Below are 141,588 nucleotides of genomic sequence, written 5' to 3' on the forward strand. Positions count from 1 at the left end.
TTTTCACAATTTGCTGTTACCTGTTCCCACCCCACCCCACCCCCCCTCAGTGATGCCCTCTTCAAAAGGCATTTCCACGTCCTAATCCTTCTGAGTACAAATCAAATACTGATCTATTTAGTAAACTAAACTGGAGTAGTGAGGATTGTAAAAGAGTGTTTACTCAGAAGACAGATCCCATGACGACGACGGCTGAACGGTGGGATTCTGGTGCCACATTAGTAAGTACCATACAAAAAGTAGACACGGGTGAAAATAAAACATGAAAGGGAACTTTGATGCCTGTTACTATGCAACAAAAGACATGTGACTTGGCATGTGAGAAGCATGTACATTTTCTTGTAAGCTTCACAGATGCGTTGCCTTTACAGGTAATATCAGTTTCATTATTTTCTTTCTCTTTTTTCAGCTGTCCCTGCAAAATGGAAGTGATTGTTTTGAGTGAAAACAAGGAAAACACTGAATTAGTCAGTCCTCTGTATATGATGAAGATAAACTTTCTTCTGTGTGTATTCATTGCATTGTTCAAGATGATCTGTAGTTTGTTTTCATCAAGACACGAATTTCACGGCCAGTCATGAATTTGACAGGGATTTGACACTTACCTTTTCTAAACTGCAACTGACAAAAGAAAATGTGCCTTCCTGGAATAGGGATTTTGCCCTTTCCAGTTTCCAGAGAAGGACAGGAGAGTTAGGAAGCTTCCTGCTTGTAAGTGAATACAGTTCTGTGTTTGAGTTCTCTGCTTTGGATTTGTGGGGCAAGTTCTGGGCCTGAGTAAAGCTATGTATTTCTTGCATGCACAAGAAAGGAAAAGTTGTCTAGAATTAGGCCAGCAAAGAGATCATGATGGCAATCTCTTCCACTAGAATTATTATAGATGACACCAAGAGAGATTTCTGGTTTTCATTTCACACTAGATTTTTCATGTAGATATATGTGTATGAGTTAGTTACTCAGAAGAGTACAAGGCTAAGCAGAACTGTGTATTTACCTGATAATGGGCATTTCTTTTCCTGAAGAATTTCTTCAGGGTGGACTGACACCTGAAGAAATTTAATACCTGTACCATTCAGTGAGAAAGAGAACACATTTTTCCACCAGTGAAGAAGATGATAATCTTCCACTGATGAGCAGAACATCCAGGGGTGTTTTTCCTTTTGTTCTGCACTAGAGAGACTGCAAAATATTATTTTCCATTTAAATAAAAGTGCCAAAAGACATTATTCTCTTGCACTAAATTTTTGGAAAATCTGATGTTCTTGAAGTGCAGAGGCATATATGCGGTATTTCTTCCTTCATCAAGAAAGCTAAAGAAGGAATAAAGTTGTTTTTTTGCTTCTGCAATTGCTTTTTTTTCCTTCAAAATGTGTGTCTGATAGATAGATAGATAGATAGATAGATAGATAGATAGATAGATAGATAGATGATAGATAGAAAGATAGATAGATAGATAGATAGATAGATAGATAGATAGATAGATAGATAGATAGATAGATAGACAGATAGATAGATAGAGCAGTTAAATCTATCCCCTTTTAGGAGAGGGACAAAGAAAGCAATGCCTTTTTAAGAAAACTAAGAGAAGTAAAATGTTTCCATAACAATTATTATTCACCAGCTCATTTAATGGAGTACAATATGACAAAGGAAGGAGAAAATAAATTAAAAAAATAAAAATAAAATATGTTTAGTGTTCCACTTCAACAAGGTTTGTGAACTTTTTTTGCTAGCCCACTTTAGTAACAATGAAAATGTGAAGAAACTACAAATGAAAAATGTTTGGTTGTCTGTTAACAAGGAGTAACTAGGAATTAAAAAACAAACACCTTTCACAACATCAGTTTATTCTGTCTGAAAGAAGAACAGCATGTACAAACCAAGAGGAAGAGTTGGCTTACAGATCAGCAAAGCACTAGTATGTCACAAGAAAGGACTGTATGTAACTGCTGTGAAAGTTGTGATGTGTAAGTGTGGCTACCTGAGCTGCACATGAGAATTCTTGGCAGAAATTACACAGTGGGAATAGAGTGGCAACTTCTACCTTTGTTGCGTGATACTCGTCAGTATCTTCCAAGGTAACAGTGACTGCAGAAAATCAAAGAAAAAAAACAATTCCAATAACTCAAGAGAAACTCCTGACAGAAAATATTTGGTAGGGTCAATGTGATGATGACCTTTGAGAAAATCATCATGCAGCCATTGCTTGCTAATAGCTCTGAGGGAACGAAGAACACCTGTCCCTCGGCTTTGCAGATTCACTGTTCCCACCTCTCTAAGCTGTCCTTCATTTCGCAGCCTTGATACACTACAGTAGGGGAAAAGAAATCTGCCTGGCATTTCTTTTAACATGTGCTACCAGTTGTCACATTGCTGTTCTTCTGAAGCCCCCAGACTATCAGGAATTCTTAGTAATACATTACATCTAACAACAGTATGTACCATTTTCTTTTCACACAAATAAGCCTATATACCTTTAGTAGCACCACTGAAGATTTAACACAAAAGTGGAAAACCACCTGAACCACCCAATTTCATCTTAAATCCAATCCTCAACTCCTAAAAGCACAGAGGTAATTCTCAGGTATTTGAGAAGATAACTAACAGAATTTGATTTTATTATATTGTAATTATAATTTGATGGAAAATAAATCACAAAAGCAGGTATCTGTAAATAAACATCCACAATATGAGCTGAATAACATTTCACAATACCTCCAGCTCAGAAAGACAGCAAGCTGTGCTGGCTAGAGCACAGTGAACTCTCTTCAAGGAAGCCTTCTCTTTTCTTTCAAACAATTAAAAGTAAACATGAAACAGATGTGCTTGCATTTGGCTCTTATACTTCCCACAAAGGCTGGATTTAGGTTAGACTACGCGGGCACCCAAGTTAGGGAAACATATTGTCCCTAAGCTGTGCCTGCTATGGAATTAGTTGTTTTGTCCTGTGAATGGCAGACGTCCCCTAAGATGGCTGTTTTACATTGAATATTGAAAATTTTGTGAGATTTTCTTACTTCCAAACTTTTAAGGTATCTGTCTTCTACACCTCAGTGTTGAGAAGCCATTCATTAGTCACTATTGCTCGAAAACTTGATCTTCATTCCTTCCACCTGAGATGACTTGGATCAAGCCAAAGAAAGATCCTTTATGTCACAAATATGCCATTTGGCTCCTAGGATTTTTAAACAGGCAAGCTATAAAAGCAATTAGAAATAAACACAATGTCCAATGAGGGGTTAGAATATCCTCCTTGCTTTCTGTGAAACATTTGTCAAAAGCAAATCTTTGCAAATACAGCAAAAATTGGACTTTGACAGCAAAAGCTTTCACTATGAATGACACTGGTCTCTTGAATAACATCGCTGCAGCATGCAGAAGCCCCCGTCACACACTGGGCTCCATCATGCTAGAACACAACACACTACCTGCTAGTACAGCAAGTACCCAAAAAGAGAGTTCCTCTCCAAAACTTGTTAAATCTTCACCTTAAATGTTTACATTCCTAGGGGATTAGAAAGCACCCATGAAAACGAGGCCTTTTTAAATTAGTGACTTCTATTGACATAGAATGGATACTGAAAATATAGCTACAAAGTAGAGAAAATCAATGTAAAAAAGTTTTTTCTAAGTTTAGAAATATGGGGCCATATTTTACAATTGTTAAGTTAGATACACTCATGTCACTGTCATTAAATAAGGCATGAATCCTTTGTAGTTTATTATTATTTGGTATGAAAAGTGGATATTCACTAGATTTTGATGTACCACAAGGTATTCAGGTTAATGTTCACACCAGAAGAACACTTCCCTCTGAATGCAGTAGTGCAAGCAAACTTTTTATTTGTTGTTCTTCGTGGTCTCAATAATGAAATTAACAATTTCAGTCTATTAGTTTTAAATTCAGAGCTATCTTTGTATACATATATAAATATACACATATAAACATATTTACAGTTGTATATTTATGGACATGCTTGGAATAAAACTAATAGCTTAGACTTGATATAAAATGCAAATTTTATAGTCTTTTTTATTTTTTTTCTTTTCATTCTACTGTTACCAGAGATGGAGACAAGAATTCAGTATAAAGAAACTATCTGTCACATTCCTGACAGATATATGCATTTGAGATCCATCGGTCAGTACAGCATATCCACTTACATTAAAACTACAATATCACCAAATACAAAAGCCCATATATTGTTTGGATATGTGGACAGTGGAGGGTCCTCCGTGTTACAGGAATGCTGGTTTGGCCCAAAGTTATGCCTCTTGCTCTTCTTACTGAGAAGGTGCTGATGGAAACTTCAGACATCTTTTAAGATGCTTCATAAATTTTCCGACAATATATTTATGATATTTATTGAGGACCAAATGACCAATGACTTTTCATTAGCTTAATTAATATCAACACCTAGTAATGTAGGTAGGGATTTCCATTATGCAAATAATGCAGTTGTGTTTCTAAAATACATAGCCATCCATAATGAAAGCTCTGTGCTCTTACCATTAAAGGTAATAAAACACTTCTTATCACTTCCAGTGGAGGAACCAGAGAAAAAATAAAACAAGGCAGAAGCAAGATTTTGTAGTGTGCACAGATACCCATCACTATCTCCATGGACTCCTATTCATTACGATTTCAGGTGGCACAGTTTGGAGAAACTCCACCAAATTCAGCAGCAGTAATTCAGTTTGTATCTCTGGAGGATCTAGCCCCATTTAAGTGCGCTTCTTTTTGTTTGTCAATGAAATTCTGTCAACAAAAATACTGAGTAAATTTACTTGAGGGTGGAAGGTAATGTCCTTTCGTTAGTAACATACAGCAGTTTTGGTTTTTTTTGTCATGACAGGTCTCTGCATTCGGAGTGCCTACTGTCTGACTCCTCTGTAGTACAAGCCCAGGAGGATCTGGAGCTATCCTGATACGGGTCATGATGAGACATGACTCTCCCTTGTAACAGATCCTGGCTTCTTCTAGTGCTCAAGGTAAATGGAAGGAATTGTCATAAACACTTTTCTGAGAGACAGAGAAAAGCTAGAGGTAGTTTCTTTTGCAGAAGTTACTAATACAATGCAGAAAGGCAGGGCTGCAAATAAAACAGATGGAACGTTTTTAGTTTTAATTTCTGTTGTTCAACTGGTGGCAGTTTGCCCATGTCAGACAGAGACAGCAGCCTAATCCATCCCAGGTTCTTCCTGTAGGCAGTTCAGCTGAACCCAGCATGCTGAAGAAAAAGACACACTCTCTCAACTTGACCCCACATTTGTGAAGGGATTGTCTTATGAATTCAGATGCCCAAATGCTATGTAAGTATTGCCCAGAATCAAAGAGATTGTGAGAAAATTATCCTTTCTTTTTGCTTCTGAAACTGATGGATTCCTACCTGTTGTCTGCAGTCCCTAAGGTAAAAGGGTTGCAGCAGAAGACAAACAGATAAATTCAGGAGAGAGGAGCTTGTGAGTGCTTGCATACATGAGATTTTGTTTGTGTTTAGGTCTGATCTCTTCATCATCTTGTATGGCAGAATGTGTTCCCAGTAGCTTAATGTAAAACAAAGGCAGCAGTGTGTGGTCCCATTCTCCTTTGTGTGCTTCCCCAGTCATCACATGGCAGATGCACATGAAACTCTGTAGATATGCCCTGGCAGATATTGCCAGTGAATAATGTTATGGACCTTCCTGCAGCAGGAGTGTGAAGTAATAGCTGGGCATAGCTGCTTACAGTTCATTTGAAATTTAAGTCAATAATACATAACAGGACAAAGTCCTCTGATTTAGACAACACAACCAACCAAACATGGCTGTGCGAGCTGCCTTATCATTTCTCTACCAGTTCTGAAAATTGCCATACTGAAAATGCTCCCATAGTGGGCATGTCTTTTCAGAAGTCAGGCCTCAGAAGACAGTGTAGCATAGAAAAGATGGTATCTACCATCTTTATATTTTCCCTTCTCAGATGGAAAATATGATTCTTAGAGCTGGAGAAAAAAAAAAAAAAAAAAAGAAAGAAAGAAAACAAACAAACAAACAAACAAAAAGCAAAAACCAAAAACCTAGGCTGACCTTTCCAGTGCTTTAAGACAGGTGGCAAGTTCTCTCTCCCTTACATCTTCTCCGTTTTGCTCTACTCCACTATCTCCCAGCACCTATAAACTGCTCTGGCTGAATTTATCAGGATCTAGAAAAGCTCGTGTGAGTGATGATCATTCTTCTCATCACAATGGCATTAGCTAAATCCTCTTTACCAAGGGACAGACTCAGTGTTGTTTTAACATTAAGCTATTTTCAGAGCTAACTTACGTGCCAGGGAAAATAGCTGCCTCAAAAGACTTGAGTCCAGGACTTCAGATTGTGGGGTTAGCTCGGTATCTGTCTGCTGGGTTGTGCAATATCTGTTAAAAGAGAAGCACTTTGTGTGCCAGAGTAAGCTATAGGGAGTGGCACAGGCAGAGGCAAGTTGCAGACAGAATATGGCTGGTGCTCTTTCAGAATCTTCAGATTCTCTCATTACTGAAGGACAGTAAGCAGTCTGGAGATCTTTGAAGCAGATGCATGACCAAGCCAGAGGTGGCTCTTGTGAGGCATCTTTGTGCACCGAACAGAGCTAACTCTCATTCTGCCCAGAGTTCTTACAAAGCTATCTGAATAAATGGCCATTTCCAAATGGGCAGTTTGTTCTGAAATTCCGTCTGGCCTTCTTTCTAGCCATCAACTATATGTTTCAGTTACAGCTACAGAGCCTCTTGTAATTCTACCAAATTTTGATGCAACAAGGATTTGCACATGTGTGATGAGCAGGCTCAGAGAAGCAGGTCAGTTACATAATTATGTACAGCTAAATGTGGTCACTGTTGTATGTACACTAAAAAAATGCCTTTTTTTCCTGTAAGATCTCTAGTTGTTCACCAGGAGATAACCAAACCAACATCAATGTCATGGTGGCAAGGAGAACATGTAGTTGAAAGTGCAGTCCCACGTAAATCTCAGTCTGCACCTTCCTGAAATTCAGACTATGAATTTGCATACCAGTATAAATGTCTCCAGAGTCTAATAATCACAGAAGCTTGTGGCATCTGGTAAAGTCTGCTGGCTGTGCAAGTTGAGTGATTTTCTGAAAGTACTTCAGAACATGTAACAGCTACAGAAATAGACAGTGTACTTATTTTGGGAACCTGCTGTTCTCTCACTGCAGCTGTGAATTCTTCAGTGATGCTTTGTTGACTGCTGTAAGGATGATGCTTATGATTTTTATTGAAGACACTTAAGTATGCAAGCAAGCAAGTCAATTCTGTTATTGCAGCAACTGAAACAGGTTTTTGTTAGATTTGATGAGGTTTTTTTTAACTATCTACTTACAAAGTATGTATAAAAAAGAAAAAAAAAAAAAAAAAAGATGTACAATATTGCCATACATAGACTTCTCTCTCTTTATTTTTATTTCTGTTTTTCCCTACTCAGTATTAATTATTGTTTCAAAATCTTTGACCCTTAAGAATGGTATTTTAAAAGTTTGTTGGCCATTTTGGGACAACTTGAGCCAAAACTAAGCTACAGCCATGGATGTTGTTTTACTGCTGGTATTTGAAGTGCTTGATAGCTATTCCTTGCAGCTCTCCGCTGTTCTCCCTCAGTGCATGTCCACTATTGACACTGGGGCAGAAACAGACTTGTGTCATTGAAGTCACAAAGGATCTCTCCTGCCATACCCCTGAACCTTACTGGGAAGAGTATGTCATCCATTTTAACTAACTCCTTTCTCTCTAGAAATGTCTCATATTGCTTTCTTCTTTTCATCAGTAAATACCAGAGATTTCTTTTTTGACAAGGACCAGAAAGCCTGTTGAATAAGACACAAAGAAAGACTAAATCTACGGAAACATTAGGTTGCTTTTCTACAGTAACGCATTAAAATTGATAAAGGTTCTTACTGATTACTCTATTCCTTCATCTGAATTATTTCAGTTCTATAAAATAGGGACTACATAAACAAGTCTCACCCAGTGTAACTCACACAACATATTCACAGTTCTTTTGACTGGTATAAATATATTCATTGGAGCTGGTACAATCAACAGTATCTTAAAAACAAAACAAAACAAAAACGTTTAGATTTAAGCTTCATTACTATTCTAGACTAATTGTCTCAAAAAAAAAAAATAAAATACATGAAGATGAGAACAACAGTACACTCTGGAAATGTCTAAATATATAAGCCTTGAGTACATTTATCTTCACTTTGTTTGGCTGAGTAATTACAGAGTCATGCTTCTATTCTTTCTTTAGTCCAGAGTGAGAAATTAAGATCCACAAGAGAGACAGGCAGTCCATTTATGTTGATGTAAAAATGATCCCGAATTCTTCAGTTTCCTAAACTAGTAGTAGTGATACTTTCATACACAGCGTTATTATCTCTGCTTTAGAAAAGAAATAAATAATACACACACACGCACACACTTCTTTTTTATGCTTGCTAAATAAGATTTATTTTTTGCTCAATTCTGCCATATCATTCATTCAAATATCTCCCTCTCTGACAGGAGAATTCAGTTTTCTCACAGCTATTTTCTTCCCAGTGAAATCAATAATGGAATTTCTAGTGGCAGTAGAAATAATCTGCAAACATGAGCCAAGTAAAAATGGTGCAATTCAATTTTTCTTATTGTTATCTCCTTCACCAAACAAAAACAAAAACAAACAAACAAACAAAAAACAACAATGCAGCAAGTTCCCCTGGTCTAGATAAGGCTGTCAAATCTTCTCAGTGTAACTTTGCAGCAGGGGACTTTGTTCACATGATCAAGACTTACAGGTGTCATTTTTTTCTCCCAACTTTCGTTGAGGAAGGTTAATTTTTAGTGATAAAGCTACTAAAAAAACAACATAGTGCAATAAACTTTTCAGTAATTTGAATGAAAAATAGCTCCTTTGTTTTTTCTCTTCATTTCACAGAACATCATTTGCAGATATTACAGGTCTATATCAGCCAATAGTAAGAAAAACACCTTGGATGAAAATAATTGCAAGTAACAGTTGATCTTCTCAGGCATTGTGCTGATCTCTTCACTGTCATGCTTAAGAGATCGTTCATTGTATTTCATAGAGATGAACTATTTTGTATCTATGCATTTCAAATACAATCCAAGCAATAACTGGGAAAAATAATTTACACTCTACTTAAAAAAAAAAAAAAAAAAGCAGTATAAATAAAAGTGCACAAACATGTGCGCATACACACACATACACACACAAAAAGGATGAAATCTGTAATAATTCAAAGATCTTTTCTCTGGCATGGATATAACTTGGGTCCAACCAGTAGGAGTAGTACCCAACCGGTTTGGCTGCCTGATGGTTTAACTTCTTTGTGAAGAAGGATGATGCTGATGCAGCTGATTTTGTAATAGGTGGTGTAAGTACGTGCCTCTTTTCCAAAAGGCATGTCAGTGTTACAAATTTGAAAATATAATGCAGTGATGTGGTAAAATCAACAAGCCATCTGAAATTCAGTGTAGGAAGTGATGTTCTGAGATCCCTAGTCATATAGTTCAGTATGATTTTGCATGAGAGGCTGAGTGAGATAAAGGAAGATCATTCCCACACTCCTCTGTGTTTTAAAGCTGGAAAAGAGTACTGATTTCTTATAAGGAAGAGTACTTAAAGGAAACTTGGGATGTTCACAAAAACTGTAAGGATTTTGAATGTGTTTCATACCACATGTGGCCCATACATAACAATATTGGTAACAGAGCCTTTGTTCTTATTTTTAAAATGCTCACTATGAACTAGATGGAAATTTCAGTGCTTTTACAGTCAGAATAAATCTTAGATGACAGATGAAATATCTCCAACCTCAGTCCTCAGCATGAACAATGTTTTCTGCAGCACAGGCAGACTGACTGATATTGACCTGGATTTGGGAACACCTGACATAAGGAAAGGTAAACAGAGAACTAAGCTTCTTGCTGTGACGTTCAGATCTGCCAAGGTACCTACACCAGTATCTAGGCTTACATGACCAGCAGGTCTTTTCCTGTTGTGAAGTTGCTGGGCTCCTAATGGAGAGCCAGTAAAAGTCAGACTGCGGGAGACAAGTAAGGCACTTGTGCCATAAGGCACTGGAAAGCTTTTGCCTCTTGACCACAACAAAGACTCTCCCTGTGATTTTGCTGGGAAAGAGGTCGAAGTGGAGTTTTGACAATCTGAAACTTCTCAGATCTTCTTGGAGAGGAAAATGAATGGAACCTGATGCTGAGTAGGAATAGCTCAGAATACCATGGAGGAAGACTGTTCTCTTACTAGAAGATCTGCAGCCACAGATGCACTTAAATGGAAAATAGAAACATTAGTCAGAGGTCAAGCAAAAAGCTGTTCTTGAAGGAAAGTGAGCTGATTATTTTATTGAGGTTTTTGCCACTGAGCAGGTATGAGCCTCTCTTGTTCTTGGAACTTCATCTTTGTGGCACTGTTAAGCCTGCAGAGTGTTCTTTCAACTGGTAAAGGACAATTGTCAACAAAATCACAGAATGAATAACATTGGAAGAGACCTCTGGAGGTTATCTGGTCAACTACACCTGTTTGACTGAAGTCACCTAGAACAGGTTGCAGAGAACACTGTCCAGATGGCTTTTGACTATATCTAAAGAGGATATTCCACCATCTCTCTGGGCAACCTGTGCTCCATAACCTGCACAGTCAAGAAATGCTTCCTGATATCCAGAGGATTCCAGTTCCTCCTGTGTTCCAGTTTGTGTCCATTGCCTCTTGTCCTCACCCCAGGTACCACTGGAAGAAGTCTCACTCCATCCTCCTTGAACTTTTCCTTCAGGTACTTTCAAAGGCTGCTCCAAAAGTACTGCCTCTTATTATGTTATGTTGACCCATAGTGTCAGAGGCAGATGTTCATGGTACAGCAGTAGAGCTTGAACTTTCCTGCCAGTATTACCTTACATGTTGTTGCTATGAGACAGATGCCAGCAGAGGCACAATCTGACATAATGGTGTCTGACGTGGAAGTGTGGATAAAGCAAAAGTGAGTCACTGAATTCTTCCATCCAGAAAACATGGCACCCACTGACTTTCATTGGCACTTGGCGAACATCTATAGAGATCACACAGTGGGTGTGGGCACAGTGACATGCTGGGTGGTGTGTTTCAGCATTGGCAACAGCAACAGTGGGTGACCTCTGCTGGTGCAGATTAAACATGCCATAAATATGGCATGCAAGCTCGTGTTCATCACTAGCTAAAATGCATGGCTAATGATGGTGATAATGCTGAAAAAGCATCTTCCTTAGCTGAGAATTTGCTCTATCAAATAGTGCTATTGTGCTCTTCGTATCTGTTGTGGTTTTCATAGAAACAAGTAGGAGGCATTACCATGAAAGCAACTTGTGTATATATAATTAAGCTTTCTTCTCTTCAGTCTGAACAGTTCCCAGCTCTCTCAGCTTCTCACAGAAGAGGTGTTCCAGTCTCTCCATTGCTTGCCATTGGACTCCAGATCTTTCTTGTACTGAGGGGCCTGGAACTGGATGCAGTAACCAGGCGAGGCCTTAACAGTGCTGAGTGGAGTGAAACAGTCACCTCTCTTAACAGCTGGTAATTATCCTGAATGAAAGCCACTCATGCCCTGTAAGTAGATGAGAATCGCTGTTTTGCTTGCTTTTGTTTCTCTCTCTTTTTGCAGTATCCAAGAGGGATTAAGCGAGTTCATTTAATAAGATTATTTGTGAAAGATACAGCTACTACAGACTCCTGAGGACGGATTATTTAATGCATTTGGAAAAAAAGAAGACTACCCATGTTTAAGTGCGTAATTAAATGTAATCCTTTTTTAGCTTTAGGATTGCATTTACATTGCATTTATTTATTTATTACTTTTCCAGCCATGAGAAACATAGACAAGGAAGCTTCTACAGCAGTGCGGCATTTGTACCACCTTCAGTTGGACAGACATGATGTGGGTTTTTTTTTTGTTTTTGGTTTTTTTTTCAGCATATTACAAGTGAAGCATATTTATTTCAATGACACTAACAACTGAGTTACTGGGACAATTTCAATATTTGTAGGTCTTAAAGAAAAGAAAATCTGCTGCTGCTAAACTTGACTGATTTTCTCTGATTTCATGCTTCTGAGATGGAATTGTCTTACTTAGACCTCTCACAGGTGGAAAAGGCATCACGGGGTGTAAGGTGACAGATAAGGACTCCTTAGGTCATTTCTGCAGTAATCAGAGGTCATATTTCAGGAACACTCTGTTCCCACCCACCACAGCCAAATTAAGGACCTTGTGTTCAAGAGAGCTCAGCATGCTAGGGCATGTGAATCTTAAAGAAATTCTTGTTTCCGTAGCAAGAATGAAGACACTAAATGTTCCGGGAGAGAGGGAAGACTGGGACGGAGAGCAAACCCTAGTAGATTTATCCAGATGAAGACTTTTCTGTAAAAGCATTTTTAGTGGCAAAATACTAAAATTTTGTCAGAAATCACATCTTCAGAATCTTCAGAGCTGAAAAAGTTTAATGTTAAAGCAACAAAACCAAAACAAGCAAATCTAGATTTACAGCTGAAAAATACTGAGATTATTTTTTCAGCCCAAATTTAAAATTGGAGAGATGCTGCCTTATATATATATATGTGTGTGTGTGTGTATGTTTAGTTAAATTTTAGTTTTCCTCTAAAGACAGTATTCTGATGGAAAGCTTTTAATTCACTTGACTGCCAATCAGTGGCACCAATCATTCACAGACTTTCAGATGGGAAAGCTGGGGCTGTGGCTCACTGACCAGCACTTTGAGGACAGGCAGACATTTCTGCAGTAATGCAGTAGATTCAGTGTTTTGCAGGCTTCTTAAACAGTGTGATCTTACTCCATTCCTCTGGAAGAAAAAAAAAGAGCCGTAGAATAAGTTGTAACTGCTCTTAAAGAAAAGCTGAACAACTTTTCAAAGTATTTTGGCATGAATATCCTCTTTAGAAGAACAATATTCTGAAATTTGTTGAATTTTGTAGGCATAGTCTTCTTTTTAAATCAGTACATTGCTCAAGAGCAAATTGTTGCCAGCAAGATAACTGAGAGCCTAGAGTGAAGTTACTTTTTAAAAAAGCAAACAGCAGAATGGAAGATCTTCTTAAATGTGGTATTTTGAATAAATGAAGAACATTTATTTTCTATATTCTTAAGCATGAACTCAGGAAAATATGTACTGTAATGTTAAGGCAACTAAAAAGAGAAGTAACATATGGCTCATTAGTTATTTAGAAACATATTGGGTATTACTTCTTCTATTAAAAAAGAGCAAAAAACAACAAAACAATAACAACAACAAAGCACAAATACCAAACAGTTTGCTTGAAAGTATATGATAAGTGGTAAAATTTGAGACTGGAGGAGATCAGACATATAACATCAACAAGACATAAATGAGGAGAACTGCTGATGTCTCTTGCTAGGGAAAATAAATAAATAAATAAAATAACAAGAGTACATGCAATTCTTGTGGTGTGTGTTTTTAAACAGAATAATAATAAGAAAATCCTGACTTTCAGGAAGGATGGACAGGGAGTATCTAATTAATGGAGAGGGAAAGACTGCTTTCTTTGTGATCTGATTGCCTGTCATAACTCTGAACACTCTTTCGCTTGTGGTGGAGGAGTTGTACCACCCACTGTGTGAGACGTACTGGAACAGCCTGTTTGTGTGATTCGGTACTGTATAGCATGAGGATTCCTTGGGTGTCTGAATTTGCCTTCATCAATTCCCATATGAAAAATGATCTGTTAGCCATTTCACTTACCTACCTTTTGCAGAAGGCTAGAAGAAAGAAGGAGGGAGAGTTCAGGAAGATTCATCAGACTGCTCTAAAGCTCAAGTACCGATTCGAAAAAGCAAGGATGTGAAGCCAGACAACTAAAACAGCCATGATCAGAAAAGAAAGCAAAGGAAAACATTTTGAAACAAAATTCTGAAAAGCAGCCTTAGGCAGATAGCCAACTATAAGCAACTCAGCTCTTTCGGAGGAGTGTCCTTCTGCTATTAAAGTGGAGCTGAAAAGAGATTGCAACATTTTCTTTGTTAAAGATGCAGCTGTGTCAGGTACATTAATTTGAAGATTGTGCAACAGTAAAAACAAAACTCAGGTTTAGATAGTGGCAGATAATGTAAATAGAATCTCTCCTGATGGTACACTGTGATCCTGGGTACTACAGTGTTCAAATTAGAGAACAGTAAAAAACAAAAGGAAGGTAATAAAAGTCATGAGCTAATATTGGAAGATTACCAGATTCTGTTTGTGTTCACAAGGTAACAGGTGAGGCTGTTAAGAGTGTTCTGATGCTGCTGTGCCCACAAAAACTACCTGTGGAGACTTGTCATGAAATAACTACATTAATGTCCATTCAATGCACACGAGGAAAATAAAAGTTTAAATTCAGCATTCTTGGCCATACAAAAACATGTACAGTACCTTTCCAGAGTCTTATGCACTTAACAGAATGGCACAGTCTTGAACTATGACTAAGTTAGTCACATCATTAGAATTTAAGATTCAAAACAAATAGACTAACATTCTCACTATAGGGAGAGCCTCCCACTGCCTGCACAGCATTGAAACTTTTCCATAGTCCCAGCATAATTTTGGAGCAGGAATCAAACCCTTTGCCAGTATACTACTTTTTTATTATTATTATTTTTCCTGATGATCAGATATTATGATAGCTTGAGGGGAAAATAAACCATTTCTTCAGAGATTCTTGCTGTTTCACACAGAGGTGGGGGAGCCTTGACACCCTGAAATGCAGGCTATCAGTATTACTTACTGGTGAGGAATTACAGGTTAAACAGCTTCAGCACATAAAAACTGTATTTTGTATTGTATCAGCTTTTCTTATGTGTGACATAACAAACATTTACTTGCTTTGACCTTGAGTTATATAGACAATGAAGATGGCTGTTCTAAACCTATTTTACCATTCATTAAGAGACTCGGGGGGGGGGGGGGGGAGTGAAAAAATGTTTTTCTTTCTTAGTTTCTTTTGGCCAATAAACAGCGTTTTTTCTCAATGTCTGCTTAATAGTTAAAGGTCACTGAAGTGAATAAAGAAAGCACGTGCTCTTGGAGAAGCTAGCTTGTGCTTGGTTGAGGCTGTAGCAAGTGCTGCACCTCTTATACATTGCTATAATTCCATCTCATATCTTATGGGACAAATATACCTACAAATTACTTATTGAAATACCTGACAAATCACAGGGCACTTTGATGGAAACAATAGAAAGTGGTGGCAACTTTCGTGGAACTAAGGCCAAAATTAAGATACTTTATTTTGGTTGGTAATAAACTGAACAAAAGTAAAAGCAGGAAAAAGCAGATTCTTACTATGGACAGCAGATACCATCTTGGGATCTCTGCTAAAGGTCACAGCTTCCTGTGGTTGGCTTATGCTTGTCTTCCTAGTTTGTGATTTTGGCCCAGAAAGGACAGTAGGCCATCTTCTACTGTGCTTACTGGCTGAATGTGCTTCACTACCACTGTCACTCCAGCAATCACTAATCTTCTGATTGACTACTCTAGTCAAACTTGCTCCTACAATGTAGGGCACCTTTAAGGAAACGGACATCAGATTTATTTTCCTGTGTTTTGAATTTCAGTGGAAGTACAACCATTCAATTTCTGCACTGTTTCTATGTTGTGGCTTCTGTTCACCTGTATTCAGCTTTTTATCTTGCTCTTAAAACACATTTTTACTGTAACTCTTTTCTATTCCATCTTATTGCAAGCTTTGTTTTGATTATTTAACCAACGTATTTTCTAGAGGAAGAAGACAGATTTTAATTCAAGATCTTTTTCTCTATTTCAGTGTGCTTGCTGAACAGCTTTTTCCAGCTTTTCCAGAGTTCTCAACAGGGAGGAATATTATTTATTCAGACACCTACAGCAACAGTGTACCTGCCAGAGAGAATATCTTCACAAAACTCTTAAAAGAGTTGAAATGTTGCCTGAAGCAGGAGGCCTCTGCATAATTTGCTTTTTATCTTTGCCTAACAGGGTCATAAGTCTTCATTCTAATACCTCCCCTGAGCAAACCCTGTCCTAAAGAACATACCAACCCTTAGAAGCAATTTATGAAGAACACAAAGGCCAAAAATGTATTCTGTGTAATACCTTAAACTGGAAATACACAATTTGGCATATACTTCTTTTCATATGTTGGATTGCCTGCTACTGTGTTCTCAAGAATGACAAGTAGAACCCCCCAAAAATGAGAGACCTCAAAAAAGATAAATACTAAAAGGAGATACCTCTCTCATTTGCCCTTCCCTGTTTGAAGAGGATTTCCTTAATGTAAAAGTTGCTTTGCCTGTGTGTTGGAGTAGTCAACAGTATGAATAGTAGATACAGTTTTGACTTTTCTTAAAATTCGATTTGAGCAACTTGTTCCTATTTTTTTACTTTTACTTAAACATCAGATATGTGACTAATTATCATGAAGTTGAGCTGCTCAGTGCAGTTCTGCGTCAGATAAAAAGATGGTTTGGCAACTCTGGGACGTGCATATGCTGTCAGATCTGGTTCCTGCGCACAAATACCTGAGCTGGCTGCCAAACTTATTACTTTAGGTACTGCTGTCAGCACTGTGTGGCAATAGAAAACTCTGAGTGGAAGAACACCTCCTTCACTTATTTGGTGCTGATCCTGTGCCACTGCTTGGTAGGGTATTGAGAGAAGAGAGCTGTGAACTGACTTGTATGCCTCCCTCTGTGCATCCGCAGCATAAAAGCATGTCATATGTAAAACAGGCAGTGGAGAACATACTCTAGAGTTTACCTGCTGTATTTTTCCATAGAAAGTTAGGTTAGAAGAGCTTTCCCTCTGCTGAAACTCTGTTCCTCTGAAAGTTAAAGAAGACCAGATAAGCCAAGACATAAAAGTGAAATGGTGAAATGGAAAACCTACCCAACAATTATCCATTCTGAAATGTTAAGTAGCGTCATAATTTTAGTGCTCTTTCTAATTGCTTAGATCTTGCTGAAAAAAAAAAAAAAAAAAAAAAAGAAATCTGATTTTTACTTGGGGAAAAAAAAAAAAAAGAGAGAGAGAAAAAGAAAGTTACAACTCTTTGCACAATTGTTCTTTCACAGAGTAAAGCTTTTCCTCGACTCCAGAAGTCCTCTCAGTTCTCAATCCAGGATACTCTGTGCTCTATTCAGTTTTCTCTGGGTCTGTGAGATTTTCTGGAAGAAAAAAAAAAAAAAAAAAAAGGATTGAATGCTGGTAACTGGCCAAAAGGAAAAGAAAAATGAACAAAAACAAAGCAAAACAAAACAAGAAAACTAACAAACAAACTAAAAAACACTGATCTTCAACCAAAAGAAGCAGGGGTGGTTGTTAAAGCAATGGGAAAATTCACATGTGGTTGAATTAAGGAGAATGGAGATGAGGCTTGTGTCACTGTTAGAGTGGTACATCTCAAATAAATTGTTAACAACTCAAAGTTCATTTCTTTTTCTTATTGCTTGCACATCTTTTCATTTTTTCCAGGGAATGTGTATTTCTGAAGCCCATATCCAACCCATATCCTTGGTGAAAAAGCTTTTATTTTCTGCTTGCAGTGATGACAGCCACTTGTGGCAGGAATGTGATCCATGCAAAGTTAATTAGAATAGTGCAATAGTGCAAAAAGTGCAAAGCCATTGAATAACAACACAGGATGGAGATCTGTTCTACTCATCAGTAATAAACCTGTTTTTAACTGCTTAAGTCATGAAGCTGGAGACAAAACTAACATGACTTAAGCTACCATTCATGGAGTGAAATAATAGTACAAAAGTGGCTCCTAAATATCTTTTATAGTATCATGGTTTTGTAATGTTGCTATCAGTATTCCATATCATAACATCATGTAAAGCATGGAAAACTTCACCGAATGTGCAACTCACAGAAGAAGACTACATATCCCATTTTATAGAATGCACAGGGCCTGGGTCTTGATGAGCCCTGGTCTTGCATCTTTTGAAAAAGCCTATGAGCTCACACTATCACAAGCACTAGGTGATGTTACTCCATTGTATAAGTTCAGTATCTATCTGTGTTGGAGAACAGTGTATTATAAAGTGTGCCTTTGTGTACTCTGCTAACTAAGGGCAATACAGGAACTTTTTACAAATACATTCAAGTTGGCTACACATCAAGAGAGGGGAAAAATTATCTTAAAATAATACTGGCACCAGATTAAATAGTTGTAAATTGGTCATGAATAAGTTTAGACTGGAATTTAAGAAAAATCTTCTAACCTCCCAAATAGTGAAGATCTGGAAAGATCTTCAAAACAGGGCAAGGACTCCTAGTGGTTGTAAGATGGAGCTTGATAAGAAGAATTCTTGGAAGGAGGAATAATGCTGGTAGCATGAACACTTGAGTTTCTAAGGTGGTATAAAAGGAAACTGGGTCACTCTTTATTTATAGAACATTTGGAGCTGAGCACTCTAGGAAGGCCAAATTTATAACCAAAATTTAGCTCCACCCTTGTACCTATAATTTTTCCTTTCATTTTCTCCTGCCTCCCACTGAGGCACTGGAAGATACAGGCAGATGGATTTGTATTCCCAGCAGCAGCAGGTCTCTGGGAGGTGTACTCTGCACATACCCTGCTCACACAGTATAATAGCGACTTGATCAGATGTCAGTTCCCTCAAGTTAGCAGTACTGTCGATCAGTAGCACAGACACAGACACATGCATGCAACTGGCTGTTGTCCCAGCAATAATGACAAGGGCTGTTTGGTTGAACTGCAGTTGTGCACTCATAGCAGAAACTGCTTTCAAGAATCACTACTGATTACATTTCTTTAAGCTGTATTTTTAGCTGTTTTTGTTGTTGTTGTTCATTTGTTTGGCTTTTCTTATGTGGAGCGTGGCAATTGCAATGTATTTGCTCTGGAACTTTAAATCTAAGCTTTAAAGCTATGAAAATTCAGCAAAGTAGCATGCAACAATTCATATGGCAGCAGACTCTAGACTGAAATCAACACTGTTTTGATATCTGGGAATTAATGAAGTTTCACACCCCCACAGTTTTACAGAATAGAAACAGAATTGTTATTTCAGAGATATTTTGCTTAGGAAAATATCATTAGAGCCACCTTTGTTGTCATTTTATTGTTTAGAAAAAGAAAGGTTTTAAAAGCAAATAAAAAATGGATCTAGTGATAAATACCACCTACTGAGCTTGAATGCCTGCCGTATTTGTACAAGTGAGGGCCATGCAAAGGTAAAACTTCACTCAGTTTTTTCCCCCACAATTTTGTTTTTTTAGTATGATGCCATACTCACTTCAAACTTTCTCCTGGTTTCTTAGGCCTAAGTTGTTTTAGTTTTTCCATGCCTGTCAGCCTGAGCTGTAAAGTACATACTACTGACCCAAGTCACTATAGTCCCAAGGGGTTTAGTATTAGTTGGAGCTTGACCACGGCTCTGTCATGTAATGCATTACCAAGAAAGCAGACCTTATTCATGCAAAAACTGGTACTTGTTAAAGTTGTTAGCACCTGAGTTGAATGGGAAAACTTAGGCAAGGTACAAGCTTTTTAGCTTAAAATACACATGTACTGTCTTAAATAAATTAAATGTTAAATATACATCCACTTAGCTTAACCATCATACTGCAATAGCGAAGAACTGCTATAAAAATACATTACTACTTTCTTTATGTAGTCATGGTATTTCTTTACAAGACTTAGAGCTTTTCAACTCCTCTTATTGCCTCTGGGCTCTGAAGCATGCAGTGATTAAGTAACCTACTGAAAGCCCTTACTTTTTCTGTGTCAAATAGGTTCCAAATCTAAAACCAGAGCCTGTGATGTGACTGTGGGATTCCTATCAGACCTAGGGGTCCTGACAGATGAGAAACTTAACATGAGCCAGCAGTGCGCTCTGGCAGCCCAGAAAGTAAATGGGATCCTGGGCTCCATCAGGAGAGGGGTGGTCAGCAGGGATAGGGAGGTGATCGTCCCTCTCTACTCTGCTCTTGTGAGGCCCCATCTGGAGTACTGTGTCCAGGTGTGGAGCCCTCAGTACAAAAAAGATATGGAGATTTTGGAAAGGGTCCAGAGGAGGGCCACGAAGATGATCAGGGGGCTGGAGCACCTCCCCTATGAGGACAGGCTGAGGGAGTTGGGTTTGTTCAGCCTCGAGAAGAGAAGGTTCGGGGTGACCTCATTGCAGCCTTTCAATACCTGGAGGGAACTTACTCCCAGGAGGGGAGTAAACTCTTCGAAAGGGCTGATAATAGCAGGACTAGGGGAAATGGTTTTAAGTTGAAGGAGGGAATATTTAGGTTGGATGTTAGGGGAAAGTTCTTTACTAGAAGAGTGGTTAGGTCCTGGAACAGGCTGCCCAGTGAGGCTGTGGATGCCCTGTCCTTGGAGGTGTTCAAGACCAGGTTGGACGGGGCCCTGGGCAACCTGATCTAGTAAAGGCGCATGTTTGGTGGCCCTGCCAGGCAGGGAGGTTGGAACTACATGATCCTTGAGGTCCCTTCCAACCCGGGTAATTCTGTGATTCTGTGTGATTCTGTGATTCTTCATTTCCCTCCATCCACCAGGCACCGGAGGTGCATTAACTTCAAGACTCTCCTTCTTGCTCAGTGATAAATGTGAAAGAAAACCCACTCCTGTCTCTTTTCCCCTTATAAAAGCTGAGGAACAACAGAGAGCACCTCTTGTATTTTAGAGCATCTTTTTATTTCTGCTGGGCACAGCTGTGTTAGCACTGTTTACAGCAGGGCATGTGTTACTGGCATAAATCATGACTACACCCTTGCATTTGCATCTGTGGCTAGAGTCCCAGGGTAGTAAGGCTTCAGGACAGAGACATGAGACAGAAAATATATCAATGTTTTAGGCAGCCAATAGGTGTAAAAGTGACTAGTCCTGGAATTAGGCCAGAGCTCCAGGCTGCAAAAGATACATGGTTCCTAATTGACCGCAAATGGTTTAATATCCTCTCCTGTGGTAGGTCCGGCTGAGATGCCTGACAGCTCCAGCACTGATTCACAGGGAAGCAAGCCTCCCACTGCTACTGAGTCACTGCCACCACTTCCTACAGCATCTGGTTTTACTTGGAATTGTCCCAGGAAAGTGACTATGGCCCATTAGGGCTGCTGAACCAATGGGCGATGGTGCCTGGGAGCAGTCTATGTGGTAACACACTTATCTTGGAATCCCTGTGTTTTCCAACTCAGTTCTTCCAGGCCTGCACAAACCTTTACTATGCTCTTTCTTTCCCAGCCTCCTGCAAAAGTTTCCTGCCCAAATCTTTCTTCCTTCCTAAGATTTACTTGTTAACTGACAACACTATGCTCTGGATGCTTCCCAGGTCCTGTAGCCTGCCACCTGGCAGAGGAATGTGGCATTCATGGCAGAGCCATGAAGGAGGAAGCAAGCTTTCTTACTGCCTATGGCCATTAACAGGATTAGTGTTGTCCCACAAAGCATCTTACTCCTGGGCAATACACAAGTCAAATAAATGCAGCTCTTCTGCTGCAAGAGCAGAGAGAGGTCCCCTGTCCAGCAGTGAAAACCCTGTCCCTGATCCAAAAGCTGGATGTTCACAAGTCCTTGAGGCTTGATGGACTGCACCCTAGGGTACTGAGGGAGTTGGTGGATGTGATTGCCAAGCCACTCCCCATCATTCTTTGACAGTCCTGGCAAACCAGAAATGTCCCAACAGACTGGGGACTGGCAAATGTGATGCCCATCCTCAGAATGGCTGGAAAGATGATCCTGGTAGCTACAGACCTATCAGTCTCACCTCAGTGCCAGGGAAGGTTATGGAATGGAAAATCTCAGGATCCATCATGGACCAGTTAAAGGTCAGCAAGGGGATCAAGCCCAGTCAGCATGGGTTCATGAATGGTAGATCCTGTTTGACAGACCTGATTTCATTCTATGAGGAGGCTGTGGTTGGATTCAATGATCTTTAAGGTCTTTTCAAGCCTGAGCAATTCTTCTATGATTCTATGGTTCTATGATTCTATGATTCTATGATTCTATGAAGCGTAGTATTATCTTGCATGGAAAATAAAGTGGAGATGCCAACTATCTGTCAGCTCTTTGGTGAGCAGCACTACAAGTTAGAGCTCCTTGTCCCCAGGTTTTATTTTCACTTATTCAGATGTTCTTTGTGTAGAGTCATAGAAACACAGAAAGGCTTGGGTTGGAAGGGACCTTAAAGCCCTCTTACTTCCAGCCCCCTGCTATGGGTAGGGCTGCCCCACCCCCCTACTCCCCCCCCTTGAGCCCATCCAACCCGGCCTTGAGCACCTCCAGGGACGGGGCACCACAGCTTCAGCTTCTCTGGGCAGTGCCTTACCACCATCTGAGTATAGAATTTTCTCCTGGCCTCAAACCCAAATCTTTCTCCTTTTACTTCAAAGTCATTCCCTCTTGTCTTGTCACTGTCTGCCCTTGTAAAAACTTGGCCTCCCTTCTGCTTATAAGTTCCTTTTAAGTACTGGAAGGGCACAGTGAGGTCTCTCTGGAACCTTTTCCAGGCTGAACAAGCCCATTTCCATCAGTCTTTCATCAGAGGAAAGGTCCTCCAGCCTCCTAATCATTTTCATGGCCTTCTCTCAGCCAGCTCCAACAGCTCCACACCTTCCTTATTCTGGGGGCCCCAGTCTTGGATGCAGTCCTGCAGGTGGGGCCTCATGAGGCAGAGCAGATAGGGGGACTATTGTCTCCCTTGCCCAGCTGGCCATCCCTCTTTTGATTCAGATTATTTAGAAAGCAAATTTAAAAAGTCAGGGAAACTGCAAAACAGCCTTGGACTAAGATTTTGCCATTGTTCACCATTGCAAGTATATAGTAATCTTCGTGCATCTGAGGGGTTTTCTCATATCTGTTGATTTTGTCTTATGCTCTGGGGTTCAAGAATTGAATCCTTATTTTCATCTTTCAAACTTATTTGCTGTATCACTTTTTCCTTCTTAGCAATTAATATCTTCCAGATATTTTTTTCAGTCCTTAAATTAGGAAACTGTTTTCCCTTGGCCATGTTATTTGTATAACTCAGTTATCTAAGGCAAAGCTATTAAGTCTAATTCAAGTGATTTCTAAAATATTATTTTGTTCTTTGGATTAGTCTACATACTATATTTTTTTTCCTTTGGAACAACCATAGAAATGGTCTCATGTAGTTCAAATTATACTCTGTTATTACTATCTGACTATTTTCCTTTTAAATTAATAGATTTTATTAAGTATTTTATACCTAGACATATATAAAGAAACATAACAAATTGTTAGCTACAACGGGAAGATCATCTCCACGTAGATCTTTTTAAAGTATTTCAGTACTATAGGAGCAATCTTTTTAAATGAGATCCCACAAAAATGACTCCATATGATAGCAATATCAGGTGAACCATATTCTCATGGTTCTTACAGAGTTCAGTGCAGATATTTGCTTGTCCTTTGTTCTTTTTTATTGCTGTTTCTTTTTTTGTTTGTTTGTTTTTTGTTTTGTTTTGTATTAAAACAATTCTTCATTTTAAATGTATCTAAGAATAAACTACTCCAATAATAAAATGGCAGAAACATTTAATCCACATAACAGGAAGATATTTTATGATGTTTTAATCCAGCCACCTGCCAAGGGAGAATAATTCACTGAGTAAGGTTACTTTAGGAAACTGTCCTCACACTAAGTATACTTGCCACTCATGTTGAGGTCTGATATCAGATTTCCCATGAGACAAATATGCACCCATGTAGCACTTCCTCTTCGGGGATCTCAAAGGAAGATAGCTGATGGTGGTGACTCAGAGAGATGGCTCTCCTCCTTCTGAGTCAGGGCTGAATCAGTACCCTGGCATGGTGGATAGGGCACACAGCGCTGCTGAAGATTCTGTGCTGTGGGTGAGTCACTAAAACCGTGATTTTCTGTGTGTGCGGTCACTGCACATTCCAGCACACTCTGTGCATCCACCCAGTTGCTCTCCTTGCACTTGCCAAACCTAGAACTGGATAATTCTCAGCAAATAATCTCTCCAATTGCATTAGCTATAATGATTTCTTTGGTTCTTATCATCAGCTAGTCCTACACTCTTTCCTTCTTCTGAGTGGCTTCAATGTTGCTTTTCAGTACTACTAAAATTTTACCAGGACTGACTGCAGTGGCTCATGCAGGTCTGTTTCTGTAGTCTTGCTGAGTCAGAGCTCCTGGTTTGATTCACTTTTATTTTTTGTATTTTCCAACAAGATATCCGGACTGATCGTATATAGGAATTTCTTCTTGTCTTTGTGTGTTTTCTCCTGAGAGTGTGAGATGCCACCTTCTCTGGTGGTGTTAGCTATTGGTGACAATAAGTCTCTGTGATAGAAGGCCAACTTCTGCTACCTTGCAACTAGAACATCTCTCAGGGCTAGGTGGTAGTATGGACTCACTTCAAAGAACTCATAGTTCAAACAGATGAGAAGGAGTGGTGATGTGATAGTGAAGAGATGTAGCATAAGGAGGCTGGTTGTCCTGATCATGATCCTAGTATACTGGCAGATGTAGAAATGGAGTCTAGAGCTCTAGAGTCCATTGATTTTACAAAAGCAAGTATGTTCCAAAGACACTTATATTATTCTCATTTAAAATCATGTTTTTTTAACAACATCTTAAGGGAGTGAGATAATCTGAGAAAATCCAGAAATACATGGATGTACTTGTAACAAAGCCTGTGGACTGTCAGCAGTAGAAATACACCATGTGAGCAACTGCAATCTTATCATAAGCTAGAGGCTCCCATGTGTGCATGCATGTGGTTGTGGTTGCAACTCTTTTCCCCTAACAGATGTCATCATCAGCAACACCAGCAATAGAATGAGTTTGTTACTTTTTTTTTCTTTTTTCTTTTAATTATTTTTTTTTTTTTAAATTCATTTACAACACTGTCTTAGAGCAAAGGCACCTGTTGATCCAGATTGCCTAGAGCTGCCTGCTCAGCTGGCTTATCCACAGACAGTGATGATCCCAGAGTCCAGGGATCATATTGAAGTTTGCTGGTGTGGTGCCATCTGGTGCATGCTGCAGTTTGGAGGTGCTCAAATCTGCCAGGTTGCCTCCTGCAACTTTGACTGAAAGCCAGAAGGAAACAGACTTTGCATAAAGCAGCCAAAGCATCCAAAAATGTGCACCTGTATCAAATGCAACTTGGCTTCATCGCTAGACTTCAAGGTTAGCTGCTTTGGCCATAAGCCAGCTGTGTCTTTGCCGCAAAGGCTAATGGTGAGCTGGGAAGTATGAGGCAATATATTGCCAGCAGGCCAAGGGAAGTGATCTTTTTACTCTCCTCTGTACCTTTGAGATCATACTTGGAGACTCAGAATTTCTACTTAGCTTTATTCATGTTTAAATGTGCATTCATATTTTTTTTTTCCTTAAAAATTATATAAGCCTCTGAGTTTTTAGCTTTCTTCTTGTCATGTACATAAAATAAGTTGTCTAGAGTGGCTACAAAATGATGACAGTATTAATTGTTATGATTGGAAAGTCTGAGGAAAGCCTTGCTCATTAAAACTGGAGATTATGATTATACATGAAAACATATATGATACTAAAACCAGATTAATGTAAGTAATATCTTCCCTGGTGTAATCAGATTTTCCTATTGTTGTTTTGCATGTGGGTGCTAAGGTTGCTGTTTGAATGACTGTATGTTTTCCTCTGATTCACACAAGGAAAACACAAAGACACCATGGTGGTACGAAGTACATTTTGCATTTAATCCATATTAACATTTACTTCAGAAGCAGACTGAATTTGACCTGTAGAGTTTACTTTTGTTCCGTGACAGCTGATGGATATCTTGCCTTTAACTTCAGGAGGAGGAAGTTCAGGTCTGAAGTTAGTGTAATTATTCATTCTGAGATAGATTTATAACTAACACAGCTCTTTATCTTGTGAGCAACTTCCTTGCAATGCTAATTTCATAGAATCATAGAATTACCCAGGTTGGAAAAGACCTCAGAGATCATCAAGTCCAACCGCAGCTTAACCATAGTACCCTAACATCCCTCTGCTAAACCATATTCCTGAGCACCACATCCAAATGGCTCTTAAACACATCCAGGGACCATGATTCAACTACCTCCCTGGGAAGCCTATTCCAGTACTTAACTACCCTTTCTGTTAAGAAGTGTTTCCTAACATCTAACCTAAACTTACCTTGGTGCAACTTGAGGCTATTTCCCTGTCCTGTCACTTGTCACCAGTGAGAAGAGACTTGCCCTGCTCTCACTGTAAGTACCTTTCAGATACTGGAAGAGGGCGATAAGGTCTCCCTTCAGCCTTCTTTTCCCCAGACTAAACTTCCCTAGCTTCCTTAGCCTCTCCTCATAGGCCTGATTCTCCAAGCCCTTCACAAGCTTCATTGCCCTTCTCTGGACCTGCTCCAGTACCTCCATGTCTTTCCTGTGCTGAGGTGCCCAAAACTGAACGCAGTACCTGAGGTGAGGCCTCACCGATGCTGAGTACAGGGGCAGGATGACTTCCCTAGTCTTGCTCACCACACCATTCTTGATACAAGCCAGGATGCCAATGGCCTTCTTGGCCACCTGGGCACACTGCTGGCTCATATTCAGCCAATTGTCCATCAGCACACCAAGGTCCCTTTCCATCAGGCAGCTTTCCAGCCATTCCTCCACAAGCCTGTAGGGTTGCCTGGTGTTGTTGTGACCAAAATGCAGGACCCCACACTTGGTCCTATTGAAACTCATGCCATTAACCTTGACTCACCGATCCAGTCTATCCAGGTCCCCTTCTCCCCTCAGGCAGATCAGCACTCCCTCCCAACCTAGTGTTGTCTGCAAACTTACTGAGGATGCACTCAATCCCCTCTTCCAGATCATTAGTGAAGATGCTAAATAGAAGTGGCCCCAGCACTGAGCCCTGGGGGATACTGCTCCTGACCAGCTGCCAATTGGATTCCTCTCCATTGACCACAACTCTTTGGACCATCTTTCTGACCCTTTTTGAAGACGGGAGTCACATTCGTCAGCCTCCATTCTTGTTTTCAGTTGGGTTGAGAAAAATTTTTTATCATCCACTTAATGTGATGTAAAGTGTGAAATGTGATTAAAAAGACAAGTTTTCAAAATTTGACTCAGAAGAGGCGAATTTCTAACTAGATGTGTGGCTTAGAATGATGAATTTCTTTTCTTCTTTTCCTCCTCTTTCTGCCTTGCTAACCTGTCTTCTGAAGTTTGTGGCTGTGACTATCTGTCATAGTCCACATGTTCAACAGCCTCTGCCATAGTCCTGGCCCTCTGGATACTATGTCTTCCAGTGGTACACACACACACCCTTTCAGTGACCTGTTCATCTTACTGCTTTGACTACCAAAGCAGAGAATAAAAGAATAGGATTTAGGTGCCCTAATGTTGTAGGCGTCTGTAACCTTGTTCTTTAATCTTTATTTGGCAAATATGTGTGAGGCAGAAAGATAGAGTGATAGATGCACAAGTCAGGTTAAAATGAAAGGGGCCTGCTGATAACCAAGATGATGTCCAAGCTCTGGATCCAGTCTCAAAGAACTTCAATGTGTTTACATGATAAAAGAAGACATTTGCTTTATGTCTGTGGATACACAGGAGTTCGTGGTATGATTATTCTCTGCACTGTGCTTTTAATTATTTTTTTAAAATTATTATTTATATCTCAAGTACAATTGCTAGATGCAGTAAACAAAGCAAAGCAAAGCAATGTTTATGTTACAGGAATCTGTTTTAATAAAATCAGAATCTCTTAGGGGGCTTTTTTTGCTGGCCTTCAGCATGCTTGCATCTTCCACTGTTGTTATGCCAAGCAATGAATATATGTACATGCTGCATGACCATATGAGATGGAACAGCAGAAATAGGCAAGGTATCATGAGCTCAGGCCTACTTTGTATGCAGTGCAAACTGAGGATAACATTTGAGGAAGAATCCTCTCAACCTTGATATTGTAAATTTCATCTTTTTTTTTTTTTTTTCCCTGACATACACAATTTTTGTTCATGCTCTATGCCTCTTGCATTACAAGGTCATTGATTGTCAAGTTTACTTCTGGACTGATGTTTCATTTATGAAGAAGGAACATCTTTCAGGCTAAGCTGTTCTTATCGACAGCTCTCATTTGCTGAATTTGTCTATAAAATGTCTGCAAGGTCTAGAGATTAATCTCATTCTCTTTGTTTGTTGTTGGGGCTTTTTTGGTCATGCTTCTTCACTGACACAAAATGCACAAAAAAGTTCATGTGATTTATCCAAAGTAACATTTATTTTCATGACACGCCTAGAGGAACTAGGGCTTATACAAATCTGTTCCAGGCTTCCAGTTTAGGGATTGTGTAAAGTAGACGTCTTTTCCCACACAGCTGCATGTTTTCTCTTGGACAAGAATATGACTTTTTTGAAACCAATGTTCTCCGTCTGGATTCTGAAGCTGCATTTTAAGTCTTAATGATCCATATTTTTAAAACTGTTGGAAAAAGGGAAAGTCGTCAGAGTTTTTAGTCAGTGAGGAGAGTACAGAAAACAACTTTCAAAGTTCTTCTCCCATAGTAGGTAGGAATAGCTTTATTCTTCAATATTTTAAATTTTTGTTTCTGCATCATCATCTTTTCTCTTGAATTTTGGGAATTTAACCTGTTATGGAGCCCTGAAAAGAGTAGGCAGAATCTTTCCTCTGCCTTCTCCCCCGAAAAAAGAGATGCAAAATATTAATAAGATGCAGTACTCAAAGCTAGAGATGTTAAATTTTATAATTACACACACTTGTCAAACAAGATGTATCTAATATTTGGCCTGTCCCTGATCCAACTACATTGTGAGTGCCAACCAGAGTACACAGCTTCAGTTGCAGCAAAGATTGTCAGCCATTCTCGCTCACATGCTGGTGCATGTTGGTCCTTGCAAGGGTTTACATCCAGATCTTGAAAGCAAAAATGGGCCAATACTGAAACATCTTAGATGCTAAGTATTTATCATCTATCTTACCTGGGATCCTAGAGTTTCTGCTTTTCTCATTCATTAAGTGTCAGGCTGGATGGGTCTCTGATTAACAGTAAGTGTCCCTGTTCATGGAAGGGGGATTGAACTAAATGGACTCCTTCCAACTCGAATATTTCTATGATTTTTTAATACTAAATGAAGACCAGGTGCTTTTGAAAACTGTTCTGTACGGCAGTCCCTGTATCTCAACAAACTAACATGCTAACAATCAAAGCAAAATGCAAACAAGGTTCAGTTGAGTATTTGGTGACCTGAAGCATCCAGCACTGACAGAATATGGGAATTCTGCTCAGGAAAAGGGTGCTATTTTCAGATTTGGTTTTCGTTTAGTTTGTAATGAAAACTAATGGCATTTTGAGTCCACAAATATGACTATATATTAAAAAAAAAAAAAAAAAAAAAAAGTAGTTATCAGATTCTTGCGGGAGTGTGGTGGTTTCACTGAGCAGGAACGGCAATGTGCTGAGGCAATTCAGACTGAAAAATGCCCCAAAGTAACAACCTGGGTCTTGTTCTGGATGTGTGGCTTTGAGCAGCCCAGGGTGCCTACTCTTTCTGTTTCCAACTCTATCATAGTATTTCTTTCTCACAAGGCACATGTACCTGAAGAGACATTAAAGCCTATGGGGTCTTTGCATACAAATTGAGTGTACTGTAAATATTTGCCAAAGGGGAAATAGTTAGGTATTTTGAAAAGAAGTGTGAAATGTAATCACTTTATACTATCTTGTTCTTTATCTAAATCTACATGCAGAACTTCTTTGTTGGTATTTTGAGGGTATTTTGGAGGCATTGTAAAAATGTTAATTCATTTCATGTAAAGTCATTGCACTTAATGATTATCAGCGCAGTGCAAAAAAAAAAAAAAAAAGAATCATAGCAAGTCAGTGATTTCAGAGCTTTCAGAGTTGTGCATGCAACACATCTATGTAACAGAAATATGAAACTTACATATGTATTACTTAGAAATGCCTATTTTCTCCATACCTGGAGTAAGATCCATGTGTCAATATCATGGTTTTATGATTTTTGGTTACAGCTATTCTACATCATAACTTTTATTTGTGCAAGAGTGAGCTAGAGTCCCCGCCTCCTGCCCAGACTAAAGTGAAGAGGGGAAGAGAGGAAAGAAATGGAGGCCACTAAAGAAACAGAGATTGAAAGGTGGGAGTACAGGAGGTGGTTTGTAAATTAGTCATGTGTTGTACTGATAGACTGAAGTACATTCTTTAAAACTTGTTGCCTGTTAGGAATTGTTTAGGCATTTGGCTACAGAAAACAGTCTTTATGACTTTACCTCTTTATTTTCTTTTTTTTCTTTTCATTCTCCTTCCATTCCTTTTCCATTTGTCTTTTCTTTTTCCTTTTTTTTTTTTTTGTTCCTATTTCTTTTCCCTTTTCATTTTCCATTTCTTTTTGCTATTCCTTTTTTATTTTTCCTATACTCTTTTTGAAAAATAACTCAATGCCATGCTTATTCCTGTTGCATCACTAGTCATAAATTATCTATCTATACACACTGCTTTTACTTGAATTCTCACTTCGTCTTGCAAATGATCAGCACAGTCCTTGATTATGAAGAATTTCTGAATATCAAATAAAGGAATAATAATAATAATAATAAAAACTAGTGGGAGACAACATGGAGTGAACTTATCATTAGTTAAAGTGCGAGCCAGTCCTCTTAACCCTTAAAAGTATTCATTTTCTTCAGAATTTTAAGCCTTTGTCTGTAGTTGAAAAAGCTATTAATTTAAACAAACTTTAACATTGTGAGAAATTAAAAGTTTGATAGGTATATCAATCAAAAAGTTTAAATTACATCCTCCTCCATCTTCTTCTAGAAGAAACTACTCTGGGATCTCTGTCAAAATTGCAGTAGGAACAGAAGAGATTTCCTAAATAAATGGGCTAACTAAGAAAGACTCAAGCAATAACCATTTTTTAATTTGCTAAATACCACCACTGAAGTGGATTCTAAAATACAGCCCTGCTATCCCTTCCTTTCCGTGCTCTTGGACTTCTTGTCAAATTAAATGTCTCAAAAGAGGATGTTTTAAGAGCTTTTCAAAATGCTTAATCTGTTTCAGATTAAACTGATGAAGTTTCTAGCACATCTCAAGCCCAACTGTATTGTTTTGTTCAATATTTACGTAGGTAGGAACTACCTTGATAGGTCTCTTGAAGTGAGGTTCCCAGGAGGGAGTGGTAGGAAGCCTGGATTACGCAGTGCTAAGGGAGCTCTCTGTAACAGTCACATTTTTCAGTATCCTGCAGACAGAATGTGAAGTCTGCAAGCGTGTGCAGAGGAGATGTGGTCTGATATGGACTGTTAGGAGCTTGCGCAAATCTGCTGTTCAGAATCACAGAATGGCCTGGGTTGAAAAGGACCATAATGATCACCCAGTTTCAACCCCCCTACTATGTGCAGGGTTGCCAGCCACCAGAGCAGGCTGCCCAGAGCCACATCCAGCCTGGACTTAAATGCCTCCAGCGATGGGGCATCCACAGCCTCCTCGGGCAACCTGTTCCTGCATGTCACCACCCTCTGTGTGAAAAACTCCCTCCTAATATCCAACTTAAACTTCTCCTGTCTGAGTTTAAAGCCATTCCTCCTTGTCCTATCACTATCTACCCTTGTAAATAACCATTCCCCCTTCTGTTTAAACTCTCCCTTCAAATATTGGAAGACCACAATGAAGCCTCCCTGGAGCCTTCTCTTCTCCAAGCTAAACAAGCCCAGTTCCTTCAGCCTTTCCTCATAACAGAGATGCTCCAGCCCTCTGGCCATCCAAGTTGCCCTCCTCTGGACCCACTCCAAGAGCTCCATGTCCTTCCTTTACTGGGGGCCCCAGGCCTGGATGCAGTACTGCAGATGGGGACTCACAAGAATCAAAGAATCATAGAATCATAGAATTACCCAGGTTGGAAAAGACCTCAAAGATCATCAAGTCCAACCGCAGCCCAACCATACTATCTAACAACCCTCTGCTAAATCATATCTCTGAGCACCACATCCAAGTGGCTCCTAAACACATCCAGGGATGGTGACTCAACCACCTCCCTGGGGAGCCTATTCCAGTGTTTAACTACCCTTTCTGTAAAGAAGTGTTTCCTAACATCCAACCTAAACTTACCTTGTCACAACTTGAGGCCATTTCCCCTCATCCTGTCACCACTGAGATTTGCCCCGCTCTCACTGTAAGCACCCTTCAGATTCTGGAAGAGAGCAATAAGGCCGCCAACTGGATTCCACTCCATTGACCACAACTCTCTGGGCCAGGCCATCCAGCCAGTGCTTCACCCAGCAGATATGCCCATCCAGACCATGGGCAGCCATCTTCTCCACCAGAATGTTATAGGGGACAGTGTCAAAGTCCTTACTGAAGCCCACGTAGACCACACTGACAGCCTTACCCTCATCCACCAAGCAGGTCACCTTGTCATAGAATGAAATCAAGTTTGTCAGACAGGATCTACCATTTTTAAACCCATGCTGATTAAGCCAGATCCCCTGGCTAACCTCTAATTGGTCCATGATGCTCCCCAAGATTATTCATTCCATTACCTTCCTGGACACTGAGGTGAGACTGTTAGGCCTGTAGCTACCAGGGTCATCTTTCCAACCCTTTTTGAAGATGAGTGTCACATTCACCAGCCTCCAATCCACTGGGACGTCCCCAGTCAGCCAAGACTGCCAAAAAATGATGGGGCGTGGTTTGGCAACCACATCCATCAACTCCTTCAGGACTCTAGGGTGTAATCCATCTGGCCCCATGGACTTGTAAACATCCAGCTTTTGAAGCAAGTCCAAAACTATCTTGTCACGGATCATGGAGGGCTTATTCTGTCCCCCTCCCCATCTACCAGCACAGGAGGCTGTGTTCCAGAGCTGAGTATCAAGGAAGATTTCTTTATTGCTGTATATAACTATATACTTTTTCCTTTCCCAAGAAAGACTTTTATATTCTAACACACTTATTCAGTACATTTCCACTAACAATCCATTGGCTAGAAAGCAATCAAGTTCCATAGCAAGTCTTCATAACAGCAGAGACCTTATTTTATGCCCAGCAACTTCTCCAGCCTGTCCAGGTCCCTCTGCATGACTTCCATTCCTTCCAGTGTACTGACTGCACTGCTCAGCTTGGCATCATCTGCAGACTTGCTGAGGGTGCACTCAATGCCATCATCTGTGTCACTGATGAAGATGTTGAAGAGCATTGGTCCCAAGACCGACCCCTGAGGGACACCGCTTGTGACTGGCCTTCACCCTGACACAGTGCTGGGGAAAAAAAAAAAAAGAACAGACTGGCACTTTATGAAAGTAACAGAGACAGTTTATTGGGGAAAAAAAAAAAAAAAACCACCCAAAAAAACCACCACCACCACCAACAACAACAACAAAAAACCTCTTAAATAATATAAAACGTGCTTCTGATTGATCACTGGCTTGAATCACACATAACACCTCCATAATCAATTGTTGAGTATGTGGATGGCACACACCTAAGTTTCTACTCTGATTTGTTGGCAGTAAGCAACTTCTTACCTCACCCTGAAGTGTAACTTTTTGCTCTTTTGCTAATGCAACTCTTGTTATGCTTATGCATCTTGCTGACTTTGTCAAGGACTGTGACTGACCATTATCAGTCTAACACACCACAGCGCGTAGGCCTTAACCTAGGATCATGTAGTCATGTCCTCCATTAATCAAGTATGTCTCTATAACACAGAACTATTAATCACAACCCTTTGTCTGCATCCAGCCGGCCAATTCCTAATCCATCAAACAGTTCATCCTTCAAATCCATACTTCTCCAATTTAGAGAAAATGATGTGGTGAGAAACCATGTCAGAGGCTTTACAGAAGAGCAGGTAGGTGACATCATCATCCTTTCCCCGCCCACCAAAGCTGTCACTCCATCATAGAAAACCACCAGACTGGTCAGGCAAGATCTACCCTTGAAGTCATGCTGGCTGTCTCAGGTCACCTCTTTGTCTCATATGTGCCTTAGCATAGTTTCTAGGAGGATCTGCTCCATCATTTTCCCAGGCACAGAGGTAAGGTTCACAGGCCTGTAGTTTCCAGGTCTTCCTTTCTCTCTTTCTTAAAAATAGAAGGAATGTTTCCCTTTTTCTAGTCATCAGAGACTTCAGCCATTTTTCAAATATGGTGGGGAGCAGTTTGGCAACCACATCAGCCATCAGTCTCAGAACCAGAGGATGGATATCATCTGGCCCCACGGACTTATACACATTCAGTTTCATGAGGAGGACTCAGACTTGTTCCACTTGTTTCAATGGGACAGAAATCACTCCCCACACCCTCACCTACATGCTCAGTATCCTGGCAGGCATGGGAAGAGCCTAACCACCTGCAAAGGCTGATACAAAGCACTCATTGAGTAACTCAGCTTTTTCTATGTCTCAGAAAGCCTGCACCCCATTACCTTTCATCAGAGGGGGAGCACTGTCCTTGGCCTGTCTCCTCCTGCCTATGTAGCTGTAGAATTCCTTCTTGCTATCTTTCACATCCCTCACCAAGTTCAGCTCCATTTGCGCCTTGGTTTTCCTAATCCTATCTCTACATACACAGACAACAGCCTTGTATTCCTCCCAGGCTACACAACCCTGCTTCCACTTCCTGCGCATTTCCCTTTTCTCTCTCAGTTTAAGCTGCATGTTTTTGAACAGTTGTCTGCCTTCCCTGCTCAGCAACTTCTGCTGGGGGATGGAGAGCTGTTGCACTCTCAACAGGGTGTCCTTAAAGAGCTGCCAGTTCTGTTCCATACCCATGCCCTTAAGGACAGTTTCCCAAGGGATCCCACTCAGCAGCTCCTTGAGCAGTCGGAAGTTCTCTCTCCTAAAGCACAGGGTTGTAGCACTGTTTTTTGCCAGGCCCACATTCTTCAAGATCACAAACTCCACCAAGGGGCTACTATCCCCCTGTCACAGACATACACTGATCTAGATAACTCTGTGACAGGCATGGTCAGTACAGCCCAGGCTGCCTCCAATCTTAACCTCTCAAATGCACTCCTATGCATTGGTAAGCACTGGGTCCATTAAGGCTTCACCTAGGCTTTGTCCCTCTATTACCTGGACCAGGAAGTTATCCTTGACAGACTCCAAGCCTTGTGCTGGCAGCAAAGGGAGCAGTGAAGGCTCTGAAAGTTAATGCTGGCAGCAGAAGCTCTGTTGAACAGAGGCTGAACAGGTCCCCAAACCCTGTCCTCACAAAACCAGGAAGAACCAAACCCCTGACCAGCCACAGCCTCTTGCTATCACGCCTGTGAAAAGCGTAATCTACAGGAGCTGGCACAAAATAGGCACCACAGGTGGGTGGCCACAGGCACTTCCCCACTCTGACCATGTTGCCTGCTCAGACTGTACAATGGCTCTCCCTTGTCACCCATCCATGACCTCAAATCAACCCCTACATTTTCCTAGCTTCCTGTACTGGGGGGCAAGACAGGAGAAGGCAGGGAACTGGAGACAAAGAGCCTTGAAAAAGAGTACAGTGCACTGTCTGGTAAATCACAGTCAGGGAAAGGAGGTACTGCGCACACTAGTGCTTCTAAGACCCTCTCTGATGACCGCATAGAAGAAAGCACACCCTTCCACATATCCAGAGTAGTGCTGCAAACAAAGAGCAACACTGTGTCAACAGGGCTGCCCCTCAGGCTCAGTGCAGTCACTAAGGCAGGCTTGGCAGCATACAGTCTTTCCTGCAGCCCTGGCCCTGCTGCCCCGAATGCTTTTGGAGGCCTGGGGGCCCGGCCTGGGCAAACAGGAGGGGCTGAGATGGCCTTCCCGAGGAGCCTGATGGGGGCCCTGGGCTGCCTTGGTCAGCACTGGTGGCTGCAGCCCTGATCATCCCAACAATGCTGGAAAGCACAGTGGAATGGAGGGCCTGCTCCTCAGTGATTTCCTGCAGCTTTGCTTCGCTCTGGCAGACAGAGTGCCTCCAAGCCTGCTCTTTACGTGAACGAGATCCCAGGGCTGTCAGGGCTGGTACCTGTCAGTCTGTGGAAGATGGATCAACACAGCTGTCAGCACATGCCTAGGGAACTGGTAGGCCAGCACATCAAGTACTGAGAGGAGTGTCAGCTGAACTGATGTTTTGTTGCTTTTTAAGTGTCTGTGGATGAGCCCCATAATCACTGGCACTTGCTGGGAGGACACAAGGAGATTGCTGCTGCCACAGTACTGCAGCTATTTGCCCGGCTTCCAATGATGTTACTGCCCCTCCCACTGTTCTTTGCTGGCTTAAAGTGGCTTCAGGTGCCTGATCTGGGCAGGCAGGGCACAGTAATCCAGCCTCAGACTGCTTACATGCATCAGCCAGATGCCAGGCTGTCTCAGAACTTCTTTCAGTATAATTTCGGCCCATGCATCGTCCTCATCAATGCAGTCTGCAGTGGTCCTTTCAAGGGCCATGAGGACGATGTCTGTTCTCTGAGGAGGTTGGAGGAGTTTTCCAAATGGCTACGGTAAGAATGGAAAAGTGAGAGAAGACATGTCATGTTGAGTGAAAGAATGTGGCCTGGAGGGGAGAACCAGAGTAAATGGAAGGGTGAAGACTCTGGCTTCAGGGCAGATACATGCTGTGGGCTCCCAGCTCTGCCCAAGCTTGTCTTGCAGGGAACCCTGAGCTGCAGGCTGCTCTGGGATGCAGAGAAGGGAAGATAGCCTGGCTGGAAAGGTCCTGGCTCCTTACCTCCTCACAGAAACTGGTGGCCATGAAACCACAAAGCTTCCAGATCTGCTCCATGGCCCTCTCACGCACAGTTTTTCTCTGGGATTTGATGAAGGGCAGCAGCACCCGTGAGGAGAGGAATTGCCGGGAGCTGCTGATGCCCCCTCCAGCAGAAGCAGCTCTGCTGAGCTCCCGGCTGGAATCACAGCATCTGTCTAGGCTTCTGCTGAGCTGGTGCCCAGCCCTTCACAGACCTAGTGCCAGAGGTCCCTTGCAGGTGTCTGCTGCTGCCAGTGTCACTCCTATAAAGAGCGTTCCAGTTCTACCAAAGTGAACTCTGGGGATAGAGCTCCGCAATAGACAAACCTGCAAGATGTTCTGCAGCTCCTTTCTGCTGGAGGTGTGATGGCTGACCAGCAGCATCTGCAGCATTTTCTCCATAGCATGCAGAGTCTGAGAAGAGACCAACAGGTTGTGGAAGTCACTCAGAGAGCCCTCTCACCCCAAGGGAAGTGCTGTGAACCACTCTGACCGCCAAGGAAGGACATCCGCAGATCTATGCACAGCCTGGGGGAGGTGGCACGGCAGCAAAGCTGCTGAGTGCAACACCGGACGTGTAGCCTGGCCCATGGCAAGAATGAGAGGGAAGGGGTGGGAGGAGAAGTGAGGCCAAGACCTGGCCTGCAAGGATCTTTAGTAATCTCTGCACGTGAATAATCCAGAGCCATGGTGACATGCAGAATTGGACTCTATAACCAAAACAAGGTTGGAAAGCAGGTATGTGTTTTTTCAGTACTGGGTACATACAGGGGATCGCTACTCCTATCATGTGCATCAATAGGCAGAAGCATTGGAAAGTTCTAGGGCAAGCATATACGTATTCATCAGATTTCCAAGAAAGTATTAGCATATACATTGTTTTTCTGGGAACTCATTTACACGCTGTCCCTCCTACTGACGCGTGTGAAGTTCCGAGTGGCAGTCTCACTCTGGTGGCCGTTGGCATGATGTCAGAAGTCTTCCTAAGGTTGATGTTCCTTCCTTGACCCAACTCCTTCACTTAAACCATTCAAAACCAGTTTCTTTGACTACCTTTCCCTTATGTTTGCCCAGCTGCATTGTCTTGACTACAGAAATGTCAACATGTCCCGCTGGTCTTTTGATTTTCCCCAAAGCCTAGGAATCTTTCTGTGAAAGGCCCTTATTCACCTGATCCCTGATTTCAATGGGAACTACAGTAGATCACCCAGTACATACATGATTGTAAAGGCAGATGTTCAGGTCCAATTTTGGAGGAAGATAGGAGATGGCTTTGAAGCACATACATGCGAGAGGTATTATTTCATCCTCCGAAATGGCCTTCATTTCACTGCAAATAGAGAGACCCTGATTTTGGTTGCAGTGCTTCGATGCTGAGGCAGGGGTGGAACAAGTTCTCTCCTGGGCAAGGCTCCCTGGAAGAGATGTAGAGCCTGGCTGGGAGGTGCCTTGTCCACAGGACTGGCCTGGAGGATAGTCCTGATGCCTCCCGCTCTTGGGCAAAAGCCGAGACACTGCAGGGAGATTCAGGGCTTCCTGTGACTTCTGGAGAAGCCCAGGGCAGAGGAGAGCTGAGGGCTTCCCTGCCCACATGGGGGATGTCACCAAGCTGAGGTCAGAGCCATCAAAATTCTGCCCCGGCGAAGAGCAGGGAAAGCCAGGGTTGGGCTGGTACCTCAAGGCGGCATCCAAAGCTATAGTACCCAAAGCCCTGAGCTCAAATCCATTTGCAAAGCCAGTCATTCAGCGTGGCCACCCTCCTCCTTTTGTCCAGATTCCAGTCACCAACTGAGAGGACAGAGGAGAACACTACTTGAGCTCCTGATCCTTACAGCTGACTTCCCAGAGCCCTGAAGTCCCTCTTGATCACCCAAGATCTTATTTTGCCTACCTCTTCATTTTCAATGTGGAAAACTAGTATGGGTCACAATCAGAGAACTTAACCAGGCAACTGATGTTCCTAGCAACATCTCTCACCCGCACTCCAGGCAGGCAACACACCTCACTGTGGGATGGGTCCGAGTGGCATACTGGATGCTCTGTTCCCCTCAGAACAGAGTCCCCTGGGATGACAGCCCTTCTTTTTTTCCTGACTGATGCTGTTGCAAAATGGGGAGCAGACTGACAAGCCTTGGGCAGCCTTTCACCAAAATCCACATCCCCCAGTTCCTCCAGCTCCAGAGCCCCATGCCTGTTTATGTAAGGGTACCTGGGAAGGTGGGATAGCTGGCAGGGCAGTCTGCTTGTTGCCCCATACAGGGACATGTTTCCATCCCTCGCTGTCTCTGAGGTCACCCTTTTCCCACCTGACTGTGAGAGAGCAAACGATCCCCCGCACTGCCTGGGGAGCATCTCCCTCACTTCCTATATGGATGGCAGAGTGCAACTCCACCAATTGATCCCCTTCCCACAATCCCAGATGCTTATCAGCCTTTTGGCTGAGCAGATCATCCACCTGCTCACATCACACACACGTGGTATCCCTGCTGCCCTTCTGTAGCAGCGACCAGGCCAGGCATTCTCTGCAGCCTGAGCCCTGAACTGTGGCGTGGACATTCATGCTTTCAGTCTGAGTCCCCATGTCCCGGACCACAGCTGCACTTCAGTGTGTCAAGAGAGCAATGACCTAAGTGACGTGTTAAGTGCTAAGTGTTAAGCCCTTCCTACATGGCAAGGTACCCTGCCCTGCCTGCTTGCCCTTCCTGATCTGTGCTGGCTGATCCACTCGGAGTTTGCCCCAAAAATCACTTGCTTCACAGCCAGATAACAACCCTTCTTGCTGGGAAGTCCCACGAATGGCCGGCTTAAGGATTTCTCCGCGGTAGAACGGCCCACGTGATTCGCACGCCGTGACTCCTCCTTTCCATCTCTTGTGGGCAATGATGCTTCACTGCCCTCCGAGGTTTTTCTAAGCAAGGCGCGTGGACTCTGCGCTGTTGCCCTGGCATCGCCCATGCCTCTTCAGCCGCTTTCACAAGCACTGCTAGGCTGCTCTGTTCTCTTGGGGTTCCCTGGATGAAAGAGCCGACCAAAACTGAAGCTCGCGATCGGTCGCTGCGGTTCTAGGTGTCCCAGCAGCAAACCTTGGTGATCAAGCTGTTGATTCAGTAGGGGTGGGATGGAGGAAGCCTGATCTGTTGTGAAACAAGTTGGCAGCACTGTGAGGCAGTGCTAATGAATGCACCGTTTCAGAGCACAGGTAGCTAATTTTCCAGTAGACTCATATGATAGCAATAAAGCATTAGCTTTGGAATTGTGTGCAAAACTACCTTGGGACTTGGGCAAGGGGGGAAAAAATGACAAAAGAGGCACAGTGTTGTTGTTCTTCATTTATTATCATTATTTTCAGCATAAACTACAATACAAAATCATACTCTTCATACCAATCAGAAGCCTTTTTGATCGCCGAAGTCGCCTGATTCGGAGCCGTCCCGGACCGATCAGCAGCGACTGACCGCGTGGTTCAAGGGGGCTCTCGGGCGGTTCCTTCAAGCAGGGAACCCCCGGCCTGAGGAGAAGCCCGGCAGCTCTGCGGGAGCGGCTACGTGACTGACGTGCCTGACGTGCCGTGGGCGTTGCCTGGCAACGGCGAGAGATTTAAACGTGCACAGGACCCACCAGAGACGGACAGGAGGGGTTAGGGTCCGTGCACCTTGTGTCTTCCTGTTTCAGTGCTGATAAGTCTTCTGCACGACATGGTTGCTCCCCGGCGAATGGCTGCTGCCAGAAATACTGAGGAGGCCCAGACAAGGGTCCCGATCTCTCAGAAACGGGAGGCAGCAACCAAGAAGACTGTGGAGACCCAGACTGAGGTCCTGTACATGCCTGATAGGAAGGCTGCTGCCAGAAAGTCTGAGGAGACTCAGACTGAGCCCCCAACCCGAGATGCTGGTGTGCAGGTCTCTGGCTGTACTGAGTGCCAGAGCCTGGCCCTTTCAGTGCTCAGTGAGGGAGGCAGTGATTGTGTTCGCTGCAACCAGGTTAACTACTTGCTCAGCCTCGTATAAAACTATAAAAGACAATAGTCTTTTATACTATAAAAGAGTGTGAGAAGGAGATAGACTGGTGGTGTCAATCACTCTCAGCCTCATGTTCACAGCACACAGCCAAGGCCCCGCATGGAGCACGTCAGCTTGAGCAAGGGGGAAAAAAAATGACGAAAGAGGCACATTAAAATGAACAACAACAAGACTGTGCCTCTTTCGTCATTTATTATCATTATTTTCAGCATAAACTTCAAAACAAAAACAATCATACCATTGTACCAAGAAAAATCATATTTGTTTATCTTTTCAGAAGCACTTGCAGTTTTTAGCAAAAATCCCCAAACAAAAACATAGTTGTCTATCAAGCCCTTTTCATCAGACTTGGGAGGTTGCCTTGCACAAATCTTTGCATTGCATGCTTTCTGTTTTTACCTATTTTTCAATACAAGTAAAGGAATAAAGAGGACAAAAACTAGGAAGACATCAGATATTTTTTCTTCTTTCTGTCTAATACTAAGTTGATTTGACATCCAGTTTCTTTTCAGGGAATGTTTTTAACCAGCTCCAATTAAACTAGTCTAATCTGTTTTCGTTTAAATTGCTCTGAAATTCTGTTTGAGAACTTTGATGCCTCTAGCTTCTATACAGGCATGTCTAACCTGTGGCACATGACCAGGCACAGCCCACAATGCAGCCACCTTCTCTGCCCCATGCCATCACAGAGGAGGCTCGACCCCTCCAAGTATGCACTTACTGCTCAGCAACAAACACACACCAGTGCCCTATCAATGCAGTCTTGCCTGAAACAGGGCATGGGGAGGGTGCAGTGCAGTGCTAACATAAGCTATGGCAAATAATTTTAGACATTTTGAAACACTGGCTGAACTCGGTCCTTGGAACACAGAGAAACATGCAACTGTGCTTTCTGTTTTGATACAGGAACTTGAAAATAGGTTTCAAAGTCATCGATTTATGTTTGCAACTCCATTTGCAGGCAAAACAAGTGCAGATTTTCAAATGGAACGTAGAGTTGCAATCAGACATTCAACTCAAACTCTGATCCTGTCTCTCTGCTGGACTTTCAGAAGCCCAGTCTTAGCAGAGAAAGGTATGCCTTGCTTCGCAACCAGGTGTTGTTCATGTCATCACCTTTTTTGGCACTGTCTACATTTGGGAACAGTTATTGTCAAAAATCTCTGACAAAGACCCTCACTAAGAGTTGCAACGACTGATGAATTAATTTCACAACGTATTCCAATTGTTTTATGACTTTGTTGCTCTCTTCTTTAACATTTTAAATATTTTAAAAGATAACTTTTGTTACTTACATACATTAATTCTATTATGTTATGGGGGCTGCTTTGAAAGTAATGCCGCTTAATTTATGATCTTGGCAATATGGTAGCTGTGGTCACCTTCACTGCTGCACATGGTTACGATCACAGTATTAAGGCTGTTGTTCATGTGGTAGTGAAAATGCAGAGCTGAAGGTAGGGACCTCATTGGAAAAAAAAAATAAATTAAAAAAAAAATTACTTTGCAGCTGAAAATCCTCTCTACCAAAAAGTTACTGCACTCATTGCATCTGTTGTAGATTCCATGAAAATAAAGAGGAGACATTGCTTTAGGAGCTATCTCAGCCTCCTCTTCCCCAGCCTTAAAAAGCTTTAGTTGCTCCTTATAGGGCATATTTTCCTAGCCATTGACAAGCCTTGCTGCCCTTCTTCAGACCTGCTCCAGCACCTCAACGTCCCTTCTGTACTGAGGTTACGTACTGAACTGAACACAGTACTTCAGGTGGGACCTCATCAGTGCCAAGAACAGGGGCATCATTACTTCCTGAGTCTTGCTCACCAACCATTCTAATAGGCACCTCGGCACACCACTGGCTCATATTCAGCCAACAGTATACCAAGATCCCTTTTCATCAGACAGCTTTCCTGCCACTCCTTCGCAAGCCTGGAATGATGTATGCCAGTTTAAGACTTTATCTTCTTCAGTGGGAATGCATGCTGCTGCTGACTGTTCAGCTCTCCAATGCACCTGTATCCTCATGAAAGGCCTTTAGCCCTTCTGGGGAATCGGTAGCACCTCCCCATTTTGTACTGGGAGCAAGAATTCTGAGGATACGCTCTTGCATCTAGACCAATGCTCTGATTTCCGTCCATTCTCGATGCTTCAATCCACCAGGAGACAGCCAAAGGAACAGCTTCATAACGGAAGCATTAATCAGTCATCCTCGTGAGGAAAGAGGGAATGGCCACAGCCGGCAACACAGTTCTACAAGCCTGTCCCATCCTGATTTTGCCTGCCGCTGTGATTGTATCAGCTCCAGGACTGTCAGAGTTGCCAAAGAATGGACCACTGGATGGGTGTCATGTTCCAAAGGAAGGAGGACTGCAACAGAAGGAAACAAAACAGGGTTGAAACCCACCAACCCCTTCAGACCATGCCAGCCCCACCCATCACTTTTCCAGGCCAGGAGGAACGCCTGAAACTAAGGGATTACCTGGAAGGCACTGCTCAGGATACTTCCATCTGCCCCAAGGATGTTCCTCTGTCTCTGCAGCATTTCCTTTGAGCAGGGAAAAACACAGCTGCACACTGCTCAGGCTCTGTCCCCTGCCCTCAGCCCCATCACACATGGCACTGTTCTCACTCACCACTGTAGGTTTTCTTCCAGTTTCCCTGACATCGGTCACAGTGGAGCCTCACCAGCCCTAGATACAGAGCTCACGTCAGATCCCCACTACCCAGCACGCTCCCAGGAGCACAGTCCAGCCAGCCCAGCTGCTTGCAGTCCTGCATCCCAGGCAGGGATGGTGCCTGACTGAGGACCTGAGCAAGGCACCGATGAGGGCTACTGCCATGGGCAGAGAGTACCTGCAGGCTGCAGGGCTATGCCTTGCTGCCAAGGACGGGGCTCAAAGAGGGACCCAGGGGATGAGCTCACCAATGAATGAGAGCGCCTCTTGTCGCAGAGAAGCCTGAGAATCCTTCAGGTGCAGCACACTCTGCCACAGGTATTTTTGCACCCTCCTCCTGTCCTGTTGTAGCTGGAGAACACAAAGGCATGGAGCTTGCCTTGCTTCCCAGATACAGGTGCGGCCCCACTGCCAGAGTCCCTTTCCTCATCAAAGGGGTGGGGGTCGTGGGGTTTTCCTCACCAAGCACTCCATGATCCCCAGTGTATTCCTCTTCATGGCCTGGTGCTCGATCTCCTGCCAGTTCAGGAACTTTGCACAAGCAACAAGGGCTTCCCTAGCAGCCTACAGAGCAAAAGATGTTGGGAGGTGGCACCATAGACACACATCCCAGGACCTGGAATACCTGCTGCCCTCACCCTCCATTCTCAGACCACCCCCTGAAGTGTCAGGCACACTCCTGCCTGCATACTGGCCTGGTCTGAAATTCATACCTGTGCAACGCTCGAGCTCTCATCGCTGTTTCGAAAGAGCAGAGGGATCAGGCCCCAGTGTACTTTCTTCTTCATTTTTCCCTTTTGCCACCACACCACAGCCTCTATCACATCTTTGAAGAGGAGGATGGAAGACTCCCGTACTTCATCTGACACCTGAAGGAGGAATAAAGGGGGACCTCAGCAACACTCTCTTGTTGCCCAAGGTGAGCGCAAGAGAAGATGTGGCTGAAGCAAAGTGAGATGCTTCAGTCACATTCTGCATAAATGTGCTGTGAATTCATGCTACTCAACACAACAGGTTTCCAGCACTCAGTGCCTGTGCCTCAGACTGCTCCCGCCAGCCACACTACCACGTCAAAGAAGAGCTCCACAAGCACCTGGAAAGGAGACAGGGCTGCCCTTCGGCAGTGCCTCCAGGGCACAGGCTACCTGCTTAGCCTCCACCTCTCTGCTGCCACACCTGGGGAGAATGCCTGGTGCTGACAGTAAAGGGGCCACTGGAGAACCTGAAAGTAACCCTTGGCAGCAGGTGCTTTCACTGTGATCAGGCTGGGCCCCAGCACAGGGGCCTCACATCACCAAGAACAACCAAGCTGCCAGGGACAAGGCCTGATGGGCTACAGAGCCCAGAAGACATCCCATGACAGCCCAGAGGAGCAAAGAGAGAAGAGCGCATTCCAGCCGAGCACCCGTCCGGAGATCTCAGTCTCCCACTGCAGACTTACGTGATTAAAAAGATGCAGGAGCTCGTCAGCCAGCTCCAGAGCGATGTGACGCAATGCCATCTTCCCCAGATGATTCATCACGTTCCTGAAGATACTCAGTGCATTAAGAGTGATGTGAACGTTGCCAAACTGCAGGACATCTATGACATCTGGCAACAGGGCCCGCATTTCTCTTGCCTGTACAAAACACAGATTCCTTTTCATCAAGAGGGCAATGACCTCCCTGGCCTAAAAGCTCTGATTTCACAGTGCCAGCCACACGCCTTGCTCCCTGGCAGCAGGAGCTCCATAGGAATGGAAGCATCTGAGCGGGTGGTGCCCATGGGTGCACTGATACAGACATGAGGAGATGGGTGAAGGAGAGCAGAAGAGCAAGGACTCCACGTCCCAGGTTAGCCACCCCCTGTCCCAACAGGCCCCCAAGTAATCCATCTGGCAAGTTGCCAGGGAGCCATCAGGACCCACCATGGCCATCATTCAGATTCTTGAGTCTCAGGCAAGGTCAAGGCACAACACTGCCCACTGCTCTAGCACAAGGATGCCAACAGGGTTTTTGTTTGACTAGGTCCTGCTCACCATCTCAGCTCTCTCTGACAGAAGGACAAGGCCTCTGAGCCCCAGCCAGAGCAGTGGCAAGCTTTTAATCTTCAGAAACGTCTGGAAGAGGTCTGCGTTACACAACTCTTGCAGGATCCCTTCAGTGGGCTGCATCACCTGAAACGAACACAGCAGTGAGAGCCAGACAGAGGCAGCAGGACTCCCTGGGGCACCCTGCAGCTTCTTGCTTCTTTCACAGCTCTGGCCAGGGCACTGGGGCCACACAGCCTGGCCTGTGGCAACAGTGCCTTTGGAGGGCTTCACAGTCTCTCTCTGCAGCAGGCCCAGCACTACACCAGATGACTTTTTGGCCTGCTACTCCTGCCCTCTGGCCAGCCACAGCCTCTTGTCCTTATGCGTCTGAGGAGCAAATGACCAGCGGGAGCTGGCACAAAAATGGTACCTGGCATGGGCGGCCACAGGCAATTCAGCCATGGCCCTGACACTTCCCCTGCCCTTCCCCAGCTTTATTGTCTGGGGAGCAAGGCATGGCAAGGTAGGGAACTGAGGAAAGATAGCCCTCTCCTCCATAGCAGGAGAGCGAGGTGCCCTGTGTAGTAACTCACAGTCAGGCCAAGGAGACCAAGATCCACTGTGGTGATGCTGAAGGTCACACACAGCTGCTGGTCCTGAAGAACACTGCGCAGCTCTTTGAAGACCCTCTCTGAAGTTCCTGCTGGGGCAAGGATGCTCTTCCACATGTTCAGAGTAGTGCTGCAAATGAAGAGCCATGCTCTGTCAGTAGGGCTACCCGAGCCACAGCACCACGGCTTGGGAAGGCCTGGCAGGCCACAGGCCATTATCCAGCCCTGGCTCTGCCACCCTGCATCCTCCTGATGGGATCTCTGGGCTGCCTTAAACGGCACTGGCTGCTGCGGCCCTGACCGGCCTACTGGCAATGGAAAGCACAGTGGAATGGAGGGCCTGCTCCTCAGGGCGGCAGCTTTGCTTGGGTCTGGCAGCAAGAACATCTCCGAGACCCACTCCTCACATGAAAAAGACTGCAGGGATTTCAAGGATGGTACCTGTCACACTGTGGAAGGTGGGTCAACACACTCATCAGCGTATCTCTGGGAAACTGGCTGGCCAGCATTTTCAGCAATGAGAAGAGAGTCTGCTGAGATGATGCACACCTTCCTCTCAGGTTTCTATGGATGGAACTAAGAATCTCTGGCACCTGTTGGGAAGACACAGGGAGAACATTGCTGCAACTGTACTACAGCCAGTTGCCACACTGACAGTGACATCACTGCTCCTCCATTTGTTCTATGCTGGCTTAAAATGGATTCAGATACCCAAGAGCTGTGGAGAGCAGGCCACATCATCAGCAGTGCTAATGAGGTGGTTCAGAGGCATACTCTGCACAAAGGTGTGTTGTGTTCATGCAAAGCAATGCAACAGGTTTCAATCATGGGGTGCCTGTGTCTCAGAGTGCTCCCCAGACACCCAACCTGGTCAAAGCTGAGCTCCCATTCAGACAAGGAGGAAACAGGTCTGGCCTTCAGCGGTGCCTCTGGGGAACAAGCTGCCTGCATAGTCTCCAAATCCCTGCTGAGGCACCTGGGGAGAATGCCTGGTGCTGGCAGCAAAGAGAGCAGTGGAGGCTCTGAAAGTTAATGTTTGGCAGCAGATGCTTTGTTGTACAGAGGCTGAACAGGTCCCCAAACCCTGGCCTCACATCACCAGGAATAACCAAACTGTGACAAACAAAGCCTGCTCCACCTGCCCCCTGACCAGCCACAGCCTCTTGCTCTCACGCCTGTGAAAAGCAATTAACCTGCAGAAGCAGGATCTGGCACAAAAGTGGCACCACACGTGGGTGGCCACAGGTAATTCCCTCTCCAGCCCTGCAGACTTCTCAACCTGGACAGAGGCAACAGTTCTCCCTGGTCACACATCCGTGACCTCAAATCAACCCCTACATTTTCCTAGCTTCCTGTTCTGGGGGGCAAGACAGGAAAAAGCAGGGAACTGGAGAAAAAGAGCCCTGAAAAAGAGTACGGTGCATTGTCTGGAAACTCACAGTCAGGCGAAGGAGGTCCAACTCTGCTGTGTGGATCCCACAGAAAAAGCCCCTCTTGAGTGCCAAGAATAGCGCTTCTAAGACCCTCTCTGATGACTGTGTAGAAGAAAGCACGCCCTTCCACATATCCATAGTAGTGCTGCAAACAAAGAGCAACACTGCGTCAGCAGGGATACCCCTCAGGCACAGTGCAATCACTAAGGCAGGCCCGGCAGCATACAGGCTTTGCTGCGGCCCTGGCCCTGCTGCCCCGAATGCTTTTGGAGGCCTGAGGGCCCGGCCTGGGCAAACAGGAGGGGCTGAGATGGCCTTCCCGAGGAGCTTGATGGGGGCCCTGTGTTGTCTTGGTCAGCAGTGGCTGCTGCGGCCCTGATCATCCCACCAGTGCTGGAAAGCACAGTGGAATGGAGGGCCTGCTCCTCAGGGATTTCCTGCAGCTTTGCTTTGCTCTGGCAGACAGAGTGCCTCCAAGCCTGCTCTTAATGTGAACGAGATCCCGGGGCTGTCAGGGCTGGTACCTGTCACTCTGTGGAAGGTCGGTCATCACACACATCATCACATCTCTAGGAAAGTGGCTGGCCAGCATATCCAGCAGTGAGAAGAGAGTCTGCTGAAGTGATGCACACCTTTCTTCCAGGTTTCTATGGATGGACCTAAGAATCTCTGGCACCTGTTGGGAAGACACGGGAAGAATACTACTGCAACTGTACTACAGTCAGTTGCCACACTGACAATCAAAGGTAATTCCCTCTCCAGCCCTGCGGACTGCTCAGCCTACACGGAGGCAATGGCTCTCCCTGGTCACCCATCCATGTCCCCAAATCAACCCCTGCCTTTTTCAAGCCTAACATTCTGGGAACAAGGCAGCGGTAAGCATGGAACTGGTGAAAAAGACCCCTGACAGAAAGCAGAGTGCAATTCCTGGTAACTCACAGTCAGGCGAAGGAGGTCCAACTCCACTGTGGGGATCCCACAGAATTCTTCCTCCATGATCACAGTGCACAGCACTTCTAAGACCCTCTCCGATGAACGTGTGAAGGAGAGCACGCTCTTCCACATATCCATAGTAGTGCTGCAAACAAAGAGCAACACTGCGTCAGCAGGGCTGCCCCTCAGGCACAGTGCTATCACTCAGGCAGGCCCGGCAGCATACAGGCTTTGCTGCGGCCCTGGCCCTGCTGCCCCGAATGCTTTTGGAGGCCTGGGGGCCCGGCCTGGGCAAACAGGAGGGGCTGAGATGGCCTTCCCGAGGAGCTGTCAGGGCTGGTACCTGTCAGTCTGTGGAAGGTGGATCAACACAGCTGTCAGCACATGCCTAGGGAACTGGTAGGCCAGCACATCAAGTACTGAGAGGAGTGTCTGCTGAACTGATGTTTTGTTGCTTTTTAAGCGTCTGTGGATGAACCCCATAATCACTGGCACCTGTTGGGAGGACACAAGGAGATTGCTGCTGCCACAGTACTGCAGCCATTTGCCCAGCTGCCAATAATGTTACTGCCCCTCCCACTGTTCTTTGCTGGCTTAAAAGTGGCTTCAGGTGCCTGATCTGGGCAGGCAGGGCACAGTAATCCAGCCTCAGACTGCTTACATGCATCAGCCAGATGCCAGGCTCTCTCAGAACTTCTTTCAGTATAATTTCGGCCCATGCATCATCCTCATCAACGCAGTCTGCAGTGGTCCTTTCAAGGGCCATGAGGACGATGTCTGTTCTCTGAGGAGGTTGGAGGAGTTTTCCAAATGGCTACGGTAAGAATGGAAAAGTGAGAGAAGACATGTCATGTTGAGTGAAAGAACATGGCCTGGAGGGGAGAACCAGAGTAAATGGAAGGGTGAAGACTCTGGCTTCAGGGCAGATACATGCTGTGGGCTCCCAGCTCTGCCCAAGCTTGTCTTGCAGGGAACCCTGAGCTGCAGGCTGCTCTGGGATGCAGAGAAGGGAAGATAGCCTGGCTGGAAAGGTCCTGGCTCCTTACCTCCTCACAGAAACCGGTGGCCATGAAACCACAAAGCTTCCAGATCTGCTCCATGGCCCTCTCACGCACAGTTTTTCTCTGGGATTTGGTGAAGGGCAGAAGCACCTGTGAGGAGAGGAACTGCTGGTTTGCCTGGGAGCTGCTGATGCCCCCTCCAGCAGAAGCAGCTCTGCTGAGCTCCCAGCTGGAATCACAGCATCTGTCTAGGCTTCTGCTGAGCTGGTGCCCAGCCCTTCACAGGCCTAGTGCCAGAGGTCCCTTGCAGGTTCCTGCTCCTGCCAGTGTCACTCCTATAAAGAGCGTTCCAGTTCTACCAAAGTGAACTCTGGGGATAGAGCTCCGCAATAGACAAACCTGCAAGATGTTCTGCAGCTCCTTTCTGCTGGAGGTGCGACGGCTGACCAGCAGCTTCTGCAGCATTATCTCCATAGCATGCAGAGTCTGAGAAGAGAGAGCAACAGGTTGTGGAAGTCTCTCAGAGAGCCCTCTCACCCCAAGGAAAGTGCTGTGAACCACTCTGACCGCCAAGGAAGGACATCCGCAGATCTATGCACAGCCTGGGGGAGGTGGCACGGCAGCAAAGCTGCTGAGTGCAACACCGGACGTGTAGCCTGGCCCATGGCAAGAATGAGAGGGAAGGGGTGGGAGGAGAAGTGAGGCCAAGACCTGGCCTGCAAGGATCTTTAGTAATCTCTGCACGTGAATAATCCAGAGCCATGGTGACATGCAGAATTGAACTCTATAACCAAAACCAAGTTGGAAAGCAGGTATGAGTTTGTTCATGGCTGGGCACATACACTGGATCGCTTCTCCTATCATGCGCATCAATAGGCAGAAGCATTGGAAAGTTCTAGGGCAAGCATATACGTATTTATCAGATTTCCAAGAAAGTATTAGCATATTCATTGTTTTTCTGGGAACTCATTTACACACTGTCCCTCCTACTGACGCGTGTGAAGTTCCGAGTGGCAGTCTCACTCTGGTGGCCGTTGGCATGATGTCAGAAGTCTTCCTAAGGTTGATGTTCCTTCCTTGACCCAACTCCTTCACTTAAACCATTCAAAACCAGTTTCTTTGACTACCTTTCCCTTATATTTGCCCAGCTGCATTGTCTTGACTACAGAAATGTCAACATGTCCCACTGGTCTTTTGATTTTCCCCAAAGCCTAGGAATCTTTCTGTGAAAGGCCCTTATTCACCTGATCCCTGATTTCAGTGGGAACTACAGTAGATCGCCCAGTACGTACTTGATTGTAAAGGCAGATGTTCAGGTCGTCTTCTGGAGGAAGATAGGAGATGGCTTTGAAGCACATACATGCGAGAGGCATTATTTCATCCTCTGAAATGGCCTTCATTTCACTGCAAATAGAGAGACCCTGATGTTGGGTGCAGTGCCTCGATGCTGAGGCAGGGGTGGAACAAGTTCTCTCCTGGGCAAGGCTCCCTGGAAGGGATGTAGAGCCTGGCTGGGAGGTGCCTTCTCCACAGGACTGGCCTGGAGGATAGTCCTGATGCCTCCCGCTCTTGGGCAAGAGCCGAGACACTGCAGGGAGCTTCAGGGCTTCCTGTGACTTCTGGAGAAGCCCAGGGCAGAGGAGAGCTGAGGGCTTCCCTGCCCACATGGGGGATGTCACCAAGCTGAGGTCAGAGCCTCCAGGATTGTACCCTGGGGAAGAGCAGGGAAAGCCAAGGTTGGGCTGGTACCTCAAGGCAGCGACTGCAAGCATGGCTTGGTACCGCACTGCTGTGCACAGCTGGTCCATGGGCTCATTTTCCAGCAGCTCCTGTAGAGAACAACCAAGATAGGATCTAGCAGTCACCAGCACCAGCAGACGTGGTGGCTGATCAGTAATGCCAGGGGAGCCCCAGTGCCCCCAGCCCAGCACCAGAATGCAAAGGCACCCTGCAAATCCCACTGCTGACATCTCAGCAGCACTCACAGTCCCGCCGTCCACCCCTGCCAGTGCACAGGGTGCCACTACGATGGCAGCTCTGCCCCCTACCACAACCTCTTACATTGTCCTCTCACCTTGACTTTCTCTGCCAATTTCTTCTTACGGCAGAAAATAGCCAGGCTGTCACAAAAGCCCTTGTTTTTGCTGATTCTAGCAATGCTGCAGATGCTCTCCAGGAACATCACCTTGAGCTTATCCTCCTGGCCACCACACAGAGACAAGGAGAGAGTGTGAGCTGGGAGAACAGGGTCCAGTAGGCCCAGAGCATTGCAGGCTGCGGAGCAGTGTGGGATGCCTGGAGGGCAGCAGCTCTGTCCAGCTGGTGGCTCTCCTGCAGCCTGAAGGCAGAGCCAGAGGGACCAACAGTGGATGTCGGCACAGCTGTTACCTTTTCTGTTCTCCTGAGGTAGTTTTCTATGATACTTAAGGCCTCCTTCTCCTCCATCTCCTCATTCTCCTCCTTTGCACCAGGAGGCAGGCAGTCAGCATCTAACAAAGAAGCAGAGTGAGCTGTGCTGTTGAAGGGCCAAAGGCAGGCACAAGCAGAGGAAGGAGCTCTGCCTTCTCTAGCCCTGTGCTTGCTCCCCTGGCAGGGGCTGCCCCTGGCTACCAGGACAAGGAGCCCTGGTGTTGAGCAGCAGGCACTCGCTGCCTCAGCCCTGCCCACCCTGCTGGCGACGCTCACTCACCAGCATGCATCGACTGCATCTTGGTCACTTCATCAGACTCCACTGGAGGTCTTCTCTCCTGGGGAGCCACACTCTCTGCCCAGGCCACCCTGGGGTACCTGGGGGGTCGCTTCTCCATCCTGTGAGATGAAGGCTAAGGATGGGAAGGTAGCAGCCACGGGGCTGCCAGGGGTAAAGGGAAACGATGTGGGCTGCGCTTGGGAGCTCCTCGCCAAACCCAACACTCCTGCCCTGTCACCTCGCTGTCCAAACGGACACTGAAGTGCCTCCAGGGTGGTGCCAGCTGTTTCTGTGTGTCACAGGGATAGGTCACAAAGGGCCCTACTGTGACCTATTGCCCCACCCAGGTGGGGCTGGCTCAGAACCCTGGGGCTGAAATAGCATACACCAAACTCCCCCCCAGCAGGGACACATGCTTACTCAGTAAGCTTTGGAAGTAGGTCTGAGAACAGCCATGCTGCCTAGGCTTTCCTGCTTTTGCTGTGAGGCAAGTGACAGCCACAGCAGGACAGAGGAGGAAGACAAACATTCACCATCAGTTCAGCAGCTGTTTTGCTCACAGGCTTGTGAGCTCCTGAACATTAACTACTAAGTATCAAAGATGTAAATGATGAGTTTCACACAAGGGATACAATCCTCTACGTTGTTTCTGGTTAGCTGACAATACACTGTCAGATAACTGGTAACAGTGCGTCCCGATAAGGGATTTCCCTGCTCTTCACCACAAGCAGCTGAAATTAAAGAAGACAGAAGCTGCTATGTTTTCAAGTTTCCTAACATCAACCAGTTGAAAGTTTTAACGCAACAATTAACACATCATGTAAATTATTAATTTTACTTTTTTTCTTTGTTTGTTTTCTTTTTTGGACAATAGTGTTTAAAACAACAACAACAACATACCCAAAACAAAACAAAACAAAATAAAAAAAAACAGACAAAGCAAGTGAAGGTCTGAACATTATCTGTAAATATTCTGGTAAAGACATTACTTGGCTTCCATCTGCCATCAGCATTCCCCCTTTCTCAAGGCTGCATCCCAAGCCACAGTACCCAAAGCCCTCAGCTCAAATCCATTCGCAAAGCCAGTCATTCAGCGTGGCCACCCTCCTTCTTTTGTCCAGATCCCGTATTTCATCTGACACCTGCGGGAGGAATAAAGGGGAACCTCAGCAACACTCTCTTGTTGCCCATGGTGATCTCAGCCTCCCAGCTAAGGTCAGAGCCACCACATAGAGACAAGGAGAGAGTGTGAGCTGGGAGAACTCGGTCCAGTAGGCCCAGAGCATTGCAGGCTGCGGAGCAGTGTGGGATGCCTGGAGGGCAGCAGCTCTGTCCAGCTGGTGGCTCTCCTGCAGCCTGAAGGCAGAGCCAGGGGGACCAACAGTGGATGTTGGCACAACTGTAACCTTTTCTGTTCTCCTGAGGAAGTTTTCTATGATACTTAAGGCCTCCTTCTCCTCCATCTCCTCATTCTCCTCCTTCGCACCAGGAGGCAGGCAGTCAGCATCTAACAAAGAAGCAGAGTGAGCTGTGCTGTTGAAGGGCCAAAGGCAGGCACAAGCAGAGGAAGGAGCTCTGCCTTCTCTAGCCCTGTGCTTGCTCCCCTGGCAGGGGCTGCCCCTGGCTACCAGGACAAGGAGCCCTGGTGTTGAGCAGCAGGCACTCGCTGCCTCAGCCCTGCCCACCCTGCTGGCGACGCTCACTCACCAGCATGCAATGACTGCATCTCAGTCACTTCATCGGACTCCACTGGAGGTCTTCTCTCCTGGGGAGCCACACTCTCTGCCCAGGCCACCCTGGGGCACCTGGGGGGTCTCTCCTCCATCCTGTGAGATGAAGGCTAAGGATGGGAAGGTAGCAGCCACGGGGCTGCCAGGGGTAAAGGGAAACGATGTGGGCAGTGCTTGGGAGCTCCTCGCCAAACCCAACACTCCTGCCCTGTCACCTTGCTGTCCTAACGGATATTACTGCACCAATCCTTAATTTTATCCCACAAACTCTTGACCTGATCATGGCTGTTCCTCAGACACAGCTTTTTGCAATCCACCCAATTCCTAACATAAAAGGCAACTCCCCAACCCCTCCTAACCATCCCTTCTGTAAAGCCTGTAGTCCTTCATCAGGGCATTCCAAGCTTGAAATTCATCTCACTATGTTTTTGTGATTGCAAATAGGTCATGCTTTCCCAATTATGCCATGGTTACCAGCTTCTCCTGTTTATTTCCCATACTGGGCACATTGGTAGAGAGACGCTTCAGATCAGCTATAGGCCTTGTTGCCTTCTCAGAAGAGCCCTCCCTAATACCTCCAGGACAAGTCTGGGGTATTCCCTACCACCTCCCAAGGTGACAGCCTTCCCACATGCTTCTCTATCACACAGAACACCCCTTCCCCCATCATATATAAATTAAAGGCCTGCCAACCAGCCCAGCCAACTTGCTCCCAAGAATGTTTGTGGCCCTTCTAGTCAGTTGGCTTCCATCTGCCATCAGCATTCCCCCTTTCTCAAGGCTGCATCCCAAGCCACAGTACCCAAAGCCCTGAGCTCAAATCCATTCGCAAAGCCAGTCATTCAGCGTGGCCACCCTCCTCCTTTTGTCCAGATTCCAGTCACCAACTGAGAGGACAGAGAAGAACACTACTTGAGCTCCTGATCCTTACAGCAGACTTCCCAGAGCCCTGAAGTCCCTCTTGATCACCCAAGAACTTATTTTGCCTACCTCTTCATTTTCAATGTGGAAAACTAGTATGGGTCACAATCAGAGAACTTAACCAGGCAACTGATGTTCCTAGCAACATCTCTCACCCACACTCCAGGCAGGCAACACACCTCACTGTGGGATGGGTCCGAGTGGCATACTGGATGCTCTGTTCCCCTCAGAGTCCCCTGTCAGTCCCCTGGGATGACAGCCCTTCTTTTTTTCCTGACTGATGCTGTTGCAAAATGGGGAGCAGACTGACAAGCCTTGGGCAGCCTTTCACCAAAATCCACATCCCCCAGTTCCTCCAGCTCCAGAGCCCCATTTATGTCTGTTTATGTAAGGGTACCTGGGAAGGTGGGACAGCTGGCAGGGCAGTCTGCTTGTTGCCCCATACAGGGACATGTTTCCATCCCTTGCTGTCTCTGAGGTCACCTTTTCCCACCTGACTGTGAGAGAGCAAACGATCCCCCGCACTGCCTGGGGAGCATCTTCTTCACTTCCTATATGGATGGCAGAGTACAACTCCACCAATTGATCCCCTTCCCACAATCCCAGATGCTTATCAGCCTTTTGGCTGAGCAGATCATCCACCTGCTCACATCACACACACGTGGTATCCCTGCTGCCCTTCTGTAGCAGCGACCAGGCCAGGCATTCTCTGCAGCCTGAGCCCTGAACTGTGGCGTGGACATTCATGCTTTCAGTCTGAGTCCCCATGTCCCGGACCACAGCTGCACTTCAGTGTGTCAAGAGAGCAATGACCTAAGTGACGTGTTAAGTGCTAAGTGTTAAGCCCTTCCTACATGGCAAGGTACCCTGCCCTGCCTGCTTGCCCTTCCTGATCTGTGCTGGCTGATCCACTCGGAGTTTGCCCCAAAAATCACTTGCTTCACAGCCAGATAACAACCCTTCTTGCTGGGAAGACCCACGAATGGCCGGCTTAAGGATTTCTCCGCGGTAGAACGGCCCACGTGATTCGCACGCCGTGACTCCTCCTTTCCATCTCTTGTGGGCAATGATGCTTCACTGCCCTCCGAGGTTTTTCTAAGCAAGGCGCGTGGACTCTGCGCTGTTGCCCTGGCATCGCCCATGCCTCTTCAGCCGCTTTCACAAGCACTGCTAGGCTGCTCTGTTCTCTTGGGGTTCCCTGGATGAAAGAGCCGACCAAAACTGAAGCTCGCGATCGGTCGCTGCGGTTCTAGGTGTCCCAGCAGCAAACCTTGGTGATCAAGCTGTTGATTCAGTAGGGGTGGGATGGAGGAAGCCTGATCTGTTGTGAAACAAGTTGGCAGCACTGTGAGGCAGTGCTAATGAATGCACCGTTTCAGAGCACAGGTAGCTAATTTTCCAGTAGACTCATATGATAGCAATAAAGCATTAGCTTTGGAATTGTGTGCAAAACTACCTTGGGACTTGGGCAAGGGGGGAAAAAATAACGAAAGAGGCACAGTCTTGTTGTTGTTCATTTTTTATCATTATTTTCAGCATAAACTTCAATACAAAAACAATCATAAAAATAAAAACAAGCACTTGCAGTTTTTAGCAAAAATCCCCAAACAAAAACATAGTTTTCTATCAAGCCCTTTTCATCAGACTTGGGAGGTTGCCTTGCACAAATCTTTGCATTGCATGCTTTCTGTTTTTACCTATTTTTCAATACAAGTAAAGGAATAAAGAGGACAAAAACTAGGAAGACATCAGATATTTTTTCTTCTTTCTGTCTAATACTAAGTTGATTTGACATCCAGTTTCTTTTCAGGGAATGTTTTTAACCAGCTCCAATTAAACTAGTCTAATCTGTTTTCGTTTAAATTGCTCTGAAATTCTGTTTGAGAACTTTGATGCCTCTAGCTTCTATACAGGCATGTCTAACCTGTGGCACATGACCAGGCACAGCCCACAATGCAGCCACCTTCTCTGCCCCATGCCATCACAGAGGAGGCTCGACCCCTCCAAGTATGCACTTACTGCTCAGCAACAAACACACACCAGTGTCCTATCAATGCAGTCTTGCCTGAAACAGGGCATGGGGAGGGTGTAGTGCAGTGCTAACATAAGCTATGGCAAATAATTTTAGACATTTTGAAACACTGGCTGAACTCGGTCCTTGGAACACAGAGAAACATGCAACTGTGCTTTCTGTTTTGATACAGGAACTTGAAAATAGGTTTCAAGATTGCTGATGAAGTCATCAATTTATGTTTGCAACTCCATTTGCAGGCAAAACAAGTGCAGATTTTCAAATGGAACGTAGAGTTGCAATCAGACATTCAACTCAAAACTCTGATCCTGTCTCTCTGCTGGACTTTCAGAAGCCCAGTCTTAGCAGAGAAAGGTATGCCTCGCTTTACAATCAGGTGTTGTTCATGTCATCACCTTTTTTGGCACTGTCTACATTTGGGAACAGTTACTGTCAAAAATCTCTGACAAAGACCCTCACTAAGAGTTGCAACGACTGATGAATTAATTTCACAACGTATTCCAATTGTTTTATGACTTTGTTGCTCTCTTCTTTGTTTTAACATTTTAAATATTTTAAAAGATAACTTTTGTTACTTACATACATTATTTCTATTATGTTATGGGGGCTGCTTTGAAAGTAATGCTGCTTATTTTATGATCTTGGCAATATGGTAGCTGTGGTCACCTTCACTGCTGCACATGGTTACGATCACAGTATTAAGGCTGTTGTTCATGTGGTAGTGAAAATGCAGAGCTGAAGGTAGGGACCTCATTGGAAAAAATAAATAAATAAATAAATAAATTACTTTGCAGCTGAAAATCCTCTCTACCAAAAAGTTACTGCACTCATTGCATCTGTTGTAGATTCCATGAAAATAAAGAGGAGACATTACTTTAGGAGCTATCTCAGCCTCCTCTTCCCCAGCCTAAAAAAGCTTTAGTTGCTCCTCATAGGGCATATTTTCCTAGCCATTGACAAGCCTTGCTGCCCTTCTTCAGACCTGCTCCAGCACCTCAACGTCCCTTCTGTACTGAGGTTACGTACTGAACTGAACGCAGTACTTCAGGTGGGACCTCATCAGTGCCAAGAACAGGGGCATCATTACTTCCTGAGTCTTGCTCACCAACCATTCTAATAGGCACCTCGGCACACCACTGGCTCATATTCAGCCAACAGTATACCAAGATCCCTTTTCATCAGACAGCTTTCCTGCCACTCCTTCGCAAGCCTGGAATGATGTATGCCAGTTTAAGACTTTATCTTCTTCAGTGGGAATGCATGCTGCTGCTGACTGTTCAGCTCTCCAATGCACCTGTATCCTCATGAAAGGCCTTTAGCCCTTCTGGGGAATCGGTAGCACCTCCCCATTTTGTACTGGGAGCAAGAATTCTGAGGATACGCTCTTGCATCTAGACCAATGCTCTGATTTCCGTCCATTCTTGATGCTTCAGTCCACCAGGAGACAGCCAAAGGAACAGCTTCATAACGGAAGCATTAATCAGTCATCCTCGTGAGGAAAGAGGGAATGGCCACAGCCGGCAACACAGTTCTACAAGCCTGTCCCATCCTGATTTTGCCTGCCGCTGTGATTGTATCAGCTCCAGGACTGTCAGAGTTGCCAAAGAATGGACCACTGGATGGGTGTCATGTTCCAAAGGAAGGAGGACTGCAGCAGAAGGAAACAAAACAGGGTTGAAACCCACCAACCCCTTCAGACCATGCCAGCCCCACCCATCACTTTTCCAGGCCAGGAGGAGCGCCTGAAACTAAGGGATTACCTGGAAGGCACTGCTCAGGATACTTCCATCTGCCCCAAGGATGTTCCTCTGTCTCTGCAGCATTTCCTTTGAGCAGGGAAAAACACAGCTGCACACTGCTCAGGCTCTGTCCCCTGCCCTCAGCCCCATCACACATGGCACTGTTCTCACTCACCACTGTAGGTTTTCTTCCAGTTTCCCTGACATCGGTCACAGTGGAGCCTCACCAGCCCTAGATACAGAGCTCACGTCAGATCCCCACTACCCAGCACGCTCCCAGGAGCACAGTCCAGCCAGCCCAGCTGCTTGCAGTCCTGCATCCCAGGCAGGGATGGTGCCTGACTGAGGACCTGAGCAAGGCACCGATGAGGGCTACTGCCATGGGCAGAGAGTACCTGCAGGCTGCAGGGCTATGCCTTGCTGCCAAGGACGGGGCTCAAAGAGGGACCCAGGGGATGAGCTCACCAATGAATGAGAGCGCCTCTTGTCGCAGAGAAGCCTGAGAATCCTTCAGGTGCAGCACGCTCTGCCACAGGTATTTTTGCACCCTCCTCCTGTCCTGTTGTAGCTGGAGAACACAAAGGCATGGGGCTTGCCTTGCTTCCCAGATACAGGTGCGGCCCCACTGCCAGAGTCCCTTTCCTCATCAAAGGGGTTGCGATTGCGGAGTTGTCCTCACCAAGCACTCCATGATCCCCAGTGTATTCCTCTTCATGGCCTGGTGCTCGATCTCCTGCCAGTTCAGGAACTTTGCACAAGCAACAAGGGCTTCCCTAGCAGCCTACAGAGCAAAAGATGTTGGGAGGTGGCACCATAGACACACATCCCAGGACCTGGAATACCTGCTGCCCTCACCCTCCATTCTCAGACCACCCCCTGAAGTGTAAGGCACACTCCTGCCTGCATACTGGCCTGGTCTGAAATTCATACCTGTGCAACGCTCGAGCTCTCATCGCTGTTTCGAAAGAGCAGAGGGATCAGGCCCCAGTGTACTTTCTTCTTCATTTTTCCCTTTTGCCACCACACCACAGCCTCTATCACATCTTTGAAGAGGAGGATGGAAGACTCCCGTACTTCATCTGACACCTGAAGGAGGAATAAAGGGGGACCTCAGCAACACTCTCTTGTTGCCCAAGGTGAGCGCAAGAGAAGATGTGGCTGAAGCAAAGTGAGATGCTTCAGTCACATTCTGCATAAATGTGCTGTGAATTCATGCTAATCAACACCACAGGTTTCCAGCACTCAGTGCCTGTGCCTCAGACTGCTCCCGCCAGCCACACTACCACGTCAAAGAAGAGCTCCACAAGCACCTGGAAAGGAGACAGGGCTGCCCTTCGGCAGTGCCTCCAGGGCACAGGCTGCCTGCTTAGCCTCCACCTCTCTGCTGCCACACCTGGGGAGAATGCCTGGTGCTGACAGTAAAGGGGCCACTGGAGAACCTGAAAGTAACCCTTGGCAGCAGGTGCTTTCGCTGTGATCAGGCTGGGCCCCAGCACAGGGGCCTCACATCACCAAGAACAACCAAGCTGCCAGGGACAAGGCCTGATGAGCTACAGAGCCCAGAAGAAATCCCACGATAGCCCAGAGGAGCAAAGAGAGAAGAGCGCATTCCAGCCGAGCACCCATCCGGAGATCTCAGTCTCCCACTGCAGACTTACGTGATTAAAAAGATGCAGGAGCTTGTCAGCCAGCTCCAGAGCGATGGGACGCAATGCCATCTTCCCCAGATGATTCATCACGTTCCTGAAGATACTCAGTGCATTACGAGTGATGTGAACGTTGCCAAACTGCAGGGCATCTATGACATCTGTCAACAGGGCCCGCATTTCTCTTGCCTGTACAAAACACAGATTCCTTTTCATCAAGAGGGCAATGACCTCCCTGGCCTAAAAGCTCTGATTTCACAGTGCCAGCCACACGCCTTGCTCCCTGGCAGCAGGAGCTCCATAGGAATGGAAGCATCTGAGCGGGTGGTGCCCATGGGTGCACTGATACAGACATGAGGAGATGGGTGAAGGAGAGCAGAAGAGCAAGGACTCCACGTCCCAGGTTAGCCACCCCCTGTCCCAACAGGCCCCCAAGTAATCCATCTGGCAAGTTGCCAGGGAGCCATCAGGACCCACCATGGCCATCATTCAGATTCTTGAGTCTCAGGCAAGGTCAAGGCACAACACTGCCCACTGCTCTAGCACAAGGATGCCAACAGGGTTTTTGTTTGACTAGGTCCTGCTCACCATCTCAGCTCTCTCTGACAGAAGGACAAGGCCTCTGAGCCCCAGCCAGAGCAGTGGCAAGCTTTTAATCTTCAGAAACGTCTGGAAGAGGTCTGCGTTACACAACTCTTGCAGGATCCCTTCAGTGGGCTGCATCACCTGAAACGAACACAGCAGTGAGAGCCAGACAGAGGCAGCAGGACTCCCCGGGGCACCCTGCAGCTTCTTGCTTCTTTCACAGCTCTGGCCAGGGCACTGGGGCCACACAGCCTGGCCTGTGGCAACAGTGCCTTTGGAGGGCTTCACAGTCTCTCTCTGCGGCAGGCCCAGCACTACACCAGATGACTTTTTGGCCTGCTACTCCTGCCCTCTGGCCAGCCACAGCCTCTTGCCCTTCTGCGTCTGAGGAGCGAATGACCAGCGGGAGCTGGCACAAAAATGGTACCTGGCATGGGCGGCCACAGGCACTTCAGCCATGGCCCTGACACTTCCCCTGCCCTTCCCCAGCTTTATTGTCTGGGGGGCAAGGCATGGCAAGGTAGGGAACTGAGGAAAGATAGCCCTCTCCTCCATAGCAGGAGAGCGAGGTGCCCTGTGTAGTAACTCACAGTCAGGCCAAGGAGACCAAGATCCACTGTGGTGATGCTGAAGGTCACACACAGCTGCTGGTCCTGAAGAACACTGCGCAGCTCTTTGAAGACCCTCTCTGAAGTTCCTGCTGGGGCAAGGATGCTCTTCCACATGTTCAGAGTAGTGCTGCAAATGAAGAGCCATGCTCTGTCAGTAGGGCTACCCGAGCCACAGCACCACGGCTTGGGAAGGCCTGGCAGGCCACAGGCCATTATCCAGCCCTGGCTCTGCCACCCTGCATCCTCCTGATGGGATCTCTGGGCTGCCTTAAACGGCACTGGCTGCTGCGGCCCTGACCGGCCTACTGGCAATGGAAAGCACAGTGGAATGGAGGGCCTGCTCCTCAGGGCGGCAGCTTTGCTTGGGTCTGGCAGCAAGAACATCTCCGAGACCCACTCCTCACATGAAAAAGACTGCAGGGATTTCAAGGATGGTACCTGTCACACTGTGGAAGGTGGGTCAACACACTCATCAGCGTATCTCTGGGAAACTGGCTGGCCAGCATTTTCAGCAATGAGAAGAGAGTCTGCTGAGATGATGCACACCTTCCTCTCAGGTTTCTATGGATGGAACTAAGAATCTCTGGCACCTGTTGGGAAGACACAGGGAGAACATTGCTGCAACTGTACTACAGCCAGTTGCCACACTAACAGTGACATCACTGCTCCTCCATTTGTTCTATGCTGGCTTAAAATGGATTCAGATACCCAAGAGCTGTGGAGAGCAGGCCACATCATCAGCAGTGCTAATGAGGTGGTTCAGAGGCATACTCTGCACAAAGGTGTGTTGTGTTCATGCAAAGCAATGCAACAGGTTTCAATCATGGGGTGCCTGTGTCTCAGAGTGCTCCCCAGACACCCAACCTGGTCAAAGCTGAGCTCCCATTCAGACAAGGAGGAAACAGGTCTGGCCTTCAGCGGTGCCTCTGGGGAACAAGCTGCCTGCATAGTCTCCAAATCCCTGCTGAGGCACCTGGGGAGAATGCCTGGTGCTGGCAGCAAAGAGAGCAGTGGAGGCTCTGAAAGTTAATGTTTGGCAGCAGATGCTTTGTTGTACAGAGGCTGAACAGGTCCCCAAACCCTGGCCTCACATCACCAGGAATAACCAAACTGTGACAAACAAAGCCTGCTCCTCCTGCCCCCTGACCAGCCACAGCCTCTTGCTCTCACGCCTGTGAAAAGCAATTAACCTGCAGAAGCAGGATCTGGCACAAAAGTGGCACCACACGTGGGTGGCCACAGGTAATTCCCTCTCCAGCCCTGCAGACTTCTCAACCTGGACAGAGGCAACGGTTCTCCCTGGTCACACATCCGTGACCTCAAATCAACCCCTACATTTTCCTAGCTTCCTGTTCTGGGGGGCAAGACAGGAGAAAGCAGGGAACTGGAGAAAAAGAGCCCTGAAAAAGAGTACGGTGCATTGTCTGGAAACTCACAGTCAGGCGAAGGAGGTCCAATTCTGCTGTGTGGATCCCACAGAAAAAGCCCCTCTTGAGTGCCAAGAATAGTGCTTCTAAGAACCTCTCTGATGACTGTGTAGAAGAAAGCACGCCCTTCCACATATCCATAGTAGTGCTGCAAACAAAGAGCAACACTGCGTCAGCAGGGCTACCTCTCAGGCACAGTGCAATCACTAAGGCAGGCTCGGTAGCATACAGGCTTTGCTGCGGCCCTGGCCCTGCTGCCCCGAATGCTTTTGGAGGCCTGAGGGCCCGGCCTGGGCAAACAGGAGGGGCTGAGATGGCCTTCCCGAGGAGCTTGATGGGGGCCCTGTGTTGTCTTGGTCAGCAGTGGCTGCTGCGGCCCTGATCATCCCACCAGTGCTGGAAAGCACAGTGGAATGGAGGGCCTGCTCCTCAGGGATTTCCTGCAGCTTTGCTTAGCTCTGGCAGACAGAGTGCCTCCAAGCCTGCTCTTAACGTGAACGAGATCCCGGGGCTGTCAGGGCTGGTACCTGTCACTCTGTGGAAGGTGGGTCATCACACACATCATCACATCTCTAGGAAAGTGGCTGGCCAGCATATCCAGCAGTGAGAAGAGAGTCTGCTGAAGTGATGCACAACTTCCTTCCAGGTTTCTATGGATGGACCTAAGAATCTCTGGCACCTGTTGGGAAGACACGGGAAGAATACTACTGCAACTGTACTACAGTCAGTTGCCACACTGACAATCAAAGGTAATTCCCTCTCCAGCCCTGCGGACTGCTCAGCCTACACGGAGGCAATGGCTCTCCCTGGTCACCCATCCATGTCCCCAAATCAACCCCTGCCTTTTTCAAGCCTAACATTCTGGGAACAAGGCAGCGGTAAGCATGGAACTGGTGAAAAAGACCCCTGACAGAAAGCAGAGTGCAATTCCTGGTAACTCACAGTCAGGCGAAGGAGGTCCAACTCCACTGTGGGGATCCCACAGAATTTTTCCTCCATGATCACAGTGCACAGCACTTCTAAGACCCTCTCCGATGAACGTGTGAAGGAGAGCACGCTCTTCCACATATCCATAGTAGTGCTGCAAACAAAGAGCAACACTGCGTCAGCAGGGCTGCCCCTCAGGCACAGTGCTATCACTCAGGCAGGCCCGGCAGCATACAGGCTTTGCTGCGGCCCTGGCCCTGCTGCCCCGAATGCTTTTGGAGGCCTGGGCAAACAGGAGGGGCTGAGATGGCCTTCCCGAGGAGCTGTCAGGGCTGGTACCTATCAGTCTGTGGAAGGTGGATCAACACAGCTGTCAGCACATGCCTAGGGAACTGGTAGGCCAGCACATCAAGTACTGAGAGGAGTGTCTGCTGAACTGATGTTTTGTTGCTTTTTAAGCGTCTGTAGATGAACCCCATAATCACTGGCACCTGTTGGGAGGACACAAGGAGATTGCTGCTGCCACAGTACTGCAGCCATTTGCCCAGCTGCCAATAATGTTACTGCCCCTCCCACTGTTCTTTGCTGGCTTAAAGTGGCTTCAGGTGCCTGATCTGGGCAGGTAGGGTACAGTAATCCAGCCTCAGACTGCTTACGTGCATCAGCCAGATGCCAGGCTGTCTCAGAACTTCTTTCAGTATAATTTCGGCCCATGCATCGTCCTCATCAACGCAGTCTGCAGTGGTCCTTTCAAGGGCCATGAGGACGATGTCTGTTCTCTGAGGAGGTTGGAGGAGTTTTCCAAATGGCTACGGTAAGAATGGAAAAGTGAGAGAAGACATGTCATGTTGAGTGAAAGAACATGGCCTGGAGGGGAGAACCAGAGTAAATGGAAGGGTGAAGACTCTGGCTTCAGGGCAGATACATGCTGTGGGCTCCCAGCTCTGCCCAAGCTTGTCTTGCAGGGAACCCTGAGCTGCAGGCTGCTCTGGGATGCAGAGAAGGGAAGATGGCTGGAAAGGTCCTGGCTCCTTACCTCCTCACAGAAACCGGTGGCCATGAAACCACAAAGCTTCCAGATCTGCTCCATGGCCCTCTCACGCACAGTTTTTCTCTGGGATTTGGTGAAGGGCAGAAGCACCTGTGAGGAGAGGAATTGCTGGTTTGCCTGGGAGCTGCTGATGCCCCCTCCAGTAGAAGCAGCTCTGCTGAGCTCCCGGCTGGAATCACAGCATCTGTCTAGGCTTCTGCTGAGCTGGTGCCCAGCCCTTCACAGACCTAGTGCCAGAGGTCCCTTGCAGGTGTCTGCTGCTGCCAGTGTCACTCCTATAAAGAGCGTTCCAGTTCTACCAAAGTGAGCTCTGGGGATAGAGCTCCGCAATAGACAAACCTGCAAGATGTTCTGCAGCTCCTTTCTGCTGGAGGTGCGATGGCTGACCAGCAGCTTCTGCAGCATTTTCTCCATAGCATGCAGAGTCTGAGAAGAGAGAGCAACAGGTTGTGGAAGTCTCTCAGAGAGCCCTCTCACCCCAAGGGAAGTGCTGTGAACTACTCTGACTGCCAAGGAAGGACATCCGCAGATCTATGCACAGCCTGGGGGAGGTGGCACGGCAGCAAAGCTGCTGTGTGCAACACCGGACGTGTAGCCTGGCCCATGGCAAGAATGCGAAGGCACCCTGCATATCCCACTGCTGACATCTCAGCAGCACTCACAGTCCCCCCGTCAACCCCTGCCAGTGCACAGGGTGCCAGTACGATGGCAGCTCTGCCCCCTCCCACAACCTCTTACATTGTCCTCTCACCTTGACTTTCTCTGCCAATTTCCTCTTACGGCAGAAAATAGCCAGGCTGTCACAAAAGCCCTTGTTTTTGCTGATTCTAGCAATGCTGCAGATGCTCTCCAGGAACATCACCTTGAGCTTATCCTCCTGGCCACCACACAGAGACAAGGAGAGAGTGTGAGCTGGGAGAACTGGGTCCAGTAGGCCCAGAGCATTGCAGGCTGCGGAGCAGTGTGGGATGCCCGGAGGGCAGCAGCTCTGTCCAGCTGGTGGCTCTCCTGCAGCCTGAAGGCAGAGCCAGAGGGACCAACAGTGGATGTTGGCACAGCTGTAACCTTTTCTGTTCTCCTGAGGAAGTTTTCTATGATACTTAAGGCCTCCTTCTCCTCCATCTCCTCATTCTCCTCCTTTGCACCAGGAGGCAGGCAGTCAGCATCTAACAAAGAAGCAGAGTGAGCTGTGCTGTTGAAGGGCCAAAGGCAGGCACAAGCAGAGGAAGGAGCTCTGCCTTCTCTAGCCCTGTGCTTGCTCCCCTGGCAGGGGCTGCCCCTGGCTACCAGGACAAGGAGCCCTGGTGTTGAGCAGCAGGCACTCGCTGACTCAGCCCTGCCCACCCTGCTGGCGACGCTCACTCACCAGCATGCATCGACTGCATCTCGGTCACTTCATCAGACTCCACTGGAGGTCTTCTCTCCTGGGGAGCCACACTCTCTGCCCAGGCCACCCTGGGGTACCTGTGGGGTCTCTCCTCCATCCTGTGAGATGAAGGCTAAGGATGGGAAGGTAGCAGCCATGGGGCTGCCAGGGGTAAAGGGAAACGATGTGGGCTGCGCTTGGGAGCTCCTCGCCAAACCCAACACTCCTGCCCTGTCACCTTGCTGTCCTAACGGATATTACTGCACCAATCCTTAATTTTATCCCACAAACTCTTGACCTGATCATGGCTGTTCCTCAGACACAGCTTTTTGCAATCCACCCAATTCCTAACATAAAAGGCAACTCCCCAACCCCTCCTAACCATCCCTTCTGTAAAGCCTGTAGTCCTTCATCAGGGCATTCCAAGCTTGAAATTCATCTCACTATGCTTTTGTGATTGCAAATAGGTCATGCTTTCCCAATTATGCCATGGTTACCAGCTTCTCCTGTTTATTTCCCATACTGGGCACATTGGTAGAGAGACGCTTCAGATCAGCTATAGGCCTTGTTGCCTTCTCAGAAGAGCCCTCCCTAATACCTCCAGGACAAGTCTGGGGTATTCCCTACCACCTCCCAAGGTGACAGCCTTCCCACATGCTTCTCTATCACACAGAACACCCCTTCCCCCATCATATATAAATTAAAGGCCTGCCAACCAGCCCAGCCAACTTGCTCCCAAGAATGATAGTGGCCCTTCTAGTCAGTTGGCTTCCATCTGCCATCAGCATTCCCCCTTTCTCAAGGCTGCATCCCAAGCCACAGTACCCAAAGCCCTGAGCTCAAATCCATTCGCAAAGCCAGTCATTCAGCGTGGCCACCCTCCTCCTTTTGTCCAGATTCCAGTCACCAACTGAGAAGACAGAGGAGAACACTACTTGAGCTCCTGATCCTTACAGCTGACTTCCCAGAGCCCTGAAGTCCCTCTTGATCACCCAAGAACTTATTTTGCCTACCTCTTCATTTTCAATGTGGAAAACTAGTATGGGTCACAATCAGAGAACTTAACCAGGCAACTGATGTTCCTAGCAACATCTCTCACCCACACTCCAGGCAGGCAACACACCTCACTGTGGGATGGGTCCGAGTGGCATACTGGATGCTCTGTTCCCCTCAGAACAGAGTCCCCTGGGATGACAGCCCTTCTTTTTTTCCTGACTGATGCTGTTGCAAAATGGGGAGCAGACTGACAAGCCTTGGGCAGCCTTTCACCAACATCCACATCCCCCAGTTCCTCCAGCTCCAGAGCCCCATGCCTGTTTATGTAAGGGTACCTGGGAAGGTGGGACAGCTGGCAGGGCAGTCTGCTTGTTGCCCCATACAGGGACATGTTTCCATCCCTTGCTGTCTCTGAGGTCACCTTTTCCCACCTGACTGTGAGAGAGCAAACGATCCCCCGCACTGCCTGGGGAGCATCTCCCTCACTTCCTATATAGATGGCAGAGTGCAACTCCACCAATTGATCCCCTTCCCACAATCCCAGATGCTTATCAGCCTTTTGGCTGAGCAGATCATCCACCTGCTCACATCACACACACGTGGTATCCCTGCTGCCCTTCTGTAGCAGCGACCAGGCCAGGCATTCTCTGCAGCCTGAGCCCTGAACTGTGGCGTGGACATTCATGCTTTCAGTCTGAGTCCCCATGTCTCGGACCACAGCTGCACTTCAGTGTGTCAAGAGAGCAATGACCTAAGTGACGTGTTAAGTGCTAAGTGTTAAGCCCTTCCTACATGGCAAGGTACCCTGCCCTGCCTGCTTGCCCTTCCTGATCTGTGCTGGCTGATCCACTCGGAGTTTGCCCCAAAAATCACTTGCTTCACAGCCAGATAACAACCCTTCTTGCTGGGAAGACCCACGAATGGCCGGCTTAAGGATTTCTCCGCGGTAGAACGGCCCACGTGATTCGCACGCCGTGACTCCTCCTTTCCATCTCTTGTGGGCAATGATGCTTCACTGCCCTCTGAGGTTTTTCTAAGCAAGGCGCGTGGACTCTGCGCTGTTGCCCTGGCATCGCCCATGCCTCTTCAGCCGCTTTCACAAGCACTGCTAGGCTGCTCTGTTCTCTCGGGGTTCCCTGGATGAAAGAGCCACCCCAAAACTGAAGCTCGCGATCGGTCGCTGCGGTTCTAGGTGTCCCAGCAGCAAACCTTGGTGATCAAGCTGTTGATTCAGTAGGGGTGGGATGGAGGAAACCTGACCTGTTGTGAAACAAGTTGGCAGCACTGTGAGGCAGTGCTAGTGAATGCACCGTCTCAGTGCACAGGTAGCTAATTTTCCAGTAGACTCATATGATAGCAATAAAGCATTAGCTTTGGAATTGTGTGCAAAACTACCTTGGGACTTGGGCAAGGGGGGAAAAAATAACGAAAGAGGCACAGTCTTGTTGTTGTTCATTTTTTATCATTATTTTCAGCATAAACTTCAATACAAAAACAATCATATTTGTATATGTTTTCACAAGCACTTGCAGTTTTTAGCAAAAATCCCCAAACAAAAACATAGTTTTCTATCAAGCCCTTTTCATCAGACTTGGGAGGTTGCCTTGCACAAATCTTTGCATTGCATGCTTTCTGTTTTTACCTATTTTTCAATACAAGTAAAGGAATAAAGAGGACAAAAACTAGGAAGACATCAGATATTTTTTCTTCTTTCTGTCTAATACTAAGTTGATTTGACATCCAGTTTCTTTTCAGGGAATGTTTTTAACCAGCTCCAATTAAACTAGTCTAATCTGTTTTCGTTTAAATTGCTCTGAAATTCTGTTTGAGAACTTTGATGCCTCTAGCTTCTATACAGGCATGTCTAACCTGTGGCACATGACCAGGCACAGCCCACAATGCAGCCACCTTCTCTGCCCCATGCCATCACAGAGGAGGCTCGACCCCTCCAAGTATGCACTTACTGCTCAGCAACAAACACACACCAGTGTCCTATCAATGCAGTCTTGCCTGAAACAGGGCATGGGGAGGGTGTAGTGCAGTGCTAACATAAGCTATGGCAAATAATTTTAGACATTTTGAAACACTGGCTGAACTCGGTCCTTGGAACACAGAGAAACATGCAACTGTGCTTTCTGTTTTGATACAGGAACTTGAAAATAGGTTTCAAGATTGCTGATGAAGTCATCAATTTATGTTTGCAACTCCATTTGCAGGCAAAACAAGTGCAGATTTTCAAATGGAACGTAGAGTTGCAATCAGACATTCAACTCAAAACTCTGATCCTGTCTCTCTGCTGGACTTTCAGAAGCCCAGTCTTAGCAGAGAAAGGTATGCATCGCTTTACAATCAGGTGTTGTTCATGTCATCACCTTTTTTGGCACTGTCTACATTTGGGAACAGTTACTGTCAAAAATCTCTGACAAAGACCCTCACTAAGAGTTGCAACGACTGATGAATTAATTTCACAACGTATTCCAATTGTTTTATGACTTTGTTGCTCTCTTCTTTGTTTTAACATTTTAAATATTTTAAAAGATAACTTTTGTTACTTACATACATTATTTCTATTATGTTATGGGGGCTGCTTTGAAAGTAATGCTGCTTATTTTATGATCTTGGCAATATGGTAGCTGTGGTCACCTTCACTGCTGCACATGGTTACGATCACAGTATTAAGGCTGTTGTTCATGTGGTAGTGAAAATGCAGAGCTGAAGGTAGGGACCTCATTGGAAAAAATAAATAAATAAATAAATAAAATTACTTTGCAGCTGAAAATCCTCTCTACCAAAAAGTTACTGCACTCATTGCATCTGTTGTAGATTCCATGAAAATAAAGAGGAGACATTGCTTTAGGAGCTATCTCAGCCTCCTCTTCCCCAGCCTAAAAAAGCTTTAGTTGCTCCTTATAGGGCATATTTTCCTAGCCATTGACAAGCCTTGCTGCCCTTCTTCAGACCTGCTCCAGCACCTCAACGTCCCTTCTGTACTGAGGTTACGTACTGAACTGAACACAGTACTTCAGGTGGGACCTCATCAGTGCCTAGAACAGGGGCATCATTACTTCCTGAGTCTTGCTCACCAACCATTCTAATAGGCACCTCGGCACACCACTGGCTCATATTCAGCCAACAGTATACCAAGATCCCTTTTCATCAGACAGCTTTCCTGCCACTCCTTCGCAAGCCTGGAATGATGTATGCCAGTTTAAGACTTTATCTTCTTCAGTGGGAATGCATGCTGCTGCTGACTGTTCAGCTCTCCAATGCACCTGTATCCTCATGAAAGGCCTTTAGCCCTTCTGGGGAATCGGTAGCACCTCCCCATTTTGTACTGGGAGCAAGAATTCTGAGGATACGCTCTTGCATCTAGACCAATCCTCTGATTTCCGTCCATTCTCGATGCTTCAATCCACCAGGAGACAGCCAAAGGAACAGCTTCATAACGGAAGCATTAATCAGTCATCCTCGTGAGGAAAGAGGGAATGGCCACAGCCGGCAACACAGTTCTACAAGCCTGTCCCATCCTGATTTTGCCTGCCGCTGTGATTGTATCAGCTCCAGGACTGTCAGAGTTGCCAAAGAATGGACCACTGGATGGGTGTCATATTCCAAAGGAAGGAGGACTGCAACAGAAGGAAACAAAACAGGGTTGAAACCCACCAACCCCTTCAGACCATGCCAGCCCCACCCATCACTTTTCCAGGCCAGGAGGAGCGCCTGAAACTAAGGGATTACCTGGAAGGCACTGCTCAGGATACTTCCATCTGCCCCAAGGATGTTCCTCTGTCTCTGCAGCATTTCCTTTGAGCAGGGAAAAACACAGCTGCACACTGCTCAGGCTCTGTCCCCTGCCCTCAGCCCCATCACACATGGCACTGTTCTCACTCACCACTGTAGGTTTTCTTCCAGTTTCCCTGACATCGGTCACAGTGGAGCCTCACCAGCCCTAGATACAGAGCTCACGTCAGATCCCCACTACCCAGCACGCTCCCAGGAGCACAGTCCAGCCAGCCCAGCTGCTTGCAGTCCTGCATCCCAGGCAGGGATGGTGCCTGACTGAGGACCTGAGCAAGGCACCGATGAGGGCTACTGCCATGGGCAGAGAGTACCTGCAGGCTGCAGGGCTATGCCTTGCTGCCAAGGACGGGGCTCAAAGAGGGACCCAGGGGATGAGCTCACCAATGAATGAGAGCGCCTCTTGTCGCAGAGAAGCCTGAGAATCCTTCAGGTGCTGCACGCTCTGCCACAGGTATTTTTGCACCCTCCTCCTGTCCTGTTGTAGCTGGAGAACACAAAGGCATGGAGCTTGCCTTGCTTCCCAGATACAGGTGCGGCCCCACTGCCAGAGTCCCTTTCCTCATCAAAGGGGTGGGGATTGCGGAGTTGTCCTCACCAAGCACTCCATGATCCCCAGTGTATTCCTCTTCATGGCCTGGTGCTCGATCTCCTGCCAGTTCAGGAACTTTGCACAAGCAACAAGGGCTTCCCTAGCAGCCTACAGAGCAAAAGATGTTGGGAGGTGGCACCATAGACACACATCCCAGGACCTGGAATACCTGCTGCCCTCACCCTCCATTCTCAGACCACCCCCTGAAGTGTAAGGCACACTCCTGCCTGCATACTGGCCTGGTCTGAAATTCATACCTGTGCAACGCTCGAGCTCTCATCGCTGTTTCGAAAGAGCAGAGGGATCAGGCCCCAGTGTACTTTCTTCTTCATTTTTCCCTTTTGCCACCACACCACAGCCTCTATCACATCTTTGAAGAGGAGGATGGAAGACTCCCGTACTTCATCTGACACCTGAAGGAGGAATAAAGGGGGACCTCAGCAACACTCTCTTGTTGCCCAAGGTGAGCGCAAGAGAAGATGTGGCTGAAGCAAAGTGAGATGCTTCAGTCACATTCTGCATAAATGTGCTGTGAATTCATGCTAATCAACACCACAGGTTTCCAGCACTCAGTGCCTGTGCCTCAGACTGCTCCCGCCAGCCACACTACCACGTCAAAGAAGAGCTCCACAAGCACCTGGAAAGGAGACAGGGCTGCCCTTCGGCAGTGCCTCCAGGGCACAGGCTGCCTGCTTAGCCTCCACCTCTCTGCTGCCACACCTGGGGAGAATGCCTGGTGCTGACAGTAAAGGGGCCACTGGAGAACCTGAAAGTAACCCTTGGCAGCAGGTGCTTTTGCTGTGATCAGGCTGGGCCCCAGCACAGGGGCCTCACATCACCAAGAACAACCAAGCTGCCAGGGACAAGGCCTGATGGGCTACAGAGCCCAGAAGAAATCCCACGATAGCCCAGAGGAGCAAAGAGAGAAGAGCGCATTCCAGCCGAGCACCCATCCGGAGATCTCAGTCTCCCACTGCAGACTTACGTGATTAAAAAGATGCAGGAGCTTGTCAGCCAGCTCCAGAGCGATGGGACGCAATGCCATCTTCCCCAGATGATTCATCACGTTCCTGAAGATACTCAGTGCATTACGAGTGATGTGAACGTTGCCAAACTGCAGGGCATCTATGACATCTGGCAACAGGGCCCGCATTTCTCTTGCCTGTACAAAACACAGATTCCTTTTCATCAAGAGGGCAATGACCTCCCTGGCCTAAAAGCTCTGATTTCACAGTGCCAGCCACACGCCTTGCTCCCTGGCAGCAAGAGCTCCATAGGAATGGAAGCATCTGAGCGGGTGGTGCCCATGGGTGCACTGATACAGACATGAGGAGATGGGTGAAGGAGAGCAGAAGAGCAAGGACTCCACGTCCCAGGTTAGCCACCCCCTGTCCCAACAGGCCCCCAAGTAATCCATCTGGCAAGTTGCCAGGGAGCCATCAGGACCCACCATGGCCATCATTCAGATTCTTGAGTCTCAGGCAAGGTCAAGGCACAACACTGCCCACTGCTCTAGCACAAGGATGCCAACAGGGTTTTTGTTTGACTAGGTCCTGCTCACCATCTCAGCTCTCTCTGACAGAAGGACAAGGCCTCTGAGCCCCAGCCAGAGCAGTGGCAAGCTTTTAATCTTCAGAAACGTCTGGAAGAGGTCTGCGTTACACAACTCTTGCAGGATCCCTTCAGTGGGCTGCATCACCTGAAACGAACACAGCAGTGAGAGCCAGACAGAGGCAGCAGGACTCCCCGGGGCACCCTGCAGCTTCTTGCTTCTTTCACAGCTCTGGCCAGGGCACTGGGGCCACACAGCCTGGCCTGTGGCAACAGTGCCTTTGGAGGGCTTCACAGTCTCTCTCTGCGGCAGGCCCAGCACTACACCAGATGACTTTTTGGCCTGCTACTCCTGCCCTCTGGCCAGCCACAGCCTCTTGCCCTTATGCGTCTGAGGAGCGAATGACCAGCGGGAGCTGGCACAAAAATGGTACCTGGCATGGGCGGCCACAGGCACTTCAGCCATGGCCCTGACACTTCCCCTGCCCTTCCCCAGCTTTATTGTCTGGGGGGCAAGGCATGGCAAGGTAGGGAACTGAGGAAAGATAGCCCTCTCCTCCATAGCAGGAGAGCGAGGTGCCCTGTGTAGTAACTCACAGTCAGGCCAAGGAGACCAAGATCCACTGTGGTGATGCTGAAGGTCACACACAGCTGCTGGTCCTGAAGAACACTGCGCAGCTCTTTGAAGACCCTCTCTGAAGTTCCTGCTGGGGCAAGGATGCTCTTCCACATGTTCAGAGTAGTGCTGCAAATGAAGAGCCATGCTCTGTCAGTAGGGCTACCCGAGCCACAGCACCACGGCTTGGGAAGGCCTGGCAGGCCACAGGCCATTATCCAGCCCTGGCTCTGCCACCCTGCATCCTCCTGATGGGATCTCTGGGCTGCCTTAAACGGCACTGGCTGCTGCGGCCCTGACCGGCCTACTGGCAATGGAAAGCACAGTGGAATGGAGGGCCTGCTCCTCAGGGCGGCAGCTTTGCTTGGGTCTGGCAGCAAGAACATCTCCGAGACCCACTCCTCACATGAAAAAGACTGCAGGGATTTCAAGGATGGTACCTGTCACACTGTGGAAGTTGGGTCAACACACTCATCAGCGTATCTCTGGGAAACTGGCTGGCCAGCATTTTCAGCAATGAGAAGAGAGTCTGCTGAGATGATGCACACCTTCCTCTCAGGTTTCTATGGATGGAACTAAGAATCTCTGGTACCTGTTGGGAAGACACAGGGAGAACATTGCTGCAACTGTACTACAGCCAGTTGCCACACTAACAGTGACATCACTGCTCCTCCATTTGTTCTATGCTGGCTTAAAATGGATTCAGATACCCAAGAGCTGTGGAGAGCAGGCCACATCATCAGCAGTGCTAATGAGGTGGTTCAGAGGCATACTCTGCACAAAGGTGTGTTGTGTTCATGCAAAGCAATGCAACAGGTTTCAATCATGGGGTGCCTGTGTCTCAGAGTGCTCCCCAGACACCCAACCTGGTCAAAGCTGAGCTCCCATTCAGACAAGGAGGAAACAGGTCTGGCCTTCAGCGGTGCCTCTGGGGAACAAGCTGCCTGCATAGTCTCCAAATCCCTGCTGAGGCACCTGGGGAGAATGCCTGGTGCTGGCAGCAAAGAGAGCAGTGGAGGCTCTGAAAGTTAATGTTTGGCAGCAGATGCTTTGTTGTACAGAGGCTGAACAGGTCCCCAAACCCTGGCCTCACATCACCAGGAATAACCAAACTGTGACAAACAAAGCCTGCTCCTCCTGCCCCCTGACCAGCCACAGCCTCTTGCTCTCACGCCTGTGAAAAGCAATTAACCTGCAGAAGCAGGATCTGGCACAAAAGTGGCACCACACGTGGGTGGCCACAGGTAATTCCCTCTCCAGCCCTGCAGACTTCTCAACCTGGACAGAGGCAACGGTTCTCCCTGGTCACACATCCGTGACCTCAAATCAACCCCTACATTTTCCTAGCTTCCTGTTCTGGGGGGCAAGACAGGAAAAAGCAGGGAACTGGAGAAAAAGAGCCCTGAAAAAGAGTACGGTGCATTGTCTGGAAACTCACAGTCAGGCGAAGGAGGTCCAACTCTGCTGTGTGGATGCCACAGAAAAAGCCCCTCTTGAGTGCCAAGAATAGTGCTTCTAAGAACCTCTCTGATGACTGTGTAGAAGAAAGCACGCCCTTCCACATATCCATAGTAGTGCTGCAAACAAAGAGCAACACTGCGTCAGCAGGGCTACCTCTCAGGCACAGTGCAATCACTAAGGCAGGCTCGGTAGCATACAGGCTTTGCTGCGGCCCTGGCCCTGCTGCCCCGAATGCTTTTGGAGGCCTGAGGGCCTGGCCTGGGCAAACAGGAGGGGCTGAGATGGCCTTCCCGAGGAGCTTGATGGGGGCCCTGTGTTGTCTTGGTCAGCAGTGGCTGCTGCGGCCCTGATCATCCCACCAGTGCTGGAAAGCACAGTGGAATGGAGGGCCTGCTCCTCAGGGATTTCCTGCAGCTTTGCTTAGCTCTGGCAGACAGAGTGCCTCCAAGCCTGCTCTTAACGTGAACGAGATCCCGGGGCTGTCAGGGCTGGTACCTGTCACTCTGTGGAAGGTGGGTCATCACACACATCATCACATCTCTAGGAAAGTGGCTGGCCAGCATATCCAGCAGTGAGAAGAGAGTCTGCTGAAATGATGCACAACTTCCTTCCAGGTTTCTATGGATGGACCTAAGAATCTCTGGCACCTGTTGGGAAGACACGGGAAGAATACTACTGCAACTGTACTACAGTCAGTTGCCACACTGACAATCAAAGGTAATTCCCTCTCCAGCCCTGCGGACTGCTCAGCCTACACGGAGGCAATGGCTCTCCCTGGTCACCCATCCATGTCCCCAAATCAACCCCTGCCTTTTTCAAGCCTAACATTCTGGGAACAAGGCATCGGTAAGGATGGAACTGGTGAAAAAGACCCCTGACAGAAAGCAGAGTGCAATTCCTGGTAACTCACAGTCAGGCGAAGGAGGTCCAACTCCACTGTGGGGATCCCACAGAATTCTTCCTCCATGATCACAGTGCACAGCACTTCTAAGACCCTCTCCGATGAACGTGTGAAGGAGAGCACGCTCTTCCACATATCCATAGTAGTGCTGCAAACAAAGAGCAACACTGCGTCAGCAGGGCTGCCCCTCAGGCACAGTGCTATCACTCAGGCAGGCCCGGCAGCATACAGGCTTTGCTGCGGCCCTGGCCCTGCTGCCCTGAATGCTTTTGGAGGCCTGGGGGCCCGGCCTGGGCAAACAGGAGGGGCTGAGATGGCCTTCCCGAGGAGCTGTCAGGGCTGGTACCTGTCAGTCTGTGGAAGGTGGATCAACACAGCTGTCAGCACATGCCTAGGAAACTGGTAGGCCAGCACATCAAGTACTGAGAGGAGTGTCTGCTGAACTGATGTTTTGTTGCTTTTTAAGCGTCTGTAGATGAACCCCATAATCACTGGCACCTGCTGGGAGGACACAAGGAGATTGCTGCTGCCACAGTACTGCAGCCATTTGCCCAGCTGCCAATAATGTTACTGCCCCTCCCACTGTTCTTTGCTGGCTTAAAGTGGCTTCAGGTGCCTGATCTGGGCAGGTAGGGTACAGTAATCCAGCCTCAGACTGCTTACGTGCATCAGCCAGATGCCAGGCTGTCTCAGAACTTCTTTGAGTATAATTTCGGCCCATGCATCGTCCTCATCAACGCAGTCTGCAGTGGTCCTTTCAAGGGCCATGAGGACGATGTCTGTTCTCTGAGGAGGTTGGAGGAGTTTTCCAAATGGCTACGGTAAGAATGGAAAAGTGAGAGAAGACATGTCATGTTGAGTGAAAGAACATGGCCTGGAGGGGAGAACCAGAGTAAATGGAAGGGTGAAGACTCTGGCTCCAGGGCAGATACATGCTGTGGGCTCCCAGCTCTGCCCAAGCTTGTCTTGCAGGGAACCCTGAGCTGCAGGCTGCTCTGGGATGCAGAGAAGGGAAGATAGGCTGGCTGGAAAGGTCCTGGCTCCTTACCTCCTCACAGAAACCGGTGGCCATGAAACCACAAAGCTTCCAGATCTGCTCCATGGCCCTCTCACGCACAGTTTTTCTCTGGGATTTGGTGAAGGGCAGAAGCACCTGTGAGGAGAGGAATTGCTGGTTTGCCTGGGAGCTGCTGATGCCCCCTCCAGTAGAAGCAGCTCTGCTGAGCTCCCGGCTGGAATCACAGCATCTGTCTAGGCTTCTGCTGAGCTGGTGCCCAGCCCTTCACAGGCCTAGTGCCAGAGGTCCCTTGCAGGTGTCTGCTGCTGCCAGTGTCACTCCTATAAAGAGCGTTCCAGTTCTACCAAAGTGAGCTCTGGGGATAGAGCTCCGCAATAGACAAACCTGCAAGATGTTCTGCAGCTCCTTTCTGCTGGAGGTGCGATGGCTGACCAGCAGCTTCTGCAGCATTTTCTCCATAGCATGCAGAGTCTGAGAAGAGAGAGCAACAGGTTGTGGAAGTCTCTCAGATGTCATCAATTTACAAGCAATGAGCCGATAATGTTCCAATTAGAAACTTTTATTAATTGTAGCGGGTAAAACAAAAAGGCAATTCAGCGCTGGGCGACAGGGGAATCCTCGTTCCTCCAACTGCCGCGCCTTCCCGCCCCTTGCAACTTCTTTTGTATTGTCCATCCCGAGTGTATTGTCCTTTAATTGGTCGGTCGTGATCGTTCCACTTGGTGTGTCGTTCCTTGGTTGGTCCTTCCGTGAAACTTTGTATCCATCGGGGCGCGCTTTGCCTGTAACTATGCAGAGTACACAATCTACCCATAAAATTAGAGTGTTCTGCAACCCTTGTGGCCTCCATATTCCACCATCACATCCCGGTCCTAATGAACAAGCACTCCACCACAATGCTACCACATCCCGGTCTTAATGAGCAAACATTTTATCACAGTCCCCCCTTTTCTTTTATTGTACTATTTTGTTTTGCTCATTAAACCGTTTTAGTTCTTGTCGACTCCATTCTAGAGCATCCTCTTCTCGTTCCCCATCAAGGGGTTCATATCTTTCTCTAATTACCATTAGGTGGGCTGCCTCTAGCCTGTTCTTAACGATAACGATTAGTCTATTTAAAATACAGGGTCCAAAGGTCAAACCTAATATTATCATAATAACTGGTCCCATTATTGTGGATAATAATGTAGTGAACCAGGAGGAACCATTAAACCAACTCTCATACCAACTTCTTTGAGACTCCTGGGCTCTTTTTCTTTGTTCTAACTGTTTTCTTAGTTCAGCCATTGTATCTATTGCTACCCCCGTTTGATCAACGTAGGTGCAACATTGTTCTTTAAGAGCCACACATAGTCCCCCTTGCTGCAATAGGAGAAGATCCAACCCCCTTCGATTTTGTAACACTACTTCTGATAAAGACCGTACCGATTTTGTAAGCGCATTGATGGCTTCATCTATTTTCTGTAGATCTTCATCCACAGATTGTCTAAGGGTTTTCAGTCCCTGTGGCTGGTTTATTAAAGATGCTACTCCAGTCCCCAGCCCGGCCCCTCCTATAGTTAATAGCATTGCAACGGTTAGGGCTGTGAATGGCTCCCTTTTAATCAGGTGATGTTCAGAGGTTTCTTGTTGACTGATCACATAATCTTTAGGGTGATATATGATTCGTGGAACTATAATTACTTGTACACAGTAATTGGTGGTTTGATTAAATATCTTAGTCGATAAGCATGTAGTGACCCCTAATTTGGCACATATCCATTTAGCATTGTCTGCGGGTAGGAGCCAGTCTGAGGGTTTCTCCTGACTTTGTACTTCTATAGTTTTATTACATAGATGTCGTTTTTCTAGAGGTACAGTTCCCACACACACACCATTTCCAGTAACATGTGCTAGAGTTATCCCTGGAACATTAGGCCTTCCCTTTTTCCATAGGCACTCTGCTGGGTTAGTCCCATTTCTTCTCCTAATCTTCGCTACGGACCCTATTGCTTCATAAAAAGGGGGTCTTATATCATAGCATAGCCAACACTCCTTAGTTAATTCTGGGTAGGTGTTGTTTAACACCTTGAAACTAGACTGAATTATTTTCCAAAGGGTGCCATATTCGGTAATATAAGGGCTTGCTTCGGTCGGGCCTACAGTAACAGCTTCTGTCTTATTCTGATTGTTATTTATTACTACGTTAGGTCCTATACCTATTGGGGGGTCTGGCGGAACTCTTTCTTTTTTAATAAGGAAATGGCCCCCTCGGTCTCTTCCAGGCTCCCACATTCGTACCCCCCAAGTCTTTCCTATCCACCACACTGTGTTTTCTGTTTTAAGGATTTTTATCTCTAAATGTTGGCATGTTACTTCACCAGAGTGAGTCCCATGAGTCGGAGGTGTACAACCTGAGGGACCCCAACTAATTGTTATATATTCATCTTGTCCCCCCCCTGGCAGAAATCCCAGTGAAACCGTTTCACAACCCCAGTATGCACAATAATATTCCCCTGGGTAATTACAATAACTTTTCCCTGGATTTGATGCTGGGCAAGCATAGATTGCCTTGCGATTCAGGCATGGTTGTGTTGGTACTAAGTCACATACTTGACTTTTAAGGATGGGAGCGCCTGGGGTCACGTCTGTGCTTATCACCTTCTGATCTTCCCCTCTGATTAGGGACCACTTAAATGGCTCATGTGTCTGTACCTCTGTACCCCAACCCTCATTAATGAGACTTAATATTATTATCAATTGAGCTAGTTTTAGATAGGCAGTTTTCCCACTGCAGTAGTGAGTCTTTAATTGCTCGGGGGAGTTATTTCCAGTCTTGGGGTATCTTCTGGATCCTAAATCTTTGGATTCATTCATAATGGAGCAGACTCCTCCACATGTTTTATCTCCTCTGCCTCGCCCATCGACTCGGTTGCCTCGAGCCATGGGGTGTATAATCTTCTCGGCAGCAAGAGTATTCTTCAGGAGGGGCTGGTTTTGCTTCCCTTTCAAGTGGGTCTTTGGGGTACTGCACCCTATTCTTTTTCCCACTGGTTATACACTTAAGTGATGCTGGTAAGGATCCAAATTCACCCCCAGGTTTACCCCCTTCTATTAAAATTTCCACGGCCACTCTGAAGGCTAATAACCAATTTGTGTATTCCTGTTTTCGCAGTGGGTCCACTACCTTTCTAAAACATATCCCAACAGTTGCATTCACAATAGTCAAAATATTCCCTTCTACATTAAATTCTATACTGATACGTTTATACAATCATTGTTAATTCATGTTCTCATTTTCCTTGACGGAGGGTTTCGTGACAGTTTTACTTTCAAATCACCCGCTGGACTAGTGACTCTCCATTCGTGATTTTGTACTGGACCCTTAACACGACTAGCATGTGTCCATCCTTTTTCAGCAGTTCTGATGGCAGTATTGGTAGTCAATAATACCAGACAGGGACCTTCTCAGCGAGGCTGCAGTGTGGTTTCTCTCCAGGTCTTTATCAGAACCCAATCTCCAGGCTTTATCTGATGGAGGGTAATGTCAAGAGGGGGTCTTTGAGTCAATTGTCCCTTTTTCCACAATTCCTGTTTATACTTCATTAATTCCGTGATATAAGCTTGAATGTTCTTATCTAACACCCCCGGGTGATCTTTAGGGGTTCCCGCATCATATGGCATATTCCTATGTCAGCCCGGGGCTGGGCCCTAAGGTTTAAGAGGGCAAGGGGAATGCATTTTATCCATGAGAGCTTAGTTTCTAGTGTTAATTTGGCCAATTGCTTTTTTTAGTTCCCCATTCATTCTCTCTACTCACCCTGAACTCTGTGGGTGCCAGGGAGTATGTTCTTCCCATTTTATTCCCAAGGCTTCAGCTATATTTCTAGTGATTCTTGATGTAAAGTGTGGTCCTTGATCTGAATCTATTACTTCTGTTACCTCATACCTAGGGATGATTTGTTCGAGTAATATTTTTGTTACTACCTGAGCTGTTGCTTTAGTTGTGGGGAATGCCTCTACATAATGTGTGAGGTGGTCTATTATGACTAATACATATTTATATCTTCCTACTTTAGGAAATTCGGTATAGATAGTGCCCTCTTTTCCCTGTAATCTTTTTAGTGCCTGTAAAACAGCATACAGCTCGCAAGCTTGAGCTGACCAAGTGTTACTCAAGGGTCCTGATTCCAATACCCGGAGGGTCTTTCCATCTACTATTGCATAACCTGATCTTCTCTTTCCCTCCACTACTCTAGAGGATCCATCCACAAATAATTTTTCCCCTTCTCTTAATTCTTCTTCCCTGCCCAATCCTGTGTTAAAACCCCATACGCTGTACCACTGTCTATGTTAACGAATAAATAAAAGGGTCTTTTTAAGTCAGGCAGGCTCAAGACAGGGGCATTGATGAGATCCTCCTTCAGCTTTTGTAGATTCTCTTCATCTTGTCTATCCCACTTTATTAATCCATCGGTACTGAGCTTTTGATATAGGAACTTTACTTTACTGCTATAATTTTCGATCCATTGTCTACAATATCCCACTAATCCCAGCAATTGTCTTATTTGTCTCTTATTGCTTGGCGACGTCAGGGACAATATTCCTTGTATCCTTTCAGGATCTATCTTCTTTTCTCCTTTACTCAGGTAATGCCCTAGATATCTAACCTCCTCTTCCACAAATTGCAATTTCCTTTTTGATACTTTAAGTCCTTTCAGTCCCAAAAAGTTCAGCAATTTAATACTTTCTTTCCAAACCTTTCCCTCATCCTCTCCAGCAATTGATAGATCATCTACATACTGTATTAATTTGGTATCAGGATCTAGCTGATACTCTTGCAGGATCTGTTCTAGGGCTTGCCCAAACAAATTAGGGGATTCTGTGAAGCCTTGGGGGAGTACAGTCCATCTTATATTCTCTCCTCCTCCCTGTTTTCAGGCTTCCTAAATTTTTGCTGTCCTGGAATTCGATTTTGCGTCCATCCCCCCATTTTCCTTTCCAATTCCCTACTTTCTCTGACCGCTGTTACCATCATCCTAACCTGCCTATTATGTCTTTCTTCCTCCCTTCTTACATATACCTTCTGAGCTTCCCTCAAAAGTTCATCAAGCCCCCGATCCTGCCAATTTTCTATCTTTTCTAGTTTCTTGCGGATATCTTCCCAAGCCTTAGCTACGAACTGTGTTTTGAGCAGAGCCTGGCCTATCGGTGTATCGGGATCCAATCCTGAATATAGTTGTAAATTCTTGCGTAACCTTTCTAGCCATTCAGTGGGTGTTTCCTCCTTCTTTTGTCTTTCATTAAAAGCTTTATTTATATTCTGACCTCTTGGGACTGCCTCCCTAATGCCCTGGATAATGATAGTTCGCAGGTCCTGCATGTGAGTCCTATGATGTTGATTTTGATGGTCCCATTGCGGATTCTGTAAGGGCCATTTAATATCCGCAGCAGGCCCGTGGGCATGTTGAGCATCCCAAATGCGCATCCCTGCACGCCTAATCATACCTCTCTCTTCTGCTGTGAACAGTATACTTAGAATAGATTGTAGTTCCTCCCAGGTATAAACATTTGGCCCTAAGAACTGATCTACTCTGTCTGCCACCCCCAGGGGATCTTCTAGTATATTACCCATTTCCTTCTTAAAATCTCTAACATCCCCTGAATTTAAGGGCACTGATATAAACCCCATCTGAGGTTGTGGACCTCCCATGGGCATTTCTCTTAAAGGGTAGAGGTTATTTTGTCGTGCCTTTGCCCGTGTCACAGGCCCTCCCCCTTCTATCTTTTGTACTTCTCCCTCTCTCGAATCCATCTGCCCATGATCCAACTGAGGAGGAGAAGGTAGGGGAATTGCTGGTGGTACAGCATATGGTGGGGGTCCCACTAAGGCCTCCTCTTCCCTTCGAGGTTTACGTTTTTCGACATCTTTTTCTTTTCGTGTCAAATTAAAAATGGGGACTCCTAAACCCTCTGGGCGAGTGACCCATACTGCTGCATAGTCACTTTCTTCTTGATTGAAAGGGGTTTTGGAGTTTACCCAAAAATTTAATTGCTGTTGTACCCAATCTTCATTAGAACCATACTTAGGCCACCATACTGCCGGGCCAATTTGTTGTCCGCTCCAAATTTCTATACAATAATAAATCATCTTTGCTTTATCTTTATTTCTTGTTCCTGGATAGTGCGTCCAGGCAATTAGCATGAACCCTAAAGGTGAGTCCTTAGGAATGGATGGTCGTTTAGAAGGGGTGGGTGGTTTAGTTTTACACTGCCCCATCTCGTTCTTTACTTCTTGCTCTCTTGTTTTATTCAACGTAACACCTAAATAATAATCATCCCTAGTGTCCGTAGCTCTAGGGGAACACCTGAATAATAATCATCCCTAGTGCTCGTAGCTCTAGGGGAACACCTGAATAATAATCATCCCTAGTGCTCGTAGCTCTAGGGGAACACCTGAATAATAATCATCCCTAGTGCTCGTAGCTCTAGGGGAACACCTGAATAATAATCATCCCTAGTGCTCGTAGCTCTAGGGGAACACCTGAATAATAATCATCCCTAGTGCTCGTAGCTCTAGGGGAACACCAAAGAATAACCCTCCATAGAGCCCGTAGCCCTAGGGGTTGTGGTGGTGAAAGGGTCCCGCTTATACCCTGTACCCACCCTTCGGCGTGCCCTCACTCAGTGTTGCATTCACTCGCTTCCCCCAGGTCGTGGCCCACGCCCTCGCGGGCAATGGGAACCGCACTACTGTGGGGTCCACACTCGCTCGGGTTAGTGCCGGCTGCCGGCCCCCCTTCACAAGCACACAACACTCGCCACACGCCGGATTCCCAACCCAGACCGGACTATACTCACCTGTCCTGCGTCTTCGTCCGGACTTTCGTGCACGAAATTTAAAGGGTTAACCGGTTTTTCCTTGCCTTTGTGTTTTAAATTTCGGATCGTCGGCAGGAGTAGGGCGGGAGGATAGGAGCCGAGGCCGCCTATTTAGGCGGGGCGCCCCCTCAGGCTCGTACCCACGCCAGTATTCCCATCCGAGTCACGGCACCAAATTGTCATCAATTTACAAGCAATGAGCCGATAATGTTCCAATTAGAAACTTTTATTAATTGTAGCGGGTAAAACAAAAAGGCAATTCAGCGCTGGGCGACAGGGGAATCCTCGTTCCTCCAACTGCCGCGCCTTCCCGCCCCTTGCAACTTCTTTTGTATTGTCCATCCCGAGTGTATTGTCCTTTAATTGGTCGGTCGTGATCGTTCCACTTGGTGTGTCGTTCCTTGGTTGGTCCTTCCGTGAAACTTTGTATCCATCGGGGCGCGCTTTGCCTGTAACTATGCAGAGTACACAATCTACCCATAAAATTAGAGTGTTCTGCAACCCTTGTGGCCTCCATATTCCACCATCACATCCCGGTCCTAATGAACAAGCACTCCACCACAATGCTACCACATCCCGGTCTTAATGAGCAAACATTTTATCACATCAGAGAGCCCTCTCACCCCAAGGGAAGTGCTGTGAACTACTCTGACTGCCAAGGAAGGACATCCGCAGATCTATGCACAGCCTGGGGGAGGTGGCACGGCAGCAAAGCTGCTGTGTGCAACACCGGACGTGTAGCCTGGCCCATGGCAAGAATGCGAAGGCACCCTGCATATCCCACTGCTGACATCTCAGCAGCACTCACAGTCCCCCCGTCAACCCCTGCCAGTGCACAGGGTGCCAGTACGATGGCAGCTCTGCCCCCTCCCACAACCTCTTACATTGTCCTCTCACCTTGACTTTCTCTGCCAATTTCCTCTTACGGCAGAAAATAGCCAGGCTGTCACAAAAGCCCTTGTTTTTGCTGATTCTAGCAATGCTGCAGATGCTCTCCAGGAACATCACCTTGAGCTTATCCTCCTGGCCACCACACAGAGACAAGGAGAGAGTGTGAGCTGGGAGAACTGGGTCCAGTAGGCCCAGAGCATTGCAGGCTGCGGAGCAGTGTGGGATGCCCGGAGGGCAGCAGCTCTGTCCAGCTGGTGGCTCTCCTGCAGCCTGAAGGCAGAGCCAGAGGGACCAACAGTGGATGTTGGCACAGCTGTAACCTTTTCTGTTCTCCTGAGGAAGTTTTCTATGATACTTAAGGCCTCCTTCTCCTCCATCTCCTCATTCTCCTCCTTTGCACCAGGAGGCAGGCAGTCAGCATCTAACAAAGAAGCAGAGTGAGCTGTGCTGTTGAAGGGCCAAAGGCAGGCACAAGCAGACGAAGGAGCTCTGACTTCTCTAGCCCTGTGCTTGCTCCCCTGGCAGGGGCTGCCCCTGGCTACCAGGACAAGGAGCCCTGGTGTTGAGCAGCAGGCACTCGCTGACTCAGCCCTGCCCACCCTGCTGGCGACGCTCACTCACCAGCATGCATCGACTGCATCTCGGTCACTTCATCAGACTCCACTGGAGGTCTTCTCTCCTGGGGAGCCACACTCTCTGCCCAGGCCACCCTGGGGTACCTGTGGGGTCTCTCCTCCATCCTGTGAGATGAAGGCTAAGGATGGGAAGGTAGCAGCCATGGGGCTGCCAGGGGTAAAGGGAAACGATGTGGGCTGCGCTTGGGAGCTCCTCGCCAAACCCAACACTCCTGCCCTGTCACCTTGCTGTCCTAACGGATATTACTGCACCAATCCTTAATTTTATCCCACAAACTCTTGACCTGATCATGGCTGTTCCTCAGACACAGCTTTTTGCAATCCACCCAATTCCTAACATAAAAGGCAACTCCCCAACCCCTCCTAACCATCCCTTCTATAAAGCCTGTAGTCCTTCATCAGGGCATTCCAAGCTTGAAATTCATCTCACTATGTTTTTGTGATTGCAAATAGGTCATGCTTTCCCAATTATGCCATGGTTACCAGCTTCTCCTGTTTATTTCCCATACTGGGCACATTGGTAGAGAGACGCTTCAGATCAGCTATAGGCCTTGTTGCCTTCTCAGAAGAGCCCTCCCTAATACCTCCAGGACAAGTCTGGGGTATTCCCTACCACCTCCCAAGGTGACAGCCTTCCCACATGCTTCTCTATCACACAGAACACCCCTTCCCCCATCATATATAAATTAAAGGCCTGCCAACCAGCCCAGCCAACTTGCTCCCAAGAATGATAGTGGCCCTTCTAGTCAGTTGGCTTCCATCTGCCATCAGCATTCCCCCTTTCTCAAGGCTGCATCCCAAGCCACAGTACCCAAAGCCCTGAGCTCAAATCCATTCGCAAAGCCAGTCATTCAGCGTGGCCACCCTCCTCCTTTTGTCCAGATTCCAGTCACCAACTGAGAGGACAGAGGAGAACACTACTTGAGCTCCTCATCCTTACAGCTGACTTCCCAGAGCCCTGAAGTCCCTCTTGATCACCCAAGAACTTATTTTGCCTACCTCTTCATTTTCAATGTGGAAAACTAGTATGGGTCACAATCAGAGAACTTAACCAGGCAACTGATGTTCCTAGCAACATCTCTCACCCACACTCCAGGCAGGCAACACACCTCACTGTGGGATGGGTCCGAGTGGCATACTGGATGCTCTGTTCCCCTCAGAACAGAGTCCCCTGGGATGACAGCCCTTCTTTTTTTCCTGACTGATGCTGTTGCAAAATGGGGAGCAGACTGACAAGCCTTGGGCAGCCTTTCACCAACATCCACATCCCCCAGTTCCTCCAGCTCCAGAGCCCCATGCCTGTTTATGTAAGGGTACCTGGGAAGGTGGGACAGCTGGCAGGGCAGTCTGCTTGTTGCCCCATACAGGGACATGTTTCCATCCCTTGCTGTCTCTGAGGTCACCTTTTCCCACCTGACTGTGAGAGAGCAAACGATCCCCCGCACTGCCTGGGGAGCATCTCCCTCACTTCCTATATAGATGGCAGAGTGCATCTCCACCAATTGATCCCCTTCCCACAATCCCAGATGCTTATCAGCCTTTTGGCTGAGCAGATCATCCACCTGCTCACATCACACACACGTGGTATCCCTGCTGCCCTTCTGTAGCAGCGACCAGGCCAGGCATTCTCTGCAGCCTGAGCCCTGAACTGTGGCGTGGACATTCATGCTTTCATTCTGAGTCCCCATGTCCCGGACCACAGCTGCACTTCAGTGTGTCAAGAGAGCAATGACCTAAGTGACGTGTTAAGTGCTAAGTGTTAAGCCCTTCCTACATGGCAAGGTACCCTGCCCTGCCTGCTTGCCCTTCCTGATCTGTGCTGGCTGATCCACTCGGAGTTTGCCCCAAAAATCACTTGCTTCACAGCCAGATAACAACCCTTCTTGCTGGGAAGACCCACGAATGGCCGGCTTAAGGATTTCTCCGCGGTAGAACGGCCCACGTGATTCGCACGCCGTGACTCCTCCTTTCCATCTCTTGTGGGCAATGATGCTTCACTGCCCTCCGAGGTTTTTCTAAGCAAGGCGCGTGGACTCTGCGCTGTTGCCCTGGCATCGCCCATGCCTCTTCAGCCGCTTTCACAAGCACTGCTAGGCTGCTCTGTTCTCTCGGGGTTCCCTGGATGAAAGAGCCACCCCAAAACTGAAGCTCGCGATCGGTCGCTGCGGTTCTAGGTGTCCCAGCAGCAAACCTTGGTGATCAAGCTGTTGATTCAGTAGGGGTGGGATGGAGGAAACCTGATCTGTTGTGAAACAAGTTGGCAGCACTGTGAGGCAGTGCTAGTGAATGCACCGTCTCAGTGCACAGGTAGCTAATTTTCCAGTAGACTCATATGATAGCAATAAAGCATTAGCTTTGGAATTGTGTGCAAAACTACCTTGGGACTTGGGCAAGGGGGGAAAAAATAACGAAAGAGGCACAGTCTTGTTGTTGTTCATTTTTTATCATTATTTTCAGCATAAACTTCAATACAAAAACAATCATATTTGTATATGTTTTCACAAGCACTTGCAGTTTTTAGCAAAAATCCCCAAACAAAAACATAGTTTTCTATCAAGCCCTTTTCATCAGACTTGGGAGGTTGCCTTGCACAAATCTTTGCATTGCATGCTTTCTGTTTTTACCTATTTTTCAATACAAGTAAAGGAATAAAGAGGACAAAAACTAGGAAGACATCAGATATTTTTTCTTCTTTCTGTCTAATACTAAGTTGATTTGACATCCAGTTTCTTTTCAGGGAATGTTTTTAACCAGCTCCAATTAAACTAGTCTAATCTGTTTTCGTTTAAATTGCTCTGAAATTCTGTTTGAGAACTTTGATGCCTCTAGCTTCTATACAGGCATGTCTAACCTGTGGCACATGACCAGGCACAGCCCACAATGCAGCCACCTTCTCTGCCCCATGCCATCACAGAGGAGGCTCGACCCCTCCAAGTATGCACTTACTGCTCAGCAACAAACACACACCAGTGTCCTATCAATGCAGTCTTGCCTGAAACAGGGCATGGGGAGGGTGTAGTGCAGTGCTAACATAAGCTATGGCAAATAATTTTAGACATTTTGAAACACTGGCTGAACTCGGTCCTTGGAACACAGAGAAACATGCAACTGTGCTTTCTGTTTTGATACAGGAACTTGAAAATAGGTTTCAAGATTGCTGATGAAGTCATCAATTTATGTTTGCAACTCCATTTGCAGGCAAAACAAGTGCAGATTTTCAAATGGAACGTAGAGTTGCAATCAGACATTCAACTCAAAACTCTGATCCTGTCTCTCTGCTGGACTTTCAGAAGCCCAGTCTTAGCAGAGAAAGGTATGCATCGCTTTACAATCAGGTGTTGTTCATGTCATCACCTTTTTTGGCACTGTCTACATTTGGGAACAGTTACTGTCAAAAATCTCTGACAAAGACCCTCACTAAGAGTTGCAACGACTGATGAATTAATTTCACAACGTATTCCAATTGTTTTATGACTTTGTTGCTCTCTTCTTTGTTTTAACATTTTAAATATTTTAAAAGATAACTTTTGTTACTTACATACATTATTTCTATTATGTTATGGGGGCTGCTTTGAAAGTAATGCTGCTTATTTTATGATCTTGGCAATATGGTAGCTGTGGTCACCTTCACTGCTGCACATGGTTACGATCACAGTATTAAGGCTGTTGTTCATGTGGTAGTGAAAATGCAGAGCTGAAGGTAGGGACCTCATTGGAAAAAATAAATAAATAAATAAATAAATTACTTTGCAGCTGAAAATCCTCTCTACCAAAAAGTTACTGCACTCATTGCATCTGTTGTAGATTCCATGAAAATAAAGAGGAGACATTACTTTAGGAGCTATCTCAGCCTCCTCTTCCCCAGCCTAAAAAAGCTTTAGTTGCTCCTCATAGGGCATATTTTCCTAGCCATTGACAAGCCTTGCTGCCCTTCTTCAGACCTGCTCCAGCACCTCAACGTCCCTTCTGTACTGAGGTTACGTACTGAACTGAACGCAGTACTTCAGGTGGGACCTCATCAGTGCCAAGAACAGGGGCATCATTACTTCCTGAGTCTTGCTCACCAACCATTCTAATAGGCACCTCGGCACACCACTGGCTCATATTCAGCCAACAGTATACCAAGATCCCTTTTCATCAGACAGCTTTCCTGCCACTCCTTCGCAAGCCTGGAATGATGTATGCCAGTTTAAGACTTTATCTTCTTCAGTGGGAATGCATGCTGCTGCTGACTGTTCAGCTCTCCAATGCACCTGTATCCTCATGAAAGGCCTTTAGCCCTTCTGGGGAATCGGTAGCACCTCCCCATTTTGTACTGGGAGCAAGAATTCTGAGGATACGCTCTTGCATCTAGACCAATCCTCTGATTTCCGTCCATTCTTGATGCTTCAGTCCACCAGGAGACAGCCAAAGGAACAGCTTCATAACGGAAGCATTAATCAGTCATCCTCGTGAGGAAAGAGGGAATGGCCACAGCCGGCAACACAGTTCTACAAGCCTGTCCCATCCTGATTTTGCCTGCCGCTGTGATTGTATCAGCTCCAGGACTGTCAGAGTTGCCAAAGAATGGACCACTGGATGGGTGTCATGTTCCAAAGGAAGGAGGACTGCAACAGAAGGAAACAAAACAGGGTTGAAACCCACCAACCCCTTCAGACCATGCCAGCCCCACCCATCACTTTTCCAGGCCAGGAGGAGCGCCTGAAACTAAGGGATTACCTGGAAGGCACTGCTCAGGATACTTCCATCTGCCCCAAGGATGTTCCTCTGTCTCTGCAGCATTTCCTTTGAGCAGGGAAAAACACAGCTGCACACTGCTCAGGCTCTGTCCCCTGCCCTCAGCCCCATCACACATGGCACTGTTCTCACTCACCACTGTAGGTTTTCTTCCAGTTTCCCTGACATCGGTCACAGTGGAGCCTCACCAGCCCTAGATACAGAGCTCACGTCAGATCCCCACTACCCAGCACGCTCCCAGGAGCACAGTCCAGCCAGCCCAGCTGCTTGCAGTCCTGCATCCCAGGCAGGGATGGTGCCTGACTGAGGACCTGAGCAAGGCACCGATGAGGGCTACTGCCATGGGCAGAGAGTACCTGCAGGCTGCAGGGCTATGCCTTGCTGCCAAGGACGGGGCTCAAAGAGGGACCCAGGGGATGAGCTCACCAATGAATGAGAGCGCCTCTTGTCGCAGAGAAGCCTGAGAATCCTTCAGGTGCAGCACGCTCTGCCACAGGTATTTTTGCACCCTCCTCCTGTCCTGTTGTAGCTGGAGAACACAAAGGCATGGGGCTTGCCTTGCTTCCCAGATACAGGTGCGGCCCCACTGCCAGAGTCCCTTTCCTCATCAAAGGGGTGGGGATTGCGGAGTTGTCCTCACCAAGCACTCCATGATCCCCAGTGTATTCCTCTTCATGGCCTGGTGCTCGATCTCCTGCCAGTTCAGGAACTTTGCACAAGCAACAAGGGCTTCCCTAGCAGCCTACAGAGCAAAAGATGTTGGGAGGTGGCACCATAGACACACATCCCAGGACCTGGAATACCTGCTGCCCTCACCCTCCATTCTCAGACCACCCCCTGAAGTGTAAGGCACACTCCTGCCTGCATACTGGCCTGGTCTGAAATTCATACCTGTGCAACGCTCGAGCTCTCATCGCTGTTTCGAAAGAGCAGAGGGATCAGGCCCCAGTGTACTTTCTTCTTCATTTTTCCCTTTTGCCACCACACCACAGCCTCTATCACATCTTTGAAGAGGAGGATGGAAGACTCCCGTACTTCATCTGACACCTGAAGGAGGAATAAAGGGGGAACTCAGCAACACTCTCTTGTTGCCCAAGGTGAGCGCAAGAGAAGATGTGGCTGAAGCAAAGTGAGATGCTTCAGTCACATTCTGCATAAATGTGCTGTGAATTCATGCTAATCAACACCACAGGTTTCCAGCACTCAGTGCCTGTGCCTCAGACTGCTCCCGCCAGCCACACTACCACGTCAAAGAAGAGCTCCACAAGCACCTGGAAAGGAGACAGGGCTGCCCTTCGGCAGTGCCTCCAGGGCACAGGCTGCCTGCTTAGCCTCCACCTCTCTGCTGCCACACCTGGGGAGAATGCCTGGTGCTGACAGTAAAGGGGCCACTGGAGAACCTGAAAGTAACCCTTGGCAGCAGGTGCTTTCGCTGTGATCAGGCTGGGCCCCAGCACAGGGGCCTCACATCACCAAGAACAACCAAGCTGCCAGGGACAAGGCCTGATGGGCTACAGAGCCCAGAAGAAATCCCACGATAGCCCAGAGGAGCAAAGAGAGAAGAGCGCATTCCAGCCGAGCACCCATCCGGAGATCTCAGTCTCCCACTGCAGACTTACGTGATTAAAAAGATGCAGGAGCTTGTCAGCCAGCTCCAGAGCGATGGGACGCAATGCCATCTTCCCCAGATGATTCATCACGTTCCTGAAGATACTCAGTGCATTACGAGTGATGTGAACGTTGCCAAACTGCAGGACATCTATGACATCTGGCAACAGGGCCCGCATTTCTCTTGCCTGTACAAAACACAGATTCCTTTTCATCAAGAGGGCAATGACCTCCCTGGCCTAAAAGCTCTGATTTCACAGTGCCAGCCACACGCCTTGCTCCCTGGCAGCAGGAGCTCCATAGGAATGGAAGCATCTGAGCGGGTGGTGCCCATGGGTGCACTGATACAGACATGAGGAGATGGGTGAAGGAGAGCAGAAGAGCAAGGACTCCACGTCCCAGGTTAGCCACCCCCTGTCCCAACAGGCCCCCAAGTAATCCATCTGGCAAGTTGCCAGGGAGCCATCAGGACCCACCATGGCCATCATTCAGATTCTTGAGTCTCAGGCAAGGTCAAGGCACAACACTGCCCACTGCTCTAGCACAAGGATGCCAACAGGGTTTTTGTTTGACTAGGTCCTGCTCACCATCTCAGCTCTCTCTGACAGAAGGACAAGGCCTCTGAGCCCCAGCCAGAGCAGTGGCAAGCTTTTAATCTTCAGAAACGTCTGGAAGAGGTCTGCGTTACACAACTCTTGCAGGATCCCTTCAGTGGGCTGCATCACCTGAAACGAACACAGCAGTGAGAGCCAGACAGAGGCAGCAGGACTCCCCGGGGCACCCTGCAGCTTCTTGCTTCTTTCACAGCTCTGGCCAGGGCACTGGGGCCACACAGCCTGGCCTGTGGCAACAGTGCCTTTGGAGGGCTTCACAGTCTCTCTCTGCGGCAGGCCCAGCACTACACCAGATGACTTTTTGGCCTGCTACTCCTGCCCTCTGGCCAGCCACAGCCTCTTGCCCTTATGCGTCTGAGGAGCGAATGACCAGCGGGAGCTGGCACAAAAATGGTACCTGGCATGGGCGGCCACAGGCACTTCAGCCATGGCCCTGACACTTCCCCTGCCCTTCCCCAGCTTTATTGTCTGGGGGGCAAGGCATGGCAAGGTAGGGAACTGAGGAAAGATAGCCCTCTCCTCCATAGCAGGAGAGCGAGGTGCCCTGTGTAGTAACTCACAGTCAGGCCAAGGAGACCAAGATCCACTGTGGTGATGCTGAAGGTCACACACAGCTGCTGGTCCTGAAGAACACTGCGCAGCTCTTTGAAGACCCTCTCTGAAGTTCCTGCTGGGGCAAGGATGCTCTTCCACATGTTCAGAGTAGTGCTGCAAATGAAGAGCCATGCTCTGTCAGTAGGGCTACCCGAGCCACAGCACCACGGCTTGGGAAGGCCTGGCAGGCCACAGGCCATTATCCAGCCCTGGCTCTGCCACCCTGCATCCTCCTGATGGGATCTCTGGGCTGCCTTAAACGGCACTGGCTGCTGCGGCCCTGACCGGCCTACTGGCAATGGAAAGCACAGTGGAATGGAGGGCCTGCTCCTCAGGGCGGCAGCTTTGCTTGGGTCTGGCAGCAAGAACATCTCCGAGACCCACTCCTCACATGAAAAAGACTGCAGGGATTTCAAGGATGGTACCTGTCACACTGTGGAAGGTGGGTCAACACACTCATCAGCGTATCTCTGGGAAACTGGCTGGCCAGCATTTTCAGCAATGAGAAGAGAGTCTGCTGAGATGATGCACACCTTCCTCTCAGGTTTCTATGGATGGAACTAAGAATCTCTGGTACCTGTTGGGAAGACACAGGGAGAACATTGCTGCAACTGTACTACAGCCAGTTGCCACACTAACAGTGACATCACTGCTCCTCCATTTGTTCTATGCTGGCTTAAAATGGATTCAGATACCCAAGAGCTGTGGAGAGCAGGCCACATCATCAGCAGTGCTAATGAGGTGGTTCAGAGGCATACTCTGCACAAAGGTGTGTTGTGTTCATGCAAAGCAATGCAACAGGTTTCAATCATGGGGTGCCTGTGTCTCAGAGTGCTCCCCAGACACCCAACCTGGTCAAAGCTGAGCTCCCATTCAGACAAGGAGGAAACAGGTCTGGCCTTCAGCGGTGCCTCTGGGGAACAAGCTGCCTGCATAGTCTCCAAATCCCTGCTGAGGCACCTGGGGAGAATGCCTGGTGCTGGCAGCAAAGAGAGCAGTGGAGGCTCTGAAAGTTAATGTTTGGCAGCAGATGCTTTGTTGTACAGAGGCTGAACAGGTCCCCAAACCCTGGCCTCACATCACCAGGAATAACCAAACTGTGACAAACAAAGCCTGCTCCACCTGCCCCCTGACCAGCCACAGCCTCTTGCTCTCACGCCTGTGAAAAGCAATTAACCTGCAGAAGCAGGATCTGGCACAAAAGTGGCACCACACATGGGTGGCCACAGGTAATTCCCTCTCCAGCCCTGCAGACTTCTCAACCTGGACAGAGGCAACGGTTCTCCCTGGTCACACATCCGTGACCTCAAATCAACCCCTACATTTTCCTAGCTTCCTGTTCTGGGGGGCAAGACAGGAAAAAGCAGGGAACTGGAGAAAAAGAGCCCTGAAAAAGAGTACGGTGCATTGTCTGGAAACTCACAGTCAGGCGAAGGAGGTCCAACTCTGCTGTGTGGATGCCACAGAAAAAGCCCCTCTTGAGTGCCAAGAATAGTGCTTCTAAGAACCTCTCTGATGACTGTGTAGAAGAAAGCACGCCCTTCCACATATCCATAGTAGTGCTGCAAACAAAGAGCAACACTGCGTCAGCAGGGCTACCTCTCAGGCACAGTGCAATCACTAAGGCAGGCCCGGCAGCATACAGGCTTTGCTGCGGCCCTGGCCCTGCTGCCCCGAATGCTTTTGGAGGCCTGAGGGCCCGGCCTGGGCAAACAGGAGGGGCTGAGATGGCCTTCCCGAGGAGCTTGATGGGGGCCCTGTGTTGTCTTGGTCAGCAGTGGCTGCTGCGGCCCTGATCATCCCACCAGTGCTGGAAAGCACAGTGGAATGGAGGGCCTGCTCCTCAGGGATTTCCTGCAGCTTTGCTTAGCTCTGGCAGACAGAGTGCCTCCAAGCCTGCTCTTAACGTGAACGAGATCCCGGGGCTGTCAGGGCTGGTACCTGTCACTCTGTGGAAGGTGGGTCATCACACACATCATCACATCTCTAGGAAAGTGGCTGGCCAGCATATCCAGCAGTGAGAAGAGAGTCTGCTGAAGTGATGCACAACTTCCTTCCAGGTTTCTATGGATGGACCTAAGAATCTCTGGCACCTGTTGGGAAGACACGGGAAGAATACTACTGCAACTGTACTACAGTCAGTTGCCACACTGACAATCAAAGGTAATTCCCTCTCCAGCCCTGCGGACTGCTCAGCCTACACGGAGGCAATGGCTCTCCCTGGTCACCCATCCATGTCCCCAAATCAACCCCTGCCTTTTTCAAGCCTAACATTCTGGGAACAAGGCAGCGGTAAGCATGGAACTGGTGAAAAAGACCCCTGACAGAAAGCAGAGTGCAATTCCTGGTAACTCACAGTCAGGCGAAGGAGGTCCAACTCCACTGTGGGGATCCCACAGAATTTTTCCTCCATGATCACAGTGCACAGCACTTCTAAGACCCTCTCCGATGAACGTGTGAAGGAGAGCACGCTCTTCCACATATCCATAGTAGTGCTGCAAACAAAGAGCAACACTGCGTCAGCAGGGCTGCCCCTCAGGCACAGTGCTATCACTCAGGCAGGCCCGGCAGCATACAGGCTTTGCTGCGGCCCTGGCCCTGCTGCCCCGAATGCTTTTGGAGGCCTGGGGGCCCGGCCTGGGCAAACAGGAGGGGCTGAGATGGCCTTCCCGAGGAGCTGTCAGGGCTGGTACCTGTCAGTCTGTGGAAGGTGGATCAACACAGCTGTCAGCACATGCCTAGGGAACTGGTAGGCCAGCACATCAAGTACTGAGAGGAGTGTCTGCTGAACTGATGTTTTGTTGCTTTTTAAGCGTCTGTAGATGAACCCCATAATCACTGGCACCTGTTGGGAGGACACAAGGAGATTGCTGCTGCCACAGTACTGCAGCCATTTGCCCAGCTGCCAATAATGTTACTGCCCCTCCCACTGTTCTTTGCTGGCTTAAAGTGGCTTCAGGTGCCTGATCTGGGCAGGTAGGGTACAGTAATCCAGCCTCAGACTGCTTACGTGCATCAGCCAGATGCCAGGCTGTCTCAGAACTTCTTTCAGTATAATTTCGGCCCATGCATCGTCCTCATCAACGCAGTCTGCAGTGGTCCTTTCAAGGGCCATGAGGACGATGTCTGTTCTCTGAGGAGGTTGGAGTTTTCCAAATGGCTACGGTAAGAATGGAAAAGTGAGAGAAGACATGTCATGTTGAGTGAAAGAACATGGCCTGGAGGGGAGAACCAGAGTAAATGGAAGGGTGAAGACTCTGGCTTCAGGGCAGATACATGCTGTGGGCTCCCAGCTCTGCCCAAGCTTGTCTTGCAGGGAACCCTGAGCTGCAGGCTGCTCTGGGATGCAGAGAAGGGAAGATGGCTGGAAAGGTCCTGGCTCCTTACCTCCTCACAGAAACCGGTGGCCATGAAACCACAAAGCTTCCAGATCTGCTCCATGGCCCTCTCACGCACAGTTTTTCTCTGGGATTTGGTGAAGGGCAGAAGCACCTGTGAGGAGAGGAACTGCTGGTTTGCCTGGGAGCTGCTGATGCCCCCTCCAGCAGAAGCAGCTCTGCTGAGCTCCCGGCTGGAATCACAGCATCTGTCTAGGCTTCTGCTGAGCTGGTGCCCAGCCCTTCACAGGCCTAGTGCCAGAGGTCCCTTGCAGGTGTCTGCTGCTGCCAGTGTCACTCCTATAAAGAGCGTTCCAGTTCTACCAAAGTGAGCTCTGGGGATAGAGCTCCGCAATAGACAAACCTGCAAGATGTTCTGCAGCTCCTTTCTGCTGGAGGTGCGATGGCTGACCAGCAGCTTCTGCAGCATTTTCTCCATAGCATGCAGAGTCTGAGAAGAGAGAGCAACAGGATGTGGAAGTCTCTCAGAGAGCCCTCTCACCCCAAGGGAAGTGCTGTGAACTACTCTGACTGCCAAGGAAGGACATCCGCAGATCTATGCACAGCCTGGGGGAGGTGGCACGGCAGCAAAGCTGCTGTGTGCAACACCGGACGTGTAGCCTGGCCCATGGCAAGAATGCGAAGGCACCCTGCATATCCCACTGCTGACATCTCAGCAGCACTCACAGTCCCCCCGTCAACCCCTGCCAGTGCACAGGGTGCCAGTACGATGGCAGCTCTGCCCCCTCCCACAACCTCTTACATTGTCCTCTCACCTTGACTTTCTCTGCCAATTTCCTCTTACGGCAGAAAATAGCCAGGCTGTCACAAAAGCCCTTGTTTTTGCTGATTCTAGCAATGCTGCAGATGCTCTCCAGGAACATCACCTTGAGCTTATCCTCCTGGCCACCACACAGAGACAAGGAGAGAGTGTGAGCTGGGAGAACTGGGTCCAGTAGGCCCAGAGCATTGCAGGCTGCGGAGCAGTGTGGGATGCCCAGAGGGCAGCAGCTCTGTCCAGCTGGTGGCTCTCCTGCAGCCTGAAGGCAGAGCCAGAGGGACCAACAGTGGATGTTGGCACAGCTGTAACCTTTTCTGTTCTCCTGAGGAAGTTTTCTATGATACTTAAGGCCTCCTTCTCCTCCATCTCCTCATTCTCCTCCTTTGCACCAGGAGGCAGGCAGTCAGCATCTAACAAAGAAGCAGAGTGAGCTGTGCTGTTGAAGGGCCAAAGGCAGGCACAAGCAGACGAAGGAGCTCTGCCTTCTCTAGCCCTGTGCTTGCTCCCCTGGCAGGGGCTGCCCCTGGCTACCAGGACAAGGAGCCCTGGTGTTGAGCAGCAGGCACTCGCTGACTCAGCCCTGCCCACCCTGCTGGCGACGCTCACTCACCAGCATGCATCGACTGCATCTCGGTCACTTCATCAGACTCCACTGGAGGTCTTCTCTCCTGGGGAGCCACACTCTCTGCCCAGGCCACCCTGGGGTACCTGTGGGGTCTCTCCTCCATCCTGTGAGATGAAGGCTAAGGATGGGAAGGTAGCAGCCATGGGGCTGCCAGGGGTAAAGGGAAACGATGTGGGCTGCGCTTGGGAGCTCCTCGCCAAACCCAACACTCCTGCCCTGTCACCTTGCTGTCCTAACGGATATTACTGCACCAATCCTTAATTTTATCCCACAAACTCTTGACCTGATCATGGCTGTTCCTCAGACACAGCTTTTTGCAATCCACCCAATTCCTAACATAAAAGGCAACTCCCCAACCCCTCCTAACCATCCCTTCTATAAAGCCTGTAGTCCTTCATCAGGGCATTCCAAGCTTGAAATTCATCTCACTATGTTTTTGTGATTGCAAATAGGTCATGCTTTCCCAATTATGCCATGGTTACCAGCTTCTCCTGTTTATTTCCCATACTGGGCACATTGGTAGAGAGACGCTTCAGATCAGCTATAGGCCTTGTTGCCTTCTCAGAAGAGCCCTCCCTAATACCTCCAGGACAAGTCTGGGGTATTCCCTACCACCTCCCAAGGTGACAGCCTTCCCACATGCTTCTCTATCACACAGAACACCCCTTCCCCCATCATATATAAATTAAAGGCCTGCCAACCAGCCCAGCCAACTTGCTCCCAAGAATGATAGTGGCCCTTCTAGTCAGTTGGCTTCCATCTGCCATCAGCATTCCCCCTTTCTCAAGGCTGCATCCCAAGCCACAGTACCCAAAGCCCTGAGCTCAAATCCATTCGCAAAGCCAGTCATTCAGCGTGGCCACCCTCCTCCTTTTGTCCAGATTCCAGTCACCAACTGAGAGGACAGAGGAGAACACTACTTGAGCTCCTCATCCTTACAGCTGACTTCCCAGAGCCCTGAAGTCCCTCTTGATCACCCAAGAACTTATTTTGCCTACCTCTTCATTTTCAATGTGGAAAACTAGTATGGGTCACAATCAGAGAACTTAACCAGGCAACTGATGTTCCTAGCAACATCTCTCACCCACACTCCAGGCAGGCAACACACCTCACTGTGGGATGGGTCCGAGTGGCATACTGGATGCTCTGTTCCCCTCAGAACAGAGTCCCCTGGGATGACAGCCCTTCTTTTTTTCCTGACTGATGCTGTTGCAAAATGGGGAGCAGACTGACAAGCCTTGGGCAGCCTTTCACCAACATCCACATCCCCCAGTTCCTCCAGCTCCAGAGCCCCATGCCTGTTTATGTAAGGGTACCTGGGAAGGTGGGACAGCTGGCAGGGCAGTCTGCTTGTTGCCCCATACAGGGACATGTTTCCATCCCTTGCTGTCTCTGAGGTCACCTTTTCCCACCTGACTGTGAGAGAGCAAACGATCCCCCGCACTGCCTGGGGAGCATCTCCCTCACTTCCTATATAGATGGCAGAGTGCATCTCCACCAATTGATCCCCTTCCCACAATCCCAGATGCTTATCAGCCTTTTGGCTGAGCAGATCATCCACCTGCTCACATCACACACACGTGGTATCCCTGCTGCCCTTCTGTAGCAGCGACCAGGCCAGGCATTCTCTGCAGCCTGAGCCCTGAACTGTGGCGTGGACATTCATGCTTTCAGTCTGAGTCCCCATGTCCCGGACCACAGCTGCACTTCAGTGTGTCAAGAGAGCAATGACCTAAGTGACGTGTTAAGTGCTAAGTGTTAAGCCCTTCCTACATGGCAAGGTACCCTGCCCTGCCTGCTTGCCCTTCCTGATCTGTGCTGGCTGATCCACTCGGAGTTTGCCCCAAAAATCACTTGCTTCACAGCCAGATAACAACCCTTCTTGCTGGGAAGACCCACGAATGGCCGGCTTAAGGATTTCTCCGCGGTAGAACGGCCCACGTGATTCGCACGCCGTGACTCCTCCTTTCCATCTCTTGTGGGCAATGATGCTTCACTGCCCTCCGAGGTTTTTCTAAGCAAGGCGCGTGGACTCTGCGCTGTTGCCCTGGCATCGCCCATGCCTCTTCAGCCGCTTTCACAAGCACTGCTAGGCTGCTCTGTTCTCTCGGGGTTCCCTGGATGAAAGAGCCGACCAAAACTGAAGCTCGCGATCGGTCGCTGCGGTTCTAGGTGTCCCAGCAGCAAACCTTGGTGATCAAGCTGTTGATTCAGTAGGGGTGGGATGGAGGAAACCTGATCTGTTGTGAAACAAGTTGGCAGCACTGTGAGGCAGTGCTAGTGAATGCACCGTCTCAGTGCACAGGTAGCTAATTTTCCAGTAGACTCATATGATAGCAATAAAGCATTAGCTTTGGAATTGTGTGCAAAACTACCTTGGGACTTGGGCAAGGGGGGAAAAAATAACGAAAGAGGCACAGTCTTGTTGTTGTTCATTTTTTATCATTATTTTCAGCATAAACTTCAATACAAAAACAATCATATTTGTATATGTTTTCACAAGCACTTGCAGTTTTTAGCAAAAATCCCCAAACAAAAACATAGTTTTCTATCAAGCCCTTTTCATCAGACTTGGGAGGTTGCCTTGCACAAATCTTTGCATTGCATGCTTTCTGTTTTTACCTATTTTTCAATACAAGTAAAGGAATAAAGAGGACAAAAACTAGGAAGACATCAGATATTTTTTCTTCTTTCTGTCTAATACTAAGTTGATTTGACATCCAGTTTCTTTTCAGGGAATGTTTTTAACCAGCTCCAATTAAACTAGTCTAATCTGTTTTCGTTTAAATTGCTCTGAAATTCTGTTTGAGAACTTTGATGCCTCTAGCTTCTATACAGGCATGTCTAACCTGTGGCACATGACCAGGCACAGCCCACAATGCAGCCACCTTCTCTGCCCCATGCCATCACAGAGGAGGCTCGACCCCTCCAAGTATGCACTTACTGCTCAGCAACAAACACACACCAGTGTCCTATCAATGCAGTCTTGCCTGAAACAGGGCATGGGGAGGGTGTAGTGCAGTGCTAACATAAGCTATGGCAAATAATTTTAGACATTTTGAAACACTGGCTGAACTCGGTCCTTGGAACACAGAGAAACATGCAACTGTGCTTTCTGTTTTGATACAGGAACTTGAAAATAGGTTTCAAGATTGCTGATGAAGTCATCAATTTATGTTTGCAACTCCATTTGCAGGCAAAACAAGTGCAGATTTTCAAATGGAACGTAGAGTTGCAATCAGACATTCAACTCAAAACTCTGATCCTGTCTCTCTGCTGGACTTTCAGAAGCCCAGTCTTAGCAGAGAAAGGTATGCATCGCTTTACAATCAGGTGTTGTTCATGTCATCACCTTTTTTGGCACTGTCTACATTTGGGAACAGTTACTGTCAAAAATCTCTGACAAAGACCCTCACTAAGAGTTGCAACGACTGATGAATTAATTTCACAACGTATTCCAATTGTTTTATGACTTTGTTGCTCTCTTCTTTGTTTTAACATTTTAAATATTTTAAAAGATAACTTTTGTTACTTACATACATTATTTCTATTATGTTATGGGGGCTGCTTTGAAAGTAATGCTGCTTATTTTATGATCTTGGCAATATGGTAGCTGTGGTCACCTTCACTGCTGCACATGGTTACGATCACAGTATTAAGGCTGTTGTTCATGTGGTAGTGAAAATGCAGAGCTGAAGGTAGGGACCTCATTGGAAAAAATAAATAAATAAATAAATAAATTACTTTGCAGCTGAAAATCCTCTCTACCAAAAAGTTACTGCACTCATTGCATCTGTTGTAGATTCCATGAAAATAAAGAGGAGACATTACTTTAGGAGCTATCTCAGCCTCCTCTTCCCCAGCCTAAAAAAGCTTTAGTTGCTCCTCATAGGGCATATTTTCCTAGCCATTGACAAGCCTTGCTGCCCTTCTTCAGACCTGCTCCAGCACCTCAACGTCCCTTCTGTACTGAGGTTACGTACTGAACTGAACGCAGTACTTCAGGTGGGACCTCATCAGTGCCTAGAACAGGGGCATCATTACTTCCTGAGTCTTGCTCACCAACCATTCTAATAGGCACCTCGGCACACCACTGGCTCATATTCAGCCAACAGTATACCAAGATCCCTTTTCATCAGACAGCTTTCCTGCCACTCCTTCGCAAGCCTGGAATGATGTATGCCAGTTTAAGACTTTATCTTCTTCAGTGGGAATGCATGCTGCTGCTGACTGTTCAGCTCTCCAATGCACCTGTATCCTCATGAAAGGCCTTTAGCCCTTCTGGGGAATCGGTAGCACCTCCCCATTTTGTACTGGGAGCAAGAATTCTGAGGATACGCTCTTGCATCTAGACCAATCCTCTGATTTCCGTCCATTCTCGATGCTTCAATCCACCAGGAGACAGCCAAAGGAACAGCTTCATAACGGAAGCATTAATCAGTCATCCTCGTGAGGAAAGAGGGAATGGCCACAGCCGGCAACACAGTTCTACAAGCCTGTCCCATCCTGATTTTGCCTGCCGCTGTGATTGTATCAGCTCCAGGACTGTCAGAGTTGCCAAAGAATGGACCACTGGATGGGTGTCATATTCCAAAGGAAGGAGGACTGCAACAGAAGGAAACAAAACAGGGTTGAAACCCACCAACCCCTTCAGACCATGCCAGCCCCACCCATCACTTTTCCAGGCCAGGAGGAGCGCCTGAAACTAAGGGATTACCTGGAAGGCACTGCTCAGGATACTTCCATCTGCCCCAAGGATGTTCCTCTGTCTCTGCAGCATTTCCTTTGAGCAGGGAAAAACACAGCTGCACACTGCTCAGGCTCTGTCCCCTGCCCTCAGCCCCATCACACATGGCACTGTTCTCACTCACCACTGTAGGTTTTCTTCCAGTTTCCCTGACATCGGTCACAGTGGAGCCTCACCAGCCCTAGATACAGAGCTCACGTCAGATCCCCACTACCCAGCACGCTCCCAGGAGCACAGTCCAGCCAGCCCAGCTGCTTGCAGTCCTGCATCCCAGGCAGGGATGGTGCCTGACTGAGGACCTGAGCAAGGCACCGATGAGGGCTACTGCCATGGGCAGAGAGTACCTGCAGGCTGCAGGGCTATGCCTTGCTGCCAAGGACGGGGCTCAAAGAGGGACCCAGGGGATGAGCTCACCAATGAATGAGAGCGCCTCTTGTCGCAGAGAAGCCTGAGAATCCTTCAGGTGCAGCACGCTCTGCCACAGGTATTTTTGCACCCTCCTCCTGTCCTGTTGTAGCTGGAGAACACAAAGGCATGGGGCTTGCCTTGCTTCCCAGATACAGGTGCGGCCCCACTGCCAGAGTCCCTTTCCTCATCAAAGGGGTGGGGATTGCGGAGTTGTCCTCACCAAGCACTCCATGATCCCCAGTGTATTCCTCTTCATGGCCTGGTGCTCGATCTCCTGCCAGTTCAGGAACTTTGCACAAGCAACAAGGGCTTCCCTAGCAGCCTACAGAGCAAAAGATGTTGGGAGGTGGCACCATAGACACACATCCCAGGACCTGGAATACCTGCTGCCCTCACCCTCCATTCTCAGACCACCCCCTGAAGTGTAAGGCACACTCCTGCCTGCATACTGGCCTGGTCTGAAATTCATACCTGTGCAACGCTCGAGCTCTCATCGCTGTTTCGAAAGAGCAGAGGGATCAGGCCCCAGTGTACTTTCTTCTTCATTTTTCCCTTTTGCCACCACACCACAGCCTCTATCACATCTTTGAAGAGGAGGATGGAAGACTCCCGTACTTCATCTGACACCTGAAGGAGGAATAAAGGGGGACCTCAGCAACACTCTCTTGTTGCCCAAGGTGAGCGCAAGAGAAGATGTGGCTGAAGCAAAGTGAGATGCTTCAGTCACATTCTGCATAAATGTGCTGTGAATTCATGCTAATCAACACCACAGGTTTCCAGCACTCAGTGCCTGTGCCTCAGACTGCTCCCGCCAGCCACACTACCACGTCAAAGAAGAGCTCCACAAGCACCTGGAAAGGAGACAGGGCTGCCCTTCGGCAGTGCCTCCAGGGCACAGGCTGCCTGCTTAGCCTCCACCTCTCTGCTGCCACACCTGGGGAGAATGCCTGGTGCTGACAGTAAAGGGGCCACTGGAGAACCTGAAAGTAACCCTTGGCAGCAGGTGCTTTCGCTGTGATCAGGCTGGGCCCCAGCACAGGGGCCTCACATCACCAAGAACAACCAAGCTGCCAGGGACAAGGCCTGATGGGCTACAGAGCCCAGAAGAAATCCCACGATAGCCCAGAGGAGCAAAGAGAGAAGAGCGCATTCCAGCCGAGCACCCATCCGGAGATCTCAGTCTCCCACTGCAGACTTACGTGATTAAAAAGATGCAGGAGCTCGTCAGCCAGCTCCAGAGCGATGTGACGCAATGCCATCTTCCCCAGATGATTCATCACGTTCCTGAAGATACTCAGTGCATTAAGAGTGATGTGAACGTTGCCAAACTGCAGGGCATCTATGACATCTGGCAACAGGGCCCGCATTTCTCTTGCCTGTACAAAACACAGATTCCTTTTCATCAAGAGGGCAATGACCTCCCTGGCCTAAAAGCTCTGATTTCACAGTGCCAGCCACACGCCTTGCTCCCTGGCAGCAGGAGCTCCATAGGAATGGAAGCATCTGAGCGGGTGGTGCCCATGGGTGCACTGATACAGACATGAGGAGATGGGTGAAGGAGAGCAGAAGAGCAAGGACTCCACGTCCCAGGTTAGCCACCCCCTGTCCCAACAGGCCCCCAAGTAATCCATCTGGCAAGTTGCCAGGGAGCCATCAGGACCCACCATGGCCATCATTCAGATTCTTGAGTCTCAGGCAAGGTCAAGGCACAACACTGCCCACTGCTCTAGCACAAGGATGCCAACAGGGTTTTTGTTTGACTAGGTCCTGCTCACCATCTCAGCTCTCTCTGACAGAAGGACAAGGCCTCTGAGCCCCAGCCAGAGCAGTGGCAAGCTTTTAATCTTCAGAAACGTCTGGAAGAGGTCTGCGTTACACAACTCTTGCAGGATCCCTTCAGTGGGCTGCATCACCTGAAACGAACACAGCAGTGAGAGCCAGACAGAGGCAGCAGGACTCCCCGGGGCACCCTGCAGCTTCTTGCTTCTTTCACAGCTCTGGCCAGGGCACTGGGGCCACACAGCCTGGCCTGTGGCAACAGTGCCTTTGGAGGGCTTCACAGTCTCTCTCTGCAGCAGGCCCAGCACTACACCAGATGACTTTTTGGCCTGCTACTCCTGCCCTCTGGCCAGCCACAGCCTCTTGCCCTTCTGCGTCTGAGGAGCGAATGACCAGCGGGAGCTGGCACAAAAATGGTACCTGGCATGGGCGGCCACAGGCACTTCAGCCATGGCCCTGACACTTCCCCTGCCCTTCCCCAGCTTTATTGTCTGGGGGGCAAGGCATGGCAAGGTAGGGAACTGAGGAAAGATAGCCCTCTCCTCCATAGCAGGAGAGCGAGGTGCCCTGTGTAGTAACTCACAGTCAGGCCAAGGAGACCAAGATCCACTGTGGTGATGCTGAAGGTCACACACAGCTGCTGGTCCTGAAGAACACTGCGCAGCTCTTTGAAGACCCTCTCTGAAGTTCCTGCTGGGGCAAGGATGCTCTTCCACATGTTCAGAGTAGTGCTGCAAATGAAGAGCCATGCTCTGTCAGTAGGGCTACCCGAGCCACAGCACCACGGCTTGGGAAGGCCTGGCAGGCCACAGGCCATTATCCAGCCCTGGCTCTGCCACCCTGCATCCTCCTGATGGGATCTCTGGGCTGCCTTAAACGGCACTGTCTGCTGCGGCCCTGACCGGCCTACTGGCAATGGAAAGCACAGTGGAATGGAGGGCCTGCTCCTCAGGGCGGCAGCTTTGCTTGGGTCTGGCAGCAAGAACATCTCCGAGACCCACTCCTCACATGAAAAAGACTGCAGGGATTTCAAGGATGGTACCTGTCACACTGTGGAAGGTGGGTCAACACACTCATCAGCGTATCTCTGGGAAACTGGCTGGCCAGCATTTTCAGCAATGAGAAGAGAGTCTGCTGAGATGATGCACACCTTCCTCTCAGGTTTCTATGGATGGAACTAAGAATCTCTGGCACCTGTTGGGAAGACACAGGGAGAACATTGCTGCAACTGTACTACAGCCAGTTGCCACACTAACAGTGACATCACTGCTCCTCCATTTGTTCTATGCTGGCTTAAAATGGATTCAGATACCCAAGAGCTGTGGAGAGCAGGCCACATCATCAGCAGTGCTAATGAGGTGGTTCAGAGGCATACTCTGCACAAAGGTGTGTTGTGTTCATGCAAAGCAATGCAACAGGTTTCAATCATGGGGTGCCTGTGTCTCAGAGTGCTCCCCAGACACCCAACCTGGTCAAAGCTGAGCTCCCATTCAGACAAGGAGGAAACAGGTCTGGCCTTCAGCGGTGCCTCTGGGGAACAAGCTGCCTGCATAGTCTCCAAATCCCTGCTGAGGCACCTGGGGAGAATGCCTGGTGCTGGCAGCAAAGAGAGCAGTGGAGGCTCTGAAAGTTAATGTTTGGCAGCAGATGCTTTGTTGTACAGAGGCTGAACAGGTCCCCAAACCCTGGCCTCACATCACCAGGAATAACCAAACTGTGACAAACAAAGCCTGCTCCTCCTGCCCCCTGACCAGCCACAGCCTCTTGCTCTCACGCCTGTGAAAAGCAATTAACCTGCAGAAGCAGGATCTGGCACAAAAGTGGCACCACACGTGGGTGGCCACAGGTAATTCCCTCTCCAGCCCTGCAGACTTCTCAACCTGGACAGAGGCAACGGTTCTCCCTGGTCACACATCCGTGACCTCAAATCAACCCCTACATTTTCCTAGCTTCCTGTTCTGGGGGGCAAGACAGGAAAAAGCAGGGAACTGGAGAAAAAGAGCCCTGAAAAAGAGTACGGTGCATTGTCTGGAAACTCACAGTCAGGCGAAGGAGGTCCAACTCTGCTGTGTGGATGCCACAGAAAAAGCCCCTCTTGAGTGCCAAGAATAGCGCTTCTAAGACCCTCTCTGATGACTGTGTAGAAGAAAGCACGCCCTTCCACATATCCATAGTAGTGCTGCAAACAAAGAGCAACACTGCGTCACCAGGGATACCCCTCAGGCACAGTGCAATCACTAAGGCAGGCCCGGCAGCATACAGGCTTTGCTGCGGCCCTGGCCCTGCTGCCCCGAATGCTTTTGGAGGCCTGAGGGCCCGGCCTGGGCAAACAGGAGGGGCTGAGATGGCCTTCCCGAGGAGCTTGATGGGGGCCCTGTGTTGTCTTGGTCAGCAGTGGCTGCTGCGGCCCTGATCATCCCACCAGTGCTGGAAAGCACAGTGGAATGGAGGGCCTGCTCCTCAGGGATTTCCTGCAGCTTTGCTTTGCTCTGGCAGACAGAGTGCCTCCAAGCCTGCTCTTAACGTGAACGAGATCCCGGGGCTGTCAGGGCTGGTACCTGTCACTCTGTGGAAGGTCGGTCATCACACACATCATCACATCTCTAGGAAAGTGGCTGGCCAGCATATCCAGCAGTGAGAAGAGAGTCTGCTGAAGTGATGCACAACTTCCTTCCAGGTTTCTATGGATGGACCTAAGAATCTCTGGCACCTGTTGGGAAGACACGGGAAGAATACTACTGCAACTGTACTACAGTCAGTTGCCACACTGACAATCAAAGGTAATTCCCTCTCCAGCCCTGCGGACTGCTCAGCCTACACGGAGGCAATGGCTCTCCCTGGTCACCCATCCATGTCCCCAAATCAACCCCTGCCTTTTTCAAGCCTAACATTCTGGGAACAAGGCATCGGTAAGCATGGAACTGGTGAAAAAGACCCCTGACAGAAAGCAGAGTGCAATTCCTGGTAACTCACAGTCAGGCGAAGGAGGTCCAACTCCACTGTGGGGATCCCACAGAATTCTTCCTCCATGATCACAGTGCACAGCACTTCTAAGACCCTCTCCGATGAACGTGTGAAGGAGAGCACGCTCTTCCACATATCCATAGTAGTGCTGCAAACAAAGAGCAACACTGCGTCAGCAGGGCTGCCCCTCAGGCACAGTGCTATCACTCAGGCAGGCCCGGCAGCATACAGGCTTTGCTGCGGCCCTGGCCCTGCTGCCCCGAATGCTTTTGGAGGCCTGGGGGCCCGGCCTGGGCAAACAGGAGGGGCTGAGATGGCCTTCCCGAGGAGCTGTCAGGGCTGGTACCTGTCAGTCTGTGGAAGGTGGATCAACACAGCTGTCAGCACATGCCTAGGGAACTGGTAGGCCAGCACATCAAGTACTGAGAGGAGTGTCTGCTGAACTGATGTTTTGTTGCTTTTTAAGCGTCTGTAGATGAACCCCATAATCACTGGCACCTGTTGGGAGGACACAAGGAGATTGCTGCTGCCACAGTACTGCAGCCATTTGCCCAGCTGCCAATAATGTTACTGCCCCTCCCACTGTTCTTTGCTGGCTTAAAAGTGGCTTCAGGTGCCTGATCTGGGCAGGCAGGGTACAGTAATCCAGCCTCAGACTGCTTACGTGCATCAGCCAGATGCCAGGCTGTCTCAGAACTTCTTTCAGTATAATTTCGGCCCATGCATCGTCCTCATCAACGCAGTCTGCAGTGGTCCTTTCAAGGGCCATGAGGACGATGTCTGTTCTCTGAGGAGGTTGGAGGAGTTTTCCAAATGGCTACGGTAAGAATGGAAAAGTGAGAGAAGACATGTCATGTTGAGTGAAAGAACATGGCCTGGAGGGGAGAACCAGAGTAAATGGAAGGGTGAAGACTCTGGCTCCAGGGCAGATACATGCTGTGGGCTCCCAGCTCTGCCCAAGCTTGTCTTGCAGGGAACCCTGAGCTGCAGGCTGCTCTGGGATGCAGAGAAGGGAAGATGGCTGGAAAGGTCCTGGCTCCTTACCTCCTCACAGAAACCGGTGGCCATGAAACCACAAAGCTTCCAGATCTGCTCCATGGCCCTCTCACGCACAGTTTTTCTCTGGGATTCGGTGAAGGGCAGAAGCACCTGTGAGGAGAGGAATTGCTGGTTTGCCTGGGAGCTGCTGATGCCCCCTCCAGCAGAAGCAGCTCTGCTGAGCTCCCGGCTGGAATCACAGCATCTGTCTAGGCTTCTGCTGAGCTGGTGCCCAGCCCTTCACAGGCCTAGTGCCAGAGGTCCCTTGCAGGTTCCTGCTGCTGCCAGTGTCACTCCTATAAAGAGCGTTCCAGTTCTACCAAAGTGAACTCTGGGGATAGAGCTCCGCAATAGACAAACCTGCAAGATGTTCTGCAGCTCCTTTCTGCTGGAGGTGCGACGGCTGACCAACAGCTTCTGCAGCATTATCTCCATAGCATGCAGAGTCTGAGAAGAGAGAGCAACAGGTTGTGGAAGTCTCTCAGAGAGCCCTCTCACCCCAAGGAAAGTGCTGTGAACCACTCTGACCGCCAAGGAAGGACATCAGAAGATCTATGCACAGCCTGGGGGAGGTGGCACGGCAGCAAAGCTGCTGAGTGCAACACCGGACGTGTAGCCTGGCCCATGGCAAGAATGAGAGGGAAGGGGTGGGAGGAGAAGTGAGGCCAAGACCTGGCCTGCAAGGATCTTTAGTAATCTCTGCACGTGAATAATCCAGAGCCATGGTGACATGCAGAATTGGACTCTATTACCAAAACCAGGTTGGAAAGCAGGTATGAAGCATTGGAAAGTTCTATGGCAAGCATATACGTATTTATCAGATTTCCAAGAAAGTAATAGCATATTCATTGTTTTTCTGGGAACTCATTTACAAGCTGTCCCTCCTACTGACGCGTGTGAAGTTCCGAGTGGCAGTCTCACTCTGGTGGTCGTTGGGATGATGTCAGAAGTCTTCCTAAGGTTGATGTTCCTTCCTTGACCCAACTCCTTCACTTAAACCATTCAAAACCAGTTTCTTTGACTACCTTTCCCTTATATTTGCCCAGTTGCATTGTCTTGACTACAGAAATGTCAACATGTCCCACTGGTCTTTTGATTTTCCCCAAAGCCTAGGAATTTTTCTATGAAAGGCCCTTGTTCACCTGTTCCCTGATTTCAGTGAGAACTAAGTAGATCGCCCAGTACGTACTTGATTGTAAAGGCAGATGTTCAGGTCCTCTTCTGGAGGAAGATAGGAGATGGCTTTGAAGCACATAAATGCGAGAGGCATTATTTCATCCTCCGAAATGGCCTTCATTTCACTGCAAATAGAGAGACCCTGATGTTGGGAGCAGTGCCTTGATGCTGAGGCAGAGGTGGAACAAGTTCTCTCCTGGGCAAGGCTCCCTTGAAGGGATGTAGAGCCTGGCTGGGAGGTGCCTTCTCCACAGGACTGGCCTGGAGGATAGTCCTGATGCCTCCCGCTCTTGGGCAAGAGCCGAGACACTGCAGGGAGCTTCAGGGCTTCCTGTGACTTCTGGAGAAGCCCAGGGCAGAGGAGAGCTGAGGGCTTCCCTGCCCACATGGGGGATGTCACCAAGCTGAGGTCAGAGCCTCCAGGATTGTACCCTGGGGAAGAGCAGGGAAAGCCAAGGTTGGGCAGGTACCTCAAGGCAGCGACTGCAAGCATGGCTTGGTACCGCACTGCTGTGCACAGCTGGTCCATGGGCTCATTTTCCAGCAGCTCCTGTAGAGAACAACCAAGATAGGACCTAGCAGTCACCAGCACCAGCAGACGTGGTGGCTGATCAGTAATGCCAGGGGAGCCCCAGTGCCCCCAGCCCAGCACCAGAATGCAAAGGCACCCTGCATATCCCACTGCTGACATCTCAGCAGCACTCACAGTCACCCCGTCCACCCTTGCCAGTGCACAGGGTGCCAGTACGTGGGCAGCTCTGCCCCCTACCACAACCTCTTACATTGTCCTCTCACCTTGACTTTCTCTGCCAATTTCTTCTTACGGCAGAAAATAGCCAGGCTGTCACAAAAGCCCTTGTTTTTGCTGATTCTACCAATGCTGCAGATGCTCTCCAGGAACATCACCTTGAGCTTATCCTCCTGGCCACCACACAGAGACAAGAAGAGAGTGTGAGCTGGGAGAACAGGGTCCAGTAGGCCTAGAGCATTGCAGGCTGTGGAGCAGTGTGGGATCCCTGGAGGGCAGCAGCTCTGTCCAGCTGGTGGCTCTCCTGCAGCCTGAAGGCAGAGCCAGAGGGACCAACAGTAGATGTCGGCACAGCTGTTACCTTTTCTGTTCTCCTGAGGAAGTTTTCTATGATACTTAAGGCCTCCTTCTCCTCCATCTCCTCATTCTCCTCCTTTGCACCAGGAGGCAGGCAGTCAGCATCTAACAAAGAAGCAGAGTGAGCAGTGCTGTTGAAGGGCCAAAGGCAGGCACAAGCAGAGGAAGGAGCTCTGCCTTCTCTAGCCCTGTGCTTGCTCCCCTGGCAGGGGCTGCCCCTGGCTACCAGGACAAGGAGCCCTGGTGTTGAGCAGCAGGCACTCGCTGACTCAGCCCTGCCCACCCTGCTGGCGACCCTCACTCACCAGCATGCAATGACTGCATCTCGGTCACTTCATCAGACTCCACTGGAGGTCTTCTCTCCTGGGGAGCCACACTCTCTGCCCAGGCCACCCTGGGGTACCTGGGGGGTCGCTTCTCCATCCTGTGAGATGAAGGCTAAGGATGGGAAGGTAGCAGCCACGGGGCTGCCAGGGGTAAAGGGAAACGATGTGGGCTGCGCTTGGGAGCTCCTCGCCAAACCCAACACTCCTGCCCTGTCACCTCGCTGTCCAAACGGACACTGAAGTGCCTCCAGGGTGGTGCCAGCTGTTTCTGTGTGTCACAGGGATAGGTCACAAAGGGCCCTTCTGTGACCTGTTGCCCCACCCAGGTGGGGCTGGCTCAGAACCCTGGGGCTGAAATAGCATACACCAAACTCCCCCCCAGCAGGAACACATGCTTACCCAGTAAGCTTTGGAAGTAGGTCTGAGAACAGCCATGCTGCCTAGGCTTTCCTGCTTTTGCTGTGAGGCAAGTGACAGCCACAGCAGGACAGAGGAGGAAGACAAACATTCACCATCAGTTCAGCAGCTGTTTTGCTCACAGGCTTGTGAGCTCCTGAACATTAACTACTAAGTATTAAAGATGTAAATGATGAGTTTCACACAAGGGATACAATCCTCTACCGTTGTTTCTTGTTAGCTGACAATACACTGTCAGATAACTGCTAAAACTGCATCCCGATAAGGCATTTCCCTGCTCTTCACCACAAGTAGCTGAAATTAAAGAGACAGAACCTGCTATGTTTTCAAGTTTCCTAACATCAACCAGTTGAAAGTTTTAACGCAACAATTAACACATCATGAAAATTATTAATTTTACTTTTTTTGTTTATTTGTTTTCTTTTTTGGCCAATAGTGTTTAAAACAGCAACAACAACATACCCAAAACAAAACAAAATAAAAAAAAACAGACAAAGCAAGTGAAGGTCTGAACCTTATGTGTAAATATTCTGGTAAAGACATTACTGCACCAATCCTTAATTTTATCCCACAAACTCTTGACCTGATCATGGCTGTTCCTCAGACACAGCTTTTTGCAATCCACCCAATTCCTAACATAAAAGGCAACTCCCGAACCCCTCCTAACCATCCCTTCTGTAAAGCCTGTAGTCCTTCATCAGGGCATTCCAAGCTTGAAATTCATCTCACTATGTTTTTGTGATTGCAAATAGGTCATGCTTTCCCAATTATGCCATGGTTACCAGCTTCTCCTGTTTATTTCCCATACTGGGCACATTGGTAGAGAGACGCTTCAGATCAGCTATAGGCCTTGTTGCCTTCTCAGAAGAGCCCTCCCTAATACCTCCAGGACAAGTCTGGGGTATTCCCCTACCACCTCCCAAGGTGACAGCCTTCCCACACGCTTCTCTATCACACAGAACACCCCTTCCCCCATCATACCTAATTTAAAGGCCTGCTAACCATTACAGCCAACTTGCTCCCTAGAATGTTTGTGGCCCTTCTAGTCAGTTGGCTTCCATCTGCCATCAGCATTCCCCCTTTCTCAAGGCTGCATCCGAAGCCACAGTACCCAAAGCCCTGAGCTCAAACACCTGTGGGAGGAATAAAGGGGAACCTCAGCAACACTCTCTTGTTGCCCATGGTGATCTCAGCTTCCCAGCTAAGGTCAGAGCCACCAGGATTGTGCCCTGGGGAAGAGCAGGGAAAGCCAGGGTTGGGCTGGTACTTCAAGGCAGCATCCCAAGCTATAGCACCCAAAGCCCTGAGCTCAAATCCATTCTCAAAGCCAGTCATTCAGCGTGGCCACCCTCCTCCTTTTGTCCAGATTCCAGTCACCAACTGAGAGGACAGAGGAGAACACTACTTGAGCTCCTCATCCTTACAGCAGACTTCCCAGAGCCCTGAAGTCCCTCTTGATCACCCAAGAACTTATTTTGCCTACCTCTTCATTTTCAATGTGGAAAACTAGTAACGGATCATAATCAGAGAACTTAACCAGGCAACTGATGTTCCTAGCAACATCTCTCACCCGCACTCCAGGCAGACAATACACCTCACTGTGGGATGGGTCCGAGTGGCATACTGGATGCTCCGTTCCCCTCAGAACAGAGTCCCCTGGGATGACAGCCCTTCTTTTTTTCCTGACTGATGCTGTAGCAAAACGGGGAGCAGACTGACAAGCCTTGGGCAGCCTTTCACCGACATCCACATCCCCCAGTTCCTCCAGCTCCAGAGCCCCATGCCTGTTTATGTAAGGGTACCTGGGAAGGTGGGACAGCTGGCAGGGCAGTCTGCTTGTTGCCCCATGCAGGGACATGTTTCCATCCCTTGCTGTCTCTGAGGTCACCCTTTCCCACCTGACTGTGAGAAACCACTGCTTGAGGAGCATATCCCCCACACCCTTTCTGTAGGAACAGTAGAGTGGGAGCCTGCCATCAATCCCCTCTCATAATCTCAGATGACTCTCAGCTGTTCTACTTCTTGTTTAGCTCTACCACAAGGCTGTGCAGATCTTTCACCTGATCTTCTAGGTGTACTGAACACCCCTCCAAGTAAAGGGAAACTGTGGCCTCCACTCTGTGGCCAAAGGGACAGAGAAGAATGCATTGGCAATATCAATGGTGGCATACCATTTTGCCTCTTTCGATTCCAGTTCATAATGGAGTTCCAACATGTCTGGCACAGCAGCACTCAATGGGGGTGTGACCTCATTAAGGCCACGATAGTCTACTGTCAGCCTCCATTCTCCACTGGCTTTGCGCACTGGCCATATGGGGCTGTTGAAAGATGAATGGGTTTTACTAATTACTCCCTGACTTTCTAGTTGTTGAATTAGATTGTGGACGGGGAGCAAGGAATCTCTATTAGTATGGTACTGTCATCTGTGTACCATTCTTGTGGCAATTGGTACCCGTTGTTCTTCCACCTGTAATAACCCCACAGCAGACGGGTCCCCTGATAGGCCAGGCAAATCAGACAGCTGCTTAATGTTGTCTATTTCTGTAGCAGCTATTCCAAAAGCCCATCGGTATCCTTTGGGGTCCTTGAAATGTCCTCTTTTTAGGTAATCTATCCCAAGTATGCAAGGAGCCCCCTGGCCAGTCACTATATGATGTTTCTGCCAGTCTCTACCAGTGAGGTTTATCTCGGCCTCCAACACAGATAGTTCCTGCTAACCCCCAGTCACCCCAAGTATGTGTATCTGTTCTGTCCCTTTGTAACCTGAGGGTATCAGAGTGCACTGTGCCCCGGTATCCACCAGTGCCTTATATTTCTGCGGTTCTGATGGGCCAGGCCACCGAATCCACACAGTCCACTACACTCTATTATCCCTCTCCCCCACCCCTAGATAAGGGCAGGGTCCCTCTATTGGTTGTCTGCAGCGGCAGAGGCAACCTCAGTAGTGGCTGACCTCTTTTGCAATTCTCTTACCCGTGCTCACAGTGCAAAATCTGGGTTCGTCATGCCACTTCCTCATATCCTCTCCTTGGTCACGCAGGTAGTTCCACATGGCACCATGTGACATAGGCTCACTGCGGTCATTCACTCGGACAGGTGTGCGTTTGCGTCTGATGGCTGAGACTGCCACAGGTTCACTGTGGTTCCTTGCCACGGACCAGTTCTTCAGCATGCAGTATTGTTTTCTCTCTATTTGGTCCAGTCTCTCTGTTATTAGGCAGATGGCTGCGATGGTGGCACGGTATGGCACTAGTGTGCTTTCTGTATTTTGCAGTGAAAGGATGAGCTGAAAAATTGGAGGTCTTCTATCCAGCTCTTCATACCTGTTAGCGGTCGTTAATAGTATACTGGAATACCTCTCTGGTGCTGACCATGTGAGATTCTTCCATATTTCCGGAGTACTGCTCACATTCTCTGGGTCATGGCCATCCTCTGGGTCCTTAGGGACAAACATGGGATCGAACAGCATTTCTGCCACAGCCATTTCTCTCAGGTACTGGATACCTTCCTCAGCTGTACTCCATTTTTCCAGTACAGGCTCCAAATCACTTCTGAGAAGACAGGTTGCCTTTACAGCTGATATCATCCTCTCCCAGAGAGTGGTGACTCCATCGAGACATCTGCTGATCCCTCTATCAATAGATGAGTTTCGAGCAGTTTTTCCTAATTGACGAGCCTCATTGCAACTTAGGGACATGCTGGCAGCCCCATTGTCCCAACACCGAAGCAGCCAAGTGACAACGCGTTCACCTGGGAATCGGGCAAACTCCTTTATCATGCCATGGATTTCAGTAATTTTCATAGGTTTATGAATAGAGGAAACAGTGACTTCCCCCTCATCATCACTATCTTCTCCGTGTCTGTTAGTCTTCCGAGTTGCCTTCCTTGGTGGTTTTGGGGAGGGCCCCTCGCCAGGATCTTCCTCCTACTTCCTCCTTCCATTCCAGATGTGAGGACACACGTTCCCATCTCTGGCCTTCCACTGGGGTGACTGACACTGATGCTGGTGCTTCCTGTGGTTGGCTGGGATTGACTTGGAGCCTTTTCCTTAGGGTTTGGATCTCATTTTTGAGACTCTCTATCTCCATCATAAGCCATTCGTTCTGAGATCCCCCTGAGTTACACCATCCCTCACTCAAATGTTCATTTGATTTCTCAAGGTCCCTCTGGTGTTCAGGAGTGAGATTACCTGACACCGGGGGTCCCGATGCTTCTGGCCTTTTTCCTAAGTCTCTCACTATTTCTTGCCAGTCTCTCACTATTCTTTGCAAGTCTCTCTGCCCTTTATAGTAAGTTACTACAATTATTATAATTAGAGAGACTAACAACACAGTATCCAATTTGACACCCCAGTCATACTTAAGGAACTCAGAGCATTCGTGAGCCAGTCCAAGCAGAGTGTCTGTGATGTTCGTTAGGCTGAAAGGGAGCCAGGCAGGTATCCCTATCACTGGCTGCCATTGGCAGAATGATTGTACAACTAACCCCCCCAACACGATGCTCTGAAGCCGGGACCACAGGAACATAAGGACTGTCAGTCCTACGTACAGGGCTGCTGAAATAAGCCACTTCATTACTGCCCAAAACATTGCCCGCATTCTCCACCAAAAATGTCACGGAGTTCCCTCTAGAGCTCACTCTGTGACAGTGGGAACAAACCCAAGGGAGAAGGAACAAAAGTGCCTCCCTTCTCTAACAGCGCGGTGCGGCCCGGCTCGACCACGTGCGTTTCGGGAGGGGGGAAGGGAAGGGAGATTGCGATTGGGTCTTAAAAAAAAAAAAAAAAAAAAAAAAAAAAAAAGAATGATCTGAGAACGAACGGCAATTTAATAAACCCAGTAACACTAAACAACAACGAGAGAGTTTCAACAAGGAGAAAAACCAAATCCCAATCTCACTGACGGGCTGTGCGAGGCGGAAGTTCCGACCACGCTGTCTCCTCGCAGGGAGCCGCGCCAGAAATCCCGTCCCTTTCCCGACTCCCCCTCAGGTGCCGCTCCCCGCACGCCCAACACCAGCCAAATTACAAAACCATAACTATGCAGAAGACCAGCAATGAGCAAATATCAAATGAAATATCGAGACCCTAATTTTCAAACAGTTTCTTAATTTGCATCACACATGTACTAGCTTATTTTCTGGTTTGTTTGGTTCTGTCTGTTTTGGTTTGGTTTGTTTATTCATGTTAAGTGTTTGATTGCTCAGATTTTGTTGTTGTTTTGCATTTAAGATTTCATTCAAGTACACTAAGAACCAGAAAAAAATCAGAATACTGATTTTTTAATCTTTCTTAGCTTTCAATCACACAGTTAGAGAAGAGGATCTCTGAAGGTCCCTCACAGATGAACAATTCTTTTCTGTTCTATACAGACTGATATCTGCTGTGGTGGAAATCTTAAATGCAGACACGTGTGCTGGAAAAGAATGTACAAAGCAAAAGTGCAAATTCAATGTTGCAGATATCTCTTGGCTCATTTAAAGACAGACGTACTTTCCTTGAAATCTCGGGAGTTACAGATATACTTTAAATGGAGTAAGCATTAAGAAGCATATCCTAGATTTCACTTGGCTTTTTTTTTTTTTTTTGTTTTTTCCTTTCAGAAGATCTCTAACTATTATTATTTATTTTTTAACAAAGAAGTGGCAATTAATTCAGGCCCAGTGTAGAAAAAAAGCAAATACAGAAGAGTAATTTTATAATGATTAACTAGAAAGCAGAGAACAAGATGGAATCTGAACCTATTTTTTCTACATGCCAATTTAATGCTATGAACACCTAATCAGTTTGCTTTAATAAAAATAATGAAGGAGTGATCAAATTTCATATTGTCCTGAGAAACTGTATGCATATATGTGTGTCTTTGTGGATATTGTATAATTTTCAAACAGTATGCCCTTGTTTGTTCAGTTGAAGATGGTGTCTTTAGCAGAGAATGCAATCTCAAAATACTGCATTAAAATCCAGAGCTGCCACTGATGAACTGATGAGCAGTCCCCCTACCTGTGTCTTCATTTTCCCTCCTTCAACGAGAAGATAATGAAACTGATCTCCCTTATAAAATACTTTGAGATTTCCTGATGAAGGGTACAGAAGAGCAAGAAATTTTCAGTTATTTGATGTAATTAAGTACTTACAGCTCTGCTGACATGTAGTTTGCATTTTCATTGGGTTCTTCTGTACCTTCTTTCCAGCTTTGCAGCTTGGTGGATGAAGGCTGAATGAACAATCAGTTGAGAAAAAGTAAATAAATAAATGTGTCTGCCTTTCAAAAATTCACACAGAATCACAGAATTATCAAGGTTGGAAAAGACCTAGAAGATCATCCAGTCCAACCAGCACCAATACTTCCCAGATAAATCATATCCCTCAACACCACATCCAAACTTATCTTGAATACCCCCATGGTTGGCTACTCCACCACCTCCCTGGGCAGTGCATTCCAATGCCTGACCACCCTTTCCAAGATGATGTAGCCTGAGGTAACAGTTCTCTAACCACTAGCCCTGAACTTTCAGCACTGTATGGCAAACACCTAGAATCCCAGGCAGAAGACTTGTGGGAAACTTTTTTTAATGGCAATAGAAAAGCAGTACTTAAAAACCCCCAAAATGTCCTTCTTTTTCCCCTGTGGCAAACAAATAATGTAATAGATATGAAAGCATCCAGCATATACATTGCAGTACTATACTCTTGCTATTTCATGTGTCAAAAAATAGGTCTGCAGCCATCATCCATTGCTAAAAGCTATTTTCTCAGTGGGCCACATATCTTTCCCTGTAATCAATCACCACTCACAGTGCATCATTCTTTGGGGAATTTGATGGCAAGTAAATTCTCAACTCTACAATTTCAACACATTAAAGATATACATAGCTACTTGTTAGAATGTTCTATAGAAAATTCATAGGATGGCAGAATTGTCTGTGGCAGCTTCTTCCTCTTCCTCTTCTTTAGAACATTACATTGTACATCATAGAACCATATAATAGAATCATAGAATGGCTTGGGTTGAAAAGGACCACAAAGATCATCCAGTTTCAATCCCCCTGCTATGTTCAGGGTCGCCAACCACCAGACCAGGCTGTCCTGAGCCACATCCAGCCTGGCCTTGAATGCCTCCAGGGATATATCTTGGGTTGATTTTGATCCATTGACTTTTGAATGTTTGAATTAATTTGTTGTGCTCAGGGTATTTGGAAACAGAAAGGAGGAGATGCAGAAAGAACACACCACTAAAACTTGGAGTGTTCAGGTCTCCAACAAATTTGATGTAAAAACTAGTCCCATGTGAACTGATGGCAAAATTTGACCATTAGGTCATCTGTATTGTGTATTGCTTTTATTCTTTAAATCTTAAATATAACTCAAGCTAAATTAAGTATCTGAAAATCCTTAATTACCCCAAACTAGAATACTAGCAGTCTTGCTAGTGATATTAAACCTGAAAATATGTGATCTCCAAAAGGTAATAAATGACTGTATGGCTTTAACAAGCTTTGTGCAAAGATTTGTTCCTAATTTTGCTACTAGGTGCGGTTTCTCTCTTTCTGCTAGTAATAGAGCAAGAACATAGAGGAATTCTGGAGGACTTTATATCTGTGTGGCTGTGTGTCTAGAGCTATGGGAGCAGTCACATGCATAGGACCTTGAAGGAGCAGAATGGCTCAGCTGTGCAGCAAAGTTGAATCTTATTCCAGCTCCTATACATACAAGCTCATTAAGTCCATCTTAGTAAGCAGCAGTAGTTTTCAAATACTTCAGGGGCTGTTCCCAGTTCAGATAGGTGAATTCAAGGGAAACTGTCAAGCTGCTGATTTCCCTTGCCTAGGAGTTCTGGCAAAGGGAAGAATCTTGGTGGCATTTTCATTTACAGAGTTAAAAATCTCTGTAAGTAACCTTATGCTGGAAAGCAGCATGTGTTCTGCATTAAGTTTACATGGCAAGGCTTTCTGGGTGGGAGACTGCAGGGATGTCTTCTGCTCACAGAGACCAGCAGTGCCCAGTGTCAGAGCAGAGCAGATCCTGCTGCTCCAACAGGGGCCCGCCACTGCCTGAGCTGAGCCATATTTAGTCTGGGGAAAAGGAGGCTGAGGGGAGACCTAATCGCCCTCTTCCAGTACCTGAAAGGTTCTTACAGTGAGAGTGGGGCAGGTCTCTTCTCATTAGTGACAAGTGACAGGACGAGGGGAAATGGCCTCAAGTTGCGCCAGAGCAAGTTTAGGTTGGATACTAGGAAGAACTTCTTTACAGAAAGGGTAGTTAGGTACTGGAATAGGCTCCCCAGGGAGGTGGTTGAATCGCCATTCCTGGTTGTGTTTAAGAGCCGTTTGGATGTGGTACTTAGGGATATGATTTAGTGTAGGGTTTTTAGAGTTAGGGTACTGGTTAGGCTGCTGTTGGACTTGATGATCTTCAAGGTCTTTTCCAACCTGGGTAATTCTATGATTCTATAAGCGATGATGAATGTGCTCTGGAAGCGCAGATATAAGAGAGACAGCAACTGCTGTGCAACAGCAGCTGGGAGAAGTGTGGAAGAAATGGAAGCGATGCGGCCCTGCAGGCACCCAGATCAGTGAAGGAGGAGGGTGGGAGGTGCTCTAGGCACGGAGCAGAAACTTCCTGCAGCCCATGGAGGAGCAGGATGCCTCTGGGCATCATGAAGGATGCTGCGGTGCAGCAGCAGATGGGACCTGAAGGAGGCGCCTCCCGTGGGTATCCCACAGAGCAGCCCCGGGCTGGAACTGCAGCCTGAGGGAGGAGATCATGGTGGGGTTGGAGGGCTGGGGGAGCTGCCGCCTGTGGGGACCCGTGTGGAGCAGCGCTTGAAGGGTGGGCCCTGTGGTACAGAGCTGTGCTCGGGCAGTGCTGGGAGTGCTACAGCACATGGGAAACCCACTCAGGGTCTGCTGGGGAGTGCAGCATCTATGAGAGGGACTCACATAGAGCAAAGGGCAGAGAGGGACTGTGTAGGAATGGCAGAGGAAGAGCAATGGACTGACTGCCACTCCTATTCCCTGTTTCCCCACAAATACAGTAGAGAGTGCAGGCTGGGAGGTGAGTTTACTTTGCCTTTAGTTCTCACTGCTCTGATCTGTTAGTAATATATTACATTAATCTCCCTATGGTGAGTCTGTTTTGCCAGTGACAGTAATTGCTGAGTGACCTCCCTGTTCTTATCTCAACCTTTGAGCCCTTTTCCATCATATTTTATTGCGCTCTTCTTTTGACAAGGGGGAAGGAGTGGTGTGTGGTAGTTCATCTGTCCATCAGGGTGAAACTATCACAAGATAAGAATACATTCTTAGAAGGAAATCATGCACGTGGCTGGAGCACATATCCTTAAGGTGCTGTAAAAAAACAAACAAAAACAAACAAACAAACAAACAAAAACACAACACTGGAGGACATCAGTACCCACAGATACAATGTTTCTGCACAGAAGAGTATCTGAGGATCCAACATCTCTGTTTCCTGGGTCCTCACTATTCTCCCTATCACACATCCTCTTCTTCTGTGAAGCTATTACTCCACAGACATACTAAACTCCACAGACGTACAGGGCATGCAGACTGAACTGATGTTTCCTCAGTTCATATGTTATCAAACTTGCTACTTTAATATTTAAAATACCAGATACTGCCATTCACTTAGAACACAAGACTGTCTCTTTTTACAAACACTACGGTGACCCATTTGTGACTCTGATTCCATTTCCTTTAAAAATAAATCTCCCCAAGAGACTTGGTGGCCAACACTACACAGCTCATTTTTTCCTCAGAATTTGGGAGAGAACGTCTGAGTGGCTGACAGAAACTGCCCCCAGGCACACATCCCGCTGGAGGCTGGAAATGCTCCTGGACTCCCACCATGCAGCAGAGCATCCAGCACCACAGCCCAGACAGCTCACCAGCTTGGAGTCTCAAAGGACTAAAAATAAGCAGGAAAACACCACTGCTTATAACAGAGTACAGTGCTAGTCCTGGCATGCCAGAAGGGATCGTTGCTCAACAGGCAGCAGGCACATTCCTGAAAAGTCAGTGCCCATTTTTTGAAATGTCATTGGACATCCATACATTACTAACTTTTCCTGCCCACTCATACTGAGAAAGTGATGCATTCCTGAACTATTTTAGTTGACCAACGAGGGGTTTATTCACCAAGGATTCCCCAAGGAAAGCTTGATTTTTATCCTCCAGAGTAATTGTAACACTTCAGGTATTTATTTTTTTAATGTTCCCACTTAAACTCTTGGAAGCCTAGCTGCCCCCTGCACCACTGCTCCCTGAAACTGGCAGTAGCTCTTGTGTTATGTGCACTAGCTGACTGAGCATGCCACATCCTTGCAGTACTCTTGCCCTCATGCACGGCTCAGGATAGAAAGCCTACCACAAAGTCATGCAGCATATGGAAAACAGACCTCCTTTTTCCTTTACATTTTTTCACCAGGGCAGTTACACTTTTCTCCATAGGACAGTTCTCAATGAGCTCTTCTCCCAGTCTGTATGCCTATATGGGCTGGTCCTGACCTAAGTGCAACACCTTGCAGTTAGCCTTGTTGAACCTCATTAGGTTTAAGTGGGCCCATTTTTCAAGTCTTCCAGGTCCCTCTGAATGATGTCCTTTCATTTATTGTGTTAACTGCACCACTCAGCTTGATGTCATTAGCAAACTTCCTAAGGGTACGCTCAGTGATACTGTCTATGTCACTGATAAAGATGTTGAAGAGCATTGGTTCCGAGACTGACTGTGACTGCCCTCCACCTGATCGTAGAGCTGTTGATCACAGCTCTCTGAAACCACCCAAACACCTCTTTATCCATCAAACAATTCAGCCTTCAAATCCATAATTCTTGAATTTAGAGATTAAGATGCGGTGGATCTCCTCCATGATCTTCCCAGGCACAGGAGTGAGGTTAGCTCTAGGTACTACATAACTACAGTTACATTTATATTTATATTCATTTATATATATATATATATAATTACCTGTAGTAATGCAGGTAACCATCTGACAGCTAGAGGCTACATCTCCCTGAGACCAAAGGCCTGACTGTGAGGCTATACAATGCTTTCATTAGTTTGCCTGCACTGAGGTGAACTGAGGGCTGACGCTGGGGGTATTAACAATATTCCTAAGTTGAGTATGTAACTGTGTTATCTCCACTTTGCAATATCTATTTAGTGGGTATTGAAGGTGAAAAAAACAACAAGGCTGGCAATAGGCTGAGCTTGAAAAGATTTCTTTTAGATTACATGCCATGTAAACAAGCTGTTCTTACAGAGGTTAATCAATGTTCAGTCACAGTCTGTTGTATGCATATGTATGAAATTCTATAGTTCCTTTTCACTTCCTTCATGATTAACATCAATGTTTTGCTGTGTTTGCCACTAATTTTTTCATTGGGTTTAGAACAAGTATCCACTGGTTGCAGCTGTGGCACTCACAGACCAGTGAACAGTGAATATACTCAATGCTTGGTTCAGCTTACACCCATATTAACCTTTCAAAGATACTGTTCTTGTTTGCACAGCCACGGCTGCCAGGCTTGTTCCAAAGGGATGCTTGAATTTTGGAATAAGTAATTTAAAAAAAAAATGACCTTACAAGAGTTTAGGAATGAATGTGTTGTCCCAGTTAAGTTTATTTGAACTACTAGTTTTCTTGAAAATATTTGTTTAATTCAGCTTCTAAGATAAAGAGATCTGGTTAGTAGCATGATGTTTCAGTTGCTATTCAGTCAGCAGTGAAAGAACAGGATTTCATACATTTCAAAGAGTGGACAGATTACTTCAAGTTAAAAATGGGGGAAAACTTCCAGTTGGGAAAATGGAATACTCTTTGAGACCCTTCACATCTTGGAGGGATATGGAGCAGTAGGGGGGAAGTAATCAATAATCAACTTTTAGAGAAGTGGCCCAGAGTGAGCAGGGCTTGAGCTCACAAACCACTTGTGATTCAAACATCCTCTGAGCACTGCTATACAGAAAAAAACATCCAGATTTGGTCAGATAAGTGAGACAGATTTTCTTGCCAGAAGACGACTTGTCCCCTGTTGTTTCTGCCTTGCATTGCTTGGGTAGTGTCTTTAGGGGACTGTGTAACAATAATGGAAAACACAGTTTTTAACTTCTGCTCTCACTAGTATGTTCCTGGAAGAGAAGAAACACTCAAGACTTGGGGCAGCCTTCAATTCTTTCAGAGATCTGAGACCTCCCAAGTAGGAATTGGTTTAAAGTGAAATTTTAAAAAGGAAATGGGATGTGTGGGAATGATGAGAAGAAGCTGAAAGCTGAAATAGATAATTCAAGCGGACAAGTAAAAAGTCAAGAAAGAGATTTTATTAAGTTAGAAAAATAAATAACAAATTAAATGTAAATATGTTACAATCATATTACCACGCACATAAATTTCTGCAAAGATTTGATTCCCTGTTTTAGGCTTCTTTCTTAAAGCCGGTTCTTTCTGTAGCTAGTGCCATTCACAGTCTGTGGTGAGGATCTGAGCCACTGGAGCAATTTCAATTCCAAATCCAAACATAAGCAGTAGCTTGTGAGCTTTCAATTCCTTTCAGCCTCACCCAACTCCAATATTGCTCTTCAAAAAAGAAAGCTTCAGGGGAAGCTTTTTCTCTTTGAAGCTACAGTCCAACCCATTGCATTGCGGGATATAGGTTTATGTTCTCCTTTAGGCTAGCCCAACCTGGGACATTTTATGCACTGCCCCTTCATATTATACTGATAGCGAAAGAGATCGCTCCTGTGTAGAAACTGCAATAGATGAGGTGATTTTAGGAGTTTAGAAGGCTGAAAAAGATTCATTTATCCAAGTCTCTCTTTCTAAATTAGCATATAAAATCAAAATCATTGTGAATTTAATTAGTTCAGATGTTTGGAGGTGCAATATTAATGTTAATTTATCTTTCTTCTTTTTTTCTAGCATAATCTTGGAATTATCTTGAGAAAGATGTTTACCAGAGGGTTATTACATGTACTGTTTTCTTCTTGTCAGATGCCACAGGCAAGCGCAGCACTTTGAAGAGAATAGCTTCTTTCTGATAACAAAGATAAACTGCAGTAAACTAATTGCTAAGTTGCGGCGGCACACTAAGTAATGGAAAAATGCAGCGTTCATAAGTTGCATCCAGTCTGAAAAGTGAGCCTGCTCTGAAAGCATCTATGGCCAATTACAGACACCTTTCATATACTTATACATGTGGATCCTACTTGCTTGATGTTGTATAAATGCAAAAGGCTCGGCTAATCCCCATTTGGCCTTACTTCTAAATAAATGATTAATTCTTACTACTGTTGCTAAGAAACACTGGAGAGCTAAGCAGGTAAACTGAACATGCAGAACAATGTAAAAGCAAACATACTCGAGATGCAAAGAACCTCAACGCTATCCTTAGTAGTACTGTGTTGCTGGGGTTTGAAATAATTGTGACCCTCCAAGATTCTTTGTGACCAGAATACTTTAGTATTCATCAGGAAGTAGTCCTGTGAAATGTCTGTCCAGATAAGCAACGTTGTTTCTGAATGGGCCATATGTTGTAACTGCAGTTAGAGATAGCTTAAGTCTCTCCTTTCTGTCCCACTTCTTTTCCAATGGAATGAGAAGTCAGTAGTTTTGTGTGTGGAAAGAAGGAAGGACTGTCAAAGTAGACAGAACAGAATGGTTTATCCTGGGAGGTACCTAGAAAATTCACTGACTCCAACTGTCAAACCACTTTGGGGGTGGCCCAAAGTAAAGGTATATCATTAAAAGCACTATACTAATAAATGCCTCTTAATCACAGAGAGGCACAGAGCATCAACCACCCCTCTTGGAAACCTGTTCCAGTGTCTGACTACTCCCTTGGTAAGGAATTCTTTTCTAACATCTACTCTGAACCTCCACTGACTCAGCTTTAAGCTATTGCAGCATGTCACTGGATACTAGATACCAGGGAGAAAAGATTAGCATCTCTGTCTCCACTTATCTTCCTCAGGCAGTTGTAGAGAGCAGTGAGTTTTCCTCTCAGTCTCATTTTCCTCAGCTTTAACAGACCCATTGCCCTCAACTACTTCTCATAGTTCATCCCCTCCAGCCCTTTTACCAGCTTTGTTGCTCTCCTCTGCATGCATTCAAGTGCCTTTACATCCCTTTCAAATTGTGGAACCCAGAGCAATGCATGAGATTTCAGGTGGGTCTTTACCAGTGCTGAATACAGTGGAATGATTACCTCTTTAACATTCTAAAATTCCTTTCTAGAATCAATTTATGTTTTTATTGTTTTAATCTGCGTTTCTTTGCTGTTGTTGTTTTTGTTTTTGTTTTTTCTGAGATTTTCCAAATAAATTTTACAGACTTGAAAGTTTCTGTTCTTAGTTTCTTTGGAGTTGTAAAATTAAATGTAATGGTCATCATCAGCACTCAGCCCAAAGGGAGATGTGAACAAGGTGTTTCTGTACTGTGTTTTGCATTCTTTCTTCTAATTACTACCTCTTATTGTGAAGTTTTTAATGCAGAAAACTTTGTCTCATTTAAGTGACAAAGTTAACCCAAGGATATTTAACTACACTGCAATTCACAAAAAACCATCATCTTTGGAAGAAGATAATGCATTTTGAGTAGTTCAGGGCATGATTTTTAAAGGCAAGTGCTGAATTTCATAAAAGGAAACTCTACCTTTTGTTCAGCCTTCAATTATCGTCATTTTTTTTTTTGGAACCTCATCAGCAAGTACTAGTTGCATGAATTTTCCCCAAGGATTTTCATCTCATCTCATTTAGATTGTTCTGCTTCATAAATTTGCAGACTAACTTAAAACTATTGTCAGATCAATTTATTTTACTCCAATCACAACTCATTTTCAAGATCTTAAAAAGACTGGTAAAAAGCAAAGCAACACACCTTCCCATCTGAGCTGCAGTTTTCGAGGGACTACAGTGGGCTCTGGCACTCTTTATGATGGAGCATCTTACTGATTGTTTCAGTCCTTAACAGAGAATGTAGGGATTCTGTGAAATTGGATAATTTGTTTTTGTGTCACTGACTCCCCACAGAGGTGTGTACTGAGGGCAAGGGTTCATTCCATGATCTGTTGATATCTTCAGCATTATTCTTCTGCTCAAGGTCTACCAGACTGGCCTTTCTCATAGTTCTTGCTCCACAGTTCTGTGAAGCGTTAAGAAAATCTTTCTTAATAGTAATATTTATATGTATTGCTTTTCATCTGAAGAAATCAAAGTGTTCAGAAATGAAGCTTTTCAACACTTGCTAACATATCTCCTGTAAGATGTATCTAACTGTAACTAAGGTAACTTTATAAACAGAGATCCTTTCATTTTATATGAACAGTTGTGGTACCTATGTAGTCCCACTCTTTTTTTTTTTTTTTTTTCCAAAATACTTTGTTCAAATAATGGAAGATTTTTGCCATGTAATTCTCTCTTTTCTCCCCCATGGCATGCTAGTTTTATGTAGTGTGCTACTTTATGCCACTTCTAGAATAGCAATAAACGAAAACTACCACCCTTGTTGCCTTTTCTTTGGATGTGGCAATATATTGCCCTGTGAGCTTACCCAACTACACAATTATCCCTAAATTAAAAAAATGAGAGGGAGAGCAAAGAAAGGCAAGAATGCAGAGTGGGTGGGAATTGGCTGATACAAAAGCAGCTGGCATATTAAAAACAGATGACTGAAGATGGAGCGACGTGCGGGTGCTGCCTTGCCAAATCCCTACAGGGGGGAAAATGCCAACTAGATTTCAATGAATTAGCAATTAACATTATATTAGATTACTGCAAATAAACACTGATTTGGTAAGAAGCCAGGCAAATCACTTAATATGGAGAACAGGAGCATCCAGAGGGCGTAATTTATGAAAGCTCCAACAAAAGCCATTCTGTCTTTTCTGTCAGTTTCACAAATCTATCAAGCCAAACCAGTATCTCAATGCCCTTGATTTAAATCCATTGCCCAGATCCTGTGCAGAAGTTAAATCAATGCAATTAGGCTGATTTCTACAGCTGATCTCTCTCTAGCAATTAGCTTAGTCCTTTCTTTGTTGTTGTTAAATATTGTTGCTAGTTAAACTTCTCACTACTTCTCAAAATATAGCAAAAATACAGAAAATCAAGAGAACTCTGAAGTGATGGAAAGGCATGTATGAGTAGGTAATCTAGAGAACAAGGTCATGGGGACCAAAACAAAGCAACTGATGCATAGTGCAAACCATTATCCTAACATCCTGGCCATGCTTCATCTGGGATGTGGGACAGAGAATGCGTAATGAGATGGAACAGGAATCTGATGATGAAGTTTTAGGTTGGATTCATTATGTTCTCACCTCATATCCCCTTTTTTTTTTTTTTTTTTTTTTTTTTTTTTTCCTGTGTAGGCAGGAAATTCTGTTTGTAATTCCACTTCCACCAGAAATTTTAAGATGAAAGATGGTCAGATGACTCCAGGAGCTGATCTGTGGGTCAGCTATCTGTTTATTGTTGTCCTCATGCCTTGATCCAGCCCTTAGTGAAGAAAATCATACAAGAGAAGTGCTAAAGCTGCCTAAGGCAGCTCTTCCCTGAGGGAAAATAGGATATGTTAGATGATTCAGTGGATATATTTCCCTCCATTTTTGTGATGAAGCATGTCGGCCGGGGACACTGCAAAAATGGGCAGGCCCATATTTTACCCTAGAATCCAGTAGTATTTATCCTTCAGTCTTAAGTCCTTTCTTTCATGTTGAGAAGTAACAACAATGAAAATGTAGACTTCTTATGCTAGCAAACACATTTGTGTTCACCTCCAACAAGACTCTGTTGTACATTTTTCACACAGGGAATGTCCCTGCCTGAAAGTGGGTGACACACAATGGAAGCTGTGCTGGAGAACTCAAGCTGTACATTATTGCTGTAATATGTTTATTAATTTTATTTTGCTTTTCTTGAAACAATATTGACTACTACCTCAGAAGAAATAACACTGCATGGATACACACAATAGCATTGTTCTAGTTTACGTTGGCCATCAAGCCACAAGTGAATTTTGCTTTGGCTTTATCTGTACCTGCATGTTGTCATGCATATTCTGGAACAGGCTTCCCAGGGAAGTTGTGGATGCCCCGTCCCTGGAGCTGTTCAAGGCCAGGTTTGATGGATTCCTGAGCAGTCTGATCTAGTGGTAGGCAACCCTGCCCATGGCAGGGGGGCTGGAAGGTCCCTTCCAACCTATACCATTCTACTATAGGCTGTTTGTATCAGAGCCAGTCTTGTGAAAAATGACCACTTTATATTTGCTTTTGGTGGTGCTCTTTTGATGAGATTTAAGTTCATGTGTCCCTGTAGGACTTTAAATTTAGTCATTAAGAGTCAAATCATCTGATTTCATTGTGACTTTTCTGGGGTTATTGCTTTTTCTGACTTATTCTTACAATAGTGTTCTTCCATTTTCTTTAAATATTATTGGAGGAGATAGTCCAAGGCATCCAGATTGCCACCTCCATTGCTTAAATGAATATTTATCCCTACAGCACTGGAAGGAGACTTTAGATTCAGTGAAAATTATGTTTTGGCAAAGACAAATATGGTTGTGTCATGGTTTTATCCTTTTTAGCAACTCCAGCTATGAATTTGTTTTTTATTTTAGGAGCACTGTATTAAGGATTAAAGGCTATTATGTTTTTTGGAAATTACTGGTTTCTTATTAAGTTCATATTTTTCTGTTGTGGAGTTGTGTATATATATATATATATATATATATAACCAAGTGAGGGCACTGATGGAGACACTTGCCTGGTACCTATATGCTATATTGTATGATTTGAATACTGACAATTACATCCCATATGGATTAGCCGATTTCACAAACAACACAGTGTTCAAACCAGTTTCCAGGCTCTGTTCTTGGTTCTTTCCACATTTTTGGAATACCAAGTTAGTGAGCATGCTCATGTTCATGTTATCAGTCTCTCTGGATATATTCCTCTCCATTCACATTACATGGAAGACACCTTCTCCAATCCAGAGAATGTTGACTGGCAAGGAATATGGAGAGGTTTAGAAAAAATCTTAGAATTGTGACAAACCTGTAGTAGCATCAGAAACATTTGATAAAGATTGGGATGATCAAAAGAGACTACTGAAGGAGCTGATCAAACTAATTAAAGGTGGTGAACCCTACTCCTCACCTGTATCATCAGAAATCTCAGCTATTTAAAGTAAGCACAAGCAAGGAACAACAGTAAGTCTACATTGCATATTTCCTTGTGGCGTTACCTATGTGACCATGGAGAAGACATGAGGGAGAAGACATGAGGAAGTGGCACGACCAGTCTACTCCTGTACTACAAACACAGGTGAGAGAGCTACAAAACAGATCAATCACCAGTGCAATTGCTCCAGTTAATAAAGGTAATGAATAGAGGGACCTTGCCCCCAGTAGGGGGGTGGAAAGGGAAGGGATAATAGAGATTATTGGACTGTGTAGAATCAATCAAATAGATTCATCAGAAACACAGAAATATATAGCACTGGTGGACACCAGTGCACAGTGCACTCTAATGCCCTTGAGTCATGAAGGGGCAGAATCAATCCATACTTCTGGAGTGACTAGCAAGCATATGTCAACACTGATGGCAAGCCCAGTGAAGATTTTTACTCTCATCACTCTCAAGGATGCACTCAAAGTCCAGGAGAAACAACACTACCAAAACCTTACTTTCTTTGTGTTGCTTGACTGGGGATTCAGGCTTTGCTTCATTATTATTTACTGAAATATAATTAATTAACCACAAGAATATTGGTGGTTGATAACTGTGTTCTTGTAGCTTTGCCATCATCAGGATGCAGCAGTAAGCACTATTTTCCTCTGCTACATAAATTCTTGCTCTTTTGAACCTCATTCCTTTATTGGCTGTGCACTCATTTTGCCCCCATCTTCACTACTGGCCATTTCTGTCTTTCTCAAGAAATAAACATTCTTCCATAGATAATTTTCACCAAAAAAAAAAAAAAAAAAAAAAAAAAAAAGCTCTGTGATGTCCCAAAAACTTATGCATATGCTTAATTTTAGCATGTACTGGTGCTCTTACTGAACTCTAGACCAGATTTAGACAGCAAAATTGCAAAGACTGAGTATGACTTCCTCCAGAATAAAATGGTGAGGTATAAAAAGAGCTAGAGAATGTTTTTTTGTTAATGCATTCTTTTCTCTCAGGCACAGAAAATGAGATGTCAGAGTGAGTTGGATTTTTTTGTCTTTCAGTTATAAAATTTGCAACTCAAGAGTATTTTTAATACTGATAATTGAGATAACAGGTGCTTGTTTCCCTGTACTGGCATTCTCTGCTGGGAAAGGGAAACAGAAATATAACAAACAGGAAAGCACTGGGAAATGTCAGGTAATAGAAAAAGAAGGAAGACTTGCTCTCCCTTTGAAGGTTTTATCTTCTCTCTATCTCAGTATTTAAGCTGGAGAAATGGCACTTCCCTACCTTGGGTAAATGAAACCAAACCAAACCAAAACAAAACAAAAGATTTTCATAGGCTGCAACAAATGTCTTTAAGAGCAATACAACTCACATAAGCTCAGTCAAACCAAGCATGAATTCTTCCCCTCTCCAGCATTGCTTAGGCAAGTAGTGAAGTGGTATTGAGTTTTGATTTCTTGCTATTTTTATTATTATTTTTCATTTCAGTCCCTGAAGATCCATCCCTCCTATTTGTCCAACAATTCTGTACCCTGAAGCATGTTCTAAACCTATTTCTTTTTTAATCATGCATCTAAACAACTCTGACACAAGTCAGGACTGAAATTTGACTAAGTATTTAGGTGAGAATCTAAGTTTGTGCTAAAGGAAGTTATTATTGATTGTAATGTGTTTCTGTCCTTCTGGTTGTTTCATTTGTTTGTTTGTTTGTTTGTTTTGGTTTGTTTTTTTTCCACTGTTTTTTTGTTATTTATGTGACATGTCTCTAAGAATTAACCTCCAACATCTCTGATCTGGTGAGCAACCAATCTATAGTGTTCCTTCAGACATTCTGCTTTTTTCAGCTCTTCCCTTTAAATACAGCATGTGGTAGAGGAGCCTCACTATGGCTTGGAAAAGGACAAGAGCAAGAGTCCAGCAGTTAAAAATAAATTAAAAAAAGAAAACCATGTCTTCGACTCCAAATGTCCAAGGCAGATTCTATGAGATTAAAAATACTTCTGATACTAAGCCAACAGGATTACCTAAGAACATGTTATGATTTTTAAATTGCTCTACAGGCATTATTTCCTGAAGAGACTGTAAGGAGAAAAGTGAGTTAGTAGATTTTTCTGAAGTTCCAGCAGTGACAAATAAAACAGGCTTTGCATTATTCACAAATGCATGCTCTGCCAGGGTTTGAACCATTCTTTTGAATGTTTGCAAAGTTAACAAATGGCTTGGAAACATGGAAAGATAAAGTGAGCCAGTATTTTAGCTGGAGTAAATCACTGATGTCTTAAATTTCTGTGGGCAGTTTCCTAGAAATCCAACTGCAAATACATAGGGAATGTAACTTGTTCAAAACTTTCTTTTTTTTCAATGAAGGCTAGTCTGTAAAGTATACATAAAAACTTTTCGATTTGTTTCTACATCTAGAAAGGTGTACGAGTAAGAACTTTTTACTTTTGTGATCCAAAATTTGAAATCTATCATCATGGATATGTTGTATAATGTGTTTAGGATTTGATTTGCTTTTTAGAATTTATTAAGTAGAAAACAGTAATCACTGACTAACTTCTGAAATGGACATAATGTCTGGACACTAGATCCATTTGGCTGACCACTAGAGCCACATCTGGCTAAATAATGTCATGCTGTATGCTCCAGCAAGGTGATGTTAGTCCCCAGCTTTCAACTTCAGCTCTTCAGCCCTTCTATCACAGAAGAGCAGCATGGCTATCACACTTGAGGTTGTAAAGCTAAAGGGATTCCTGCTGGAAAAGACACTACTGTTCCATGGTCCACTGGAAGCTGTAGATGTACCTTGGGGTATACTCTTTATTCTCTCTTATTTTTTTGAATTTTTTTTTTTATTTTTTTTTTCCCCTCTCTGTAATATTTGTTATGGAAGGTTCAAAGCAGAGGGGAAAACAGAAGAGTGTATTTGAAAAATGGTGGTTGTCAGGCAAAGTCACCAGGGACAGGAGAAAAGGAAATGCCACTCTCATTTACAAGAGAAGGAGGACTCAGAGAACTACAGGCCAGTGAGCCTCATCTCTGCCTGGGATGAGCAGGTTATTCAAGACAGCCAGAATGGCTTTTCCAAGGAAAGGTTATACCTGACCAATCTGGTGGCCTTCTGTGATGGAGTGACAACACAAGGCACAACATCCATATTCCTACATTGGAAGGACAGAGGGGTGTGGTCAATGGCATTATGTCCAGGTGGAGGCCAGTGATGAGCGATGCCCGCAGGGATCTGTCTTGAGACCAGTGCTCTTTAACATCTTCATCAATGACATCAATGACAGGATTGCATGCCTCAGAAAGTTTGACAATAGCACCAAGCTGGGTGGTGTGGTTGACACATTAGAAGGGAAAGATGCCATCCAAAGGGACCTCGACAAACCCAAAAGGTGGGCACATGTGAACCTAATGAAGTACAACATAGCAAAGAGCAAGGCTTTGCACTTGGGTTGGAGGAATTCCAGAGAAGAACTCCTTGAGAGTAGCCCTGCAGAGAAGGACCTGGGGATCACAGTGGATAAAAAACTGAACATGAGCCGCCTATGTGTTCTTGCATCTCGGAAAGCCAATGGTATCCTGGGCTCCATCAGAAGAGTGGTGGCCAGCAGGGACAGAGAGGTGATTGTCCCTCTCTACTCTGCCCTTGTGAAGCACCATCTGGAGTACTGTGTCCCGGTCTGGGGTCCCCGATACAGCAAATATGTGGACCTGTTGGAGAAGGTCCAGAGGAGGGCCATGAAGATGATCAGAGGACTAGAGCACCTCCCCTATGAAGACAGGATGAGGGGGCTGGGTTTGTTCAGCCTGGAGAAGAGAAGGCTGTGAGGAAGACGTCATTGCAGCTTTCCAGTGTTTAAAAGGGGATTATAAACAGGAAGGGGATTAACAAGGGTTTTAAGCTCAAGAAGGGAAGCTTTACATTGAATTTCAGGGGAAAGATCTTTACAGAGAGAGTGGTGAGGTGCTGGAACAGGCTGCCCAGAGGGGCTGTGGATGCTACCTTCCTAAAGGTGCTCAAGACCAGGTTGGATGGGCACTGGGCAGTCTGATCTAGTACCAGATCTGGAGGTTATTTAGTAAATTAGTTTGTTTCTCCTCAGATTGTTGATGCTGTTTTGTTTTTAGGCCCATCTCCCTACCTTTCCTCCCCATTTCCCTTTCTTGGGGCATGGGTCCCCCACCGTGCTGGTCATGGAACCAGGCCAAACCAGCCAGTAAACCTTTGACAGGCTTCCTGCATTTTAATCTTTATTAGTACACTAAAGTCTTCTCTGAGACAATTGGCCTCATTACCTCTGAGTAAGGAGTGAAAGTAAGTGAAGCCCTCAGGAAAGCCTCTGTGAAACACACTTCTAGCAAATGGTTCAGTTTGATTGGTTTGTGATGCAAACTTTTCTTGCTGCAACATTTCTTTATGATAAATGTGTGTGCTGGAATGACAGCTTATGGCAAACTTGAACGAATTTTGTATATGCAGCCAAGAAGGAAAAAAAGGGAGCTTTTTATCTCATTGCTCCACTCAGTTTTCATTAACTTAAGCAGCTGGGTTTGTAGACACATGAACAGAATGATGAATCAATTCACTGAATCTTATAGCTCATATATAAACTGTGACAGTCCTGTTTATAGGGAGTTTGAGGTTTGTATTCCATCTCTCTTCCTCACAAACGATTCTGAGAAAAATCTGCTGAAGCCTTTCCCCTTATCAGCATCTACAATGGGTGCTAAGTAGCATGCAACATTATATATTTGGCATGTTCCTTATTCGGTATTGAGTATACTCATGATTCTACAATTTGGCTGTACAACAGCAAGTGTACAGCCTAACATAAGCCTTACAAGTTACTGCCCAGAACAAAATTCTGAGTCATGAGAATGTCATGTTTTAGAAGCTGTGGAATTGCAGCAGAAAACAGAACACTGGATTGATTGATCATTAACACCACTTTTTAAAAGGACTGCGTGTTAAATGGGTTATACTGCAAGGTACACTGCCTTGACTGAGAATCTCAGTCCCTTAAGAATTTGCATTAAACATTAAAAATTGCACACGCACGTAAATTATTAGGAGGGAATAAAAGAGAAATCAATGGAATCAAATGCATTAAGCAAAGCTGAAAATTGCAGTGTGTTCTGGTAGTGGAGAACTACACCTTAAAAACATTCTCTATCCTTTTACATTTACAGAGCTCCCAGTTTCAATGAAATTATTTACCGAAGTACTTACATGCCTGTTTTGCTCCACCAGGCCTGGAAAAGCTCTGAAAAGTGTCATGACAGTAGTCAAAACATAAAATAGTTCTGGATGTGATTGGTGTTTTGCTGTTCTTTAAATAGTAGTAGAATTGAATGACCATAATTGCAAGTATTTGGAGATGGGTATACCAACCACTCAGTATATTTGTGAAACCTAAATTCATTTGCTTCGTGGTCCCGCCTCCTTCCACCACATGCCTGTGTCCCTTGGCTAAGGGAGACATTGCACTCCCCACTGGAAAGAAAGAGTGCATCATTTCTCTTCCAGAATTGCTGTGCAACATACACAGTCTTTCCAGTCAGCTGTTTAGTCCATGTTATGCATCTAAGTGTAGTTTTCCTGGGTGAAAAGAAGTGGAATGCAATTGCTAACACACTGAGTTCTTTCTGCTCTTCACTACAGCTCTGATTCCACCTAAATACTTCAGTACTGCTTTATTGGCACCTGGACAGATTATATCAGCTGAAAACATCTGACTGACAGAGTAAGAAGCAGGAGGCTTCATGACTGAGGAGGTAACTGAATCACTTGGGGCTTCTGAGAGGCTGGTTCTGCTTCTACCAGTTCTGAACATTAAGAGCAAATGTGGGTTGCTCCAAAAATAATGCCTCCTATTTATTTACATTTAAATTGCAACAGCTGCAAAAAGCACAATATCCCTATTTATTAGAGCAAATTCTCAAAACATTGTTCTTCAACATAATTACTACCAATAGCTATGCACTGCTGAAACACACCACCCACTACCTCACTGGGCTCACATCCACTGTTTGATCTCCATAAACATTCAGCAAGTGTCAGTGAATGTCAGTGGATGCCATTTTTTCCACATGGCGTGCTAATTGTAGCATCACTGATATTTACACCCTCCACTGACATATTAGTGGTACAGACTTGAAGCACTTCAGAGGGAAAGTGAGTACATCTCCTCCAGAACTGAATGGATATTTGAGGAAGGACACAAATTTGGTAACATAAGACAAAAGTAATGTGTTTTAAAGAGATCTTGTCCACTGTCAAATTAAATGAAAATGAGACTTGTTGGTTTAGCTAGAGGTGACACTTGAGAAACTTACCTAACTTAGGGTTCCCATAAGATACCTGTGAAAAAATTCTGCACCTGTGTGGTGAGATCTCTCTCCAAAACACATGTGGTTTTCATGCCTTCATCATATTCTAATTCATAGTGCAGTGTGTTGTCTTTTTTTTTTTTGCTTGTTTGTTTATTTTTTTGTGACAGCTATTTCAAACATCTTATTAGAGTTTTCTCTGTTTTTGTATTGTTTCTAGTTCCTCCACATGGTGCTTTGTCTGCATAATGGTCATTTTAGAGCAGGGAGTCCTTTGTACAATTACTACATGTAGTGCTGTAAATCTTGGACTTTAGGATTTTAGGCATTTACCATCATAGAGATGCATGACAGTGTTGCACTGATGCCCTGCTGTGATACTAAAACCACTAAGGTATGTGAAGATGCAGCTCATAGCTCTGGTAGTGTTTTGTGGCAGGTTTTCCATAGCATACCCATACATTAAAAGAAGTAAAATGGATGATTAAGGATTTTCATCACCCTTCTCAGCCTGGATATAATTTAGCCACAATTTCCGGGCATTCCCACATGTTCCATATGTTAATGAAAGTGCTGGCCAAAGGGTGAGGCAGTGCTGTGGTACATAAAGGGAATCTGTTTATTATGATTTACTCAGCATCATGGAAATTAGTAGTAATATATAATTGTTTAATAAGTACTTCACAAATCTCACTTATCTTGACTAACCCAGCAAGTTATACTCCATTTTTATCTGCTTATGAATGGACTCCCCAGTTATTCAAAGATACATCATTAGTTTCTAGACCATATGTTTTCATACTATGCGGCTCAGGGGAGGAAGTGTGCTGTAATAGCATCAATGCCAGGAGCAGGACCTGCTTTGTCTTCTTGGAGGAGGAAAACTGTAGGCTCAAGCTTTTCCAAGTCACTCCACCTCATTCCCCGGCCACTGATGGCTGAACCAGTACTTTCTTCATAGGAAGGCATGTCGGCTATAGTTGAAAATACCACGAGGGGGAACTTAGTGGATGCTGCTGCCATGAACTCCCATGGCTGAGTTTCCTCATTTGCAATACTGCATGTTGAACTGTTGCAGGTTGAACTGTTTCAGTTGTTGGTTCCATCTACCCAGCTGCACGCAGTAAACTTGCTTTGTAGTTTTAGGCACTTCTCTATGTCATACTGAAACCACAGTGTTGACTTACTTCTTTAGTAGCCTAGTGTATTGTTATTCCATCTTCCAGTGTCAGTATGTGTCTAACATCTAATCTCTATTGTCATTCACAGGCAGATGTGTGCATATATGGGAGCCTCTAGAGAAATGTGTGAACTTGTACAAAATGCTGAATTCATACTTTCTCTGCTTTCTTACAGATATCACCTACAAAAGTGACCCACCTTTCTCTAAACCCACTTGGAAATCAAACCTTGGCAAAAAACCTAATACTACACTTCTGTGTTACAAATAACTTTCCATTCCCTCTCTTGTTCTCTTGGGTCTCTTCTTGGCTGAAGCTGCTTTTTACTGTCACTTCTTGAGCTGCTATGCACCTGAATCTGTTCTACTCATTCATGACAGTGCTACTGCTACCTGTATTCAAGGCCAGAATTTCTGCTTTGAATGGTATAAAATTAGAGGTTTTTCTGAGGTCAGTGACAATTGAGACATACACGTTTATTAAAACTTCAAGAATATGTCATGAAGAGAAGTGAAAACAGATTTCTTTCCTTTAATGCCTACAGTTTTATATGGGAGAATTCCAGTTCATACATGGTGGGAAAGGAGCATGTTGAAATTTCAGAAGTGATCAGAAATGTTTAGACTCAGTGGGACTCAAACCAGTGTTTCAAACTTTTAGGAACATCCAGATACCTACTGGCATTTCAAGTATATATGTTTTTTCCCATAAAAATATCAACACTGAGAGTTCTTATGTTTTCTAATAACATGTTAAACATTCAGGAAAGTCAAAGTGTAATCATGAACCATGAAGTGCTGGCAGCTCTAGCATGTCTGTTAAATGGATATTTTAATCAATTTTGTAGTTTGTCCACACTTCCTGTCATTCGGGTATAGAATAGCATGTCCTCTGCCTTCTGTACCTTCTGGTTGCTTTGAATTAAGCTCTCAAGAGCACACACATTTCTGCAGGCTGTATTTTTCTTCACAGAGTTAACACAACAGAATACAATATTCACAGGCTTGGGGTCTTCTGCTTGTTATTAATTACACTATGATTTAGAGTGATAACAGCCTTGTACAAGATTATGAATTTCTCCCGCCTCAGTCTTTGAGATTAGAATTCCCTATACGTTCACCAGTATAAAGGTCTTAAGAAACATCTGTCAAAATAAAAAAGGAATAACCAAATCAACTCAGACAGCAAACCCTGTAACGTCAGTGTCTATAGGTGTTTGGTATTGCCTGGTCCTTCTTGAATGCCAGCTGAGTAAAACTGTTGCTTATCTTGATGCTAGAATGTAAGAAGTGAGTAATTCCGGAAAGGATAAGCCAACAGCTCTGTTTCATTGTCATTTTATTGGTCTTCATTGGCTTCAGTGGGAACTTTGATTCAAAGGCTTAAACACCTGTTAGAGCACAAATAACTACTAATCGTGTGAATTTTGAGAAACGTAGAATGGTTTTATTTTCTAATTCAAGATGATGTGAGACCACACCCACAACCCCAAGTCTTGAAGTCAGATGCCCTCTACTGGCCATCCTGATCTTCCTAGTGTTAAAAATTCATTCCGTATTCTAAAGAGCTTCTTCCAATAAAAAAATCATGTTTATCTGCAATATTATTAATTATTGCCTGATAAGCAGATAAATTGTTCTGAGCATCTTAAACTACTCCTACGATTCAACAAGTGGTTGTTGTTTTTTTTTTTTCCCAAGTGACTTTTAGGAAAGAAAGGCAAAAAATGCTAGATCATAAAATAGAGCTGAAAATTGTACTTTAGTAGAAGAAGTTATCATTTTTGTGACAGTGTAGCTTAGTGCTAAGATTAGAAGAAGTTATGTAATGTCTTTGAAAACCTAAAACTGTGACAGGAAAAAAAAAAGAGAGAGAGAGAGAGAGAGAGAGAGAGAGAAAACACTGGCCCAAAGTCATTACAAAGCAAAGATCGATTGTACAGTCAAGATGGCAGCCTAAATTTTATGAGTGTTCATGGGATAACATCAGACTCTAAGGAGCCTGATTCACTTAGGGAAGAGAGGGGAGAATATAAGCATGTTTGTTTATGTGAATTACAATTGCTCGAGGTCATTCTCCTTCCTGGAGATCTTAAATGACTTTGCCTTCCAACATATGGCCACAGTTCACTGTTTTCTACAAGGTACTCCAGGCACTTGGATGTATTAAATATCTGAAGGAAAAGCCTGTCACTACAGAGCATCTCAGTGAAAGCAACTAGAAGAGTTCTTTCACTGATGTATCTGGTGCATGCTCTGCTTGTGTGAGCATTTAGGAATTGTAAGAAATCACAAAATGTCATGGACCTAATGTTAGTGAACTTATAGCCTAAAATTTATTTTTCATAGGTTATCATGATGTTACTGATTAACTGACTTGTACATTTCTTCCTGTACACATGACAGATTGAAAAGTATGAGTTGAAAGATGAAAAATAAACAGGAGTCCTTCAGAGCTATGGTTCTAGAGTCACAGCAGCTTAAGAGGCAACAGAACCCAAGCCATATTGCGGTTTTTCAAATACACCCTTCAATTTCTACAAAACAATAAAGTTACAGTTTACATCACCATGCAGACTCCATGAGAGATAAGCTGTACCCTCCTCATGGTGATAGCAGAGCCTGTTGTGCCCCTGTGGGAGATACTTCAGGAAAGAGTCTATCTTCAGAAGGGCTTTGTTTTCCTACAGTGTCCTTTGTTATCCTACCAGCATCCTAGACGCCTGTCTCCACTTTTACCCTTCTTCAGTATAGCTTGACCTGGTGTTTTTACCTCTTTCTGTATGCAATTTCCTTTTTTGGATGGGGAGTGGCATAAGAATTGACCAGTAGTTTGTCTTGGACTTCACTAAGGCTCTAGAGAGCTCTCAGAGTGTGAAAAATACTTGGTGCAGGAGTAGTGTGCATCTTTTAGTGTCTCTGTTTAGCTATGTGTTATTTCTTTCTCATGGCTTAAATCTGTTCTTAAACTGTGACTTCTGAAACCAATAATAGGTTTGTTGGTTTATTTCAGCTGTAAAAGTCCAGTCTCCAGAATAACTGGTTATATTGTTTTCACAGAAAGCACAGGCATGTAATAACAGATGCTACAAAACAACATGCAAAGCACAGTGAAGAAGGTGCTTGAGTGCTGTCTTAGTGATTCGTATTCCTGCAGAAACCTTTTCAAAACAGTGCAGGGCAGGGCAATAACCTCTTTCAAGATGCAGTGAATAGATAGCACACATTACAGAATTGGCACAACTTTTTTCTCTGGAGAGAAGCCCCAGCACTACTACTGCCCTTGCAGTCTGCAGTCAGACTCTTACACCTGCAGCAGGCATGTACTGGTTTTGCTGGGACCTTCTGTACAGTGTTTGACCCCTCTGAGACTTTCTGAACTACAGGTGACCTGCTCAGATCCAGCTTCAAAGTCGCAGCCACAGCTTGGACAGAGGCTGTATGGCACTCCTGGCTTGCCATACCACTCTATAGAATAAATCTTCCCTGAATCAAATAACATACTTCCCATACTGCTAAATGGTACAGCTGTGTCATTTTACCTTCTAACTTTAAATAAATACATACATTTTAAGAAGTTTTCAAAAAGTTCTAAGTTACATTGTTTTCTCACCTTTCTGCCAATCAATTATGTTTTTTCTAACAAATGCTTTCTTTTTATAACTTCTTCATAGATTACACCATGTCCTTGCTCTTGACTGGCAGTGCCTCATAAAGAAACATATGTATATCCTTATTTTAGAGCTTTGGCTTCATGAATTTATGGTGAAATACAGAAAACACTCATCAATACAATCATACTCATCATACAATAGCCTCATTATTTTTGCTCTACCCTCTTCCTGTATACATTCTTTTTGCAGATGATCATCTGCATTTAGCATAGCTGAAGATGGATTCTCTTGCACATTTCTAAATCCTCCTTGTGCTCTCCCCCTGAGTACTTCAGATGGTTTTTAAGCCTTGCTGTTAATACCTGGTTTATCTGTTCTTTGGTTTAAGGATTTATTATGCCTCGGATTCCCATCTTAGATGAAAACTTGGAGGAACAGTTTCATAATGAATTCTGCTAC

General features: G+C 46.4%; 5 protein-coding genes and 1 long non-coding RNA gene across 6 annotated transcripts; all 6 read right to left on the reverse strand.

Moving 5' to 3' along the window:
• Positions 1 to 40,945: 40,945 nt before the first annotated feature.
• On the reverse strand, positions 40,946 to 53,166 carry LOC107306452 (uncharacterized). The gene is made up of 22 exons (XM_085530058.1): positions 53,143 to 53,166; positions 52,154 to 52,286; positions 51,853 to 51,953; positions 51,539 to 51,664; positions 50,757 to 51,293; positions 49,864 to 49,950; positions 49,510 to 49,614; positions 49,125 to 49,277; positions 48,807 to 48,958; positions 48,470 to 48,608; positions 48,055 to 48,206; positions 47,537 to 47,675; positions 46,539 to 46,690; positions 46,080 to 46,227; positions 45,493 to 45,630; positions 44,917 to 45,093; positions 44,189 to 44,344; positions 43,938 to 44,039; positions 43,724 to 43,826; positions 43,434 to 43,490; positions 43,280 to 43,345; positions 40,946 to 43,167 (listed from the first exon to the last, which is right to left on the reverse strand). The coding sequence occupies exons 1-22, from the start codon at positions 53,164 to 53,166 to the stop codon at positions 43,004 to 43,006; spliced, it is 3,111 nt and encodes a 1,036-aa protein (XP_085386184.1). The 3' UTR covers positions 40,946 to 43,003.
• A 3,218-nt stretch (positions 53,167 to 56,384) lies between these two features.
• On the reverse strand, positions 56,385 to 67,890 carry LOC146753893 (uncharacterized). The gene is made up of 22 exons (XM_085530059.1): positions 67,784 to 67,890; positions 67,342 to 67,519; positions 66,189 to 66,321; positions 65,888 to 65,988; positions 65,574 to 65,699; positions 65,162 to 65,248; positions 64,808 to 64,912; positions 64,428 to 64,580; positions 64,111 to 64,262; positions 63,787 to 63,925; positions 63,372 to 63,523; positions 62,854 to 62,992; positions 61,856 to 62,007; positions 61,397 to 61,544; positions 60,810 to 60,947; positions 60,234 to 60,410; positions 59,506 to 59,661; positions 59,255 to 59,356; positions 59,041 to 59,143; positions 58,751 to 58,807; positions 58,597 to 58,662; positions 56,385 to 58,484 (listed from the first exon to the last, which is right to left on the reverse strand). Exons 1-22 carry the CDS (start codon positions 67,888 to 67,890, stop codon positions 58,321 to 58,323), a joined length of 2,835 nt encoding a protein of 944 aa, XP_085386185.1. The 3' UTR covers positions 56,385 to 58,320.
• A 734-nt stretch (positions 67,891 to 68,624) lies between these two features.
• LOC146753894 (maestro heat-like repeat-containing protein family member 6) lies at positions 68,625 to 74,188 on the reverse strand. Its single transcript, XM_085529653.1, has 9 exons — positions 73,723 to 74,188; positions 73,136 to 73,273; positions 72,560 to 72,736; positions 71,832 to 71,987; positions 71,581 to 71,682; positions 71,367 to 71,469; positions 71,077 to 71,133; positions 70,923 to 70,988; positions 68,625 to 70,810 (listed from the first exon to the last, which is right to left on the reverse strand). The coding sequence occupies exons 1-9, from the start codon at positions 74,125 to 74,127 to the stop codon at positions 70,647 to 70,649; spliced, it is 1,368 nt and encodes a 455-aa protein (XP_085385779.1). The 5' UTR covers positions 74,128 to 74,188; the 3' UTR covers positions 68,625 to 70,646.
• Positions 74,189 to 77,664: 3,476 nt separating this feature from the next.
• Positions 77,665 to 84,585, reverse strand: LOC146753895 (uncharacterized). Its single transcript, XR_014939690.1, has 2 exons — positions 83,962 to 84,585; positions 77,665 to 80,631 (listed from the first exon to the last, which is right to left on the reverse strand). It is a non-coding gene; the product is annotated as an uncharacterized LOC146753895 (long non-coding RNA).
• Positions 84,586 to 87,930: 3,345 nt separating this feature from the next.
• LOC146753896 (uncharacterized) lies at positions 87,931 to 99,531 on the reverse strand. The gene is made up of 22 exons (XM_085530060.1): positions 99,425 to 99,531; positions 98,983 to 99,160; positions 97,830 to 97,962; positions 97,529 to 97,746; positions 97,215 to 97,340; positions 96,803 to 96,889; positions 96,449 to 96,553; positions 96,072 to 96,221; positions 95,755 to 95,906; positions 95,418 to 95,556; positions 95,003 to 95,154; positions 94,485 to 94,623; positions 93,487 to 93,638; positions 93,028 to 93,175; positions 92,441 to 92,578; positions 91,865 to 92,041; positions 91,137 to 91,292; positions 90,886 to 90,987; positions 90,672 to 90,774; positions 90,382 to 90,438; positions 90,228 to 90,293; positions 87,931 to 90,115 (listed from the first exon to the last, which is right to left on the reverse strand). Exons 1-22 carry the CDS (start codon positions 99,529 to 99,531, stop codon positions 89,952 to 89,954), a joined length of 2,949 nt encoding a protein of 982 aa, XP_085386186.1. The 3' UTR covers positions 87,931 to 89,951.
• Positions 99,532 to 102,143: 2,612 nt separating this feature from the next.
• Positions 102,144 to 111,602, reverse strand: LOC146753897 (uncharacterized). The gene is made up of 18 exons (XM_085528141.1): positions 111,367 to 111,602; positions 111,066 to 111,166; positions 108,787 to 108,891; positions 108,407 to 108,559; positions 108,089 to 108,240; positions 107,752 to 107,890; positions 107,337 to 107,488; positions 106,819 to 106,957; positions 105,821 to 105,972; positions 105,362 to 105,509; positions 104,775 to 104,912; positions 104,199 to 104,375; positions 103,471 to 103,626; positions 103,220 to 103,321; positions 103,006 to 103,108; positions 102,716 to 102,772; positions 102,562 to 102,627; positions 102,144 to 102,449 (listed from the first exon to the last, which is right to left on the reverse strand). The coding sequence occupies exons 1-18, from the start codon at positions 111,482 to 111,484 to the stop codon at positions 102,286 to 102,288; spliced, it is 2,322 nt and encodes a 773-aa protein (XP_085384267.1). The 5' UTR covers positions 111,485 to 111,602; the 3' UTR covers positions 102,144 to 102,285.
• Between the last annotated feature and the right edge of the window lie 29,986 nt (positions 111,603 to 141,588).

This window comes from Coturnix japonica, chromosome Z (genome assembly GCF_054131305.1).
Source record: "Coturnix japonica strain WE chromosome Z, WE-NBRP24, whole genome shotgun sequence".
In the NCBI taxonomy this organism is placed as follows: Eukaryota; Metazoa; Chordata; class Aves; order Galliformes; family Phasianidae; genus Coturnix; species Coturnix japonica.

Excerpts from the sequence above, each read along its gene's own strand:
- LOC107306452 (XM_085530058.1), bottom strand. The coding sequence starts at position 53,166 with ATGCTGATGGCAGATGGAAGCCAA. Across the intron at positions 47,676-48,054 it reads GACCTTCCACAGAGTGACAG|CACTACTATGGATATGTGGA; the intron begins GTACCAGCCCTG and ends CTTTGTTTGCAG. Across the intron at positions 43,827-43,937 it reads TGGGGATCATGGAGTGCTTG|CTACAACAGGACAGGAGGAG; the intron begins GTGAGGAAAACC and ends TGTGTTCTCCAG.
- LOC146753893 (XM_085530059.1), bottom strand. The coding sequence starts at position 67,890 with ATGGGGACTCAGACTGAAAGCATGAATGTCCACGCCACAGTTCAGGGC. Across the intron at positions 67,520-67,783 it reads AAGGGCAGCAGGGATACCAC|GTACCCTTACATAAACAGGC; the intron begins GTGTGTGTGATG and ends CCACCTTCCCAG. Across the intron at positions 59,662-60,233 it reads TCCTGCATCTTTTTAATCAC|GTGTCAGATGAAGTACGGGA; the intron begins GTAAGTCTGCAG and ends TTCCTCCTTCAG.
- LOC146753894 (XM_085529653.1), bottom strand. The coding sequence starts at position 74,127 with ATGTTCTTGCTGCCAGACCCAAGCAAAGCTGCCGCCCTGAGGAGCAGG. Across the intron at positions 71,988-72,559 it reads TCCTGCATCTTTTTAATCAC|GTGTCAGATGAAGTACGGGA; the intron begins GTAAGTCTGCAG and ends TTCCTCCTTCAG. Across the intron at positions 70,811-70,922 it reads TCCTGAGCAGTGCCTTCCAG|TCCTCCTTCCTTTGGAATAT; the intron begins GTAATCCCTTAG and ends CTTCTGTTGCAG.
- LOC146753896 (XM_085530060.1), bottom strand. The coding sequence starts at position 99,531 with ATGGGGACTCAGACTGAAAGCATGAATGTCCACGCCACAGTTCAGGGC. Across the intron at positions 97,747-97,829 it reads GATGCAGTCGATGCATGCTG|CCAGGGGCAGCCCCTGCCAG; the intron begins GTGAGTGAGCGT and ends TTGTCCTGGTAG. Across the intron at positions 95,155-95,417 it reads TGGACCTCCTTCGCCTGACT|GTGCCAGAGATTCTTAGGTC; the intron begins GTGAGTTACCAG and ends TCTTCCCAACAG.
- LOC146753897 (XM_085528141.1), bottom strand. The coding sequence starts at position 111,484 with ATGGAGAAGCGACCCCCCAGGTACCCCAGGGTGGCCTGGGCAGAGAGT. Across the intron at positions 102,628-102,715 it reads CTGGAAGAAAACCTACAGTG|GAAATGCTGCAGAGACAGAG; the intron begins GTGAGTGAGAAC and ends CCCTGCTCAAAG. Across the intron at positions 102,450-102,561 it reads TCCTGAGCAGTGCCTTCCAG|TCCTCCTTCCTTTGGAATAT; the intron begins GTAATCCCTTAG and ends CTTCTGTTGCAG.